Source organism: Callospermophilus lateralis, unplaced genomic scaffold (genome assembly GCF_048772815.1).
Source record: "Callospermophilus lateralis isolate mCalLat2 unplaced genomic scaffold, mCalLat2.hap1 Scaffold_79, whole genome shotgun sequence".
NCBI classification, from domain to species: Eukaryota; Metazoa; Chordata; class Mammalia; order Rodentia; family Sciuridae; genus Callospermophilus; species Callospermophilus lateralis.
The window spans coordinates 2765245-2909423 of NW_027515935.1; the positions used below are offsets into that span (position 1 = coordinate 2765245).

A 144179-nucleotide genomic window follows, 5' to 3' on the forward strand; every position below is an offset into this window, starting at 1 on the left:
TAAATATATTCAGGAGATGTACTGTACAACACAGTGACTGTAATTAATAACAATGTACAGGTGGATTTACATACAATGAAAACATTGTGATTTGAAAATAATTTAAGTATTGAATAATACACTCAACATACGAAAATCACAGTTGAGCCTAAACCTGCTTTCAACATGTTAAGAACCGTTATGTTAGGTTAGAGTTGGGTGAAATCAACATGAACTTATTTTATAAGAAAGTGCTGAATATTTTATTTAATTCGTTATACCTATCTCCAAAAAAGAGCATTGGTGGTTTACCCTCATGGTCAAACGGTTGACTGTGGGAGCTGTTGCCTTCTGTTGATGCTTCTGAGATTACTAAGGGGGTGTCCTATCTACTGTGTATCACTAGCTCAGGCAAAGAGCATATTTCACAATTTGAAGTATGGTTTTTACTGACTGTAAAATGAATGTATGCACAAATTTCATATTATTTTGAAACTAAAACAAAAAGTCTTAAGTTGAATTGTCACTAAGTCAGAAACTATCTGTATTATATACTTGAAAATCACTAATGAAATTAGTACAAATTTTAAGGTTTTTTTAACCCAAAGATTGATAAGTATGTCAAGTAATGCATATAAAAAGTAACTCAATTTAGCTACTCCATAGTGTATGCAAATATTTTAAACATCACGCTGTATACAATAAGGATATAGAATTTTATTTGTTAAAGAAATGAACTAGGGCTGGGACTGTGGCTCAGCAGTACAGCTCTCACCTAGCACAGGCGGGACCCGGGTTCCATTCTCAGCACCATGTAAAAATAAAAGCATTTTGTTGTGTCCGTCTACAAAAAAGATTCTCTCCCTCTCTCTCTCTCTCTCTCTCTCTCTCTCTCTCTCTCTCTCTCTCTCTCTCTCTCTTTTCTTAAAAAAAGAAATGAACTAGAAAAAAGTACAAAAATTTTACCTCATTTTATTCATTTGTCCATATAAATTATTTTTCTCAAATATTTTTTCCTGATCACTATAGAAAACATTCCTCAATTTTATTCTGAATTGTAATCCACCCCTAAATTTATATGTCCAATACCAAACTATTCATGTGTATTTCACGACACAGCATTTCAAGAGTTTTTAAGCATAAATGAAGTCATAAGGGTGGGGCCCTAAACTGATAGATCTGGTCACCTTATATGAAGATGAAGAGATGGCAGAGCTCTCCCAGTTCACATGAGCACAAAGGAAAGACCATGTGGACAGAGTGAGAAAGTGGCCATCTGGAAGGGAAGAAGAAAAGTCTTACCAGAAAAAAAAAATTCACAGTTTGGTCTTAGACTTCTTCCCTCCAGAAATTTGAGATCATTGCTTTCTGTTGTTTAAGCCAACCCAGCCTTTAGTATTTTGTTGCTGCTATTGTTTATCATAGTCTTACTAATACCACATCCAAATTGGATCTCAAATGAATTCTAAATATGATCATTTAGATGTTAGGGAACACTTACTTAGTTCAGTTTCTCTCAATTGGGTTCCCTGATGCATTTTCTTTCTTCATTATTGTATAATACAACTCCATGTTCAATTTTTCTGTTGCTCTTAGTTTTATATGTATATGTTAAGGTTGGCTTAACTATTACTAAAAATACACTATTAAATTTGTAATGATTAGGGCAGTGTAAAGTGAACTTGAAGTGATTTGGTACTCTGCCTCAAACATTTTGCACACTATCTGCAACCATTTATAAAGTAATGTTTTGTCTGTGAACTACATTCTCTCTGCACTGCAGTTAGAATGTTGTATTATTGTATTTGAATTTGAGGCATAGGAAATAAATTCCAGGCTGTTGTCAACATAGAAGACCCCTCCATTTTCAGTGCAAATCATTGATTAGTATATTATTTTCCTATTGCACACTAAATGCCTTCGCCTCAAATCCACAATCTTTTTCTACTTCCTGGGCATTTAGTAATTAATAATGTTAAGAACAACTGGTGTGCGAGTTTAGCACTGAAGAAGGTAGTCTTGCTTAGAAGCATAAATATTCCTTAAATTTAACTGAGAATTATTTTTTTAAATTTTTTATAGTTTTAGATTAACAGAATGCCTTTATTTTATTTTATTTTTTGTGGCTGATAATGATCGAACTCAGTGCCTCACACACTCTAGGCAAGCACTCTGCACTGAGCTACAGCCCCAGCCCTCTAACTGAGAATTCTTAACAACATGAAACATGTAACAACATGAAAGTTTTGTTTTTTGTGTTAGTATAGAGAAAAGCATGGGAAAGTTGACATAGCAAGCCAGGCCTCACCTATTCTTAAATTGAACAGACAGCTCTTTTTAATAATGTGCTTCAAGTAGAGAAACATGTATTCTTGCTATCATGTGACTAATAGAATTGAATGAAAAATCTCTGCTACTTATATGTATTAATGAAGTACTCTCACTCTTTTAAGTGACAAACTTTATAAATGATTTACACAAGATTTTAATATTAGATTTCAAGAAAAAATTTCTTCAACATGTTTATTGGAAGTTCATAATAACATTAAAAACAGACACGTAAAAAGGAAGACAAGATTATATTTGTATTCCTCTTTGATATTGCATGTGGTATAGGTTTGGCAAACTTTTATTAAATTTATTACTACATATGTCTATTTTGTTAAACATTTTTATTTGCTACTTATTAAAAAATGTTTTATGTTCAAATGTACCTATACAGTAGAACAATTCACACCTCTCAAACTGCAATTTCATATTTAGGATTGGGGTAATATTTAAAATTGATAGGCTTTTCTATAAAACACATGTATGGTAAAGAAATACAGGTAATGAATCTGAGGGTAAAGATCACTGTTGAGGAGAGGAAAATTTATTCTTGATAAAATGTTCATATCTACAACATTGAGCAAAGATCAGTTTTGATGACTCCTTACGACAGGAACATAGTGATTCACAGAAGCAAACACTAATCAATAATGAAATTTCTTGTGTGTGTGTGTGTGTGTGTGTGTGTGTGTGTGTGTGTGTATGTGTGTGATTATGGTTTCGTTATGATTAGTGGTATGATTAATGCAACTATTGATGGCATGGAAATGTTGGTGCTGGTGATGGAAAATACTACTCATCACTCTTATCTACTTAGCAATATATTCCTCCTTTCCTTCTAGAAGTTTCTTGCCCTGGGAAAGGCTGCTATAACATGTTTTTCATTTGTTGATAGAATATACCAAAGCATATTAAGCAAAAGCATTTGATATTGAATATCTACAAAAAGTTGTCATTTATTTCATAATTTTTATTTATTTGTTTATTATTGATTTATTGTTTTGTGGTACAATACCCTCAGCTCTTCTATTTTGTATTTTGAGACAAAGTCTTGCTAAGAGGCAGAGATTGGTTTTGAACTTGGAATCCACCTGCCTCAGGTTCTTACTGAGCTGGGATTTGAAGGACACTCCACTGTGCCCAGGGAAAGTTAGCACTCTAATCTCTAATACTTTACTTTTTTTAAAAAAGTAATGGTGAAGAGTGGATTCATTCCTTTAGACTTTATAAGACTTAGTTTATTCAAAGTTCAACTTGAGAGAAAAGGCTAAATAAATAACTGAATGGAAAGGGCCAACTGTGCTTTCCCCAAAAACAGTAACTACTCTGAATGCCTCCAAGGGATAGAGTGCACAGTAAAACTTAGGATGCACACATGCACACACACACACACACACAATATATATATATCCCTGCTCAGCATATACATATGTGTGTGTGTTTATGCTTAGCAGAGATTTCTAATTAAAAGCAAAATATAATTTTTTACAAGTTATGTATGATATCTTTGATTTATTTTACTCATTTAAGAATAACAATGTCGAAGAAGACATTGGGAAACTGTACTTAAAAGGTTCTTGAAGACTGATTTATGAACGTGCTTAAGTAGATAAGATAAAAATACAGAAAAATTCTCTCCAACTTCCCTTTAGTACTTAAATAATATTCTCAATTTCAAAAAAAGGAGTAAAGCTGCAGATAATTTGGACTGTCTTCAGTGTTTTTCAATGCCAATGAACCCTCAGTTTAATTTAGTCTTGAGACCAAGAGGTGTTTTGTAGCTATTTGACACTGCAATTAAATATGTTTTTTCACTTTTTTAAGTATTCTTTTCTAATTAAAGGCTTCCTAATGCGTGTATGCAGTTGCTGATTTGTAACCTGAAATTGCAAATCACTTAACCTCTAAAGTTCAGTAAGCCTCTAAACATTTTAGCTTAGCTATTGATATTCTAATCATGAAATTAAAGCATCCACAGTAAGCAGATGAGCTAATGTAAGTGGTGTCCATGTTTTCTTTAGTGTAGAAATCAATAATACTATCTTGACAACTTTCAGTTCAATGATCTATCTACTGGAAATGGACTTAACTTTTAAAATAGATGTCTAAAATATGTGCTATTTGAAGAACAGCTCTATGATTCCACATTTTTAAATTTATTTTAACTCATATGTGAAAATATAGCAATTATATATATTAATGATATGTTGTGTTATCCTTTGACACATGTAAAAATTGTGAAATGTTTAAATAAAATTAATGAATCTCCTCAAATATTCATTATTTATTTATGATGAAAACCTTAAAAATACTATTTTCTTGCTTTTAGATGATAAATTATTGTTATCTATAGTCCCCTAGATGCAGTACCACACCAGAGCATCTTGCTCTTCCTCTTGTTACTCAGAATATTCATCAACATTTCCCCTATTCTCCACAACTCTGACTTCCCCAGCCTTCGTGAACCACCATATCACTCTCCACCTTTATAATATCAGATGTTTAGATTCCATACAAAGGTGAGATCATGCAATACTTGTCTTTCTGTGCCTGGCTTATTTCATTTAACATAATGATCTATAGTTCCATCCATGCTGCCACAAGGGACAGGGTTTAATTTCTGGGGCAGATTATTATCCTCTTTGTAACTTTTTTTTTAATCTCCTCATCAGTTGAGCAACACTTTGGTTGTTTCCATTTCTTGGCTATTGTGAATAGTGCCACAATGAGCAGAGGAATGCAGATGGACTTACACATTCTGATTTCATTTTCTTTAGATATATTTCTCTTAGAACCACTGGTTCAAAAAGTTGTTTTGTTATAAGATTTTTGAGTATCTTCCACACTAATTTCCCAAATGGATGTACTAATGTGCATTCTATCAAGCATTGAGCAAGAGTTCTGTTATTTCCCTATCTTCACCAGCTCTTGTTAGCCTCTAAGTCTTTTTGATACTAACCATTTGTAATACGGTGATGTGATATCTCACTGTGGTTCTGATGTATTGTTATATGATGTTTTGATGGTAACAGTTAAATTTTCTTCATTGGCATAAAATCTCATGACATCCATGAGAAATGCCAAATTCCAAAGGAAAACAGAGTGCAGCAAATTATAGAAATGGCTTTCAACTCTGTACAGGAAGAAAGCTAGAATCACACTCTCTTATTTTCCAGGTGCATATGTGCTCCAGGTCAAGGCCACGGATGCAGATGACCCGACCTATGGAAACAGTGCCAGAGTTGTTTACAGCATTCTTCAGGGACAACCTTATTTCTCTATTGATCCCAAGACAGGTAATTTTTTATTAGAGAAAACCTAATCACCACTCCTTCAAATATTTAAACTTTAATTAATTCTTGGCATGTAAATCACCTATTCTAATACAGCAAAAAAGATTCTGTGAGCTTCATACTGAGTAAAGAAACTAGCATCTCACCTATCTGCTATAGATAGTGACATGTGTAAATCTAAACATTTTCACATATACTTGCAACTTCTCTGGTTGTCTTATTTTAAATTTTCAAAAGTCTACTTTTTTAATATCTGGCTAAATAACTTTTCATTCCAGGTTTCTTAACTGAATTAAATTACATTCCATTTTTAGGTTTATCAGTGCATGGAGAAATCCTAGATTATTTTTGCTGTCTGTATAAGTGTCATAAGTGGCTGGCTAAAGCCAAGAGACACGTTTGTAATAAAGCAAAGGAGAGCATGACAGACATGAAGACCATTGATTCTGTAGTCTGTGTCTTCAAAGCCATCACACTTCTAAAAAAAAAAAAAAACAACAACAACAACAACAAAAAAACAACAACAACAACCTAACCTAAATTGCAGATTTAAAAGTCAAATATAATATGGATGATGTAGAAAGGGCAGGAACATATGCACATGAAAGATCTTATATCCCTCCCACTTTTTTTGTGGTGCAGGGGATTAAACCCAAGATCTCATGCATGTTAAGAAAGTGATCTACCACTGAGGAAACCCTCACCCCTATTTTCCCTGATATATCACATGAGATCTCTGTTCTTCTAAGCAGTCTGTTTTTGAACACTAAATACATTGTTATGGAGAGTCATCCACTCTAACCAGTGAATGAAGAAGGTATTCCATGTCACATCAGAGTTAAAGCAGGAACTCCAGGTGATAGCCATTCTATCCCCTCTTATATAGTGCAATTAAATAAGTTGCAAAATAAATTGGGCACTATTATTTATGTTAGCTTAAGATAATGGGAATTGTCAACATATACTAAAATTAACTATCTTTAAAATTTGCAGATCAATTACTCTTGATGAAAAATATTAAATTTATAAATTTTAAGACACATTATATCTATATATATATATATATATATATATATATATATATATATATATATTTGTATACAATTTATTGATATAATCCAAATATATTTCCTAAAAGAGGTATGTGCTGAAATCTGGTATGCCAATGAGATATGTTATTAATAGTTAGCCATCTACTAATGTTGCCTAGAAACAAAGCATATTGTTTTTCTACTAAATTGGAAACAAATGCAGGGCATACAGAACTTACTGTCAATGCTCACTTCTTTCCCTTGTGATGAAGTCAATGGGGAAAACAGAAATTTTGAAGCTGAGAGTAAGATAGTGAATTTCTTCTTTGTCTAGACCCAAAAAAAGAGTTGAGAGTAAAGAGAACACATCTTTCCTTTAAGAATTCTGTTGAGAAATGTTATAGTTTGGATATGAGGTATTGCTACAAAACTCCTCTGTTAATGAAGCAATGTCCAGAGGTACAGTAATTGGATTGGGAGATCTGAAACCTAAAGTTCATCTTTGTTTGAAAGGACTAGATGGTAACTGTAAGCTGGTTGGGCATGGCTGGAGGAGACATATGACTGGGAATGTGCCCTGCAAGGGTACATCTTCCTTTCCCCACCTTCTGCCTCCTTAGTGCAAGAAGAGCAGGATTCTTTTACCATACCCTTCCCCCCATGATATGCTGCCTCACCTTGGGCCCAGAGCAAGGAATTGGCCATCAATGGACTGAGACCTCTGAAACTGTGAACCTCAAATAAATTTTCCTTTTTTAAGGTGTTCTTGTTGAGTATTTGTGGGACAGAGATAAAAGGCTAACTAAAACAAGAAGCAATTATAAGGGGAAGAGAATCCAGAAGGTGAAAATTTCCTCTGGTTTAGACAGAGTATTGTAGATTAAAACTCAGACCATGAAATGCTACCAGTGAGTGTGTAATGGGGAAGTAACCTTTAGAAGGTATTTTACAGTAAATATGGCAGTGAATGTAGGAAGACATATGTCAATAACATTATTAAACAAGATTTTTGATTATTGTTAACTATGGGAAAATTATTTATTTTAGAAGAACTGGGGAAATTGAAGAAGAAAAAAGTTGAGGATGTTGTTCAATGAAGTTTATGTTGACACAAAGTTTCCAAGAAATTACAGAGTTTTGGAAAATGGGCAGAATATATAAAGGATTAATGAAGGGACATCATCTAAAATGTAACCTTTCATTAGATTGGGTCATTAGTTTTTCTTCATATATAAATATAAATGTGATTTTCTTAGTTGTAGGTGGAAAAAATACCTATATTTAATTATTTTTTTAATGTGGTGATAAGGCTCAAATCCAGTGCCTCATATGTACTATGTGAGTACTCTACCACTGAGCTACAAACCCAGCCCCTGGGCTATTTTTTTCTTAAAGAGTTTTAAATCATATCCAAATTTACTTTTATTGAAAATCTGATAAGAAATGAAAATATGAATTACTTCAGTCTCTGAGGAGCACTCCTGAGAGAAAAAAGAAAGAAAAAAAAGTATATAGCAACTTGTGAAGAAAGAGGGTCAGTTTTAGAATACTTTCATGGGTTTGCAATTATGTACTCTATAGACTGCATGTGTTTATATCCTAAGCAGGGTGGCCAATGAAAGATGAATGACTTCATGCTGTTAAGAAAAACTTTAGGTGATGTGGATATAATTAAAACCTAACTGAAAATAAGAAAAAAATATACAGAGATAAACTAAATACTTGTGTTAAGAATATACTAGCTATAGTCAAATTAATGCCATACAGATATCAAGTATGTGAGTCAAGACAAATGCTCTCCTTTTGAGTCTACTTGGGCAGTGTTAACTTTAAATAAATTCTAATTCATTTCAAAAGTATTACACTACACCATAATATATGAATACACATTATGACTTCATAATTTCATGTTTATATTTTTGTATAATGCTTATTATATAGAACTAAATGTGAAACAATTCTGGCACAAAGTACATAATAGATTTTTGAAGCATTGATTTTCACTGGAGACAGAAGTCTTCATAGTAGCCATGCCTCAGACCACTAGACAGAAAAAGAGTGAATGGGACACCTCATTAAAAGAATGAAAACTAGTTCTTCATGCACAAAAACAATTAAGAAGACTTTTTGTCAAATTTATCACCTTGTGATAGATAAGAATAAATCAAAAATCAAGGATAATTGCAATTTCTCAGAAATACTTTCCATTTGTTCCAGCCATATATCTTCTTTTTATGATTCCTCTTTCTGTTATTAAATAAAATGCATGAAAAGCCAATATTATCTAAAATTTTCCACATTTGAGTGTAGAGAACAGTTTAAAACAATTCTTAAAGGAAGAGTCTCATCAAAACTTCTGGTGCATAAATACTTAGGAAGAGATAAATATTTCTATATTTTATTTACTAGACATGAGAAAATAAAATTGATGCTTGTACTGATATTTCACTTTGATAAGCCTTCCTAACATTTCTGAGTAGATATGGCAAGATTTTTTTTCTAAATATAAACACATGACCTTAGTATAAATTAATTTATTGAATGAAATAAATCAAGAAATGGTACTTTTTAAAATTTATTTATTAGATAATTTTTTGTCTTAACCAAGAAATACTTTGCTATAGCATGTTCATATATATGCCTTAAGTTATAAATCAATAATATTCTTAAAAATCCAAATGTAAGTGCATCTATAAAACATGCATTATTTTATTATATTTAATGTTTATAAGACATTGAATTATTTATTATATCATATAATGATATATTATTATATCATAAGCTTTTATCAGCTAATTATATAAATCATAATGCCTAATTACACTTAATGTTTAAAGAGCAATGAAAAGCCTTTATAAGTTATAAAATATTTTTTAAAACGCAAAATAATGTAGTATTTTATCTAATGCATGGCATCAGAATACTGCTGAACATAGTAACCTTAATAATAGAGATATTCAAGTTAGAACAAAAAATATTACTCTTAATAACTGAATCTAATGCATTAATTAATGTTTAACATTTTTTAATGCATTTAGTTTTTTTCCAAATGATTCCAAGTAACTAGTCTGCATTAATTAACTAGTGATTTCCACATTGTATATCTACATTGTGTATCATATGGTGATGATATTTTGTACTTTTCTAAAATATCTGAGCCCTACTTGAGGAAGCTTATTAATATCAATTTCAATATATTTGTTATTCCATAAACTTTAATTTTGTCTGTATACAAGATATAAAAAAATCAACATTTTAACTTTTTAAATGCAAAGTTTAGCAGTATTATGTATATTTACATTGTTATGCAACCAACAATGGACAGATATATTGTATAAATAACAAGGTATAGATATAAAACTAGTATTCTATATCCAGAAATTTTTGGCCAATTTATTTACATTAAATTTGAAACATGTGTCCTTTCTAAATTCTTTTAGAATTTGTGTATGTATACATCATTTATATAATTTATACCAAAACAGTTAAGGGAAAATGCAGTTGCATGAGCTACTTTGTTTTTTGTTTTTTTGTTGTTGTTGTTGTTGTTCTGATATTCCAGGCTGTGTGACCCTCCTTAGTTCAGTGACCTTACCAAGATTTTTGTTCTTGAGTCTATCATCGTTCATTCAGATATAATAATCTTCAAATCTATATTCTATGTGTTCTTATGTTTTGACTTTTTTTTTAGGTTTTAAAGTGTTTTGGTATTCTAAACTTCATACTAATATTGCAGCATGGACCATACCATATGTTTTGAACCAATACTTTATAAGACCATGCAAATGCCTGTGATATCTTGTGTCTTGAAAATTATTTTCATATTAATTCATAATATAATTTTGTCAAACTTAAATTTCTAATATCTCCATCCTTCAAGGATAAGAGTGCTCACACAAAGTAGCCATTCTTTCAATATGTGTTAGCCAGAGTGAATGAATTGCCAGGAAACATTAAAACAAGGACTCGTTATGGACACACCAAGGGCAAGAAAATCAATAGATGCAGTGCATATTAAGAAGAAAAATGTGTCAAGGAAACACACCATTATTAAGATAAAAAAGCACACATGTTTAGCTATTCTGCAATGTTTTGCATATGTGTAGCAATATTAGCTGGCCATGAATTCATCATAGAAAAAGATCCCCTTGTATTGGGCATTGTCCCTCTTTAAGAGAAGTGTAATTGAGTTCCACTAGCCTTGATTTAGAATAAGCAGAAAGATATAAGAATGTTTGACCTTGAAAAGACAATACTTCAGAGGGATGTAAAATATGCCGGTAGGAATTAGTTTCATTCTGTGTTGCTTTCGAGGAGAAGCTCTCTCAATGGCTCTCTAATCTAAATACACTGTTTGTGTGTAAAAAGGGGATGTGTCATAATCTTATGAGCTTGACATCACTGGATTTGGTATCATAGATCAATACCATAATCGGTAATGTGTTTAATTAATAATTTTTTTAATGTACATTTATTTATAACCTATGGTCTGGCAGGTTCTTGGCCACAGTGATACTGAGATGAATCAAGTAGATTCCCATCTACTGGGTGGAGCCCATCAAGTCCTCAGAAGGTTATATTTGAATTTTGTAATACACAATTTTCTATGATGAATAATGCTACTAATGGACACTACAGATATAGACTGATTAGAGGGGTGAAACTTCTTGAGGAACATCTCCTGGGGAAAATGACTCCTAAGTCCTATGGAACTGTTAAGGCCTATTATAGTGGGAGTTCCCTGTTAAAAATAACTTGTTAATTCTTCTTATTATCTAAATACATTGTTGACAACATTTACATCTGCATCCATCACTGCATACATGAAGTTCATATAAACTTCATCTATGCAGTGATGGATGCAGAATTTTTACTAATATGTATAATGGCATGGGTATGAGGTGTTTTCTGAAAATTACTGTTTATGCAGTAATATTTAGAGGTAAACTTATTTGGCCATGAGACCTATAAACTTATCTGTCCATCTTATTTTAAATCACTGGGTAGTAACTACAGGCAGGTGGGATGTGGCTGGAGGAGATAGATCACTAAAGGATGTGGCCTGAAAGTGTATCTTCCCTGTGGCCCTTCCTCACCACATCCTTTCTCTTTCTCTACTTCCTCACCCAGCCACAGGGGAGAAGCTTTCCTTCACCGAACATGTTCCCCCATAATGTGTTGCATCATCTTAAGCCCAGGGCAATGGAGTCAGTCTGCGATGGACTAGACCTCTGAAATTGTGAACCGCTAATAAACAGTTCTTCTTCTTATTTGTTCTTGTTGATAATTTCTGTCAGAGAGATAAAATCAAAACAATATGGTTTCAAAATGCATCATTTTTGGCCAATTAAGTCTAAAAGGAAATGAAACTCAGTAACTTTTCAAATCAACTGATAACAAAAAACAGATCTCTTATATAGTGTTTTTAATTACTTAGCTGTGAAATTGAAAATGGAAATATATATTATGCTGCTAAAGTTCTTAGTTCTTACACTATTATTATTGTTCCTATCCTGCCATCTATCTTTAACAGGCTTATATATAAAATATATTTTATACTGCTTTCTCCACATTATTACTTGTGTAAAGGTTGATTATTACTTGGTCAATCCTGGAGCCTATGATTTACTTAAAGAGATCACTCTCTGGTCAAAAATAATGCTTATTCAAGATGTTTCTCATGATAGAGCAATTATAATACATCTAAGTCCAAACTAAATCCTTCATCCCATTCAAAATTATATCAGAAATTCTTTTCTGCAAATAGTGACCAGAATTTTTAAAAACACATTAAATAATAATCTCTCTTGAAAAAAAAATGTATGTATGCTTTTTTTCCATATGGTAAATTAACTGTTACTTTATTAAAATCTACTTTTTAAAATATTATTTATTAAGTGGCTACTGTATCCTTGAAATTATTCTAAGTAAGTATTCTCCAAAAATACAGAGAAAAAAGCTTGCTTTCAGCAACTGATATTTTGTTGGCGACCACAAACCAAAGAGAATAATTAAGAAAAATAAACAGGGTTTTGAATAGCAATAAGAACTAAAGAGAAAATGACAAAGGTCATGAAATGCTGAGGAGTAGTATCTCTCATAGAATAATGACCCAACCCGAGTATTAAAAGTTGTTAATTGCTTGAACTTGCAGATGTGTTATATTATATGCAAAGAAGAGCTAAGTAGCAGGTATAATTTATCCATCAGATAATCTGCTATGGAGATGGGGATCATCCTGTTTCCTTTCAGTGGACCCAAGTAATCCCAAGGGTCTTTCTTAATGAATCAGAGGAGTCAAAAAAGAATTAAAGAAGCTGCTTCTGTTGCTGCCTCAGAAGATGGTGAATAGTGATGAGGATACAGGCAGTTAGGCATCCTCCAGAAGATGAAAATGTTTAGAAAGGAACACAGCACTGCTGACAGCTGGACTTGAGGCTAACAAGACCCTCTAGAGTTGATATGGTATCAAGCTATTATATTTATGGTAATTGGTGACAGAAGCAATAGGAAACAAATTTAGCATGAGAGTTTGGATCAAATGACCAAGAATGTTTTAAAAGATAACTTTGAGGAAAAAAAAATCTGAAGGAAGTTGAGAAAATTTTCATGAACCTACGATGGGATAACATTTGCAGGAGGCAAGAAGAGAAGGTAGATTCCTCCAGTGAGTCAGGAAGGGTGTTAAGGGGAGAAAATCAGAGAGCTCAGTGGGAAGGTGGGGATTTTGTGAAAACTTTGAGAGTCCTGCAGTTTCTGAAGACTTCAGAGAGAAGATCATTGGAAACTCACCATTATAGCTGCTCTAATGAGAACACATTGGTGGCCTTTGGGACTTCTTGGGGCTAGATTACTCAGTGAATGGAGAATGATGGGATTCATTTGTTGTTCATCTCCCAAACCCAAACTATAATGCTATTCTAAATCTCTAGGACTTGGAGGGAAGAAAATAACCTGATTCCCTTCTGTCTTTGAAAATATTTTCTTCTTACATGACACAATAAAGATTGATTAAAATATAGCATAGACATTTCTGTCTCAGAATTAAGCTTTAAAGTGACATGAAGATGAATTGGGAAGAATGTAAAAGGCTTTTGCAATGAACCTTATTCTATGTATTTATTTGATATTTATTGCAAAATAAATAGATACACAGGGAAAAGACCATAGTGAATTGCTAAATCAGGGCATTGATATGGGGGATATTGTGTATCTTCCCTGAATAAAAGGAAAGAAAAAAACATGCTTGTATTTTCTGATTTGCAGGCAACAAAACATAAAGAAAAGTGGTTTCAAAATAATGAGTATCAAGTACACTAAAAGTATTGCATATTATTTTACCTCTATTATGTGAAGGTAAATAATTTTACCTTTATTACATATAGGAAAAATATAGAGAGTTGTATTAATAAAGGTGAAACAGGAAAATAGATATACATTCATAAAAATTATTAAGAATTTTTTCAGTCTTCTTGCAGCCTTCTGTCTACTGAGGGAAGATAAGAAAAAAAGAGCAAGTGTGTACCATGAATAACGGGCATCTGAGCCTGAATCCTGTTGGATATAGTCACATATGAGTCAGAGATGGAGCTGGTCATTGAGGCAGAAATGACTTCTTAGGAAAAACACACTAACATAGGAACGAGAAAGATGAGCAGCCTGCCATCTGTGGAACAGAGACAATAAGAGTGAGATGTCTGGAAAAGTACAGGGGCACAGGTAGCCTGGCAAGGCTGGGATAGCAGAGGTAGAGTGCTCCAAGGTGTGAACCTCAAATGCCACCCTCTCGGAATCTATGACTGGTGGTGGTGTGTGACTGCAGTGAAGCCATTTCTCCTGAGAGTTTCTCTATCCCAACTATGTTTATAGGGAATATAACAATTCTGGAATTTGCATTGCTCAAATGAATCCCAACCACCTTGTCCTTTCGTTAAATCACCATCATTTTGAATATATGTCTAATATCATGATTGGTCCAAGACTAAAAGTTAGGTTATCAATGCTACTAATCCATGGTCACCCACAAATTAGAAATGTCAGTCTCCCGCTGATTGACACAGTCACTACACTGCTGAAAAAGAAAGACAGCAGGATGAATCTGTCAATCTGCCTCAGATAATAATAATAACAACTGTAATGATAACAACAACAACAATAATAATAAATCTATATTAAATCCAGTAGGATCTGTAATAACTTGGGGATTGTGCATAATAGTCCCCCAAATTGTGTTTTTATTCTGGACTGTCACCAAGTAGATGTCAGAAGACTTTTTGTGAAACTGAAAAGTGATCACATAATTTTCAAGATGCTTTCTCAAAAGGCTTATTTGTCTTTGAATAACACACTTGTCTGCCTGTTTTGCCCCTCTGGAGTCTTGTTTCATGTCATGTTCTCTCATCTGCTGGGCCTGAGGGCTCTTCCAGTGGGCTTTGAAGTAGGGACGCTCTGCTGTCTCCTCTCCTTAGAATGCCCCACCCTGTTTTTTTCCAGATCTGCCTCCTCTTCTCTGAGATTTCATCTCCACAGTCTTTCCTCAGAGGAGATTATTCTGACACCCCCACGTCCAAGGCACTTGCTCTTATAGTCTTCACAACACTCATCACCATATGAAATTGCCTAAATCACTGTGTACTTCCTTATGATCTGCTTTTTACTCCCACAAACACAAAACCATTAAATATAAATTTTGAAAGGAACTGTACAGAGAGTGTATGAATTATCATCCCATATGTCTCATATGCCACTATGGGACAGTTTGAGATTAGTTTAATTAAACTACAATTGGCTAAAGCACATGCACACTTTAGAGAATCACTAAGGCATACATAGTACCTGGAGAAGGAATAACAAGAGGGTGCTGTTAGCTTACTAAGACTGAAGGAGAGAGAGGGTCTAGGGACACAGGCATTATCTAGTGAGGGCCCCTGGGATAGAAGAAATGGGATGTGGGCTACTATGGGAATAAAAGCCCAGGCCAATTTCTGTTTTACTTGACAATACACTGCCAATAGACCTAAGGCTTCCTGGAGCCAAGGAGCAAAGTCTAGAAAAGTATTAAAGTAGATCTGTGGGGCGGGGGGGGGGGGGAAGGAGAGGGGAGGCAGCAATTGATTGTGTCTATTATATCCTCAATTCTTTTTTTAATTATTTTTATTTTTTTATTAGTTACACATGACAGTAAAATGATCTTGACAATTCATACATTTGAATCAAATGGGGTGTAATTTCTCATTTTTCTGATTGTACAGGTTGCAGAATCATATTGGTCATACAGTCACGTATATACATATAGCAATAATAATGTAATAATAACAATATAATGTCTATTTTATTCTGCTGCCCTTCCTACCTCCCTTCCTCTCCCCACTCCCCTCCCATCACATCTCTCTACCCAATCTAATGTGACACACTTCTTCTTTTTTTTCTCCTCACAACATTATATGTGTATTCTGTATAATGATGAGGGTCTCCTTTCATCTTCCATGCAATTCCCCTTCTCCCTCTTTTTCCCACCCATCTCTCTTCCCTATTTAAAGACCTAAAAAGAGCATAGTACAGGTGCACAGTCACATCAATGTTTATAGCAGCACAACTCACAATAGCTACACTGTGGAACCAACCTAGATGCCCTTCAATAGATGAATTGTTAAAAAAAAATGTGGCATTTATACACAATGGAGTATTACTCAGCACTAAAAAATAACAAGATCATGGCATTTGCAGGGAAATGGATGGCATTAGAGCAGATTATGCTAAGTGAAGTTAGCCAATCCCTAAAAAACAAATGCCAAATGTCTTCTCTGATATAAGGGGGGTGACTCAAAATGGGATAGGGAGGAAGAGCAGGAGAAGAAGATTATATCCTCAATTCTAATAACAAAAGGTGAATGAAATATTTACTTTAGTACAAGGCTTGCCTGATCTGTGGTCCCATGTCTTAGTACTGAACTTTACCTCTTCATTCAAAAATTAGCTTTTGTAAAATTATATACTAGATGATCACAGATGCTGTTTATGATATTTTTCCTATATAATATTGTATTATTTTTCATCTCAAAATGGCATTCTTGGAACATTTACTGTATTTTATAAAATAATCAGACATTCATCAAGATTGAGGGACTATTGCCAAAGAAAATAAACTCTCTGAAGACTATTTTTCTTTGTTATATTATTTTAAATGTGTAAAACTATCTCAATCATATATGTCCATTTATATTGGCAGAAACTATGTAACAATATTCTTCCCATTCTAGTTGTCTTGATTAATACATTAGAAATATCCTCAGTTAGAAGACATTAAAATAATCCCAGGATTAATTATCTCTGTCTCCTTTTATCCAACAAAAATGATTTATTTTAGAATTCTATGGGATGAATTAAAGTAAGTGGCATCATTTTTGTGAAATATTTATACTGTTCTATAAAATTCATTGGTTTGTTTTCAACTGCTCTCCTATAAGTCAGCCACTGTATCTATATACAAATACCAAAAGGAAGGTAGATAGGATGGACACTAATACTAACATGAAAACTTAGTTGGCTTGAAGCATTTTCTTCTGCTTCCTGCTGTCTGGTATGGAAGTACTGCAGCTCAGTTCTTTGCAAAGTCCTCCTACATCAAAACCATGTAATCTATTCTTGCTTGTTTGATTGGTTTTTATATTTTAATTGATTGATACACAAGTGGCCATAAGAGGAATAATTTCCTGAAAGAGAAATTTTCAGCATTTTAAAAAGTGATGTAATGAAAAATTCTCTTTTCATGTTCAATATTATAGTCTTCCCGATTCCCCAGATTTGTACAAGTTACAAAAATGTGCAAATGTTGCATTTTATTTTTGTGGAACCGTGGTTTCTTGAATGTAAGTGATGGCGGAAAGAGCATCATTCTCATCATCACATATATTCTTGCTCTTCCGAAATTTTAATGTACTACCTTATAGTTAGTTAGGCAGCATGGTACCAAAAGAGGGCAAAGAACAGAAGGCAGGTCACCTATCATACCCAGGGCAGATGAAGAGGGCAGGGTGGCAGATGCCATGGGGACAACTTGACAAAATTAAAAATCACAGGGGGAAAAAAGATCACAGGAAAAAACAGATATTCTGAAAGTGAGTTATATGTATCTACCCCCTTTGCAATTCTATCTTAATGTTTTGATCTAACTTCATTTCAGTACATAGCTTTTTTTATACACTTCACTAAGCAGAAAGAAACAAGTCCAAAATTCTCTCTCCTTTTCTCTCTTTCCTGCCTTCTCTCTCTTTTCTTTCTCTCTAATTTGATATTGAGGATTTTCAAACACAAACGAATTAAACAAATAAAAATATTTTATATATATTTGTAATTATTATATTTAAAATAAATTGTGCAAAGCTAGGCCTTAGTGAATAGAAGAACAAGTCAGTAAGCATATGAATATATGAATCAAACTCAGGGATTTATCTAAAATTTGCAGAAAGCATAACTCAGAAAGAAGTCACACAGATTAAGGTAGGCAGGACAGAGACATTAAAAACTAGAGATGAAAAATCTTAGTTGTAAGATTTAGTTGGAAATAAGGCATCAGGAGCTTAAGGTGGAGACAAACAGATTGAATCAAAATGGTGTCAGTACCAATTCTTGAATAAAACATCATTAGCAAAATGAAGGCTGTCATTTTATAATTATTTCTTCCAAGTGTCAAAAAAAATTTCAGATTGCAGTTAAATCTGAATTGGCTTCAAAATGGCATTTGGTAGTTGGATAGTAAGTAGAAAGTAAAGATAAAATGAGGATGTATATTTGGTTTGTGATTTCAATGCTATGTGCTCCTGTTGACACTCTTTGTCATACATACTTGTTCCATTACGAAACACCACTATTAGTGCCACACAGGTTGAAGGCAAAGGCTGTCCCATCTTACCCTAAAACCATTGACTGAAAATAGGAATTAGGTTAATGCATTCAGTTTTTTTTTTTTTTTTAAAGAATGCTGGAAGCTTTTACTTACTTCCTTTTGAATAAGTGTAAATATAAATTAGTTCTAAATTTGGACACAAAAGTAGAAACTGAACATCATGTATAAATATGCATATGAACCATTAAATTTATGACTAAAAATGTAATTATGGATAAATTCACTCGAACAATCATTTATTTGGTCAACCAGCTGTTGAGTTCCTTCCAAATATCAGGCACTGTCCTAGGTGCTGGAGGACCTGGTGACAAAGGAGACAGAAGTCCCAGCAATTATAAAGCTTAATGATACCTAAGTGAAAAATCTATTGCTAAAGTAACTGAGGGAGATGGTGAAAGACAAAATATAATGTGCAAAGGAGATTATTCACGAATTATAAAAAACTAAGTGGCATATTTATCCTAGAAAATGAAAGTGAAGAAGAAAATGGTAATCATTAGAAAGTGAACACTCAACACAAATTGACCACGTACATTTTTTCACATGATTATGTTTACCAATTTTTTAAAAAATTGTTATTTGAAATAGACACATTTGTATAAATAAAATTTAACCTAATGTTCTTAGTTACATTTTAGAACTAATATGGTAGTTTTTAATAATTCCTCACTGCTGCTCTATATCTCATTGTAGGGTTGTTTCCGAAATTAAATTATATCTTAAGTATTGAGCATTTAAGGTGTTTTTAAATAACACATGATTTCTCACCGGCATAACTTTGCTAGTGAATCTACATAGAATCATTTTATTGTGGTTGCAATCTATTTTATTATGGAAAGTACAGGATTTGTGATGTTTGTCTTCTGTTACTATTTCCCCCTCAAGGTATTATTAGAACAGCTTTGGCAAACATGGATAGAGAAGTCAAAGAACAATACCAAGTTCTCATTCAAGCCAAAGATATGGGAGGACAACTAGGAGGACTGGCTGGAACAACAGTAGTCAACATCACCCTCAGTGACGTCAACGACAATCCAATTGGCTTCCCCAAAAGTATGTAATTTACCCTAACTCAAAATTTGCAGAGCCATATGAAATTATTAAATTACAATGTTATATAATGCATTAGCAATTAAAATCATTTCCCAGACATTTTTTTTGGTTTCAGGGAACATAAGTCAACAGATAAAAATTGCATGACTTCAGAATTTATAATTTCAATGTATTTCACATCCCATATTATTTTAATAGAAAATAGAGTTAATAATTGAACAATCAGACTTATTAAATCAATGTTAACTAAAACAAAATATTTATAGTTATTTGGGTGGGATCTTACCGTGATACATTATTAACTTAAGACGTAACACAAATATACATAATCTGATATAAGGCATCCTATTTATAACACATGTACCATCATATTTTTTATTATATATTTAAGATAATAATTCTGTGACTCCATTTTTGTAAATATACACATGGAACTATTTTCATATACTTTTGTGAATAGGATGATATTGATGATATTTTATTATTTTAGTTCTGACTAGTTATTTCATTTTAGTTTTGCAATAGGTGAAAATTGCTACAGTTTCTTTTGATAATAGAATGGTTCACACCTGTATCCTCTCTATAACTCTGTGTTTCCCTTTGAAAATGAGTATTTCTCACTTGTATTTCATCTAGTTTTCTGTTACAGTAGTATTACATTTAACACCAATCAGTACCTATTCACTTCCCAGTGCATTTTGGGGAATTATTTCTCTGTTCCTCAGAGTTAGAATATTGATGCTGAATGGTTTTAGTCATAGTTTTATAAGAAATTTGATTAAGTCATCAGGTAGTTTTTTTGTCTAGAGAGTTTAAAAACCAAAATGATTTTTCTTTTTCCACTTCAGAAGGACAATTAGGGAGTTCATCTACTAAAATCTGTAGCACTAAGAATATTTAAATAATTGTATGTTTTATTGCTTTGGCTACATGTTTTCATATTTGAATGCTTTGTCACTTTTTTCTTTATAGTTTCAACCTATATTTTCTTCATTGGTATATATTTTTATTTAGTAATCAGAAAGTCTAATTGCCAAATGTTTGGAAAGGCATTTAGAAATCATTATACTTTAATGCATATGTTGATTAGTCAATTGAACCATTCTACCAGGACACATATTAAAAAATGCCATGTGATTCATGCTAAACATACATAGTTTCTGTCAATTTAAAAAAAATGTATGAATTTGTTTCAAAGATAACACCAAACTTTAGAACATGGAAAGTATATAACAAAGTTTACTAGATAACGTTATGAGCAATAACACAAAATTCCTTAAAGCAATATTTTTTCTTACTTTTTTATTGAGGGAAACAGAAAAAACATTAAAAGGAGAAACAAATAATTACTTTGATTACCTATTATATGATCTCATTAAAGAATATGGTTCAAATTCTAAAAGCTATCCATGTTTTTTCTTTTCTTTTTTCCTGTAGTTCTTTCTTATTCCTTTCTTTCTGTTTTATTTTTTATTTATTTTTTAATGTCTGCTTTAAATTCGGCAAGCTGTGATAGATTATTGAGCAGTATGGATTGAGAGATTTTTCTGTTTGCATGTAAAATGTGCAATATTAAACATGGGTTCAGATTCAGGTTTTGTGTATATAAAGCCTGTGGAATCTATAGTGTAGCAAATACGTTCTGGGAAATGTGATATTCTTATTTATATGGGTGATAGTGGTGTTTCCAGGTCAGAAATTCAAAACCACTACCAGTGGAAAGATGTCCTATTAGTGGGTATGTGTCAGGGTTTTAGCCCCTGGTTTCCTCCTGACCTGCGGGAGACATGGGGAAAGCATGCCCTGACCAGGATGAGCCAAGAAAGGCAAAGGTTGATTGGCCTTCGCCACCCAGGCACCCACACCCTGCCCTCCCTCGCCGAAAGACAATCAGACACGCTAGGGAGACCTTCAAAGCAGGATCTTGTTTATTGAGGAAGTACACACAGCTAATATAATGCTCAGGAGCCAATCAGGATAAAGGTCAGAGGGGTGGGGTGAGTTCACTTATACACCCTTCCCATGTTCTGTAAGGGAAGGCATAAGCTATCCACGAGGGTGGAAGAGTACTGGACCTATCCTGGAGGTGGTCTGTTTTTTCTGTCACCACCACACTACCTACTGGCTGATTGCCAGGCGCCATCCCAGCCACATGTGCGGCCCCAAGACTGGGAAGCAGGCAGCAAGTCATGTCCTACAGGTATGGGTGAAGAGTATTTTGTAGAAGTTTGGGCAGGGATAATAGACCTGGAAAATACACAGTGAAAGTCTTGATTCAAGAGAAGCTACATATAGTTAGGAGACACAAATTCCTGCTTAGATCCCACTGAAACAGAAAGATAACTTTAGATCGTATGTAGGGCGTAAAAGAATATGGATAAGTCCATAGGCTTGTTGGGTATTTATTCAAGTTTCAATTTGTGTTTTTAAGGGTGATTAAACAAGAAAGTATGTGAAAGAACAGAGCATTGAAACTGTTAGAGCATTTATAAGCTATTCCATGAACTTTATGATTACTGTCTTATCTTCTTTTTTACAATAACATTATTAGATTAATATTTATCACTTTGCCTATAAAGAAGATGGACCCTTAGAGAGATAAATACTCAGTTATCAACAATGAATTGAAGTTACAAGTTTTTTAACTCTGAAGTTCACAATTCTTCTAATTTAACATGATATTAAAAATAAAAACTATGGTTTTCTTTATATGCCACTCTAAAACAATATTATTTTAAATGCACTTCTAAAACAATCATAACATATATTAAACTGCCTATACTCATAAAGAGAAAAATAAGAGGGCAATAGAAAATTACCTAGCAGATCACTGTGATCAAATTATTTTATGATTGTATTACATGCACATTTGAACCACTGTCTAGCATTATAATAAGTGGGAGATATTGTTGAATTATTTGAAGGAAGAATGTTTTCATGTTTTGCATGAATAAAAAATTAGTCCAACTGCCTGAAGTTTTACATGTCTTTGTGTCAAAACCTTTTTAGTGTAACATCATTTTGAATTACATTCGTCAGAGAAAAAGACAGAATACATTTATACACAGTAAAACCATTTCTTTTGAGGCCAGTGCTCATCTAGCAGAAACATTTCTCATATGGAGCAATTAAACAGCAAATGTGACATAAAATTATGAACTGAAATGATATCTATTTGAATGTTAATGTCAAGGAAACATGTATTTCCTACATAAATAACTTAAAGGAGAATTCCCCAGACTAGCTATATTTGCTCATGACTCTTAAGCAGTTATGATAAAAAATCTTGCTTCAGATGAATTTGACATACTTTTTCCATTGCTTAAACATGCACAACATAATTTCTTAGAATTTACTTATCACAGTGCATTATGGCAATGTGTATTCATATGCATGTATGACTTATTAAGCCCCCATTTGCATCCATTTTCTTCTATAAAAGAAGATGGGAAACCATAAATGGCAAATGTATTTGTATAAAACTTATGAAAATAGTTTGTCATTTTACTGTTGATTTAAAATTGATTGCCCCATGATTTTATAACTTTTCTCAGTCTGATAATGATGATGATGACTATGGTATTGACTAATAAATTACTATGTTTCACACAACATAGAAATTGTTGTGTGACAATGATTTGGATGTTCCTTCTCACTTAATTCTTATAATGACTCAGTTTCAGAAATAAAATTGCAATGCTATATTGTTTAAAAAGTAAAAGAGATTCATCCAGGAACTTCATTTTTAAATTAACTCTCTCTCTAGAGTGGAAATTTATTTTTGATGCCTATGTTTACCCAAAAAGTTCCTCCAAGTAACCCAGAAAAGTGTCCACAAATGAAACCAACAATACTGGATCAGAAGTGGAAATAACCTGATACCTACAAAAAGAACTCTATCTGAAATCATATGAAGAGAAAGCATTTTCTTTTAAAAATGTTTTGCATGAGAGTTATATGGCTCCTATCTATTACAATCAGGGATATCTCTAGAGGATCTTTATTTGTAAGTAAGCTACAAAAATATTAATGATTTCTATTACATAAATTTTAAGTGGCTAAACCATCTAACAAGCTGATCTAAAGTATATATTATGAAATCAAATTACTTAAGTAATGGGGTCAATTCAAGAGTATAAACATATACGCACATAGATATTTATGTGGTTATATATACATAAGCATACACACAGTCTCAGAATATGTGTTATATGTGTTAAAATAGAATATCTCCTGGCCTTTGAGTTCAGAGAAGGCCTTATACTACTCATCTGGATATGGTGAGGATCACTCAGTTCCTTTCACAAGCTTCCTTGTTACTCTCAAGTGCATTTTTTACACCTCACTTCCTATCTTGCCTGGAAATTCTGGCTAAGGGCAGGCGACCTGTTTATTCTCCAAACACAAAAAAATAAACAAACAAAACCTAATAACACTCCCATAATATGGCTAATCAAAGCCTTTGAGCCTGGAGTAAGTTGAATACAAATGTTACAAAGTTGTAATATGTATACACTATGTATTTATGTTACATTATTGCAGAAGGGCAATAATGTAACATAAATTACATTAAGGGCAATAATGTAACATAAAACAAAATGCAATGTATTGCTTTTTAGATAAAATAGCTTTTATATGTGATAAGGACTGAAGTATACAGTAGTGTAGAGAAAGCCCACAGAAACAGTAAGTGAAGCAGAGCCTGGAGATATCTCAATAACAGAGTGGAAAGGACACGGGGATCTTCTGGACTCAAAAAGGAAGTTAAGTAAGAGGAAGACCAATGAAGAAATGACTTCAGCAAGAAGATGGCTTTTGTGTTAATATGATGAGCTTGATGGAGGGGAGAAAGCAAAAGGCCATTGAAAAAGGCTTTAAAATTCTTAAAAAGTGTTTTCAAAATCAAAGCCACAAAGAAATATTTCTAAGATATATAAGCAAAGAAGTGATACATGAACTCTCACACAAAGATAAAAATTAACTGAATTAAAGAAATCATGCTCTGTTTATCATTAGAGTATGAAAAATCTTGAAAAGAAAATGAAGTTATGAGAAGATGAAAAAAAGCAGATCAAGTCTTTATTACTTAAATTTCTGACATTAGTGACAGTCTTTAACCATAGTTGTGAAAGAATCCTAAAGCTACCTTTAACTCCATATGGTTCACATTTCTCTACTTCATTTTTGCTTTATTATTGGTCTTAGGAGCTATATAGACAAAGAAACTGGATTTTGAAACTGTTTTGTTAATAAGAGCAACACAGAACCAAGTTTAATAGTAAAAACCTTGGAAACAAAATTCTGATATGTAAGAAATATATCTTATTAACAAATATTAGATGTAATAAAATATATCATTCAATAGAAAAATAATTAAAACTGCAGTTTTATTGAAGTAATGAATTGAAGTAATTGAATAATGTAAAAATAATATAATTTTTTATTTGAACCTGCATAAAGAGAATAAATTTTTAAATTTCTTCCCTCAAGCACCAAGTATAGATTTTTTAAGTAACTGACAATCACACAACTTGGAATAAAAACAGTGATAAACTTATGAACACAATATATATATATGTACTGGATGGGAATCCATATCATTACAGAACAATGGAAATGTTGGAAGAAGTGATATCGACATTGATTCCTGAAATAATATTATTATAATAGTGTTAGTGGGAAACCAAAGCTATACTGAAATACTTACAGCACTGCAAAACATGACATCCTATTTAAAGGTTTGTATATATAGAACTATAAAAAATTAGAAGTGAAAAGACAGAAAGGGAAGGAAGGAAAGAAGGAAGAAGAAAGAGAAGGGGGAGAGAGAAAAAAAATCAAAGAGTGCATTGAAACCATTCCTGAAAAAATAAATGATAGTCAGATATTTATACATGAAGAGATTTGTAGTGATAGCTAGTGAAACATTAAGGCACGGGCAACTAAACAGGGAAAGTCCAACAGTCAAATACAGGCAATAGAAAAAAAGAAAAGCCAGTGCATTTGCACATGATTCATGATGGTATGATGGCCATTAAGAAATCAAATTAAGAGACAGCTAGTTGGACTGTCAGTTAACGAATTGGTTTTGGCTAAAAGAAACTAAACTCTGCCATGAGAGAGAATATTACAAAACTTCATCTCTTCCAGATTATCTTATTAAAGTCTCAAAAGGAAATTCATGAGTAACCAATCCTTTGAATAAATAGATGAGGTCAGCTGAATTTGAAAGTCTAAATATTTATTTGTTTTAAGTATTTCTATATCTATCTATATCTATATTGATCTTTATTTTTATTTGTTTTTATGTGGTGCTGAGGATCAAACCCAGTGCCTCACAGGTTCAAGGCAAGTGCTCTACTACTGAGCCACAATCCCAGTCTTGAAAGTCTAAATATTTATTAAAATTTTGTTAGTTTACTTATTTTTGGTACCAGGAATTGAACCCAATGGCAAATAACCACTGAGCTACGTCCTTGGCCATTTTTATTTATTTATTTTTATATTGAGACAGAGTCTTGCTAAATTTCTTAGGGCCTCCTAAATTTCCTGAGCGTGACTTTGAACTTGTGATGCTCCTACCTCAGCTTCCTCAACTGCTGGGATTACAGGCATCTGCCACCATGCCCAGATAGGATCTTAGTTTAAAGGTGCTCAATTTTTTTTCTAAATCATAAGAAAATTTGTATTATTTTTGTGGAATATTTTGATAAGGTTATTTGACAATATATGTTAGAATTCTTAATGTGCTATATCTTATTTGATTAATCAGAAATTATAGGGATAAAGTCAACTGAAAGAACTATTTACATATTTAAAGGAGGATTTAAGGGAATATTAAATGCACTCTGTTAAGATGAATAAACAATGGAAAGTTATTGATGCACCTGAAAGGATGTGAACTCTTGCCAAGATCCACATCATGTTTATTACCATGTAACAGGAATAGTGAGTATATAATTAATATGTATTGAATATTAGATGTAATAAAATATATTACAATATATTCTATAATATATATATTATAGAATGTGAAAGAGATTTTTATTCTGATAATAATTAAGTAATATAAATGGGCTGTTGAAATTCCAATGCAAATTTTTGAAAAAAATATAAAGGACAATTAGATTTGTAGGGAAATATAGATATGTTTATTGAAACTGTAGTTACTATAACTGCAGTATTAGATGTAAAACTTATACTTGCATAGAGGTACTTTGTAAAAAGGAAAGGAGAATCAGAAGTCCAGAAAAAAATGTAGTCAGTTTTCCTTCTTTTTTTGCACTACTGGCATAGAAAGAGTGTAGAAATAAATAAATTTTATCTTTAAAGCCCCATCCCCTTTTGAATATTTTTAAATCTCCTGATGATCTTTTTCTCCGTATTTTCACTGACTGTGCTCTTTAAACTTTGAAAATAGAAACCCTCCTGTTTATGCCTAACCCACTAAGTCACACATTATTGAAATGTACATGCTTCAATATGGCTGAAAGTATTAATTTTGAGTTATTTGTATTTTAAAAGCTTGCTTACTAACAAAAAATTGCCTCAGTTTAATTGATTTCAGGTAGTAAAATGAGACCAAGTGGACAAACCAAATAAAGTAATCATTCTGTGGGTCAGAGATGCCACTTGACTTGTCCTTCTCATAACCTAGAACACCTGAAAGAGGTGTTGAACAGATTATCTGAGCTTATAGGGCACATCTCCCAGGACTGTGTTCAATGATGACACATAGTTGACTTGAAATTATCTGTGGTGGGAGTTCTTATGCCATAGAAGTTGACAAACACTAAAACTCAGGGCTTATACCTGCATTCCCTCCCTACTCAATATGTATGTTCATAGTCATACCCTACCAGGGTATGAATGGGAATTATGATAACAGTATAGACATCATAGTTCTAATGTGATGATAAAAATATTTATTGATGGGAAAGATTTTAGATACATGCTACAAAATGTAAAGAAGTTTAGAAATGATTCCTAAAAATATTTATTCTTCTTAAAGGGTAATATGTATTTTAAAATGTCTTTCTTTCCTTCATATTTATGTCCATTGACTTTCTAAAAGCTTTATACATTTATTCCATGTTATTTCTGTGTCAGAAAATAATGTACTCACTCCCTGTGAGTGATAGACATGACCCTGTCTCTTCTTGCAGAAGAGCATGAGGAAGACATTGCAGGTACCTCAGAGAGAAGTACTACGGGAGACTCAGTTAGCACACAATAACAGTAATACAGAGAAGAAATATGTGTGAGATCTCTGTTAGCAAAGACTATGATAGTTGTGAAAATGATATTATGTGTATGGATTTGAACAATTTTATTGGATAAAAAATGGTAGTATTTATTTTCTATCAATGGAGGATTTTAATTTATGGAACAGGAGAAATACTACTTGCTGAGACATTGCATATTAGATATCTTTTGGGGGACATGGCAATCCTATAAGCTCTATGTGGAATGCAACAAGATCGATGCCTTGAAGTTTTGGAACATCATAATGTTTTGCCAAGTATGAAACTCAGAAGGTGTATAGAGAGAAATTTAAAATATAAAAAAAAAATTAGTGTGAATAGAGTAAATGAAGTCAAGAGGATAGATGAAATTAACTAGAAGAGAAAAATCAAAGGGGCGGCTGGAGACAATGGCTCTTGACCATGATTATCAATAGAACCAGAAGGAATGTAAAAAATCCTGTTATTCAGGTCTAAACACAGAACCACTAAAGTAACTCCTCTTTGGGTTATTCTTGGGCTGCAGCATTGTATCCAAATCTTTCCATATGATGCTAACATGCAGCAGAAATTTTATCTGATCTTGAGGACATAACAAAGGGCATTGGGGAGGGGACAGCTGTGAAGTGGAAGAAACCAGAACTCTATATAGAGAATGTAAGAGATGTTAGAAGTGTGCTTCAAAAAAGAGGGAATGATGAAGAGGGTTGAATGATGCCCAAAAATTGTTAAGAATTTAATGACAAAGAAATAAAACTGGCAATATCAGAGGAAATCTTTAACAGAATAGTGGCTTCAAAAACCAGCCTAAGTCTACATGTGGCTTGCTTGTTAGGTAGAAATAGGTCACAGTGACAATAAAGGAGAAATTATGTTAAAAAGGGGACAATAATTAAAAGGGTGCCTGGAGTCAGTTTGGAGCAAAAGAAAACCTTTGTGAAATAATCAAATATGAACACTGTCTATTCTTGGGAATATCTCAGTTAAGAAGAATATTGATTGTGAAAACAGACTGTGTGATAAATTGTACCAGTATTTGCATATTGCTGGAGTTCAATAGTAAGAAGGGAAGATGAAGGATATCTCAATTGAAATTGGCTAAATAGCGGGAGGGGGATGCTTACAGATGTGATAAAAGTTTATTATTTAAATTTTTACCATGATGCTAAAATGCAGTGAATATCATCTAGCCAAGTATTGTCCAAAGTCAAATGTAGAATTTAAAATGAAAATGTCAGAATGCATTTAAGGCTGTTGAGTCATTAGTCAGAACAAGATATTTTTGTGTGTGTGTGTGTTTTTTTTTAAACACTTTTTATAGAGTATGGGAAATAATAGAAAAAGTTTATGCTGAGGTATTCTTTGAGAGAGTGATGAAGAGTTCCCATATAATCAAAGTAAGTAGTGTGGTTGCTCTTTTCCTAGCCTCAGGTATGTAGAGAAGAGCCTCCTCAACAACCAGGGCAGATCACAATGGCTGCTGTTATTTTCCCAGACAGGGAGCAAATCCTTGGGATAGTGTTTTCCATATGTTTAAGAATGTTGAAGTACCCAAGGAAAGCTGTTTGTAAAAATAATTACATGATAACAAAAGGAAGGGTAAAGATGTCGCTGCAGAAGGGAAAAATACCCAAGAGTCATTTTAAGTCCTACAAAGGAGATTTTCCTCATATTGAGAATCTGTGCGTGGAGTGCATCACTGAGGGATCTGGAGGGTGAGGCAGTGTTCTATCAAAGTAGAGGCAATTCCTTGCTCTTGGGGGTTGCAGGATGAGATGCTTCCAAGAGTTCTTCACTCACTGCCACTCAGATAAATCAGACCTGGAGAAGCAAAACTATACCTTAAAACAAGGACACACCAAACCCCTAGCTTTGCTGTATCCTACAGTTGGGGAGTAATATCTTGGAGAATTAATAGGGAACAAAAAACTGACCACTATATTGTAGTTACTGCTGCAGGTGATGTTCTGGCTCAACATTGTTTTCATCCAAGGAAAGACATTCACTGAGGAAATGGAGAGGGGAAGAAGGAGAAAAATGAACATGCTGTACCTATTCCAATAACAGGAATATTAATGAGGGATTGTTTGCAGGTTTGGGAAAGTGAAAAATCTACATAACACCATTCTAATTTCATTCTGTGAAATACAGTTCACAGTCGTTATCTGGGAAAAGAATTAGTGAAGTTAGTAAAGCTGAGTTTGTGGAGAGTGGATTGGTTTAAAATAGAAATGAAAAGAGAATGGTAGTTACTTTAGCATCTGCATACTTTGCAAGCAATGAGGAAGGTGAATTCTAGGTTAATGATCATAATTTAAACCAATATCTAGCTGTCTTTCTTGTTTTTTCTTAGTCATACATCTCTCCTCTTTAGAAGATTAATTATGACTATTAAGGGTTGTCTTTTGTCAGATATAGTAATAAAAGAATGTCAGAAACCAGGCATGGTGGCTTATCCTGTAATGCCAGCAGCTTGGGAAGCTGAGGCAGGGGAATCACAAGTTCAAATCCAGCTTCAGCAATTTAGCAAGACCCTGAGCAACTCAGCAAGACCCTGTCTCTAAATGAAATATTAAAAAGGGCTGGGGATGTGGCTTAATGTTTAAGCATCCCTGAATTCAATCCCTTGTACAAAAAAGGTGGGGGGCATTGGGAATATATATAGGCCACACATTAGTATTTTATTGAAATGATAAATCAAACTTTTCAAGTGGATATGGAAAGGACAGGAACAAGATGAGAATTTATACAGATTAATATACCAGTGGTCCTTCTGATATTGGAGTTGATAGATCACAGTGGGAGTAGCTGAACAAAGAAAATTATAAGTCAGGAAATTCTTAGCCTATTAGCTTTTTCATGTGGTTGTTTCTGTGGTTTGATTCTATGGATTGATGGTTCTGTGGATTGTTTCCTATTAGATGACCTCACAGACCCAATATCAAGTTGGATCAGTTCACACTCTCAGTCTAAATATCATACATGGAATAGAATTATAAACATTGCTTCAGACCTTCGAAGTTGCCATGCTAGATTAATATTTCTGATTTTTCAATTAAATTCTTCAATGACATTAAATTGTTAACACTCCTAGATATGTTTAAACTCATTTGAACATTACACAATATATACATATTTTTAAAAGATGGGGAACCTCATAAATATGTATAAATTTATGCTCTTATGTAATCATTCAAAAGAAAATTATTGAATTCTGAGAAAGACAAAACTATAAAAAATCTGTTTATCCATTTTTATATTGTCTTCAACATCCTGTGGACAAAGCTACTAGAAGCTGCAGTTGGACTTAATCTTTTACCTGAATTACAGGCATGCTAAGTAATTAACTTACTATATAAATATGATTTACATCTGGCCCTATATTTTTGCATTGTCTTATTTGCATAGAACCAGAAGTATTAGATGGATGAGTTCTTATCACTCTTAGAAAAGATTTATTGCTATCATTACATAGAATTTATAAAACTTAATCCATTAATTTTAGATATATACTTAACAATTCATGTACATGCTTGTACAATTTAGAAGGGACATTTATAACCTTTGTAAACTTTCTTTTCTCTTTTAGTTGTTGAGAACTGAGATTGTATTAGATATAAACATTTCTGAATTGCACTAGATTTTACAAACATTTTGTTTTCCTTTCCTCTTCTGAGTTCTTTGAATTTTCTTTTTTTTCTACTATTGTATTTAAAAAGGGAAATAATTTAACTAAAATAGTAAAGTTATTGGTGCCCAATCCTTGACATTTTAAAACGTGTTCAACCTGCACTTTTACTAAGTCAATCATTGCTAGAAAATGCTTCTCTTTTAATTGATACAAGTTTTTCAATGGCTTTAGGTAATGATAAGTTTGTGAACAATTTAAGATGAAAAATTTCAAAACTTTTTTAGAAAACTTATATCAGTAGAGTAGAATGAACACTAGTTCTCTTCAAATTTATTGTCACTGATCTCATAGCCATTCTGAGACTGAGTAGGGATAGATTTGTCATTCCTGAGGTTCTATTTACAGATGTTTAATGTGTTTGGTTTAAGCCCAGATTGAACTCAATTTTGTCATCAGAAAGGTTTTTTCTTGCGGACTTTTTTTTTTTTTTAATTAAAAAAGTGCTTTAGGATTTTGAAGACAGAGGACCTAAAATATTACTAAACTATCAAAATATTTTGTTATTCCTGAATTCTAAAATTTTCAGAACAAGAAAATAAATATTTTAGTAAAATATAAAATAATTTTTCAGCATTCTCTTTTTTTCATTCTCACACATTTGTATGCAGCTTTCTCTTTCTTACTGTTATTCATATAGAAAAAAATATTATAATGCATATTCATGGGGACATTATCAATAAAAATATTATTTAAAATTTAATTAGTAGTAATGGATAATACAAAGTATGTTATTATATATATATATATATATATATATATATATATATATATATATATATATATATATATATAAAATACTAAATTTTATTTACTATTGTACCAGTGAATTTTTGAAAATAAATCTACAAGATGAATCAAAATTATTATTACACCAATCTTACAAATAAAAGAATCACTAAATATTTTGCCCAAGGTCACAGAGATATAGGTAAAGTTTCTATAAAGTTATTATTATTTTTTTAATTTACAACAATGTTGGTTGCTTTCTCTTGGTATGTTCTTGACATACTACATTATTTGTCTATTATTACATTTGCTTAAGAAATCAAATCAAATGCAATTAGGTGCAATTAGATGGCATTTCAAGGAAAAAACATACAGGATCAGTATTTAAACAATTCTATGTCTAAATCTAATTATGTAATCTACAGTTAGGTGATTGTGTATGTATATGCATATACACATTCTGAATATTAAATGTAAACTTTTTTAAAAAATAGTATAATTATTTAGGTGGGCTCAAGGATACAATTTTGAGTTCTTAAAATGTTTAATAATTCATATCAATTTATTCTTAAACATTTCATATTTCTAGCATTCTAGTGCCGCAGTCCGGCTGCACCAAACTAATGGGGGGGGGGGGTGACGAGCAACTTGTGTACATTGATACAGCAGGAGTGGGAGCCGTTTATTGTAAGACAGGAGGGGTATATATACATTCCACACAGCTTATCTTAATTAACGTAAACTAGATACAAGAGTCAACCAATAAGGAATCTCCACACTTAATGGCTCTCTGGCATTACTTCACAAACCACTCCCTCTGGCAAAATGCCAGGCGCCAACTTGACTTGTTTACAGACCCTAACATTCTAGTATTTAAATTTTTTAATTTGTTCTTTCTAGGTATACATGACAGTAAAATATATTTTGACATATTATACATACATGGAGTATAACTTCCCATTTTTTTGGTTTACAATGTGGAGTTATAGTGGTTGTATATTCATATAAGAACATAGGAAAATTATGTCCAAATTATTCTGTGGTCTTTCCTATTCCCATCTCTCCCTTCCCTTCATTCTCATTTATCTAATCCAACGAAGTTCTAGTATTTTTAAGCTCCAATTATTACCTGTCATATACAAATGATCTTTATAAATAGTTGAATGTTGAGCTCTTACACAATTTTTTTTGTTATCTGAAGACTTATTGCTTTAAATATAAAATGTATTTTAAAAGTAAATTTGTAAAAATTTATTTCATCTTCTTAAAAAAATTTTCACATTGCTGAAAGTTTTTATGATATTTATAAATTGTTCATTCATTTAATATATTTGGTTATATCATATTTTCTCAGTAAATTAAAACATTATTTATATTTTTTTAAGTACATGCACTAAAACCTCGATGCACAGAAGAAATGTAAGTGATAAATAATTTCTTTATTATGTCTTAATTTTAAGGGATACAGATTAGTCAAATGCTGTTACATCAACCATATATGGACAATGCCACTCTGAATTTACCACAAGTTTTCCAAAGCCATTAAATATTAATGAAATTTGTGAGAATGCTCTGAGATGACAATTCTCAAAAAGAACTGCTTAGATAACTTATAACTTATATTGACAGAGTACTACAAAGTATAGCTATCTTCACATTTATTGTTAATGGCCTCATAAAGTGTTCTTTTTTAAAGCATAAAATTCACATCTCAGCATAGTGTCTTCAAGGGGGGTTATTTCATCTCTAGTCTGCATTATTTGGTACCCTTCAAAGTTTAAAGTGCTTTTTCTCACAATAGAGGGTCTCAGTTCTGGCTAGACTTTCCATATTTACTAACCATTATCCAGTGGACATGACTCTAGTCTTTATTATTTCTCAATATACAATTTATTTATTTTTGCTTCTATACTTTTCAAATGAAAAGCTACCTTATAAAATTTAATACGCAACTTGAAGCTGCTCTCACTGAATATATTGGAAAGTGTCTGCAGAAATACCCTATGCTCTTTATATCCTCCTATTTCCCTAAAGATATCATCCAACACCTGCCCTGCACTCCTCAGGGAGGTATCCTCACCAACCCAACAGAAATCCCCTGTATAGAGCATCATGCTATTGCTCTCAAATCAATTTTTATTGTAATGTTTAACAATAAATTTCCTAACTAAATATCCTATTAGAGGGAGATTTATAGTACTCATTCAACTTAAACCTCCATTTCTCTATTTTTTCAGCAAAAAATTTAAGACTCTAACACTGATGGACCATGAGATTGAACTGTGACTAATCATACTATCAATTTAAGGGTTTTATTGTTTCTACTGATTTTTATCCCAATCACACAGTGAGAATCAAATGTTGTAGACTCACTTCCTAATAAATCATATTTACATTTAATTGACATTAAAAATTTTAAAAGGGGGATTCCACTTCTTGGGTCCCCTTCTTCCTCCGGGAGAAGTCTTTTGTGCTGTCCCTTAATAAACTTCTAATTTCTACTCTGAAAAAAAATTCAAAAGGAATTGAAAAATATCTCATATATTCTGTGCTCTGTTCCTTTTCTCTGAATTTTCTCTTTGAGATGTTGAGTAAAACTTGAGTGACTATGCCCCATGCCTTACTGCCACACTAAAAATAAATTCAAGCATCTTAATGCTTGCTCAAAACTCAGGAGTCCCTCAAATCTGTACTTATTGAGAAATATTTGTGATCTGAAGAATGTAGGTGACAATGGTTACATTAATTTCTACTAGGTACTTGTCACTTTTTGATAAAAGACAGATTGCCCTTGAATGTCCCACTTCCCACTTTATCCTTCTTGGAGACAATTGGGCAACATTTAATCCTTTCATTTTTGATTTTTCTAGTTGATCTGGTGGCCTAGGTTTCAAACCCTGCTTAGAATTTAGTGAACATTGAACATCTGGCAGCAACTGTGTTGTTTGGCAAATAAAACCTAATGAAAATAATACTAGTTTATGAGAAATGGCTACTTTGATCAATTACTATGACTTTCATTAAATATGATTCCTTAATAAAGTCTATATTAATGCTCCAACATTGTCATTAGAAAGTTTTATTATCATTTGTTTGTATTGTATATTTACTTATTTAAACTGTATATGGTGTATTCTTTTAGAAAGTCATCTTACATGTATAATACTAAACAATTAATTACTTACTCACAATTATTTTAGGTCAGTATAAACTATACCTTCTAGTGGGACACAGTGGCTCATGCCTGTAATCCCAGCAGCTCAGGTGACTGAGACAGGATCATTGCAAATTCAAAGTCAGCCTCAGCAAAAGCAAGGCGCTGATCAACTTGGTGAGACCTTGTCTCTAAATAAAATACAAAATAGGGCTGAGGATGTGGCTAAGTGGTTGAGTGCCCCTGAATTCAATATCTGGTACCAACCCCAAATATATATATACCTTCTTTCTTGTGCATCAAATAAACAAGATATAGGTGGATATTTAGCCCTCTTAAGACAGAATGTGTGTTCTATTGAGGTGATGTTCTTTCGATGTCAGTTAAAATAAGGCAGATTTCAAAATAATTTACAAGAAAAAATGGGAAATATTTGGGAGGTAGAGGGTAGCTGGCAAAATTTAACTGTTACCAGGGCTGATGAGATTACCAAGTTTTGCCAACTGATTGTGAAATAACTATATATTCTATAAAAATAATTGGTAATGAAAAATGAAATGACTTAATTTAATAATTTTTCATGCCATCTTGAAGCAAATAATTATAAGTTTAAAAAGTAATTTGTTAAGTGAACTTCACCATGCAAGAAAAGTCTTGAGTGCCGTCATAACTCAATATTCACATATGTACTAGAATTCTAAAAGAACTTAATCACTGCACTTTGTTTGTCCATGGGAAAGTGACATTCAAAATTTATTTATAGAATTTGAAACTGGAATTCCAGTATCAAAATTAAACATTAAACTTCTTCATTCATTTTAGCATCTGCTAAAATTTTTAACTTTGATTTGAATATTATTGTTTACCCCATTAATATTCACTTTGATGAGATGTTCAAAAAATAGTATGTCTTATTTATTTTCTTTATCTTAAACCTTAAATTTTTGACAAAGGTTTTAAATTATGTCTACTATTTTCATAGTTCTGGAATATTTTCCACAGATAAGTATTCTTTTTTTTACATTTTTTTCTGATCCAGTACATATTTCATGTAATGTAAGTATTCTATTTGGTGGTAAAAATGATCATTTTAATTTTTTCTCCTTTAATGAGAAAAAGAAAAAATTGGGGAGTTCAAACTTTATGTACTCAGTTTAAATATTAGAAAGTATGCCAAGTTAATATGTATTAAAAATGAGCTGACGCCTGGCATGCGCGCAGCTCTGGGTTTGATGCACCTCATACAAATAAAGATGTTGTGTCTGCCAAAAACTAAAAAATAAATATTAAAAAATATCTCTCTCTCTCTCTCTCTCTCTCTCTCTCTCTCTCTCTCTCTCTCTCTCTCCCTATTAAAAAAATGAGCTGAATCTTTGTCTCCAATATGCCTTATTTAAATTCATCGAGGTAGAATTTTGTATTAGTGTACAGCTTATCATTTCAGTTCATTGTAAGATGAATTCATAGTCATTGTAATGGTTACTTTCTGGATACATAACCTTCAAATTCATAAATAACTATCCATCTATCTATTATCTATTTATTATCAATTTATTAATTATATATATATATATCTATATATATCTATCTATCTATCTATATATATATATATATATATATATATCTTTTTATTGTGTTTTAGATTCTATTTTATTGGTATTGATTACTTTGGTGACAATTATGAAGACTTTTACCCTCACATAGAAGGTATAATTTGATATCCATCATATTAAAATATTTCCACACAGTAATTTTAATATAGCACACTCTATTATTTATAATACCCATTTAAAAATCAAAAGCAGGTCTACTGAAGTGAAAATGAAGTTATTACATATAATCATAATCCTTGACAGCAAATTGCCTTTGCATTTTGCTCTATAATGTTCCAAATTTGATTTACTTTGTGCAGTCTACATTTTTCAAACCTGATAATCTTCCTTTACTAGTTCACTGTCAATGCAAATTACATATATTTTATCAGGCATCTTCCATCTGAAAGTTCCTGAATCTTCTCCTGTTGGCTCAGCTATTGGAAAAATAAGAGCTCTGGATCCTGATTTTGGACAAAATGCAGAAATTGAGTACACTATTGTTCCCGGAGATGGAGGGAATTTGTTTGACATCGTCACAGATGAGGATACACAAGAAGGAGTTATCAAACTAAAAAAGGTACATAAACAAAGGTTTTGACAGTTTACTATCTAAAAATAATTAAAGAAAATGAAAGAGTATAAGCAATTTTAATTTTACTTTAATTAGTAATATTTTAAATAAAAAAGTAATTATTATGAAATATTCACTCCCACAGATAGTGTTATTCTATGATTTAACAAATATGGATTTATATTGAAAATTGAAGCATAATAATTTGATTCTGTACTTTTTTAACACTCTTATCAGAGTTTAATTTCTAATTAATTTTATAGCAATATATGTACAAAAATGATCAATTTAAAAATAAAAAAAACAATCAATAACTTTTATCTTACCAAATTTGATCTTGACATTTCATGACTTTTTGGAGAACACAGAGTATAAATATCTAAGTTAGCACATTATTGGTGAGAGTTGATATCACAGTGGAGAAACACTATTGGGTAAGTTTTATTCAGTGCAGAAGTGGAAGAAATAAGAAAGGATAATAATGGACTTGAGAATTCTGTAAGAAAAAAGCCTACAGAGACTTTTACTTTTATCAGTTAGGAAGTAAGACTAGAAATATCCCAAGTGAAGAGATCATTGAAATAATACAAGAAAGAGATTTAGATGCTAATAGTAGTGAAGATTGAGAGAATTGTGATTCTGGCCAAACTTTAGAGCAAGAGAAAGAAAGGGAGAGTGGAAAGAGCAGTGGAGGAGGACAGCAAAGTTGTTCAGACCCTTGAAAGAAATCGTTACTTGCCCAATATGTAGTTTTGTCTTTTATTGGGTAGTGGCACATGAAGGAGTGTGTAAATGTGAGAAAGAAACCTGATTCCATTGGAGGCATGTAGATTGCTTCCATTATAATGAAGAAAACAATGAATTTTGAGTAGTGAAGTATAGCAAAAAAGTGAATCTTATTAAATTTAGGTCTTCTTTCCCCCTCTCCTTGTACAATGTATACTCTCTTAACCCCAAACTGCAGTACATGTCATTTCTGTTACTATTTATGAACATTTCAACCCAGAAGAAATATTTTTGAAATCAGTGCTATTAATCAGTCTTTTCTTCTCATATTTGTTAGGAGCTCTGAATTTTAATAAGAAACACTATGAATTATAATGAAAATCATCATAAAAGAAAATGTAAGCTTCATATAGATAGTCATTTTGTTTTTATTCCCACAAATGTACATAAATTGTACTTAGTCCAGAAGTTAGTTAACACACATGATACCATCTAAAATTATGCATTAATGCTGAATTTGAGAATTACACAAAGAAAAAAGGTGTATGATTCTTGTGTATTTCTCTATTGTTATTTAGTATTTCTCTTTTCTACTCAGTAACATATCAGTGAATATTCTTATTAATTTTATGTAAAAGTATAATATTTAAATATTTTTCAAAATCAATCCAAATGAAACAACTGTAACAAATATTAATAAGCTAATAATACTAAAAATGGTAGAAAATATTTTACTATTTATGATAATAAATAGTATCTTAAAATTTAAAATTTAACCATTAAATTAATTAGATTTACAAAGTTAATCTGAGTGACAGAATTAATACTAAATTATGCATATCTACATTTAAATATTCTTTCATCTTGCTATTATAAAAGTATTTTATATTCATCAATGTAGTTTTATATATTTTATATTTACTTTTATAGACACCTATTTTTCATCCATGCCTGTAAGTAACTGATGATTATATGTCAATCAGAAAAATCTTTATTTTTAAATATATTTGGAAAGAAATAGTGTTATATTTCTTTATTATTTTATGAAGTCAAAAATATAATGTTTAAAGGAAGTGTTGCAGTTATAAATTATAAAAAACTTAACTATTATTAATCAGTAAAAATGCATTTTCAGTCCAAGGAAAGATTAATAGTGAGTAGGTGCTACATCATTTTTTGTTTGAATTTTTGAGAATTTTAAAAAAAATTATTGGATTGACTTTGAGATTTATAAAACTATGGAAATGCCTTATTAAAGTTGAATTACATAATGCAGATAATCAATCTGAAAAATGTATCTCTAAAAAAGACAAAACAGTGTTTCCTCCTGAGGTAAATTAATCATTCATCTTACTGGCATAAAACTCCTTGTCCAAATAAATCTGTGATTATACCTTTCCCTTCATCATTCAAGGGATATTTATGGTGTAGCCACCATGTCCCAGATCCATTTTGGACTCAAAGATAGACATTCCCTGTTCTCCAGCTCCATCCATTCAATTGGGAAAATCGGAAAATTGACACATGAAATATCTCTATCAGCAATGATAGATTCAAGCTGATAGACATAAATCAAGGTAAAGAGATTACAGGAATGTGAAAGGCAGTCTTATAGTAAAGGTCAAGAAGACTTTGGGGCTATGGTGAAATATAAGCATATTTCTGAAGAAAGACAGATGAACAACAACTGTGTACATTACATGTGTTCAGAAAAACTGAGCAACAATTGCAAAATCTCTCTCTGAGGAGGGACTGATGGGCAAAGAGACTGGAAAGGTCAGTGAATAAAAGGAATGTTGATTGGAGAAAAGGTATTCAATGTCCCATGATGGAGGTCTTGTAGGTCAGGTCAAGGACTCTGAGCTTGGTAATAATGAGGGGAGTTATATGTAAATCACCTCTGTTCTAATAGAGTCAGTTTACTCTGTATGCTTTGAGGAAAATCAGACTTAAGCAAGTAAGACTTACTTAAGTAAGGCTGAGAAAAGCCCAGTGAAAAGATCACTGAAATTAATCCAAGAAACAGATTGAGATGCTCATAGAAGTAAAGACTGCGAGAATTGGTGATTCTGGCTAAATTTAAAGAAACAGTCAAAACATATTGTTATAACTATTTTTATCATGTAGAAAATTACACCAAACAATTCAGTACTTACAAAGCCTGACAGAATACTTGGAGTCACTTTCAATGTTTTAACTTGCTGTGATCTCTAAATAAGGATCCACCAGGGGCAATCTCTACCTAGTAACCTATTCTGTTGAAAAAAATGCAATCTATAGACTACATCTATTAAATCTAAGAAGTAAGTTTTGCAACACAATTTTTGAAATATCTAACATCTATCTACGTGTTGGATTGCATGAAATGTGCTTATGTACATACACACACACACACACACAAACACACACACACACACACACACACACACACACACATATATATATATATATATATATATATATATATATATATATATATATATATATATATATCTCAAACATGGTGGTATGATTTTATGAAAAAGGAATAATGGAAAAATATTCAGCTGAATAAAGTGCATGGAAAACTCAAAATAAATTAAAATGGCAGCTGTATTTAAAATACAGAATCCTTTTGGTTAAAGCTCATGTAATAAGACTATTCAAGCATTACATGCAGTAGGTTCTCAGAAAACTTTATCTTGCACTTATTATTGGTCTTTGAAGAATGAAATGAGCAAAAATAAATATGAATGTAAACATCAACAGTAGTATTTTAATTTTCCATATGATCTTAAAATTATTTTTTGACAGTTCCTACATAAATCATATTTTTAAGTATACTAAATACTTTTAGGAAATCCATAAATATATATCCTACATATGAATACATAGCTGTATTTTAAAGATGAGTTATTTTAAATTTTTGGCTGACAAACTTTTAAGCAGCAGTAGAGGAATGAAATAATATATTCTTCAATTTAACAGAGCTTCTCTTTTTTTACCCCACTTAAAATACATTCAAATGCTCAATGTTCTGAAGCACATATTTTCAATGTTGTTTTATCTTCAAAATCTTTTATTTAGTTTTATTTTACTGTATACTTCTCTCCTTTTCCTCTGTAGGGTGAGGATATATAAAAATGAAACTCAGGTTTATATAAGCTGAGGAGAATGAAGAAAGGTGTCATTTCACTGTATTACGTTGAATTCAGAGTAAAATTAGGAAAATTTGTAAATCTCTCCAAAGCACACAATACTGGTAAAAACCCAAACCAACTCTTACTCTACTCTTGCATGTTACACTGAACAAAGTATACACAAATTAAAATTCTCTTATGTGTTTTTGAATAATATAGCAATACCAACACTAGAAAAACTAGAATAATGCTACTGAAAGTTTCAATCACATCTTAAAATCTAGGAGCTGGGATATATTTGCAATTAGAAAATCAGCTGTTTTAAATTCAAAAAAATTCTTATATTTAAAAGACAAATAAACTATATCTTAGTAATTACTCCCTATGAGAAAAATAAAAATAAAATATATACTTATTGAATATAAAAATGAAGAGGAATTTACATTAGTTAAAAAACTCTAAATGGATAAATATATTGAGAAACACTTTGGTTTGCTTGTTGCTGAATGAAAACTTAGGTAATTAAAACAGTAGAGTGAATACTTCAGTTATACAAAGAACAGTTTAATATCCTGCAGAATTTCAGAAAGAGTCCTGTACCATCTCTATAAAAATGTCTGTTAAGAACTACAAAGTAGTGGTGGCATCTGTTTAAAATGAAGAATGATGAAGTAGTGGCCTATTTACTATAAAATAAGTAAAACATTTTTTGAAATTAAAAAGTTTAACCAGTTTGATGTTATCTTAGCATATTTTTATTTTGAATTTACATAACTAAAGATCACATTAAATGTAAAGTAGAAGGATTTTTAAATAGGAGATGAAATATTTGACTTTTCAACAGAACGCTTTTATAAATAGGCTGTGGCCTCAATTGGTTCCATTGGGCATCTATATTTTATATTTACTCATGAATCAGTAAAACTCATTAATTTTATCATTTTATATGACTGAGAATTATTTCCACACTATATGACTTGGTAACAGCACCATCATGTGGTAAATTTTAGAATATCTCTTAGGAATAAAATGAAAATAAATTGTAGACTAATTTATATGCTCAAAAAAATTAATAAAATTTAAAAATTCTATTTTTAGTAACTCTGACATTCCTAATTTCAGAGAAAGGGGTACTCCTTATGTTGTTTCTACAAATATTATGTTCCTGTTTTTTTTCCAAATATTTGTCTTTCTCTTGTTTTTTTTTTTTAATTTCTAAACCTTGTTTATATTCTTTAAATACCTTGCCCAACTTTTCTTAATAGATTCAACTCTAAATTAACCCCGAATTAACAAAACCAAGGTCAATTTTTCTACTGCTTTGCAGATTTTTCTATTTGAATATTTCTTAATGCTTTTTTCAACCTCAAAATGTATAAAGCCATATTCCTTCTTTTTCTCCAATAAACATGTGACCTGTCTTATTTTTGTCCTTTCTAGTTTTTTTTAACAAAAAGTCCAGAATGCTTCTTAGGTTTCTACCATTCCCTTAGACCTTTGTTTTCCAAAAACAGGGCAAGAGCTTAGCCAGTGATTTCTTCTGAGCAGAAATTAATGTTGTGGCTTATATCCTTCTTTAATACTCCCATCCAACACTGCTAAGTATTTGCCAGCTTCACCCCTTATCTTCCTTCAGGAACTCTTTCATCCTGTGAATGAAGGGTGGGAACTACATCTGATTATCTTACTTAGACTTTTATCTGGTCCCCATTGCTGGAAAGGTCAAAAGCAGGCTGCATATTTTCTTTTACCAGCCTCTGTACACACTGTCACACACATGTACAAGCTCCTTTTCACCCACACCAAATTCACTGCAGGTGTCTACCTGAGTTGTTGAGCTGTTCCACATTCTCATGGAAGTCTCTTGCTCACAGGAATTTCAATACTTTCCTGTTACTTAGTATTATCTCCCTTGCTTATCATCAACGGTTTTTTTGAGCCCTCCTTCCCAAACTGGTTGTCTCTTACTTTATTTTACAAAATTTCAGCATTTCTGCAACAGCACTTGTTGTACTTATGACACTCATTTATGACATATCTGATTTTTCTTATTTGAAGTCCTTTATCGTGTTTATGTTTTGTCCTGTTTGTTAAAGAAAATCTCTAAAATATATAGGGTATTAATGTTTTGTTGGATAAGACAAAAAACATTTCATGTTCACTTACGTACTATATAAAGTTCAAAATATTTTGCAAAGTATATAAGAAAAGCAGTGTTTTATTGATTTCATTAATGGGAAATTTGAAGTGCATGGAAGAAGGATACATTTTTCAAAATCACATGGCTTATTTTCAACTATGGTGTATTTTGAAAAGCATATACTTTCATTGCAATGAATAATGATATGTGACAAAAAAATAACTGGCCTCTCCAGATAGGAATGATTTATACTGTACATGTATGTGACTCATATATTTCACTTAAGCATTTATAATACTTGATGAAACCTTTTGTCATTTTATGAAAATTATTATTGACAATGTGTAGCAAGAAGCCCTGACATTATTGCCTTTGTTTTGATTTATTTTGTCTTTGTTACTAGATTTGTTCCAGAAATTATTGTCACTAAAAAACAGACATTGAACTAATGTCCATGGTCTTTCAGGTACTTGCTAAATGACCGTCAAAATATTTTCAGTATTACAAAAGACTGGAATGCAATAACTTTGCAAAGAAAAACTAAATCCATTTTAAATAAGTAGTTCTGTTGTAATATTTTTAGAGATAAGTTGGATGTAGTGTTTATTTTATTCTTTAAATAAAATGGCAATTTTTTATTTATAGTTATATAATTTTTAACTGTATAAGAAATACTGTGAACACTGTCAAAAGTAAAGCCTATATTTAAAATATCCACATTTTATTTTGTTGCATGCTTCTTCACTATAGGGACTTTCTCATGTGGTACAAGAACATCAATTATTCATCAAATCTTTGATTATTTTTAGTGAAATATTGAATTTAATTCCTTCTTCAATGGAGATTATATATATATAAGCTTTCCCATCTCTTCTCTCAGAGAGGAATTGACTTTATTGATCATAAAATTAACTCATGGAAAACTTGACTTTCTTTCAAAATAATATGTGTTCTGAACATCTTATCTTTATTGTTCAGCTGGTATATAAACTTGCTTTGGAAGAGTGTTTTTCTAATGTATTTTCATCATGGTTCAGTCTGATTTAAATCTGTTTTCTAACTCCTTATCTTGAAAGGGACTAGTACATTTTGTAAAACATTACACTCCTCGCTCATTTGTGTCCCTTCACAGTTTTCTATTCTCTTGACTGTGAAGACCTACAAAGTGATTGAGTACAGCCTTAATGCCAAGGATACATTGTTTTTTGTTCATTTTTGGAGTGTTCCCTTCACTTTGTTGGTAAAACTGATAGATGCTCATCATGAAAACTGCTGCAATAACATTATAGATGGGAAGACGGCTAAGCCAAATCCCTGGTCCTTCACTGTAGGCTTTTCAGGCTGAATTGAAGGTGTGGGTTGAGGTTGAAATCTGATACAAGGTTGGAACTCTTTACCAAGCTAACTGGTTGCCTGCAGAATTAACTTTGCTGAGGTTTTATGATTGTTTTGTTAATTCCTGGCTGAGATCAAGTCTCAATCCTCATAGGTATCCTTTAGGCACTTGCCACACTGGCTCCTGTGCTCACATGTTCACTTGCTCAAGACCAGCCAGAGCTGCTGGGGATATAGCTCAGTTGGTAGAGTGCTTGCCTTGCATGTACATGGCCGTGGGTTCAATCCCCAGCACCACCGAGAAAAAAAAAAAGTCCAGCCAGAATCATTTGCACCATTTGCTAGGTCAGACATCACCAGAATGTGTCTTCAGTCAATGTCAAATGATTAAGGGCCTTAGTTCTATATTCATATTATTTTTTCCACAGAACTGAACAAGTTGACAAGAGTAATATGCCATTTAATTCACAAGTCCCTCACACTAAGGAGCAGAATTATTACATAAAATGGTTGGGGGCAATGGGGACAAAAATAGGGAGCATCTCAGAATTCTGTCTGCCACAGCTGTTTTTTTCCAGTTCTCATGTATCTGTAATTATAGGTACCTGTTTCCACTCAACATTATCTGGAAACAACAGGAGGCCTAAAAGAGCCCAGGGGGTTATTCTGATATTTAATATTAAAAATAGCTTATCCTCCTTTTAAGTGAAACAAAAATTATTTGTCACTGAACATTTTATGTATATTTAATTATCTGGACTTCAGCAAAGAGTAAATAAAGCAATGTAACAAAAAGAAGTAAAAGGTGAAAATTTGACCCTTCTCTCACTTTGTATTCCAGAGAGAAACTAAATATGCCATTCTCCAATTCACCATAGTCACGGTCTTATGTAGCACAATTTCCTATATTGTGAATTGTTTTCCAAAAGTTCTGATCTTACTAATCTTTTGTTACAGAAAAATCCAAAGAAGTTGCTCAGTTAAACTCTCTTTAGTCAGTCTTTTTCTTATTCTTCTAGAAAGGCTCACTGAATTAAATATGCCCAGAGCAATGTCATAAAATTCTCAAAGTACTGTGTAAAAAAGAAATATTTCAAATTTATTTAATCCCATCAAAAATAGAACCAATTTTCTAGCAATTACCAAAAAAAAATCTTTTCTGTTCTATAATTATATCAAATGTTAGAATTTTTGTCGATTACAAAATCTCCCTCCAAATATGGCTTTGGTCTGTCAGATGGGTGAGTACAGGCAAGTAGAGATGATTGGTGATTCTTTGCTCTTTCAGAGTTACACCATTTTGTGAATTTGCCTAAGGGTCAGAGTCGTGAAGAAGTCCACATAGAATATAATTGTGGCATTTCTCTTACAATTTTCTCCTGTTCTTCGATCTTCGTAGGAAATAACGTTTTGGTTGCAAAAAAAAAAAATCTAAATGTACAAAAAGCTTCTTTCATCTCACTCTCTATTTCCCTCACTGCCAAATTCTTACCTGTTGTGATAGGCCAGGACTTCTTTAAAAACATACATCATGTCTTATCTCCTAAAAATAAAAGTAAAATTAAAAAAGCGAAAAATGTTTCAGAAGTCTCTTTCTGTCTCTGGCTTGAAATCGGTTTACCAGTAAAGAGTCAAGTTCATCCAGACAGATGTAATGTATTATTAAGAGGGAAAATAAAACCATATATACAATATATAAGCTATATATACAAATATACACATTAGTACAGATAGTCAGAGGCATTTCAACATCTAGAGGAAAATTAGAGATGGGAAACAGTTGGTAAGAATGCCTACATTTTAGGATAGCCATGGATTTGGTGCCCAAAAGAGAATAAGTCTGAGCTGGGGCAACTCAGTTTGCTTTGAAATCAAGGACTCCAAAGTTGTTAAAATTAGATTGCTCTAAGATAGATGTTAGGGTTCACTGTCAGGAAAATACATTGTTTAACATTTATGGAGCACTTATTTTTTTACATGCAAGAAGAACTTTGTATTTTCTTTAATTTGAATTAGCCAGTGAACTCTTTCAATTTACTTTTTTTTCTCTTTTTTTCAGACAACTACTATGGTGTTTTAAATGAAATTTATTGCTTCTTCAAACTTCTCCATTAGACAACATGCCTTTATTCTATAATTTATTGAATGCTGAGAGAAAAAAAAAATCTTATTTACCTTTGTACCTTTCTGTTTTTCCAAGGGGATACCTCTTGCCTTGCCAGAACCTTTTATATTTTAACTAATTCAGTGGTGAAAGTTTTAATTTGTTATTTGTTTCTTCCTTTTTCCAAACGAAAGTTATTGTTGTAAAGAATTTAAATTATTACTAATTCACTACTCAGAAACTTACATAATAATCCTAACTTATATTCACCATTATAGTCCTTAATATTTAAAATATGTGTCCTGTCTTGTTTTGGTCTTATTTATTCGAAACTGTTCATTCTCACTATTTGTACTGATTTCTTCTTTTTGTTTTAAATAACATTTTGACATATTTTTCTGGAAATTAGCTGTATTTTCTTGAGTCTGATTCCTTTCTCAAAGCATGAGAGTCAAGCTTGAGATGGGTCAAAATATCATCATGGAATTATCCTCTATCTATGCTTTCTTAGATATTTCATTTCTAATCATGGGACCAGTGGCCATATTATCAATTTTATTTCTATTTGTTTTAAGAGAAATAAACATTTCTAACAGGAAAGTAATAAAAACTGAAAGAAATCAATGTTATATGTTAACAGGTATGACTAAATTATCAGAAAGTCAAATCAATTATTTGCATAGAACAAAGATAAAAATAGGAATAAGAATATAATGAACTTGATAAAATGAAGGGAATAATTAAAGGGGAATAAATGTATGGTCTCATGCATTAAAAATATTGTGTGGAGGCTTACTTGATGCATATACAAGACTTATAACTGATTTTACCATAGCAGATTTCATTGAATTGTGAGAGTTTTTAAATACATAAGTGATTTTTTTCTCTTTTTCTCAGAAGAAATACATAAAATAATACTCATGTCTTTAAAAGTGAAAATAAACCTCCTTTAGTTTCCTCTGGTGTGCTAGATAAAGGAACAGATGCTGACAAGGCAATTAGCAAATCATTGTGGTCACACTATAGGGAACTGCTTTAGCAAACAGAAACTTAAGGGTCCCCGTATTCACTGTTAATGTTAAATTTGTGTTGTCTTAGTTTTTCCTTGGAGATTAGAAGTCTGAGTCATTACACTTAAGCTTATCACTTAACAAAGCAACATAGTAGCACCATATTTCTGGAATATAGCATTTTCAGTTACTTTCATAATAAAACTAACATTTACAGTGAGGGTGAATGTAAATAGTAGCAAGTTAAAATTGAGCATTACTGAAAATCTGGAAAATGACTTGTATGTTTGTTCCAATGCCTTCTTTAATTTGTTCATATATGTTGGAAGCCTGAATTCTTGGTGATACTTACTGACAATGCATGGGAGAACCAGTATTTATATGGAGTTCTGAGAACACAAAAGACCAACACTCTTCATAATTACCATTGTGTGTGATTTTGAATCTTGATACAAATGTTTTCTAATAAAACGACTTATTAATTCATAATTATTTAAAAGAAAATGATACTAATGTCACAATAGGAAAAATGAACTTAAAAATGTGCTGTTATGCCAAATTTACAAATGGAATCTAGAAATTTTCAATTATACAATTCCATTTTTGTTCCATTTCTTTATCACTGCTTGCTTCCACTAGATGTCAGTATTGGATAAGATGTGAGAAGTGCTTTCCTTAAACTATTAACTGATTTCAAACTGCTTTTATAAAATGTGTAACCCCTATCTAGTATGTATGCTCATAAGTACATTATGTAAATTTAATATGTGCAAAAGATTATGTTTATGAGTTACCCAGAAAGTTTGACCTTGTGCTTTACTTACACACTAATTATAAAAGTGAGACATTTCAAAACCAGTATAATTAATACCAACTTGCATTGCTCTGAAATGATGCTCATGGTTTATGCCACATTCTATAAAAAATGTAACACTTCAATTTGGATTTGTCCTCACTACAGCCTTTATATTTTGAAACGAAGAAGGCATATACTTTTAAAGTAGAGGCCTCCAACCTTCACTTTGACCACCGGTTTCACTCTGCTGGCCCTTTCAAAGACACTGCTACAGTGAAGATCAGTGTTCTGGATGTAGATGAGCCTCCTGTATTTAGCAAGCCACTTTACACCATGGAAGTTTATGAAGACACCCCTGTCAGGACCATAATTGGCGCTGTAACTGCACAAGACCTGGATGTGGGCAGTAGTGCTGTTAGGTAAGAATAAGAAATATTTTCTTTTTATGTGTCTTGAAAACAAAACAAAAACTAACAAATAACAATTTTCTGACCAAAAGTGCATCATGATTCACATATAGAATACGATGCTATAAATTATATATAAGAATAGAGGAAGTGCTGTAGGATTTGGACAAAACATCTGTATCAGTCCTCCTTGCAACATTTACCACAGATAAGCTATTGGATATGTCACACAAACTAACAAATCTCAATTTTTAATCTATGAAAGATTTAATAAATGAAGTTCAAAGAATGATTTTCCAAATTAGTTAATTTAAGACACTTTCACAGTGCCTAGATTGTAGCAGCCATGTTATAATTATTTTAAAATTTCTGTCCCCAAAGTTAGTGTTTAAAAATGGATGGTTTTGTCATTTGCTATTTGAAAGCAATTTTTTTTCTTATTGTAATGACTTTTCATTCTGAATGTGAGATTGAGACAATGAAAACACATTTAGTCAGTCCAAGAGTAAGATGAATTAAGGAATTGCCCAGAACTCAGACTTTGCATGGAGCTCTTTTCTATGGATACCTCCTCACTAATCTCTCTCTCCCTCTCCCTCCCTTCCTCTTTCCCTCCCTCCCATAAAGCTATAACTTGCAATAGCACTGTGGAGGGATAATAAAATCCCCTTTTCCTTACATTGATCCTGCAATAGGATTGAGACTTCCTTCCATATTCTGTTGTTTGCTAACTGACCCGAACCCAGACTTTGCACAGAGCTCTTTCCTATCAATACCTCCTCACTAATCAATCAATCTCTCTCTCTCTCTCTCTCTCTCTCTCTCTCTCTCTCTCTCTCTCTCTCCTTCTCTTCCTCTCTTCCTCTTTCCCTCCCTCCCATAAAGCTATAACTTACAATAGCACTGTGGATGGATGATAAAATTTCCTTTCCTTACATTGATCCTGCAATAGGATTGAGACTTTCTCCCATATTCTGTTGTTTGCTAACTGACCTTACACATCTTCAACTCTTGAGAACCAATAAAGAACAGCAATAAAAACTATTCTGGACCAAATTAAGAAAACATTATGTAGTCTTTTAAAACAAAAATACTCTATTGATATAGAGAGGAATAAAAATATCTCTTAAGATTTTATGACATGTGGTAAGTAAATACCAAAAAATTGTGTCATGTATTCAGTGGTAGAAAGCACATCACTGTAGATAGCACAATCTGAAGAAGTGGTTTGAAAGCATGTATTTTTTTTTATTGTATTCATCTGAATCTATCCCATGGGGTGCTCAGTCAGTCTAGGCTGTAGTCTTAGATTACCACAGACTGGGTGAATTAAACAATAAACATTTATTTCCCAGATTTCTGGAGGCCGTAACTTTCAAAATCCAGGTGCCAGCAAGTCTGGTATCTGGTGAATATTTAGAAGATGGTGGTCATCTTCTTCAGTGGTCATGAGGCAGAAAGAGACAGAAAGTTCTCTGTGGTCCACTGTTTAGGAGCATGTGGGCCCCACTCACACAGCTTAATCAGCACCATCTCTTAATACCATCATATTGGAGATTCAGATTTTGTATCATGACTTAAGGGGGTGAGATGTTCACAAGCACTATGTCCTTAACATTCCATTCTGACCTATCAAGATTCTTGTCCTCACCTTCAAAATGTGTTCATTCCTTCCCCAGAGCTCCCAAAGTCTCAAATTATTCCAACATAATCATTTGAGTCTAAAGTACAAAGTCTAGCTAAATAATATCTAAACCAAATATGGTTGAGATTCAAGGTAAGATTCATGCTGAGGCAAAAATTCTCTCCAGCTATGAACCAATGAAACCAAACAAGTTATGTATTCCCAAAATACAATTCTGTGACCTAGGTCAGACATCACCATTCAAAAAGGGAAAAGCAGGCAATGCAAAAGTGATGACAAGTCCTATGTGAATGTGTACTGCAGCAGGCCAGACTCCCTTCAGCCCTAAGATTTAAGAATAAACCTTCTCTCGGTCAGTTCTCTGCCCTCCTGGACCACTGGGGCAGAGCTCCAGGCTTTTGCACTCATCAGGGTGCTAACATCACCCCTACTTCTGAGCAGGACTCTACACATGCTGTTGCTCTCTATGTTGGCCCTACCCATGTAGGAAGGTGGCCTCCCAGCCCTCTATTTGGCATCCTCACCCTTTGGCACTACAGGCATTGATCTTGCACTGTGAAATCACTGGGAAGGCAGCCATGACCCTAGCCCTAGGGAGGTTAGATCATGTTGGAATCCTTCTTTTGAACTAAGGAAAGCACATGTTCTCAGTTGAAGGTACTGTAGGGCTTTGGAAGTCTGCGAGCCTTCTTTTGTTTTTCTCACTGGTTTCTTCAGTTCTTTTTGGCAGAGCTGCTGCTGCTGTGATGACATCTTTACTCCTGGCTTTTGTTGTTATGGTGGTTAGAGTCTGTTGCTCACACCCACAGGAATCCCTTTATCAAATTAGTAGTCTGCCAACCCCTACTGTGCTCTTCTAAACACACTTTCTCATGTTTTACAGTATGGATGAGCTATTTCCACATTTTAAGATTATGATTTCCACTGGCTTAACCATTCCATCTTTAGTTAATCTCCCTCCACGTTTTGCTGTAAGTAATTAGAATGAACCAAGTTTCTTCTCCAACATTTTGTGTAGAAAACTCAGCTAAATAGTAAGTTTCACACCTTGAAAGTTCTATGTTCCACAAAATGCTAGACTGTGAACACACTTCCCCAAGTTCTTTGATCTTTGATAATAAATATTGCCTTTCCTCCAGTTCCTAGTAGGTTCTTTATTTCTCTCTGAACTTCAACAGAATGGTTTTACCATCTACCTTCTGTCTCTAAGTAGACAGAAACTTTCTTTATACTTCTTTTCTTCTTTCTGTGCCTTATGCAGGATGACTCTGAATGCCCATAATTTATAGAAATGCAAAGGTCCCTAATACCATCCATAAGGGTTTCACCTCTGAACCTAAATACTCCACAAAATGCTGACCTGTAATACCATTACATTGCAGGTTACAACATCAATATATATACAAGGGGAGCATGGCCACTCAGATCACAACAGATTCTTTATTTTCTATAGCACATCTGTGATAAGGACAGAACTCTAAAAGAAGCACATCTGTCTCACAAAAAGGGAGAAAAATTATAGTAATGAGCATACCTTACTTTTCAGGTCAAGTACTGGCCAGTTTACTCATGGGGCTCAGGCTATTTTTCTGCATGTCAACATTGCAACATGTTTCAGTTCCAGTTAATCTAAAGAGAATGAGTAGAAAATGCCTTGCAAACAAAATTATAGTTTTTTTAATAAATGTGTAAAGCTATTAAAGAAATACTGAAGATTGTAACAAAAAATAATGAAAACATTGAAAAAAAACACTGATTAAAACTCTATACAGTTTAATAAAAGAGAATTGTGGTAACAGTCCAATTGCATATGTCGAAATCACATTCAATTTTTTAATTGTTGAATTACATGATGATACAAAAAACATTAACAAAAGTTGTCCTTCTAATGCAGCACTTCAAAACCCTTTCACGCAGAAAAATTTAAAGATTACATAAGTAGAACACATCCTTAGGTAAAGGGACAGTTTCAAACCCAGGAAAATTGTCAAATTAATGATCCTGGTATGAGAAGGAAAAGAAAGATACATTTCAGAGAAATTATCCTGCACAAGTGGGCTTTCAAGTTTCATTGTTTATGTCATAGGAGTCAGGGCAATGCCACTTTATTTTAAAGTCACACCCTAGTCTTTCTTCTAATGAGTAGTGCCTGCTTCCAAGATGAAGATGGATCTAATTGATTCTGTGAGAGTTGTCAAAAGACAGAATTGTTTTGAAAACATGAAACTGGTCCATGTTCATGGAGTAAACAACAAACTTGAATCATGCCAGTTGTGGAAATATCCTGTTGAGTCATCTTCGTTTGGTGTAAAAACATGTTTGCTCACTTAACAATGATAGTGAAAATATGTTCTGAAAACTAAATATCAAATATATAATTATTTGACACATTAGGGTACAATCTATTTGTTTTTTTTCTTTGTTTAATATCTTTTAACAGTGTTACTATGCAAGGTAAAATTTAGTAGTGTTAATCTTTTATTCTGGATATTTTATTACTGCTATTATTCTTATCATTACACTGAGCACAGTAAAGCCAGAAGTAATATCATCACCAAGAACTAAACCAGCTTCAAAGAAAGATTGGCTTTGATTTTCTGCCTGGCAAACTTACCACACAGTTCCCTAGTAGTCTTAGTTTAATTTGTAAATATTTTCCCCTTTGTTCTTCCAGCCTTTGCCTTTTAATGCTCTCTTCTTCTGCCCCTAGTATTGTCTACCCTTTGTGGTAGAACATGTTACAATAAAGGTCATAAAAATGATTTCTAGTGAGGCAAGTCTGACTGCAACATGTGTACCTATTACTAGCTACTTTTTCAATACACCAGAAATTTAATCAGATGGGCAAAAATACACATTTATCCACAAAGCACATGTGGGAAGAGACACAAAAGTGAAGCCAAGCTTCCCATATGGCATGCTAAGGCAACAGATAAAATTTATTTTAATTATTGATAAAATTGGATGGGGAGATACTACATGTTCAAAAAATGTCCATTCTATTTTTTTATCTTCCTTAGCAGGAATTTTGTGATGATTAAAATAAGTGGTGGTATAAAATATTTCTAGATTAATCTGCCACATTCTATGAGCTGCATATGTGATTTGTTACTTTTCCTTCAGCATATAAAGTTCAGAAGGCCAGATACTGCTCTTCACTGGATTTTTATCTATCTATCTATCTATCTATCTATCTATCTATCTATCTATTTATTTATATTTGGAGTCAGGATTCTACTATGTTGCCCAAGCTTGACCTAAATTCACAATTCTTCTGTATCAGTCTTAATAGTAGCTGAGATATGATCACAATCCACCAATCCCCTCTCTTCTGCATTGGTCTTGATGAATCCCACATACCTCAAACATTAATGTTATAATTTGTTCTAGAAACTTCACTCCATGAAGCAGTGGTTCAGAGGTAGGGATTTTTGACAGTGATTAGGGCTAGAAGATAATTGGTGGATTAATATATTTAATGGAATAATAACTTGAGTGGATTATTGGGTGGTAACTGTAGGCAGATGGGGCATAGCTAAAGGAAGTCTGGTTTCTGTATTGTATTATATATAATATGATACATATATTATATTATATATGTAATTATAATATATATATTTATTTAAAGAATATGTGCACTATAAGAATTTGTTTTATATAAAGATATATGGTCATGATCCATAAAAAATTGTATTGTATTATATTATATATATTGTATTGTATATAATATTATATACAATACAATACAGAATGCCACTGGAAGCCTGGTTCTTGAATTGTATTATATTATATATCACATCATATTACATATATATAATTATAATAATATATTTGTCTCTATGCTCTTCCTCCCTCCCTTTCTCTTCCTGCCCCTCATTTCTGACTGCCATAGGTTTTGTGACTTTCTTCTGCTACATCATAAGTTTAGAGCAATGGAGTTGGCCAACTATAAACTGAAGTTTTGAAACTGTGATCCCAAAATAATTTTTTCTACTCTAAATTATTCTTGAGAGTTATTTTGCTCAAAGCAATACACAGCTGACTAATACAATTACCTAGAACATAGGGGTAGATAAATAAATATTGGTTAAATTAATGACTTGATTTCTATATTATAAACTACAACCAAATAGCAAACTATTCATTTATAAATATTTTCTGTATGATGCAAAAATCAAAATGATTAAATATTTTGTTTACAAATATAGAACAATACATGGGAAACTCAGTAATTAATTAATAGGACTTGCTTCTAAGAAACACTGCATATATATTTTTTATGGATCATGACCATATATCATTATATATAACAAATTCTTGTAGTGCATACACTCTTTAAATGATTCTAAGAATATATATATATATATATATATATATATATATATATATATATATAATTAAAATTCACATTGCAAATACAAAGTAAAGAGATAAGGCTGCAGTTCTAAAAAGTATTAAATATTTTATCTTAATAAATATTTTATAAAGTTTTATAGGTACTACTTTTCCTTAAGATCACAGTATCTGAATACTGTGATCTGAATCACAGTATTTTAAAATAAAAAGTGGTCATGAAAACAGAAATAATTCTCTTCTACTAACTGATAAAATATAATACAGGAAAAACTTACTAGAGTCATAAAACCAACTGGACTCTAGAAAAGGAAGTATGTTTCAAGTTTACAATAAGAAACAAATAGTGTGTTGGTTTCTATGCCATAAACTATTCTTCGTGGATTATTTTATTAAGTTAGGAAGAGCTAACTATTTACAATAGTTGAAACTAATTTCCAGTAAAAGGTATATTATGAATTCTTACATCACTTGAAAACCTGCAGAATCAAATGAGAAGAAACAACTCCAAAAATGTTAAATGAAAAACATAAAGATATTGTGTATAAATATTGGTGGACCAAAGAGAAAAAGCAGACAGGACTTGATTTGAAATACTTCAAAGAAACTCAAGGCAAACATGCATTAAAGGGGACACTAATTTAGAAACTGCAGTAACAGCTGAATGTGTTAATCTCTGGGGAGTTTGCCTTATTTGAATTTGTCACAACTATGCTATCCTTAAGATTTAGGACCCTCAAGAGAATTATTTTTCTGAAATTGGTTTTTGTATAAAGTCTACTTGCAAATATGCTGATGGCATATAGCTTTCATTAACTGCATTTATAGAAGCTAAGAACAGATAATCATTTTACACAAAGGGAAAAAAAGAGTGGGGGAGGAAATTAATTTTTCTGAGAAGAGATTGATCAAACTTCCTTTTGCTATGACATTAGAGCATAAGTTCTATAAATATAATATCAAAATCCTCATGTATGTAAGCCCTTAAGAAAGAAAGGCCAACACACACACACACACACACACACACACACACACACACACCTCTGCTTAGGATAGATTTGGAAAAATGCCCTTTCATATATTCATAAGCATATGCATACTACATTTTATTAATAACATTGCATTGCATATTAGGATACATGTTTTACTTCAAAAATATTAACTTTGTATATTGCATTTAGAGCTTGTTCAATAAAAGTATTGAATCAAGTAGGTTTTCACTTGCACATTTTGGGGGTTATTGTTAAATAGTACCATGTTAGTCAGCTCTTCATCAAAGTCACAGAATACATGAGAAAAATAAACTTAAATGAAAGATGACTTATTTGGGCTTACGATTTCAGTTCACAGATTCTTGGCCAAGATGCTTTTGACTTGTGGCATCTCAGTATCTTATGCAGTGGAAAATTGGGGCATAGAATGTCTGTCCACCTCGGGGTGACCAGAAAACCAAAGAAAAAAAGTCCTGCTCTCACTATCCCTGTCATAGCCTTGCTCCCAATGATGGAGGTAACTTCCTTCCACTACGCTATGTCTCTTAAATGTTCTTTCAGTAATTTGGAATTGGCAATGAAGTATGCATATTCTTTTGGTACCTGTGAAAGCAGAAGTCTAGGATGAAGGAAAAGAAGTGGAGTATAAGAAATTATTTTAGTGATAGGGAATGTGATTCTTTGAACAATAAAAAAGTGGTGCTAAATCATGTCTTCATAATTGTTCAAATGCATTTTAAAACTTATCAGTGATTTGATTTTCATAACTGTGATCTCACCTAATCACCTTGGGTAACCATTGCTTGTAAACTCAGCAGGAACCCGCCCCTGGGAGACAATAAGGTATACTTGTTGTAGATATGCTCTTATCATGTTATTGGTCCTTCTGAATCTTGCTCATATACCATATTTCTAGTTGACAATACAAAATGACAACAACACTCTTACAAGCATGCATTGCTTATTTTGTTTTCACTAGGAAAAAAAAATTCTGTTCCCTCAAACCTTATATCCAAATAAGGATTTATTTATATTGGTAGCAAGCGACTATCAACATATAATGATATCATCATATTTAATTTGTACTAGTTCTGGAATGTGCACATGTCTCACATCACACACAATAGAATAGCTCATATTATTTTACAGAGAGAGAAATCAAGATACCAGAAGATCAAATCATGTCTTCAGAAAGGATGGCAAAATATTTGAAGAAATACAGCTAGATCCCCAAGTTCTCATTATTATAAGCCTTGGAACAAATAGCCAAAAAATTAGCTTTAATTTACAAAGAAATTTTATATTAGTTTAGTAATACATTCAATTACGCAGTGTCACTGTAATGGAAAGGATGGTGATTTATTTCAGAGGCCAACCTGTTTTGCCTTAGGTAACTCCTCAGGAGTTCTGACCACCCAGGTGAACATGGGATGTATCATGGACCTGAATTGCTATGATTTCCTTTTGTAGTAGTTCAGGTTACTTGCTTTATCTCCAAGTGCTGAGGGAGCAAACATTTAAAAAACCCTTTCCATTCTCTTTCTTTTCTTTTCTACCGTGTGTGTGTGTGTGTGTGTGTGTGTGTGTGTTTGTGTGTGTGTGTGTGCAGGGTGATGGTAACAGGGATTGAACTCAGAGGTACTCAACCACTGAGACACATCCCCTGCCCTATTTTGTATTTTATTAAGAGACAGGAGTTGCTTAGTGCCTCACCTTTGCTAAGACTGGCTTTAACGTTTTGCTCCTCTTGCCTCAGCCTCCTGAGCTGCTGGGACTATGGGCGTGTACCACAACACTTGGCTCCATTCATTCTCTCTATAATTTCTTCAGTTGCTTTTGGAGAATAATTATTTTGTCACACTAATTTGAAATTGTGTATGTATTTGTTTGACCTATAATAATTAGTTATTTTAAATGCATAGTAAATAATCATCATATATTTTCCTGAAAAAATACGGTAAAAGTCAATAATCATTAGAAAATTAAAGAAATTAGTCCATGAAATAATCTGTCATAAACCATTCAATGAATTATTAGAATGTGAATAATTTTAGTGTAAATTAACTAAAGAGTACACATGTCTAGTTTTGTAGGAAATCAAGCTTACTTAGAAGAAATAAAAGAAATAAAAAATTCTTTAAAACATAATATAAGCTTTTAAGACACAAATGGTAAATTGCTTTAGATAAAATAGCAAACAGATCCAGACCATTTTGCTGTGGCTCCTAGAGACAGTAAATAAAATTAATGATGACATGAACAAACATACTACTTCAAGGCACTAATATGAAGTAGTTATGATGAAGCTATCTGGAAAGTACTTCAGGATAAGTATGTTTAACACTCATTGATATAAATTAAGAAATTCCATGTCTACCCTCTAGCCTGGATATTGTTAATAAGAGCAGTCAGATGTTCTTATAAAATAATACAGTGCACCCATGTAAGTACAAGGCCCTATGACTGAACAGGGAACTCACTGATAAACTCTAATGAAAGGAACTTCTTATGTACTCAACAAAACAAAATACAAAACTCTTGTTTTGCTATTTTCATTTTTGAGAAACCAACATTAACATCAATTTAAACATGTAGGTTAGACAAAAGAAATAACACAGGAGGATTTTGTAGGAAAGAAGTGATGGATGTCACTCATAAGGACTTGAGGCCCCTTCATAGGAACACCACGAGCAAAGGCAAAACATGCATTTAGTGCTGCAGGGAATTCAGAAAATAGCTGGATTGAATTGAGAACCATGGCCCAATGAAGGACGCATAAGATCCAGAGTCAGAAATATTTCTAGGGATGAAATGCCTACATTTATTAAGCACATTCTTTATTTGTATTATCAAACCCTGCTATCTGTATGTTTCAATACATAACAAAGCTGAGAACCTGTGTTTTATATTCAAGACATCAAGTTCAGAACCCAAGCTTAGTATTGGTGTAAACCACATTTTCCACCATTACAGCAAGCTGCTTCAAGGTCTCAACAAATTGAACAAATGGTCACATATAATGCTCTGGGAACAGATGATGTTTTTTTAAAGAAAAAAAAATCTTTTTCTGAGAGTATCTAAAGACAAAATACATGGTCCACATAGAACAAGAGAATGGCAGAGTACAGGGGAGTCTGAACACTGACATGCACATGTATCAAAAGATTCATAGTTAGAATACAATGTGTGACTGTTTAAGAAAAAAAAAACAAACAACAAACAACCACAACAACAACAACAAAAACAGGCCTGTCACTTTGGTGCACAACTGTAATCCCAGGTACTCAGGAGGCAGAGGCAGAAGGGTGGCAATTTTAAAGCTATTCTGGACAACTTAGTGAGACTCTGTCTTAACTTAAAAGGAACGAAAATATAGTTCATATAGTTCAATGGTAAAGCATCTCTGGGTTCAATCCTCAATACCAAACAAAAAAAAAAAAGGAAAGTATGAGAAAATTAAAGGAAAATGAATACATAACAAATATAATTTTAGGGGCTGGGGATGTGGCTCAAGTGGTTGCGTGCTCGCCTGGCATGTGTGCCGCCCGGGTTCGATCCTCAGCACCACATACAAAGATATTGTGTCCACCGAAAACTAAAAAATAAATATTAAAATTTTCTCTCTCTCTCATATATATATATATATATATATATATATATATATATATATATATAATTTTATTAATACATTTTATATTTATACCTCTTTAGACACCTATTCTAAGCATATTACTTATATCCAAATGAGATATTTAAACAAAGAAGTGAAACATTTCTGTGTGTGTGTGTGTGTGTGTGTGTGTGTGTGTTACTCTCTAATACTCTCTTGAACCCAGGGTGTTTTTGCAACTAAGCTATGTCCCTAGTTCTTTTTATTTTATTTTGATACAAGGTTTCAATGAACTTCCTGGGCTGGCCTGAAACTTACAATCCTTCTTCCTTAGCCTCCCCTTTCACTGTGTCCCATGTCCCAGCAAGAGTGCCAACTATTTAACCATTCTAACTTTATAATGTGTTTAGTTTGTCATTAAACATCTAAAACAAACAATCAACTATCCAAACTGAGATACAACTTTGAATTTATTAAGAAAAATTTAAAAATAAGGAGAAATATAAGATAAAGAAATAAATAAATGAAAGAAATAAAGATCTCAGTGTTTATACGAACCTTTTTAAACTTATATTTGCCTAAAAAGGTTCATATAAACACTGAGATCTCTAAGAAAAAAGTTTAAAGCTTAATTGTTATTGTTAAGGAAGCAATTACACTCTGAGTGTTGATGTATATGGCTGAAGTTTTCATTAAAATGTTTCTGCAAATAGATTCAATTGACTTTCATTTCATTAGCTGTCCAAACACAAAAGCAACAACAACAACAACAACAACAACAAAATATTAGCAACTTAGAGATAAGAATGAAGAGATTTTGATATATAATAATTACCTAAACAAAAGACTGTTTTCTACATTGACCTGAATTATTATTTTTACATTTTATTACCTAAGTATAAGATGTAATAGTTTTAGTATAGTTCAATACCATCAAGTACTTTTTACAAAATGTTTTGAGAATTAGGACAGGGTCAAAGTTAGCATTTCCATTAACTCAGAGGAAGTTATTTAGGTAAATTAAAAGAAAGAATTTTAAGGGGAATGCTTACCTAATGAAGAGAATAAAAGTTTTTGAGGCATTTCTAAAAACTCATTTACAAAGAAGTAATAAAAACTGTACTCTATCAGGTAGCCTTCACAGGTCAGGTTACTGTTTTTTTTTTTTAATTTATTTCTATTCAATTGTTAAACCAGTTTTCTTTGCAATAGTCATTGAAAAATTGTATGAATTGTTTTATATATCATAAGTATTTAGTTTTTCATTTAAATCTCAACTATTACTGAGTAAGTAGAAGATGGTACAAACATACTTTATTGTTATGTCTCTTGTTTATTGAAAAGGGTACTACTGGGATTAGTTGCAAGTAAATATCAATCTATCCTTAGATTTTAATGAAGACTCTTGGAAACTCAAAGTGTGTGATTGTTGTCTCTAGGAACGTGTATCTCCTGAAAAGCCCTTCTATATTTAGAAACTATGCCGTGTCTTCTTGAAATGTTCAAAAATTATAGTTGTGGTTTCATTGTCAGTTAGATCATGGCAATTTTTTTTTCTGCTACTGGTCTCCCAATTGTTATATTGGGTAAAATATCACAATAAAAAAAATGATAGCTCTTGTTCAACATTTACTCTTTCATTGGGCACTGGATTCAGTCAGTCATGTGAAGGCAGGACATCAGAAAAATACTAGTCTGTATAAGTTTCAGCCATATTCCAGAAGTCAGGGGGCTTCCTCATAGGAGAACATCCAGAGAAAAGGGTACCAAATCTCACCAGGGGACAATCTAAAAACTGGGTGACATAAAATGGTGAATGAGAGCCAAACACAGAAACCATTTATAATACAGAGCCTGAGAATCTGTGCTCATGGTTTGTGTTTGAGAGATTTGTGCGGAGCTTCGTAGTTCAGGTATTTTAAAGTTGATGATAATGTATAGCATAACTTGATGCTAGAACTAAGCATAAGTTTGTGGGTATGGAAGTATATTTTATCTGGAAATTAAATGAAATAATGTTGACAGACAGAGAAAGGGAAAACACACACACAAAAACACACAGTGCAAGTTGACACGTGTGATTCTGGGTCTAAGCAACACATTTTATCTTTTTAACAAGACAGTTACACAGTCGGGTACATATTATTTTCCAAATTTTGTAGAAATGAAGAATAGTGTGCATTAGAAAGAAAGATTTCACACCTAACTGTAAAAAGAATGAGTGATATTTTACATCACTCACTCTGTCCAGAAAACAAGTGTTCTTCAAACTATTTCATTGCATTTCAGTAATAGTCAATTTATGCAGTGCACTTATATGTCAGTGTCAGACTGAGCAAAGTAAATGAAATTTGCTTACTATGGTAACAAAATACAGGATGCTGTAGACACATTATTATTTATTTAGAGGTTTTATTTGTTTTGTAGACTGAATTTAAGGCCTTGTGCATTCTAGGGAAGTACTATATTACTGAATTAAGTCCTCAGCCTGACATATTATTTTATGCATACATTATGCAAATCATTGAATATTTAATATGTTGTCAAAAAACTTAAAATGTATGTAATTAACTACACAAAGTTGTATTTCTGTTTGAATCAAATTTGTAAATTATGACATGTCTCCAAGTATTAAGTATAAGTAAAATGGTAAATTTTTATTTTGTCTGGGAATGTGAAGTTTTTTCTGGGATTTAGGAATTTGAGTATTAAAGCTAATAAATTCTTCTGCAAATCAGAAAAATAAATTGGTTTTCCTGAATAAAACATGTTAAAATTTCTTATTGCCTTCTAGTGGAAATATTTGGCTGTCATATAAACTGGAATAATTGTTTCTGTGCATCAAATTAAGTGCAAAATGTAAGTTGCAAGTTGTCTGTGGAGATTACTATCCCAGGCAGTTGGTAACAGAAAGATGAACAAAACTAGTCTCTACTTTTAAATAATTTAAAAGGCAGTGGGAAAGAAAAGAGATTGAATCACCTACAGGAAATATATACAAGCTATGTTATCTTATTTGGAATCTACCGTATTAATTGAATATTATTGCCGGGGTTCGGCTGCAGCAAAATAACCTGAGGGTGACAAGGAACTTGTGTAGACTGATACAGCAAGAGTGGGAGCCATTGTTTATTGTAGGATAGGAGCGGTATATGCACATTCCCCACAGCTTATCTTAATTAACATAAATTAGATACAGCAGTCAACCAATAAGGAACTCCACACTTAATGGCTCGCTGGAGTTACTTCACAAACCACTCCCTCTGGCAAAATGCCAGGCACCATCTTGACTTGTTTACAGACCCTAACATTTCCCCCTTTTGTTTAATTTAAATAACAACCATAGTGATTTTTACACAAACACCATAAATAATCTGCTACAAGCAGAAGGGGAGGATACAAAATGCCACAATTCCAAGCCAATTGATGGCTCCATGCAAGGAGCCCTTGGAAAAATAATACCAGCAATGACACTGTTAGCAAAGATATCGAGTTACAATTTGTTGTAGATTACAGTTTGTTGTCTCAGTCCAGGTAAAGCAGTGTCTCAATAGATTAACTCACAGTTCAGGTAAATCACAGTCTAGGTTAGTTGTGCAGGCAGCTAGCTTAAATCACAGTCCAGGTAAGTTCTGCAGGCAGCTAGCTTGATCCGAAGTCTTGTTTGGTTCTCAGCAACACTGGAAATTCTTCCACCCTCGTCCTCACCGGCACTGGGACAAAGGCAGGAACTCCAGCAATGATGCTAAAGAAAATCCTGTAGTATTCCAGCAGGTGCTAAGAAAACAACCTTCTGAACAATTTAGTACATTATCTCAAGGTTTTTTTTAACATTTGAAATAAGCCTTAATATTGCTCATTACTCATTAGCTTCCAGGTGTGGGGGAACCATTGTAGTTACCGGCCTTGGAAATGATCAAACTTCAGGGATGCGGGCCATCTTTCGCCTGCAGCATCCCGGGCAGCCCCAGATGGACCCAGGGAGAGTCCGGGGAGTGTTCCGGACTCAAACTGCCACTGGGCACAGGGAGCAAGAGCCTGTGAGACTGTGCCTCTGGGTCAGGTTTGGATTTGGGCTCTCTCGCAGTGGTGTCCTGCTCCCCGGGCGGGGGGGGGCGGGGAAGAGCCTGCTGCCACCGGTTGGAAAGTCCTTGCTGTGCCATGACTGGCTCACGCACATGGCAGCCGCCGTGCCACGCCAATTCATGCACCCTCCAGTAACGAAAAGATTCAGTAATAGCCTTTTGCTGCAACATTTTTCCTGATAATCCTTGCTCCTCTGAACTTTCTTCTTTCTGACTAGAGTTCCTGGACTTCCATCAACACATGCCCTTACTCCTCTTGGTTCCACTGGGGTGCCTTCTTCTCTTAGTAATTTACTTCTCACCCCTTCCATATTTTCGTCACAAAGACAATACAACATTTCAAGACAAAACAAGACACAAACATACTGTATCAATCTTCTCCATTTTCTCGAAATGGCCATTTGTCCTCTCGCCCTATCTGTCTAGGGACGAGCAGATTTGCTCCCTTCCTATCTATGGACGGGCAGCTTTTTTTTTTTCGTCACTTACCCCCGAGTGTCCTGGGGCTCCCCATATGGGCCACCATCTGCTGGGGTCCGGCTGCAGCAAAATAACCGGGGGGTGACAAGGGGCTTGTGTAGATTGATACAGCAGGAGTGGGAGACGTTTATTGTAGAATAGGAGGGGTATATATACATTCCACACAGCGTATCTTAATTAACATAAACTAGATACAGCAGTCAACCAATAAGGAATCTCCACACTTAATGGCTCTCTGGCGTTACTTCACAAACCAATCCCTCTGGCAAAATGCCAGGCGCCATCTTGACTTGTTTACAGACCCTAACATATTACATTGCATGGAAGAAAGATGTTCACATTTCCAAGATGGGTAGAGTCTCAAATAATGAAATATTTTAAAAATAAAATGCAGGTTAAGTGCAATATAAAGGAAGAAAAGAATTGTAAAAATTGATGAAGATTCCACTTAATGAATGGCCAATGTGGAACTCTGCAGAGGCCTTCCTTGGTAAAACAAATAAACAAATAAAAATTTAAAAAAAAATGATCAAACTAAAAAACAATTATTTACTGTCTCTCAAAACTTTTCTAAAGGCTAACAGCACAAGAAGAACTATTTACTCAAGTAAGTAAACAAAAATTTGTGAAAAGCAACAGACTTTGGCAGTGGACCCAAAGCCACTACCTCCCTCCTTATTATGTCCCAGCTACCTTGGTAGAAATGCCTGCCCTGGGTATTTGTGGTTAAAGAGACATGTCTTCCCTCTCTTCAGTAGCCAATCAAGAGATAATGGTTTGCTAGGAGGGTCAGGCTGTCAATATTTCTCATCCCCTCCACCTCCAGGTTTCAGAAGCTAAATTTCTAGTGAGTGTGACTAAGGGACCAGTAGCATCTCTCCTCCAGTCAGTATCACACACAGCTGGAGGTTCTATCCCAGTGAGACTAATAATGTGGGGCCCAAACACCCTGAACAATGAGAGGCAGAACAGGAAGTCCACAGGCTGCTGTCTACACCCAATGCCTAGAGCACTGGCTCAGAGAATTTGCCCAGGCTGAAACAGAGTCCTTGAGAACCCAGAGATCTGAAGCTCTTCTCCAATTACTTGCTTTTATTAAGCCTTAATAGACATATTTCATAATTATTACCATGTTTTATTAGACTTGTGACATAGATACATAAAGGTTGGTGTAAATATGTTTATACCATATTTAATAAAAGCACATAGATATATAGGAGCAATATTTCTAGATAGTACTGGAATTCAGTTAGGGAATTTGAATCTGATAAGGTGTATATGGTCAAACCTCAGAATAGGTATAAGAAAAAATAAATCAATGAAAAAAAGTATAAGGATTTATATTACAATGCAAAATATTCACTTAATGAAAAAGGAAACAGTAGAGAAGGAATAGAGGAAAAAAGAAACAAAACTTATGGAAAAAAAACTGGCAAATGCAGATTCAATATTAATTCAAAGACCTTATATGTAAAAGGAATAAACAATCTAATCAAAAGGCAGAAAATATAAAACTACATAAAATCTGATGAAACATGATTTGTATGATTATAAATTTCTGGTAGCAAAGTTATCCAATTTGAGTCCTTGGTTCTGTGCAAATGGCCACGCATTTTTTTTCAACATTTTGTAGCAAGTAACTACACTAGGCAACCTTACTTCTTTGGGCCTCACAAATGTCTCAACCCTTTTTTGTATAGGTAACACACTTATATCATTTTGCAGTATATCCCATCTTTCCCTCAGTGAATCTGATACTGTGGGACTTCAAAGATCATAGATAGGGGAAGGGCTCAGGGATATTGATCTTGGAGAGCTGAGAAAGTTTCTGCCTATCAGACTGGGCCTGCCACAGAGTGTGGGGCAATATGAACGTGGGTGAAGTGAAGTCAGTCTGTAAACACAGATTAATTGGCCCTGAGAAAACATTTAGTCAGTGACCTTTCTTGGTAAGAGGGTCTCCTTCTGCCGCTTAGCATAGGATTTCAATAAAGGTTAGCTTTTTCATTTCTGTGACTTAAATATCTGATAAAAAACAATTTTATTGGAGGAAAAGATTATTTGAGTACTCACAGTTGCAGGGGTCCTGTTCATAGACAGCCTGTTCTATTCCTTAGGCCTCGAGGTCAGGTAGAACATTATATGAAAGAGTGTGACAGTGGGAAGCAGCTCACATGATGATGAAAAAGAAAAGAGAGAGACTCCATTTACCAAATACAAAATACATACCCCAAAGACATCCTGTGTCCTCTGTACACACCCTACCTGCCTTTAGTTACCACTTAGCCAATTCCACCAGGGGACTAACTCACTGATTAGGTTCAGACTCTCATAACCTCATCATTTCTTCTCTAAACCTTCTTGCATTGCTTCACACATAATATTTTGGGCGATACCTAATATCGAAACCATAAAAACGTTAAAGCCACTAATTTTGACTTGTAGTTTCCCATAGGCTGGGCATCAGAATTGCCTGAAATTACAGGGAACTCACCTCTGTTTATTTTTACTTTATTCTGAGATTAAGTGTATGAGTAAGTATTTATTTCTGCACTAACCAAATTGTTAACATTAACCCTCAACAATATTGGGACAAATTAGTTGTCTTTGATTTTGGAGAAACATGTTAATATTTAGGATCCAGGGGATATAAAACCTCTAAGGTACTCTCAAATATGTCTGTTAAAACATTAATACATGTGTGTAAATGAAGTTAAAAATGAATGTGGAAAGTACTATCAAGTAATATATTGGAGAGGTATTCTAAAATGTTCTTAGAAATGTATGATGAATTTAAATTTAAAAATAACATAAAGTAGCAGTTCTTGTCTGTCACGTTGGAGAGTACCTAATATAAATCATGCACCAAGGTCTACCTACACAAGAACAAATGACTTTTAAACAGGAGGCAAGAGAATGTCTTTTATCATTAAAAACTCCTCAGGGACAGAATTATTTTATTCCTTGACCCCATCACAATTTTTATCCATAAAAATAAAATTTCCAGAAAATTAAACACATAACAATATATACATATAGAGTTAATAAATTTAAAATATTTTCTAAAAACTACCACATTCTTGCACAACATTCATGATACCTAAAATGAATGAATTTTACGGATGAAGTGGGTGAATTTTTTAGCATATAAATTATATCTCAATAAAGTTTATGGAAGTTGAAGTACATTTTAGCAAAGTGGGAACTTACTGGAGCAGTTCCAAAATCGTCCACAGTGTGTACTATTTCCTGAGGAAACCCCTTATAAATGTTTACAGTTCTAATATAAACATATTTGCTTTAAGTATCTGAAATCTGTGTTTATATATGTTCTCTTCTTCAGTCCTACCTATTCCCTCAAAACATAACAAGTAATTCTGTCACCCCTGCACTTGTCCATTTCTACCAATTTAAAGTCAGCTAATGTATCTTGTGTCTTCTTTGGGCTGCAAGTGTCCCTAGTTTTCCTCATCACTCCTCAAAGCCTGTTGAATCAAGTCTCTTTACAACCCTGCTTACTCTCCGTCTTTTGTCAAGATTTTGAAGATCCAGAAATGCTCACAGTCTCATCCTCTTCAAATACATCCAACAAGTTACTTTTCTAGGGGTTAAATGTAAGCCCCTGTGACCCTGCTCAGCAGTGTTGATCTCCCTTAGCATGTGGTCTACCTACTTAATAGTATGTCTAAGGTCTTCTTTGACCTAAATCACTCATCTTCTCATTATTGTTCCTCTCAAGTATTTTCTATAGCAATTACTAACAATGTATAATTCTCTATACTACTTTCACAGGTCTGATAGTGTGGTTGCATTGCTCTCTAAAATACCATCTTTTCCCTTTCACTTTGGGTTTTTTAGTCTCTTTTTCAAGATCATTTCTCCATATCCTTCTAGTGCCACCAAACATCAGGCACAGGATGTCTTGCCTGAACCATTTGATTTTACACTTGATGCCTTTTCTTGGCTCTCCTATGGTCTTCCCTATCCCTCTATCAGTCATTAAGATCATGTGTTGATATGTGTAACCCCAATTCTTGTTTATTTTACTTAATTTTCATGTTTCAGCTCTAGCAAGGTGTCTACTGCATGATGTACACCCAGCAAATATAATGAGTTGCATGATTGAACATAGTATGCATTGAAAATTCTTTTTAAAATGCTAGCTGATAAACACATTCAGTAGCAATTTTCTTCTTCAATTAGGCATATATTTAGTTGAATAGAAGTGCTTAAAAGGACTATTGTGAGACAATTCTTTCTTGTTCAAAAAAGAACATGCTACAGAGAGAATTAGACTTATTATATCCTCATGCTTCCTGACTTTTAAATGTAACTTAACTTCATTTATATTTTTGAGAGCATTCCTAAAAGATAAGCTATTATATTGAAATCACATGGCTTCAATGCATTCTCACACCTCAAATCAACAGCCATGATATAAAAAGATTAATTGCACGGTTTATACCCTGTTCCATTACATTCAGTAACTTCAGGTGGGAAAATCAATTACTAACAAATATTGACAAGTTTAGTTCATAAATCTCATTTGTACAGGCAAACAAGTTTTGATCTCTGACTGCAGTGACATGAGAACTACAAACTTATCAGAATAATAACAAGCTTGCCAGAATAATAACCTGCTCTTTGGAGATACACTTCCCTTAACTGAATTTTCATGATGAACACAGAATCACTTTTTGTGGCATGGGTATTTCAATGGGCCAGCTGCAATAATGTCACCTGCTCTCAGCCACTGTTATGAACCTATCTTTTGTTCCCCTGCCAGAAACATAATGTTTGTAAATGTTCTGTGCATCACACCATATGATTAGCAGAGCTCTTCCTTATAATATCCCTTGTCAATTTGGTAATAATACAGAGTGATGATCATATGGGGATCATTACTGACTTGTTCAAATATCAGCATAAAACATTGAATCTATGGAAACTTGGACAAATTCTTTCTTGTTTCTATGGTTTCATTTCTATAATTTCATAAGTAAAGTGGGGAGATTGATAATATATTTTTAGAGCTAGTGTATGAATTAATGATAATATTTATCAACATCGAGAGAAATATGGCAAGCTTTAAAAATGCTAACTCTTGTTATTATAATTGATAACATACCAGTTCATGTGTTCACCATTTCCTAACGACTTAAGTGAATGAAATTTCTGTTTTGTTATTCATTTTCTTGGATGTTCTACTCCTATTGCTTCACATAAGTCAGCAACATTTATTACCAAATATGTCAGACAATAAAAACGATAAAAAAGACATCATTAGCAAAGGTCACCACTTCTTTTTGAAAGTTGTCCTGACATATAGTATAATAAAACAGCAATGGCTCTTTTATGTTTGTATAAAGACAAATATTTTTGTACAATCACCAAATTGTCAAAGTTTTTCCTTCATTTTCCATAATGTGATTTTTTCCCCTGTCTGTGTTAAAATCAAGATTCTACCTCAGTTCTGGCATAGATTTTTGTTATTGTTTGCAGAAGTCTCCCTCATCCAAAGCCCTTTCACAGCCACTGTTAAGGATTTTTTTTTTACTGCTCAAAAAAGTTTAGTATTCAGCAGGTTAAGGAAACCCATGGTCAGCTTTAGAATTTCAGTCTCTGCTGAGCTTTCAAGGTGTCAAGACCCTAAAATAATATGAACAGCAGGAGTACTAAATCTTTCATTATTTCCAGTTTCCCCTTGAGCATACTGACTTTGCAATAAAGAAGCTGTCATTTACACTCTTCTTTATTGCAAGGTGGGTAATAGCTACAGGGAGAAAAATAAGGAACTGTGTCAAGTTAGCCTAACTGCCATTATGATTAATGTGTAACCATTGCACATTTGCATTTACTCTTTTCACATGCAGGTACTTCATAAATTGGAAGAGTGATGGGGACAGCTACTTTACAATAGATGGAACAGAAGGAACCATCGCCACTAATGAATTACTAGACAGAGTATAATTTCTCCATAATTGTGAGTAAAGTTAGTAAGTATGGCATGGACAGAATCAATGTTATACCACAGTTCTTTGGATTTAACACTTTTAAATGAGTCCCTGGTAAGATGTTTTTTATTTTTGCAATAACAGCTGAGTGGTCTCCCGGGGAAACTCAGAAACCTGTTCCTTTTCCTCCTAGCATAAGTCCAGAGATATTGTGACAGCTGCCAATGAGCCCTGTTTGCAGTATCGCATGAATACCTAGAAAAGCATTTCATTGTGAGGTCTCATCGTTTTCACTCTGTACTCTCAAAAAGTCACCAGAGTGACAGCTTTTCTGCCATGCATGATCCTAAGAGTTTCATAGGCTGGTCAAGAAGAAATAATAATCAAATAAAATTACTCACTCTAAAATATTTTTTGAAATCAAGAAGAGCATTTAAAAAATCTTCTCCCTGTCTCTTTCCTGTAACTAGAATATATTTTTAATAAATGTAACTGTGGAATACACTTTTAAGTGCGATTCTGCAAAGAGCTGCAGAGAATCCCTAGAATTGTTTTTAATTGTTCCTTGTGTTCATTTCTGCTTGGTCCAAAATAGAATCCTGTCAACTGAGCTTAATTGTAGTTCTTATGGTTTAACAGTATAATAGAGAATGTGATAAAAATTTCTTTAAGTAATCAATTAGAGTGGAAATGTGACATTTGACTCTTTTTACTTGGTTGTTTTCAACAGAAATGCATTCCCCTAGTTCTTCTGCTTATGATTTCCTAAAAGTTTTGGAAAATCCCTAAGTATCTTTCATTTCGTTTTCTCATTTGTTTTGTGCATCTGGTGCAAATTTATAACACTTTTGCTGCTAATTTCACCTTTCAGATCAGAGAGAAGCTATGAATAGTTCTGTGGAAGGGTTTTGATCAGTCTCAACTCGGTGGGGGCATAAATGTGGAACAATTTTTTTATCTGTAACAACTGCGGCTCAACATGAACAGTCAGATACCTTACCCCCATGCTTTTAGAATATTGTTAGCCAATTTTACGACTTTCAGGTAACTCTTGATTGCTAAATAACTACTGCATTGTTTGTTTCAATACTTAACTCTTAAAATTTTAACCTGTCATGTGGAAAGTCTAGCTATTCTGAGGCTGCCATAAAAGAGAGATCGCCTGTTGATGCTCAGATTACAACTGGGGCTCAGTTCAGCCTTCCAACACTACATGTCAGTTGATGGTTATGTCAGTCTTGAAACCCCTCATCCAATCTACTTTCTAGATGAATTCCACTTGCTAGATGAATACCACAGTGTACTCCCCATTGCCTTATGAAACTAATATTAACTCATGGAATTGTGAGAAACATGAAAATGTTATTTTTTACTTTCCATGTCAAGGTTGTTTTTTGGTAAAATGGAAATAAATCACTGAAGATTCCAAAGAAACCATAATTTGTATATTTGAGAATGTGGGGATAAGGATATAGACATTCAGGTCTCTTGGGTTGGGAGTGAAGGAAATAAAAATGCATGAATTCCTCTTATCTGTCCCACCACTTTTAGCGTTGAGTTGCACTGATAGTAAAGGTAAATGTTTGAAGGCCAATTATTTTCTTGTGTGATTTGATCCTTTAATGTTGGGGGCTTTTGGAGACATTTGCATAGGAATCAGATACCACCACACAATGGTAAACCTTAAACATTCTTAACTTCCTCTTGATTGTCAAGCAGCCTTCTTGATAACAGTATAATTCTTGATAACAGTATAATTTCTCCATGCCAGTTCCTATCTGCTATGTCCACTGTACCCTACGAAAACTCAAAAACTCTTGCCAAGGTAAATTACAGGCTGTGCTACCACAATGTCTTTTTCTTGTCATTTTTGTTCAGATTGGACCTTCTTGCTCAGCTAGACTCAGACACAGAGTATGAAGTGAACTACTTGAGCGAATGTGCTATTGTAGAGTTGAATACCAGTCAGCTAGTCTTGGTGGACCCTCCACCTGCATTCTCTGTACACTGTTTGCTGTAGTCTCACTTGTGGTGAACATCTTTCTTCCTTTCTGTTCTGTATCTGCTGTACTTGCATAGGTTAATTCTTCCCTCTTGATAACTTTCAATGATTAATTTCTATAGAATTTTGAGGACAATTAATTTATGAAAATTATTTTCCTAAACTATTTAATACAAAACCATTGTGAGTAATGCTAAAATCACTTTGAAGTAGGAGTAATAGACCCCTGCCTTACTTCAAGCTAAATGTTTGTGGATAATCCATTGGTAATCTTTACCATACTATAAAAGTTTTCTTTCTCCCAGTAGCTACAAAACCATGGTAATGGTGTGAGAATAGACATAAAAATAATGTCCAGGGCCTCCTTTTAGAGCCTTTAGCTTCAACTGCTTGAAGCAGGGAAGAAAGTATAAACCCTTGTGTGAAAATAAAAGTCTTCAGTCACTGAAAATTTAGATTTCCTAAATTTATAGAACCATATTTGGTTACTTATCTCTATAATTAGTGCAATGCTCTCCCAAATTGTAAGCTGTAGATTTTAGCAAAATGCGAGTAAGGAAATCCTAGTTTATGGATAACAAGTAGTTTCTTAGCCCTAATAGTCAGCACTGGAACTTAGGTATATAAGATACATCTGTACATATGTATCTCATGTGTCTAAGAAATCAATTTCCTCAATAAACTTGCAAGGTATTACTATCTACAGTATAGGAGTAAAGGAATTCAAATTGTTTATAGCACTGTGTCACACAGCTAATGATGACAAACCTAAGATTAGAGCCCTGGACTCTTTACCAAAGTAGATTTTGTGGATTGGGTACCAACAGTTGTATAGCCATGCTTATTCATGAGAGTTACGTGGGTTATATATACTTCTCTCTCTCTCTCTCTCTCTCTCTCTCTCTCTCTCTCTCTCTCTCTCAAACATACACACACACACACACACACACACACACACACACACACACACACAATATGAGAGTGATGCCAAATTAATATTCCTCAAACAGACTGACCATCAATTCCATTTTGAGGAATTCAGTATCTGTTCAAAGACGATTGAATGTATATTAGACCCATCAAAGAAGTCTTCTAGGACAAAATAAAGATGCCAAAATATCATCACATGATAATTAGAGATTCCATAATAAAAGCTAATTTTGAGTCTTTATTTTTTGCAAATGAACTTTTAAAGTAAACATGATTCATATTCCAATTCCTTAAGCTGACTTCGTTGATCAAGCTATCCCACTGATCAGATATTATTATCATAGTGAATGGATGAGAAATAAATACCCAATACTTGCTCTTGCATGAAGAATGAAATTTTTTAAGTAGACCAAACTGCAGGTTGAACTAGTATATGTTTTGACCTGACTCTTCTATTAAAATCTCTCAGGTTAAGTAAAATGGTACAATGACAGAACAACTTTAAATTAATTAAAAATCAATCATTTATCAGTGTTGCTATAGTCAGAGGTCCAAATAATTCTCAAGAATTTTAAAAGAGAGGGAAGCTTCAAAATTTCACCTCATTCAAATTATCAGAAAATTTCAAAAGGCCAATGTATCTAAATATTTTGGTGTTAATGTAACAAATGCCCTTAGTTAAAGAGGGTAAGTGACCATGACACTGAAGTCCTATAATTTATTTCATATTTATAATATATACAAATTACATAAGAGACAATTTTCTTCTTATTGATATTCAAATAATAACATGGATTGGTTTTATTTATTATGAAATAAGTAAAAAAAAATCAATGAACTGTTTTCCTAAATGCTATTTTTGTGAAATTTCATATATTTGTGTAAGTTCATGAGTTGAAATTTAATTGTTTGGTAATCAATTTTTAAGGTGTCTGCATGAAGATAGTTTTATGTTAGAACTTATTTTACTTAATATAGAACATGTGATATGATTTTCATATGTACAGAAAAATCAAGTTATAAGATTTTTTACTATAATTCAAGCTCAACATGAATTATGCATTTATTTTATTTACTATATTAAGAACCATTTGTGCAAACATCATTTGTTGTAGGTTATGAGAAAACTATAAATAATGTCAATTCTTAAGGACATTGCAGTGAAAGTATAGATAGAAATTAACCAAATTAATGAATTAAAATAAGTTATAATTGTTAAAATTGTGTTTAATTCCATAAAATTCATATTTAAGTAAACACTAGAAAGAAGTTGCAAAGGGTTGACTGACCACTATGTGGTTTTAAAGTGATGAAAGATTTAAGTAAAAATAAATGACCTTTAGACAGAATATTCTTTTTTAAAACATTTTTTAGATGTAGATGGACACAATACCTTTATTTTATTTATTTATTTTTATGTGGTGCTGAAGATTGAACCCAGTGCCTCATATGTCCTCTACCATTGAGCCCCAGCCCCTGGCAGAATATTCTGAAATGATTCTCTGTATGCCAAAAAACTAGCTATGAAATTATATTCTCAGACAAGGTGAAGTAATAATAAAATAGTTAAACTATTCTAATACTTGTGTACCCATTAACTCATATGGTCCCCTTTGATAATACTTCAAGGTTAGTATTACTATCCATGGTGTAGGAGTGAAGAAATCAATGCTTTGAGACATTTCTTCATAGCCCAGCACCACACAGCTAAAGAGAACAAACCTGGGTTTGGACCCTTTGACTCTCCAAAATACATTTTGGGATGCGTATCCACTAACTTCTGCTTCCTTCCTTTATTTTAAATGAGTAATAACAATAGTCATGGTAATTTTCAAATGCATTTTGAATAAAAAATATGGTACAGATGTTCTGTAAATGGGCTGGCTATGCTACAAAAACAAACCAGTAACACTTTTTCCAAAAATAGATGGACATGAGACTGGGAATTATATTTACACATTAAGAGAGGAAGATTTGAAATGTGTTCTCAAGCACATCACTGCTGTTTGTCAGCAGGTTCTCAGTCTTTGCAGAGGAAGCCTATGAGAAAGTAGAAAAAAGACCTCTCCTTAAAGGTGTGGTGTTATTTAACTTTGGGATATTAGATAATTATGCTATGTTACGAATTGCATCAGAATTCGGTCACATAGAACACCAACATTTATTATCTCATTTATTCATTCATGGGTGAAATGAGTCCTCTAAATGTTCTCTCATTAGACCTTAATTAAGTTCACTCCATAGGTGATATTAAGATTCAGTTTCTTGTAGGATGATGGACTTGAGACTTAGAATTTCAGAGGCTGTTGTTCCCAGGATGTTCTCAGTTTCCTGTAAATGAGAGCTTCTAGGGCAGTTTACAACTCTCAGTCAGTGCGATCAAAATAAACACAGGAGACAGAGAATGTGTGAAAGATCAAAATTAATCCTTTTTGTAATTTTTTTTAGACATTGATGGGCCTTTATTTTGTTTTTTATTTATATGCGGTGCTGAGAATCGAACTCAGTGCCTCACATATACTGGGTAAGCGCTCTACCACTGAGCCTCAACCTGAACTCCATGAAATTGAACTTTCTGTAACCTACTCTGAGAAATTGCATCACATCGCTTTTGCCACATTTTGGTTCAGTAGAGGCAAACTACTAAATCTAAACAACATGTAAAAACAGAGAGTAAAGCAAGTGTGTAAAAAGAAGGCAGTGATAATTATAGACCATTTTAAAAAGGTTGACTATTTTATGTGACTCTTGGCAACTAAATAAGTTATTTTAAAAAGAAGAAAATTTAGGAACCATATTATCTGGCCTCTAAGTCCTGAAAATTTTGTGAGAGAAGCAAATATCTGGTGAAATGATTTAAATGCCAATTCAAAATAAAAAGTGTTCTCACTATATCCCATATAACTTTTAATTTAAACTGAGTGTTTAAAACATTAAAACACACACACATACATTGTGTGCATGTAAGAACAAGGAACAATAAGTCCTACCACCACATAAAACTTTAAAGCTTAAAGAAACATACGGAAAAATGTACCTTGTCATAGGGAGAAGAGGGGATTACAGGTGGGGAAACTGCTTAAGCAAAGTCGTAGAGGTATCAAAGTTCATGTTGAGATCAGATCCTGCAAGCTTTGTGGGACAGTTGGATGTACAGAGGGAATAGAGGGGAAAGATTGTCTGTAGTCTCATTCAGCCAGCTAAAGCTTCACTGAGAATTTAGTTTTTCCAATATGTTTGAGTCTACCCTCATTTTGTTGTTTCTACCTGTATGTCCTTTGCTTAACACCTTTCTAAAAGGCATGTATTTCTCCAACTTTTTTTGTTGGTGGATTTGGAATGCATTTCTTTAGTCCAGCACTGACTGCCTCACAGTGTATTATCTGGTTCACTGTGATTGACCAGGGAGCTGGTGACAAGGGTGAGTTGGAATTCTTTGTGGTGTCTGACCAGCAGTACTCTCCTACTCTCCTTCCCCCGTTGATTGGATCACTTTTCAAAATAGTTATAATATTTCTATGCATGCTGTTGAAAACTAATATCCTTGGGTTGCCTTTTTTTTCCTACTATTGTTCCTCTACTCCCCAACTATGATCACAAGTATCACAGTCATCTGGGATAATTTTTTTTTTATAAGACAGATGTTTGGGTACATTCAAGTCACATTGGATCAGAATTTCTGGGATTATTGTCAAGAAACCTGTACTGGAAACAAGCACCCTATGTCATTAAACAAACATCAGGTGGGGAAACTGCTTAAGCAAAGTCATAGAGGCATCAAAGTTCATGTTGAGATCAGATACTGCAACCATTGTGGGACAGTTGGATGTACAGAGGGAATGTTGCCAAACTCTCCAGTGTCCTAAAGATGAGCACAAATTGAGGGAAATAAAAATGTGAAACCTGTCACTACTCAGCGTAGATGAGGTTTGATGATGGCATGGAGCAATTGCTTATGATTCTAAGCCCATGTCATTTTTTCTTCCTTCAGTTGCCCAGATAATTAACCTTCTCTTACTTTTCATAGAAGCCTTTTCATAGATTCCTGGTAGAATCTAGGTAGTTTGTCTACCATTTTATAATTTTCTTTTTTTCTTCCCCCAAGTAACTATTTGAAACTAATTTGTATTCTCAAATGAAAATAAATTTTATTTATACTAGAATTGGCAACATTTCAATAGTAGTTCTAAGAGTGATACTGTGAAGAATGAATCACTTGTAAAGTTTTCAAACTATTTCATAAAGCTCTGCAGTGTATCATATAACATGGAAAAATAATCATTAATGTTATCTCGATCATCAACTTAATTTAGAAATGTTTCCATTTTGCTCACTATTATATGCTATGCAAATATAATGAAATCCAAATTTATGTTGTGAGAGCTTATATTTTATTTTAAACCTTCAACTGCTTATGATTATACTAACATAATCAAACTGCTTAAGAGTACTTTAAATCAATATAATTGCTTCAACAAAATCACATGTACAACATTAATGTCAGCCTTATTTTTTACTTAATTAGTATCAGTTTTCTCAAGAAGTAAAAACTACATGATGAACTTTTCACCTAATTGCTGAAATCCATATACAAATATATATTTATACAAATATGATAAAGTTCCATTAACACAGAAATATTCCTTTAACCTGACAGAGTTCAAGAATAGAAAAAAAAATATCAAAACTATTACATTGACATGATATATCATATCTAATATATTTGTACAGTGATATTATCAATTTAGCATGAACTTTTAGAAGAAATTTCTTTATCTTATACATCTTTGATTCCAAGGTATATTACTCATTATGAACTACATGGATATGTTTGTAATTAATATATTGTGTATGTTCAACCTTTCTTGAAATATATTACATATTAACAATTTAAGTCACCAACACTACATTATACCTTCTATTCATTAGAATCTCAAAACTATTCATCATGAGTATAAATAAGACAGCAATATTTTAATATTTTTTCATTTATTTATTCCTTTGTGTATCTTAACATGCCATTTTTAATGTTTATAAAACAAAAAAAAACTTCATTAGATGGGCTTATGGAATAATGACCATAAAGCACAGTATACTGTAAAAAAAATAGCATGTAAAAATGTCAATCAAAAGAAAGCAAAGAAGGAGGGTGCTGTGGGAGCAGAGAGAAAGGTATCAGGGAGTACCTCCACAATACTGCTGCATGTTAACTATAATGTCAGGGAAAAGATATTAAAATTTTAGTATATTGGATACTAGAAATATCATCTATTTCATTCTTGATTGTAAAAAGCACTGATACTAAGAATAAAGTAATTGAATATAAAAGAAATAAGTATATGGAAAATATTTAGGGTGAGTAAAAGGTGACACTCTTTTGTATTTGTCTTTGTCTCTTTCCCTATACTTTTCTCATCCCTATAATAAAGATAATCAAGGTGAGAAAAAATTAAGGTTTGTGTTCTGTTCCAGCCTATGTGATATTTCAATATTATTATGAAGAGGTAAAAGCTGAAAAAAATGAAATAGAAGTATGAATTGTATTTTTGAAAATGTATGCTGATTGAAGAATAATTAAAAGGATTTAAGAAAAGCAGGTTTGGAGAACAGTAGAAAAAGCTAATAAATAATTTTGTTATAATTTAAGACAAAAACTTGAGTGTTCTATGAAGCGTTGACAGTGGATGAAAATGGAAAGATTAAAATGATGAAAATTGAAACTCATTTAATGTTAAAATACAGGGTGGGGAGTGAGACATCAGTATTAGGGGTCAGGTTTCAGGTAGGGGATAAGAGTAAGGGGTGCAGTAAACTGATGTAGAACAGAGAAACAGAAATAACGGTGTTTTGCAAACTCTGAGCTTAGTTTTGAACATAAAGGGTAGAATATGCTTGCTCCTCATACAAATCATTGCCATCATTTGTGTATACTTGTCATAATTCAGTAACAATTTAGCTTTGAAAAATATATTTGGTGGGGCTGGGGTTGAGGCTCAGTGGTGAACCCTCACCTAGCATGTATGAGGGGCTGTGTTCGATTTCAGTAGATATATGTGTTTATCAGCAAAATAGATTATAAGTGAGTATGAAAAAGAAAAGTTAAGTAAACTGAAAATGTGCCCATAGAAGAAAAAAATGATGAGGATGTAGAAAGACAAACAAGACATGAATGCCTAGAAATGAACAAATATTTTTAGGAGCTATAAACCACATTTTGAATAATCAAGAAATTATAGAAGAGGCTTAAACACAACTGATTATTTTGTGCATTATATTCTTATTGCTTTTGCATCTTAGTTGATTATAATGAAAGAAAATTACATAGAAATATAAACTATTAATGATTTATTAAATCTCTGTAACTGGGTGTTTCAGAAATTTAATTACTTACCAAAGGACATTTGTTCATTAATTTTGATATAAAATCATCTTTATTATAAAATTAATATTAGTGAATTCTATGTGTTTTCAAAATTCAAATATTTCAAATTATTTATTGTTCATTTATTAACAGAATTAAATCCATAAACCCATTACTCATTTTCAGCAATATGAACATGCTGTTTTTATTGTTTTTCCTCTATCCTTGATTGAACATTTATTTTATGGCTTTTGCAATGCTGGCTTCTGACATTTAATTTCAGGAAATCTAGGTGTCCTGCAGTGCACAGAATTGTTTCACACAACAAAGATTTGTCTTAGTTAAAACGCTTAAAGCATCCCCTGGAGAAACACTATTAATAATAAGTTATTACAGTATTGATTTTTTTTTGTGAAAATTTACTCATAGAAAACATCAACTAAAATGACATTTTAGGGCAATAATTCAATAATTCAAAGAATACCCAGAATTTTTGATGAATGAATGTAGGCCTGAATTCATTTTGATAATCTTTTTACATATTATAAAAGTAGATTGTTAAGATAAATACAATTGAGGGATAAGACTTGTCTCCTCTTGAAGAAATTCCCTCTCATTCTAACCTAATGAAATAAAACTCCTACCCTAGAAAAAAGTGGAAAAGAAATTCTCCTCTTCATGTGGGCTCTGGACTTGAACCCACTTTACCATGTAAAATAGGAAGTAGACTGTTTCCCATTGTCCAGATGTTGAACAGGTTGTCATTCTTCTTAACAGCAAAATCTAAGACATAATATAAATTATTTATCTATTTTAAGTGGCTGTATAATTATCAGTGTGCTTTTTAAAAATAATAATAAATAATAGAATTGAGAAGCACTAAGGAGCCAGAACATCTGATTCCAAGTCAGCATTTTTACCTTCAATTGTGGTTTTTGGAAAAGTCACAACTCGCCATTTTTTTTAAGAGTTCCATATGCATAATAGGGTTGATGATAGTGTCTATATAATAGTTACCATGAACCATAAATGAATTAATCTGTATAATGTGTTTTAGAATGTTGTTGATTCATTGTTTACTTTTTAAAGTATTAAGCATTTGTTTTATTTTTATTGTTGATATACAGTTTTTTTTAGAAATTTAAACCAAGTTTAGCAAATTTACTGACTTTTATCCCTATTCTGCACTACATAAATGTAAGTACTAATAAAATAACTGTCTCTAGCTAATCTCCACAGAATATAACTGGTCATAAGAATAATAAGAATTTCACCAAAACATTGAAAGTTATGTAAAACATCATCTTATTTAATACAACAAATCTATGAGGTAGGACTTATTGATATCCTGTGTTTTATATGGGGAAACTCAGTGAAATAACTGAATAAGAAAGGTTCAATAACTTTTGAAAACTAAGCCAAAGTTTTTCTTATCAAATAATTTAGTATGCTTTCACCAATATCAATGTCTACATCATATGTATTTTCACAATCATTCTTCAAGATTAACAACATAGTTTTCATAATTACACCAAGTATCCTCATTTCATATATTCTCTGTCCATACTGGTATACATGAGTAGATTTCACAGTGACATATGGCAACGTGTAGATATTTTTTGTGTTAACGTTCAACATTTTAAAATTTCTTTCTACTGAATTTTATAGACTTATGACAATCAGTCATTCAAAATATTTGTGTACTCATTTCTTTAAAGCTTTTCAGATAGAGGTGTATAAGAATATTTTGAATTTTCAATAACACTATAGAAGAATTTAACTTCTTCTACAGAAGAATCAAGACAGAATGTATGGTAGAATATATACGTCTTTCAATTTTCATACTCCTGGACTTACATTTTTAACTCCCCATTCTTCTAGCTGTGTGATCTGGGTAGGCCTTTAAAAATTTGAGACAACTGATTCATCTGTAAAATCTTAAAGGTAAATTTTGTATGTTGTAAGCTAAAACTTACAAAATATTAAAGTATTATGTTATAATTTATTAAACTAATTATTTAAAACATAATACTTTTATGTTTTGTAAGTAATACTTTTATGTTTTGTAAGAAATTATTTAGAGCATACTTCAGCAAATGACAGGTAGCAAAGGGTAAGTTATTAGGTTGATCCCAAACCCTGTGATGGGATTTTAACTGATACCTTTTCAGTTGAGATTTATTTTGATACTGTAGAAAGAACCTATTCTCTAACAAAAGTTTGCTTATTCTTTTCTTTCATATAATCAACAAGTAATTTCAGGATATCCTAGCTTTCTATGATATTCCTTGATTTTACTCCCTTAAAGCTATTTTTTCTAATTATAACTTATGTTAATCAATTTCTCTTTCTTCTTCATACTCATCATTCTTTTATTCAGGAAGAAACTTCTGAGATGATTAATTTCAAAAGGGTAATTTAAGATGTAAAACATGGCAGAGAGTAAAATTTTTACTACATTTGTAAAACTTAGAAAACTATATTTTTTTAATCTAATAAAAAATATTGCTAATGGCAAAGATTAGTCTTGTGAACTAATCCTGGTAAGATAGGTAAGTCATTTCACCAGAAATGCCCTGAACTTATAAAATGCCAGCTAAGTGGTTGGTCTTACCTAATGGTGAGTTTCAGGGATGAACCCTGGTAATATGCCTTGTTTGTGTTCTGACACCTAAGCATCAGTGTTGCACTGATGTTCTTTATTGAATAAAGAATAACTAAAACAATTTTAATCATAATTTATGTTTTTATGTTTCAACAGGTAATCCATTATTTACCAGCAAAGTCAACATACTAATTAATGTCTTAGATGTCAATGAATTTCCTCCAGAAATATCTGTGCCATAGGAGACAGCCATCTGTGAAAATGCAAAACCAGGACAGGTATCTTACAAATAGTGTGAATCGAGAGTATCTTACAAATAGTGTGAATCGAGAGTACACCAATTACACTTGTAATTTCATTGACTTGTGAGGCTGAGAAATGAAGATAACAAGTTTGAGGTCAGCCTCAGAAATTTAGTGAAACCCTATTTCAAAAAGAGAAAAGTGAAATGTAACTCATTGGTAAAGAAACCCCGGGTTCAATCCCAGAACCCACTGCCCCATGCCAAAAAAAATGTTTAAAGACACATCATATGTGTATATTTTCAACTCTAAGTCCAGACATATATACATGTGCATATGCTCATATTTCAGAACAAGTCCTCATAAAATACATCATAAGAGATATTAAACTTGAGTGGATTATGGTGAATATGGATGTGAAAATAATCCCATGGGAAATAAAGTTTTGATTTCCTAGCAAGTTCTTTGGATTATGCATTCTGCCATTTTTGTACTCTCTTACTGTGGCTTTTCTAAAGAACTTAACTGTGAGCAAACACTCTATGCTGATATATTGATGTGAACTTCAATCACTTTTAAATAACATAACCACTTACTTAGGTAAATTGAATGAGTTTTAATTCTTGAAATAAATTTTACATTTGAAACAATATTTTTAAAGGGCACGCTTTAAAATTTACTGTCTTTCAATTTGTGCATGTAATACTACTTAGTAGATTATTTGTCCAAAAGCTGTGCACCAGTGATATGTACTATCAATATAACTATTATATGAAGTTTAAATAAAATTTAGAGCCCATGTTCACTCTAGTAACATTTCAAGTGCTCAGTAATTGTATGTGTCAAGTAGACACCATTTTCTTGAGTAAAGTTACATTTTCATAAGCATGGAGACTTCTAGATTGACTGTGTTGTCCCAATCATTCATAGATGATGTGAGGAAATCACTAAATGAATTACATTACTACATATTTTCATCATGTTACCTCAAATAAGAAATCTGCATCATTAATTTATAATAGTCACAGAATGGATTAAACCTTATCACCTTGAAAGCATCCACAATATGGATGTCTGTTTCGCTTGTTCTGCTCCAATGTTTTTAATAGTAGATGCTACATAAGTATTTGAGCATAAATTAATTTTTTTGATAATTGGAAAATTAAAAGAAGTTTACAAAACTTCTACAAATTAACTATTTTTTCACTTTTGAGGAGCTCCACTGTGCCAAAGTATATAAAAAAGCCATTTTTTGTCTTCTGGATACTTAGGAATATCAATAATATCAGACTAATCAAAATCTTATAATGCTCCAAATGAAATTAGCCTCTGGGAACAGAGCTCTATTTAGCTCTATTTGTCTAATAAAGTAAAAGATTTGAAATACTGATACAAGTCCATGTTACTAGAGATCAACCAGATTTTCTTATTTGTGGACAAAGTAGTGAAAAATCTGTTGTGTTCTTGCGAACTCTATATCAAAAAATATCTTTTGGGTTTTTGTGTCCTACTCCTCAATACTTATGTTCAAAGCACAGTGCTGAAATGTCCCTTGAGTTTGCAGGGTGTGTGATATATTGCCATTTTCTGCTTTGGGTACCCGACTATAGTGCCCCTGGCCTACAAACCATGCATAACAAATAGCTCTCTCTTCTGGATTATTCTTGAATATATATAAAATACATATATGGGTATATATATATATATATATATATATATATATATATATATATATATGTGTGTGTGTGTGTGTGTGTGTGTGTACTTTTCTAAAAAGGAGAGAAATAGTAGGGAATAAGTTGGTCTTATGTAAGCCTGTGAAAATTTATGTGAGAGTTATTTTCTTCAGGGCAGTACTATCCAAATAACGTTTCCAGATAAATGAATGTCTTTAATAGTTTCTATATGCTGTCCTAAGATGATTTTCTTTCTTCAAAAATATGTTCTTGATATTTTGTTGTTAAATATTTTTTAATTTAATAGTGGCACTAGCTAACAACATTAAGAAAACAAAATAAAAATTGACAATCAAATATTGGTCCCTAAGTAATGTACAGAACTTTTAGGGGTGAAATTCTATGATTGGAGTACATTGGTCTGAGTCAAAAAAGTTAATTTTTCAGGATATGTATCAAGATTCTTTCTAAATTATCATATTCCATTGTCTAATGATGAATTATAAAAGTCTCATTTATGACAATTATACAAGGAAAATAAATTCTGTGCAAAGAGTTTGCACTATGGTAAGAAATTAAAATTTCAAATCCAGAATCCAAAATCCCTAATTTTGTTACTAATGCTGCACTGATACATAAATGCCAATAACAACTGTGATTCATCTATCCATTATTTAGGTATCTCTCTGTGTGCCCAAATATATGGGAAGGTAAATTGTAGTCCGGAGACTGGATTTAACCAGGAATAAAAACCAGAAATAAAACAAAAATCAAAAGCATCAGTTTAATAGCATCAGCCATATGATTAATATTTTTCACAATTATGGCAGGTTACCATAATTGAATATAACGTCTTCCTCTGCCAGATTAAAATTTAGTTCAAAAGCATGATCCTCTGATCAGCACACATCCTTTGTCTTTTCCCACACATGCTTCCTGAAATTAGTCTTTCTGGCACACAGCTAATGGATATGTTGATTCAAAAGTGCCTGGAAGCCATTCTGATTTTGTTTTGTTTTGTTTTTGGTGGAAAGGAATCCATATTCTTGTGCATGCTAAGTAAGCACTCTACCACTGAGCTGACTGTCTAATCACTTAAAGCCATTGTAACTTGCTTATCTATGTAGTGAATTATGAATGTAATAGTTTGGCTCTGAGAAATTACTTTTTGATTATTTTCAAATTTAAGAGCTTCTTACTGAAATATCAGGAATTTAACTAGACTATGTGCTACTTTTGGTGACAGTGAAGAACATTTTTTGAAATAGGGATTGTAATGCTTATTATGGAAATCTATAAAAACATATTTTTGTTCCTAACCAATGAAGGATAATTAACATAACAACAGAAACAATATACACATTCTTTCTTTGTTTCCCATTGTTTTATACATGAAAATAAAACTCATTCTAACAAACAACAGTTCTAAAATTTTGCTATTTCTATCACTTTTAGATAATCAAATATTTGTTTCCAGTAAGCAGCTTCATGTTTAGGCTGGAAAGAATTTAATTCATCTAATTTAAAATGCAAACAAGTACATTTTAATTTCATTTTGCTTATTAGTGAGAATTTTCAATGCTGTTAAGCTTTTCAGTTTGACATATATTGATTTAGAATTAACCTGTGTCCTATAATTGAGCCTGCTATTAAAACCTGTAAACATTTAGAAAATTGTTTAAAAAAATTATGTGTGAGTAATTGGCCTGTTAAAATGAATTCAAAAAGTATAATTTCTGTAGCATACTTTATTAAATGGATTTATAAACCTGTTATGTAAAGTTCCTTTCAAAACTGATTGACTTCAAGTTTAATCTTAACTTTGTTTCAGATAATTCAGATAGTCAGTGCTGCAGATCGACATCTTTCACCTGCTGGGCAGCAGTTCTCCTTTAGATTATCCCCTGAGGCTGCCATCAAACCAAATTTTACAGTCCGTGACTTCAGAAGTAAGTATAAACACTTAAAGATTTACCTTTTTCAAGTAGCTTTTTCAAAGGGCACACATAGATGAATCAATACTTTTCCTAAAAGCATTCAATTTTGTAAAATAAAGAAATCCACATATGAGAAATCCAACATTGCCTAAATAGTAATAAGTTAAATATTTAATCTATATGGATCTATCTAGAAGGCCAATGTATTTCCACCATACAAAGGAATGTCTCTTAATGAGCCATGCATGTAAAAAGCTACCAGACAAATTGAAAGTTGTCCCTATCAAATATATCCTTTGGCTCCCATGCATATTTCTTGTACATACAAATAGGTAACTCTATAGTATCTGTTTTATTTTAATAACACTCAGTATAGCACTGGTTACTAATGTAGATATTGTAATCAGAATGATTCCCAGGCCATACCAAAATGGTTGACGCTCAGAAAATTGTACTAAACAATGAGAACTTCACCCTACTTGTATTAAATTCATGTATACAAAGTATAAAACATAATGGTTATAATATATTACTGCCACTATAATTTTAGTTATCCCCTCATATACCATGTTTACACTTACTTTCTACTACTATTCTCGCCAACATTGCTACTACTTCTGCTACTACTATTGCATGTGACACTATTATATCCACTACAAAAAACATTAAGAATACTGGATTTCAGATGCTTCTCAATGTATGATAGGATTATGTCTCCATAAACTCATCGTAAAGTTGAAAATATACTAAATTGAAATTGCATATCATATACATACCCTACTAAACATCAGGGATTAGCATATCCTATCTTAAATGTGTTTAGAACAGTTTGTTAATCTGCAGTTGGTCAAAATCATCTAACAGATTGTCTATATTAGAATAAAGTTTGGAATATATCATGCAATTTTTAAATATCATACTAAAAATGAAAAGGGTAACAATTTCATACTATGGGTATGCTTTCATACAACATATGGACTAAAAATATTTAACCATGAAGTTGGGAACTGTCTATATTAAGGTTTATGTGTTCTCTATTAAGTAATTGCAAATTATAGTTTTGCTTTTTGCCTTTTTGTTTGTTTTTGTTTTTTGCTTTGACATTTTTATCTCTTAATTTTTTTTTTGATTTTATAAATAAAGTGACCACTGGAGTTTAAACTTAAGGGGCACTCGACCACTAAGCCACATCCCCAACCTTATTTTATATTTTATTTAGATACAGGTTCTTAATGTGTTGTTTTGAGCCTTGCCTTTGCTGCGGCTGGCTTTGAACTTGTTATTCCCCTGTCTCAGCCTCCTGAGCCGCTGGGATTACAGGCATGTGCCACACTGCTCCTGGCTTCAAAATTTCTATATGCTAAAAAATAAGAATTAAAATGCCAATTTTTATAATATTGGGTAGTGAGAAGCTAAAGTTTTAATAAATTCTGTTTCTAGAACTAAGTACTTAAATTATAATGGGATGATAATGATGGTGATTATTGGTAGACGCCCAAGGATGTTTTGAGAAAACTGGGTTTGCTTTAAATAATTACAGAAAGAAATTGGAGTACCCATGTATTGTCACCAAAGAAAGTTGAGTGAGAATGACTGAAGAACAGCTGTACATGAAACAGCACCCCAAAGTTGAAGGATTTTATGAATAAAACAACCACATGTTTTATCATGAAAATGGTAACACTTCTGAGAACAGAAGTAGACAATATTTATAGTTTTCAGTTAGAGCAACTCATCTAAAATAGAGCTGTCCAAAACAAATCAGGTCATTATGTTCACACTACTTATAAATAAGCTAAAGGTATAGTAATTCAAATAGATTAATTTTATAAGTCATTGAAAAGTTTATGCAACAGTATAACATGTTCAGATATTCATTTTGGGAAGATCAGTCTTATGTAATATGGAAAAGACATGAGAGGGAGAAAAGATTAGTCCTGGCACCTTTGCATTATCGTGTGAGACTGGCTGTGAAGATGAAGACAAGAGGATGGAGAAAGAATTCATAGAGCCCAATGCAAGATGCCCTTGGTTTAATTCATGAATATAATGCAGACAAATCAGATTTCCAGATCATAAGATTGACGCTCATATCACTTACTCACTCTGAGTATCTGCTATGCCCCCCTAATTCATCTTTGTTGGAAGACCAAGATAATCATGATAATATGGACCAGACCCTCTGGTCTCAGGAGCAGTGTTTGCTTATAGACTGCACATATACCTGCTACAGAATTTAATGTCAATTATTGCTCTTCTTTACTGCAAGCTATATTTGTACACTTTTTAGGGTACAGAAAATGTTTTAAGTGGGGAAATGAGGTTTACTGTATCTTTTTTTTTTCTCACTATTGACAATGTACAATTTTCATGCAATCTATTTTCAAAAAATAATAAACTGAAAATAAATATTTTAAATATCCCAAAAGATTCTAGACACTGTGGTGCATTTCTGTAATTCCAATAGTTCAAGAGTATGAGACAGAAAGATCACAAGTTTGAGGTTCTGCAAACTAGCGAGACCCGTGTCAAAATAAAAACATAAAAGGCTGGGGAAGTAGCTGGGAGGTAGAACATTCCTTTGTTCAATCCTCAGTACTGCTACACAAATAAACCTATTAATTATTTTCACTCAGGTTACAACACTTAATCTTTGTTCCTTTTCCTCAGATTCATGTAGAAAAACATCAAGTGCTGAAGATTTTAGCATTGCTTCGACTAGTCTCCACTTTTCTATCCTTATTGTCCCCACAATCATTTGACACGTAAATTTAATTGGGAGTATCCTAGTAGACACCTGGCATTTTAAAGTTTTGTTTCTTAATTTTAAAGTGTTATGTCTGTAATAATAACAAAGTAATCTTACCAAAACAAACCCTGATCTTATCACATGTATACTTTGTTCATCAAGGTACTCCATTTTTCAGTAACTTCTGTTGGCTCCATTGAGTATCAACAAACAGTACAATGTAACATAATGGAAATGATAACATTTTTAACAGACTTATATTTTATTGAGTAATATATTTTTCTAATTTTTTAAATCTATTTTCAAGTGGGAATTATGAATGTTAATATATTGATAAATAATAAACTACATGTCAATTTATTTGTAAAAATAAAACATTTGGGGGGAGTTTATTGGAAATAATAATGAAGAGTTTTCAAATAAACTAAAATTTATGCTTTCATGAATAGAAACATATAAGAAAAGAGCAAATGAATGCAAAATAATATTTTCAATTGAAACATTAATTAAATTTATATGAAATGGAATTTTGGTGTCTTTTATTTCTACAAATATCACTACTATTAATTTTATTCAAGTTAAAATGATTTTCCTTTTTAATTACATTAAAGTGGTAATAGTTCATGATTTTCACAAATTGTTATGTATTTTTACATTTATAATTGGAATGTATTTTTCCATCTCTCTTTTTTTCTCTGATGTGCAAGAGTGAAAGCATTTAAATACCTACACATGCATACACACACACACACACACACACACACACACACACACACACTCATACCTGCAGTTGTCTGTTGGTATGTTAAGGATTAATTCCAGGACCCTAACACCCATAGAGTCCAAAGTTTTCAGAAATACAAATTTCTTATAAAGAATTTCATAATATTTACACATAATCTGTGCACAGCCTTCTGAAAAATTCAAATCATTTCTATGTTACTTATCATACCTAACACAATGTAAATGATACAAAAATAAACAGTCAATTTTACTCTTTATGTATAGCAATGGAAATTTTTTTCCATTGCTTGTTTTCTCAAATTTTCAATCCATGGCTATGGAATGTGTGAATATGGGGGGTCCGTATATAAACATGTTTATTTGTTTATGTATAAATGATCCATGTAAAACACAGGAAAAATCACAAGTTTAATCTGAAAGAGTCAATAGATTTTTTAAAAAATATTCTTTTTAGCTGCAGATGGACACAATACCTTTAATTAATTAATTAATTTTGTTTATGTGGTTCTGAAATAGAACCCAATGCCTCACATGCTAGGCAAGCAAGAACTCCACCACTGAGCTACAACCATAGCCTCCGTCAATAGATTTTTAATGAATTTTAAAGAATAGATTCTTATATAAGATATTCAACAGATTAATGCTTTAATTTTTTTGTTATGCTAATATGTGTGGAAATATTCTTTTCCTCAATGACATTTTCATATAAGAAAAGAAAAAAGAGTAACCCAACGACTTCTTTTCTCATAAAACCTTCTGTATTTTTTTCCAAATACGAAAGGTAATTCTTGTAGCAGACAAGATTAGTGTTTCCTCCTTCTTTAAGGATTATTTTTCTGGCAGCTTTCATGATGATATATGACATAACTAATATAAGGTTGCATTTTACCAATTCAAGAAGGTCTTCTTATACTTAGTGGATACCAACTTAAAGAATTGAAGTGAAACTCACAGTAACCATGTTATCTGAATGTCCTGTTTTGTAGACAACACAGCTGGAATTGAAACCAGAAGAAATGGATACAGCCGCAGACAATAAGAGTTGTATTTTCTCCCTGTTGTAATAGAAGACAGCAGCTACCCTGTCCAGAGCAGTACAAACACAATGACTATTCATGTTTGTAGGTGTGACTCTGACGGTACCATCCTGTCTTGTAATGTGGAAGCAATTTTTCTGCCTGTTGGATTGAGCACTGGCACTTTAATTGCAATCCTACTATGTATCGTTATACTTTTAGGTTAGTTTCAACATTGATCAAGTTCTCTCTCACACACTCCTATGTCTCTATCTCTGTCTGTCTCTCTCTCTTGAGCGGGCATGCTCTCCCTCTCAGTTTACCATGTAAATAGATTTTTGTTCAGTGAGCTGTCACTTCTTGTTATAATTTATCTATATTACAATATTTTATGAGATATATTTTTTATTTAATCCCTCATAAGTCACATAATTTAAAATATAAAACTGGATTTTCAAGTTTGTGGCCTTTGCAAAATGAGATTCTCTCTAAATATATCTATTTTTTTGGCAACAATTTCTCAATTCATTTTATATTCTAGTAATTACTAAAATTGAATAAAAGATCCTATAGTCTTCTAAGAAATGTACTAGGTGAACAAAAGGTCTCAAATTCTGAAAAGAGAAGAAAGAAAAGGGCAGTAAAGAAATAGAATATACAGGAATCCCCAAATTTTATTTTCTTCAGTTAAAACTGCCTTTCAGAAGCAATTCTTCTTCCAATTTTCCCACATCCCCTCACATCAAAATTTTAGCTATTCCTACTCTGAAGAAAACTGACTAAAATATCTAGGCACACAACAAAGGAAAAGGACTGAAGTAAAATGTGTTCACCATCTCTGTGATGGTGACTGTCAACCAATTTCAGGGCTTTGCCTCTCCCATCAACTGTTCAGCTTTTCTATTTCACTTTCTAATTTATTGCCATATTCACACTAGTACAGAGAGATTTAAATTTTAAAATCAAATTACAACAGATGCACTGCTGGGCACTGTGGGATAAGTTTGTATATGCATATTTTCCATTCAGGAAAAAATATTCTGAAAAAGATGAACACTTTCTAGTAACTATAGGATAGAAAGCAAAACTGTTAAACCACTTGTAGGAGGTAGAACATGGAGTAAGAAATTCGATGATACCTTGTGGGAACATGCCTTGAGTCAAATGTTCATGCTGTGTTGAATGATAAAGTTGTAGTCCAATTTACATGTGTATTATTAATTACATCTAAATAACTTTCATAAGCATAATGAAATATTATGTCCTTATAATTTATAATAAATAATTATTAGTATCTATTTGTGCTGTTGATATAAAACTTAAAAGAGCACATTCAAAAAAATTCTAACATCTGGAATTGAACATAATCAATTAGGTTTAAGTTCAAATCAAGTGTTCCTTTCTCATTCTGCTCATTTGTCTTGTGACTACTGGAATGCCAGAGTAATTCCATAGCAATTTAGCAGCTCTGCACTTTCCCTATGACTTAGGGAATCCCAAAACCTAGGAGACTTGTTTGATTGCCTAGGGAGAAATAACCGAGTTTCATCATGATGAAAGAACTCTATAGTTCTATGACAAGAGTCTTCCAAACTCTTCCAATAGAAGTAAAAAGGATTTTGCTCCCCTAATTATTTTTAATTGATTAAAATGAGAAGGCACATTGGGAGTGTATTGGTCTATTTGTATTGTTACCTTGAAACAGGGTAGCAAGTAACATGTCTGCTCATCATTACAAAGCCCTGAAATCTACCATGCACTCCTTCATTCTATGCTTCCTAATGCCTGCAAAATACCTGTGCTATTTTAGAGGCTGTGAATTCACTCGAACAGAGTAGTGAATATTGGCACTCTTCATCTTTCCATGGTGTCTGCTTAAATATCCACTATTCTTTGACTTCTGTAACCAATCACAGACTTCACTAGGTCTGCCATTTTCATTTCCTTTGTGAGTTGATGGGAAGCCCAAGAATTCAGTGTTACTTGATTTTCTTTTAGGTGGACTTCAGGGAAGTCTATAATAGTCTGCTTTACTGCCATGATGACTCCTAAACCAGTTTGCATTCAGGAATTCTCTATGAGGCTTTCAGTCTCTCACATACTCCCCAGGCAATCAAACAACAGTCTCTTAGGTTTGGGGATTCTCTAAGTCATAGGGAAAGTGCAGAGCTGCTAAACTTCTCTCAAAGTCTCAGTGTACAGAAGTCCTCCCTAGGTTCCATCCCTTCTTCCAATGCCCTGACTCTAATTTTGGAGAAAGTGAAATAATGTACTTTCATCATGATGTATTCTTCTCTTCTCTCTAGTTTTATGACAAGAGTCTTCCAGACTCTTCCATTGTAAATCAAAATGATTTTGCTCCCCTAATTATTTTTAATTGATTACCTCAAAAAATTATTTATTTCATTAAAAACACAAATTTCCAATTTCCAAATGAGAATACTACAATTTGGAGGAAATTAACCATGATAATTACATCTTGCAGATGATGATGATATTTAAGTTTTTTGTTTTTTTTTTTGGTATCAATTCTTACAACTCTGTATGGTTAGAACATCCCCACCCCCACCCACCCCGGCATTTTTGTCAAACTGAAATCTAAAATATGGAAATATAAGGACAAAAATGATATTTTGAATAACTGTTCTGTGGTTTCTTGTTATCATTTCCAAATAAAGTTGTTGACTTCAGACAATGAGAAAAACATAAACACATACGTGCTCCTATTGATTGTAGTGTTTTTAATCTAAGATTGGAAACAGCATGCCTTGATCAATTTTAACTTTCTTGGAATGATAAATGACTCATCTGCCTTCTTTTCCCCAATTGCAATTTGTCTCCTCTCAGCCATAGTTGTGCTGTACATCGCATTGCGCAGGCAGAGGAAGAAGGATACCTTGATGACCTCCAAAGAAGACATAAGAGACAACGTTATTCACTATGACGACGAAGGAGGTGGAGAGGAGGACACGCAGGCCTTCGTCATGGGGCGCTGAGAAACCCGACAGCAGTCGAAGAAAACAAAACCCGCAGGGATATCAAGCCAGACTCACTTTGCCTGCCCCGCCAGAGGCCCCCGGTGGAAGACAGCACGGACATCAGGGACTTCATCCATCAGAGGCTGCAGGAGCACGACCTGGACCCTGCTGCCCCGCCCTATGACTCGCTGGCCACCTTCGCCTAAGAGGGCGCAGGGTCGCTAGCCAGGTCGCTCAGCTCCATTGACTCGCTCGCCACTGATGCTGACCAGGACTACGACTACCCGGCGGACTGGGGAGCGGGCTTCAAGGTCCTTGCTGACATGTTCCGTGAAGAAGAGAGCTACAACCCCGACAAAGTCACTTAGGGAGAGGCGGAGGCTAGGTGCAGAGGAGGAGAGATTTTTTAACAGGAGCAACACAAGTAGACATCAACGCACGCGCACACACACAGGCTTTATAATGCAGGATTCTTTTGACGATCTGGTTTCTAGCAAGTGGCTGTATTTATCACACTGTAAGTTTTGGTTTATTCTGTTGTCACAAGATAAATCCTATAATACGTACTTGCTTTGTTTTGTTTTGTTATTTCAGAAACACGCTGAGACAAGCTCAGGCCTATTAAATACGATTTACTGACATGACAACCTACAACGAAGATAGCTATGTGGCATCACGGTGGAAGAGTGTTAGATTTTTCTTAATTCCACTAAAGTGCCTATTGAAACTCTTATCATTTAAAGTGGTGTACCCTACACTCTGCTGTGATGTGGTTGCAGGATTCAGTGATAAAGAGGAATAAACAAAGTCATCTTCAAGGAGCAACAGCACCCTGCTGACTCTTCTCATTCCTTTTGAGACAAAAAGGAAACTCTGATCTCCATCTTCTTATAATTCAAAGGTGTTTCTTTTTAAAACTGTATGCCAAGACATATTTGCTTTTCCTACCCTTTCAGAAAATTGAAATAAATATAATAATATCAAATTAAATATGTAACCCATGAATTTGAAAAGCAATGTTTGATCGTAACATTAGTTCATATTAAAGAATGTTAATTAATATATTAGTTTTTTTCCAAAAAAATAAAATTTTAAAAAAGAAATGGAAAAAAATCCTTCTTTATAAAGGGAGGCCTCAGGGCTAAAATTCCACATTAAAATAAATATTGGTTTTGTTTTATACTGTAGTGGTGTGTGGAAATTGGTTTTAAAAAGTCACCAAATCATTTAAACTCTCAGTTGTAGATAAAATACCAGCTTCTATTTCTATGAATATTTTCAAAGGGAACAACAACTATTAATTTAAATAGAGAAAGAGCAATTCATTACAGTTTCTTAGATTTTTATTACATTCTAGTGATTCTTTCTTGGCCAATGAAAAAAATACATATCAAATAACATAGGCTAGATGTACAATACATCTCTAAATATTTTTTATGTAATTGAACAAATAAGTCAGGGACTTCAGAATGTTGAATCCAATGACTAAATCTTAAAAGGGACACAAATGCAAAATCAGTCAGCTGATGCACTTACTAACATGTACTTTGTGAATGCTCTTCTATACTACAGCTCAGAGTTAACTCTTTGCTATCTCACAAACAACAATCCTCAGATTCATCATCCCTTACAACTTCCCTGTAAATAGATTTTTAATTTGATACAAGTTCCTAAGAAATATTGAATTTAATGAGCATATTAGTAAACTTCACTCATGTTAATTTCAACTGGATTGTATACTATTTAGAAATACACATAACAGATATTAACTAATTAAAGTTGTATATTTCTCAATATTAAACCTATAAATGTGTCTTCTGAAAGATAAACACTATGTATAATTAGAAAATTAAAGTTGTTGTAGTTCCATCTGAAATCTAAGATCAATATCTAACTATAGTTTTAAAATATCTATGAATATATTTAACATTTACAAGATCATAAAACCAAGAATTCACATATAGGAAAATCACCTGGAAATATGAATAACTGGTAAATTATACTCAGCCATATGCACACACAAATGCTTACTTTAAAATTATCTATTATTGATGCTATGGCAATGGGATCCTTCAAATCTGCATTTCCCATCTTTTTCCTCTTTCTACCAGTTGCATAGTTTCCTTTTCTCCTTCTGAGGAATGACTGACGAACTTGCTTTCCTCTACTGATCACCCAGTTTTTACTTCAGTCTCATTCCTGAGAACTACAATATTCATGTAGTATAATACTTTCTAATATAGTACACTTTGGGAAATATTTACATACTTTTTTAGGAAGCTTATAATATCATCATCTTTCCCAAGAGAAAAATTAAGATAATTTCTAGATTTGCCCACACAACATGATTCACTATGTAATGAAGAAAAACCTCCTGAAGAAGGTTAATGTGCAATATCATTCCCTTTTGAAATGATTATTATTGGCAGAAATTATTGCATTTGACATTTTGTAAAGGAATATCATTGGATCTACATTCAACAGAAGCCATGTGACGTGAAGAAAATTAGGAGGGGCAGATTATGTGAAACCATGTGACTAAAATACTAAGCAAAAGTATGAAACCTGTGGATCTTATTTTAATCATATTAATAAATTTTATTTTTAGGACATCTATCTCTTTTACATTTTCAACACTATTTGTGTGGTAGGGCTACTTTAACAAAATATCAAAGATTGAAATGCTTAACAAGAGGTGCTTTTCCTTACAGTTCTGGAGGGTTGGTTTCTTCTGAGGCATTTCTCTTTGCTTTAGGATAAATTCTTTGTTCTGTGTTTTTACATTGTCTTCACTCTGTGTTTATGTTTTTATTTACTTTTTTAAAAGAACCTGCTGAATATTAGATTTGGTCTTAGTCATGTAACCTTTTTGTTACCTTACTTATCTCTTCTAGGTCCCTAGCATTGAATGCAGTCGCAAAGACAAATTAGGAGATAGATTTCAGCATAGGGATTTGGCATATAACAATAATACAGATAATCACAGCAAACTTTTTTTCAACCAAAAAAGCATTTGATTTCTAATAGCCAACCACCCAATTATGTCAAAAGAAAGTGATGGAAATAATCTTCATTACAATGGGAAACTAGAAAAATCGATATGGGGAAAGAGATCTGTTAGTATTAACTAATTAGAAGCGTTACAGAATACTTTTTATGGTATGACAAAAAATAGATTTAATATATCAATATTTTTATTTTTAAATATTTTTTAGTTGTAGATGGACACAATACCTTTATTTTTAAATTATTTTTATGTGCTGCTGAATATAGAACTCAGTACCTCAATGTAGCAGGCAAGCACTCTCTCACTGAACCAGATACCCAGTCAATTTTTTTAAAAAATTTATATTAACAATCACAAAACTTCATTCAACTTTTAAGCAATATAAAACTATTAATAATTTATATTTATATGGGTAAATATTGACTATTAACTATAATTAAACTATAATTTTATTGTCTTGCATATGTATCTTTATAGAAATATATATGTACATATTATATATAAGTAAGTATGTTACTTATAAATTTTTAAATATACTACCTTTGATTTTATTCAAAGAATATTTATCAACATCCAGCAGTGAAACTTTGTGATTGATACACTAGAAATAATATAAAATTGCTTTTGTACCAAATTCTGTCTCTGGCTAGTAATGTCCAAGGAGGCAAGTTCCTTCTTCATCTCTCAATGTTCTAGTGGTCACTGTGGTAAACTTAATTTGTTGCACCCTAATGTTTTGTAAGCTTCCTCTGAAATTTATTGGCTATTAAATTCTAGCTATAATCACAAGTCCATTAAATCATTTGTGGATTACAAAATAATCTTGAAACTCATAGAGATCTTTAAGTCATAAATCACAGAAATCTTTGAAGTATGTTGTTGATTGATCATACATTAAAATTTTCCACTTCTATCACAGAAAGGAGTCATTTTTAAAATACAGATGCAGAAGTTCTTTAGGTGTGCATAGGAAGAGAGAGAAAATAGTATGAAAATAGCTACAGCCCAGATCTTGAGGCAAAGAGGAAAAATAAATCATCAAAAGCAAAGATTAAAAGATATTCACTATTCCCTATAGAAATCTTTGCAAAATTTTCAATAGCTATTGTATAAAACTGAGAATTACTAATAACAGGTGTAACTGCGTATGTATTATATGTGAGGTGGTCAAACTGTGACTAGAAATAAAAACGAGGTGATAAAAAAAATCAGTAAACAGTCTCAGTATCCTTCCAAAGAGTATGCCTGTACAATGGATCATTGTATAAATCACCCCCTGCGTGAAAATATCTATTTTTGCCTCCTCAACTACAGCAGCTTGTCCGGATATTCAGTTCTTGTTGTAATCGTTCCTTCCTCATTATTTTAAGTATGCTATCATATTTTGGCATACAACTCAGCTGAAGAGACAAATATGATTGCACTACTCTTTCATGTGTATGTGAAATGGTTTGTGTTGGATGATATTAAAATTTTTTTTCTTACCCTCGGATTTACAAAATTTCATACTAATGAGCCAAGGATGAGAATTTCCTAATTCTTAGGACTAGACATTTGAGGGCTTCTGTAAATATGCAGCCTCAGAACCTTCACTTCTGGCAGATTTTCTAGTATTCATTATTTTGTTGCTGTTTTGTTAGTTTGTTTGTTTGGTGGTCTGGATGTAATGGCTCATTGTCTTATACTTAATTTTGTATCTTTTAATATTTTATCCTATTTTTGTGATAATAATTTTCTTGGTAGTTCTCTTTTTTTCCTGCTTGCTCTGCTCTTATATTTAGATGAGTCATATTTAAATGAGTCTTCATTTTCTGTGATGATGTTAATTGTAGTTTCTTTTTAAAAACAGTTACACTTTTTTATTCTTTCATACATTATGAGCTTCAAATGAGTACAGGAAAAAGAACTATAGATTTAATTGTAATGTATTCCATTTCAAATTCAGATCTCATTTCAGTTTTCTGCCAAACATGATATGAACAAATTCTGAAACTTTTAAGTTTTCTGTTGAGAAGATAGAATCTCAAACAGCAGCAATATGAGTTCTGGAGTTTATAATTTCACACCAAACTTCCAGTCATTTACCCAAAACTCTTGACTGCTATTAGACAATATGCCACATTCTTTATTGTGTAAAAATACAAATACACTTATGTGCATATATGAATAATATAAAAATAGCATATCTAGATGATTCATAAATATTTGTTTCCTTAACATTATGTTATTTATCTTCATCACTCTGTCTAATTATGGCAGAGACATATAAACAGTCACAATTATTTAAAGACTTGGAAAACCTTAATAATTTGTCTCTGACATTTGTTATAAAACAGTGAGACTAAATCCTCATGGTTGGTTAATATATGTTACACTATATAAATAATACACTTATATATTAGCCATTGCATGTTAATAAGTCTAAATTTTATTATGAACCACCACGTTGTTCAAGTTTCTTGAAATTCTTAGTGCACATATTTTTATAACAGTCAGTCTGAATCTCTATTTTTTCCAAAGTTCTTAAATTCCTTAGGTATTTATGTTTAATCACAGTTTTTATTCTCTCACTTTAAAATTAATGTTATGGGATGTACTGATACCCAAACAACTTGTGCAAAGTTGAGAAATAAAAAATGAATAGGAAGTAAAGTTCTTTATTCATGGAGAGTTAAATAAATCTAATGTTAACTTCCATTCTTGGTATTTTCTCACTGGTTTTCCAACCACAACACTGTTATTTACTACTCTACAATGAAAAATAAAAACAACAGGAACTTCTTGGAATTATGGTTCATAATACAACATATTATTATACTTAATCAAGAAAATAACATCATTATTTCTGATATCCAATATCTTACCCAAGAGTCAAGACTGAATGACACAATATTTTTCCCCAGTACAAATAGAACTCTATTACAAAATTGAAGATATCCATGTGTGTATTACCAGTAATCCAAATATATGAAACCACCTTGCATTATACCTTTTACTGCATTCACATAAGTCATCTAAATACAACCTTGGCCTTTATTTTTCAATGCAGTTATGTTCAACGTCATTTCTTTTTAGCTGCCTTGAGTGCACTTCTACCTTAACCTTTAGCAACACTAAAGATACAAATTCCAAAAGTAATTTACTTACCTTATATTTCTCCCAATACATCATTCACTGAATATGATGCTTGACCTGATTGAAAATTACTATATATATATGGTCACTGAATGATTTAAGATGGTCAGTAACAATTATCAAATTTTTCTTTCCAAATTTCTGCTCTGTAACCATTTTTAAAGAATGCAACAACTAAAATAGAGTTTCTACTGAGCACACACTATGCTAACAATTATACTATAAACATTTAATTCTTAGAATACATTTATGAGACACTAATTATCATTATTATTTTGTAAATTAGTATATCAGGTTTAAAAATGTAACGAAAGGCCTCTATTTAGACAAAAGCAAGTGGCAGAGCCAGGACCCTAACAGAATTCTGAAATGCACACTTCAGTCAGTAATGAGGTACAGTGTACTGTACTCTCCTACCTCACTCACTCATGACTAACAGCCTGAAGTCTGTCTCTTTTGAAGCTCACTAGTAACTTCAAAATTGAAACCCTCCAACGACCTTTCCTTTCATCTTCCTGTGATTTCCATGGTTGTAAGCACATTGTCATCTCTCATCTTCAAATTCTGCTTCTACCCCTCGGTTCATTCTTTTTTTTAAGTATTTTATACCCTCGCATGTTCTACAGAGGTAATTCCACTGAGTGCTCACTCTGTTTTCATTTCTTTCTTTGTTTTGGTATCATCAACATTTGGAGTTCTTTCATGAAGCAATTTTTATCTCTATAGAAAATAGCATTCAAAGAATTCTTAAATTTATGTGTGTATATCTATATACACAATATACATACATATAATTCCTATAGCATATATGTATATATATATATATATATATATATATATATATATATATATATATATATATATATATATAAAACATATTCATAAGTAAGTAGTATTTGCTACTTTCTAAATATATACTCCTGGCAATTCACTGGCTTTGAATTCATTAGATCCAAATCTATGTATTCCACTTTCTGAATGTAATATTTCTGTTATTAAATGAACTCTAATGTACTCTAAACTCTTTGTCCCCCCCCTCTCTCTCTTTCTCTCTCTCTCTCTCTCTTTCACACACACACACACACACACACACACACATACACACACACACACACACAAAACCTTCCTATCACTTGCCCTATTATGTCAATATACTTCCACCGAGATATGAATAATCTTTATTTCCAATACTATTGCCACTCTCTCATTGTATTGCTGTTATAGTAATAAAACAACTGTTAAAAATAAACTTTTAAAATTACTAAGTGCAGAAAACTTATATATGTATAAATATGAACATATATGTATATATACATATAAATACCCTATATTTAGTTTCCCCTACTCTTACATAATTTTTTGTTAGGGTACCAGAGATTGAACTCAGGGGCACTCGACCACTGAGCCACTTCTACAGCCCTATTTTGTATTTTATTTAGAGACAGGGTCTCATTGAGTTGCTTAAGTCCTCACTATGTTGAGGCTGCATTTGAACTCAAAATCCTCCTGTCTCAGCTCCCTGGGCTGCTGGGATTACAGACATGAACCAGTACTGATAATTTTCAGTCAATTAAAATCTGTATTTTTCCTTATTTTTACCTAATGTGCTTTCACCATTCAGGATCCCATGCAGGGTTGTCATTTCATATGGTCACTCTAAGATTCTCATGGCTGTGACAGTTTCTCAGATTTCTACTTCACAGGTTCTTGGAAGTCTGAAGGATTACTGATCAGTTGCTTTGTGGACTGTCCCTCACTGGGTATTGGTCAGATATTTTCACTTCATGATTTGACTGAGGATGTGTTCTGGGGAAGAACAGAGAGATAAAGTGCCACTCTCTTCACATAGATCAGAATGATATGCTATTCAAATGACATCACTGCTGATATTAACTTTTACCCTCTGGCTGAGTTAGTTTTTCAGGTTTTCTTATTGTACATTGCTAATTTTCCCCAAATCCTTATGCAGTTCTTGCAAGAGAGTTAATTCATGTTGCCCACATGTAAGAGGCATGGAGCTATGTTCTGTGACTTAAGAGCAGAGTTTCATCATAAAACGTTTTAATTTTGCATGAGATATGTGTCTATTCTCAATTTAAATATTTAGTCATCTATTTATATGACAATGGACTCATAGATATTTGATATTTTGGCCTATAATTCAATGTTACTTTATTCATAAACCTATTTCCATTCATTCATATAGCCCTTTGCATGTCCTCAATAGTTTTTTTTTTTTTGTGTGTGTGTGTGTGTGTTTGGTTGTTAGTATATTCTGAACACTATCTTACAGTCTGCCACTGCAATCTCCAGTCTTGTCTTATAAACTATTTTGACAGAGTTCTGGAATTAGCCATTTCTTCAAAAAGGCTTATTTCTTTTTGTTGGAAATTATCTTACAAATTTGTGGGAAGGTAAAAGTGCTTCTCATTACCAGGTGTGTGTTTCAGGTCTTCAGATAATAGAACAAGAAAATACATGTGTGAGGATCAGAATCTGTCTGTAAGTGTTGCAGTGTGTAACCATCTGTGGTGGCTTCTTTAGGCTCAGAATGAGTCAGGGTAACATCACATCTATAATTCTTTACCACCTACATCATTGTTTGTAGTCTTTCTTGTTTATGAAAAACGTTCACTCCATTACTGAGAAAACTACTTCTTAGCATCGGTCCTCCATTTAGGAATTCTTCAATCCCAGTATAGTGTTTAAGAACTATTAAGCCATAAGACGACTTTATCAGAATTCTTTAGCCTTCAGTCTTAGATTTTTCAATGTCACTCATCATAACTTTACCAGTGATGCAGTTTTGACCATTTGTCAAACAGTGAGATTATTTTGTCACATTCTCTTTCAATTTTTAGATCATTTTATCTCCTAAATAAAAATTCTAGTTTGCATATTAAAAGTTACTGTTTGTAATATAATGGTCTATAGATTTTGACACATTTATAGTGTTGTTGGTTTACCATTTTAGTCTCAACAAAATAGTTTTACTGCTTTAAAAAAGAAAATCTGCTGCACTTCTCGTAATCTCCAGAGACTTCTCTAGACTATTGTGAAACATAAATTATGAACTATCTTTGTGTTTTTGACTTCCATGCTGTTATATAAATAGAATAATACATTGTGTAGCCCTTGTACACTGGATGTTTTTCTTGGCAATATGAATTTAAGAGTCATCTTTGACTTTGTGTGATGTGATAATGCATTTGTTTTTATGGAATTCATTCCACTGTTTGGATGTACCAGTTTATCAATTTGGCTACTGAAGGACACCTTGGTTGCTTCTAGCTTTCAGAGATGGTAAATAAAGATTTATACAGATTCACATACAGGTCTTTGTGTAAACACACATTTTCAAATTACTTGGGAAAATATTTAGAAGTCCAGTGGCTTTTAGGAGTATATTTCTGGACTTTCTGTTCAGTGCTATTGATCTTTGTGTCTACTCCTTCACAAAACCACAGTCTTTTGATCACCATCACTTTCTTTAAGTCTTGAGATAGAGAATGTGAGTACTCCTGTTTTTCTTTTCAATGTTGTGTTGGTCATTGAAGGTTTTTGCTTTTTAATACTCATTTTGAACAAATTTGTTGATAGTCAGGAGGTAATTTTCTTAGAATTTCATTGTAATGACTCAAATCTTTAAATTGATTTGGAAGGGATTCACTTCTCAACAAAAATGAATATCCTAATCCTTAAACATTGACTACTTCTCAATTTATTTATATGTCTCTTACTTTATTTAATAGTTTTTGTAGTCTGTGTAAAGACCTTGTATATAATTTATTAGATTTATACACAAATGGTTCTTTTTTGGTGTGTATTGTAAATGGCATATAAAACTTTTAAAATTTTAATTGTTCACTGGTATATAGGAAAGCAATTGACTCATTCTAAATAAACTTGCATCCTGTAATATTGCTATATTTGCTAATCATCTGAGATTTTTGTACATTGCAAATTTTATACATAGACATTTATGTCATACTCAAATAAACAAATATTTATTTCTTCCTTTAAAATCAATATATCCTTTTATTTATTTCATTATTCTAGGTAAGAATTTCACTGCAATGTTGAAGAAATAGTTATGGCAGATATTCTTGTCATGTTCCTGTATTGTGATTGATGTTAGATAATTTTTTTTAGGTAAAATCAAGTTAGGAATATTCCTTTCTATTCTTAATTTATTGAGACTTTTTAAAATATAGAGAATGATTGTTGGACTTTGTCAATATTTTTTCTATTCATTGTATGATTATAATGATTTTTCTTGGTAAATCAATTGGCATTGTAGATAACATTTACAAATATTGAATATCGAAGCAGACTTGAAATGAATCACCTGTGTTTGTTATATACATATAACCTGGATTTCCTTTCTTTGAATATCACTTGTAGTTTTGATATTAGGGTAATGTTAGCTTCATAAAATACATTAGCTAGTATTATATATTCTTGCATATTTTGGAAACATATTATTTAGAATTGGTATTATTCTTACTTGAAGTTTGTAAGAAATCCCAAGTGATATAATCAGGACCTGTTACATTTTTAGTATAAACTTATTGTGTGTTTAATTGATTTAATAGGTTCATGGATATATATTTCTCCTTGTGTGAGGTGGGGTTTTGTTTGTTTTTGTTTTTAGTTTGTGTCTTACAATAGGACTCTGGTATCAGGGATATAAAATTTGTGACCCTAGGCTTGGTCACAGTATTCACTAGTTATAATTTCTATGCCTCTCAAATTCACAACAATGGTGATCAATTTTAACTTGTTTCTGGTGTTGCTAATCTTTGTCTTATTACTTTTATTCATGGTTAGTTTGATTGCTAAATAAAAATAAATTGGTCATTTATATTTTTAAATGAAACAGATTTTTTATTATACTGTTTCCTATTTTCATTTATTTCTGCTCTATTTTATTTTATTTTATTTATAGTTGTTGTTTTTGTTTTGCAGGGCTGGGAATGACTTCAGCAGCACTTTATCACTGAGATATCCCTGGGCACCTTTTTTCAAACTTTTAAGACAGGGTCTCACTGTGTTGCCCAGGCTGACTTTGAATTCCTGCACCTCCTGCCTCATCATGCCTAGTAGCTACATTACAGTTTTGAGCAACCACTCCCACCTTCTGTTCTAATTGTTACTATTTCTTTTACCTTATGTGGTTTATATTAATCTTTTTTCTATGATGTTTTAGGTAGAACATCAGTTTAACTAGTTTTTAAACATATGCATTTTTGAGGTGGGGTTTTTATATGTTTTCCAGGATTTTCTTGCATTCCTGATGCTCCTTCTCTGTTTATGTGGAGATGGGATTGCAGGTACACTCCACAGTGGTCCAACTTCATACATGCTTTTCTCTGAAGAGAGAATTTACACAGTGTCCCTGAAATTTTAACAGGATACATTTTAATTTCTATTGGGTCCTACATATTTTTAACTTCTCTGAAAACTTCCTTAGTTTATGTATTATTTAGAGAGGAATCTTTAATGTAGAAACAGTTAAGTTTTTTTCCAAGTTTCTGTTATTGATTTATACTTTTATTTATTTTTATTTTTATTAATTTTTATTGTTGGTTGTTCAAAACATTACATCGTTCTTGATATATCATATTTCACACTTTGATTCAAGTGATTTATACTTTTAATTCCACTGAAAATCTAGAAAATATTTTGTTTGACTTCTGCATTTTATTTTGTATTATTTTTAATTTTATAAGTTTGCTCGGGCAAGATTTTAGCCAAGAATATGGTTTATTTTGGTTAATGTTCCATACCTGTTTGAAAAGAATGTGCATGGTACTGTCTTTGGATGGAATATTCAATGTCAATTACATAAAATGGACAGGTAGGTACATCTCATTCATATCTTCACTGACTTTTTTACCAATTTGATTTGTAAATATCTATCCAACAAATAGATGTGGAAGTTCCTATTAAAATTTTGGATTTTTCTATCTCTCCCATGTCTGTTTCTTTTGCCTCATTCACTTATCTATAATTGTGGTTCTTCTTGGAGAGTTGATACCTTCCTAACACCTGATAAATGTCCTTCTTTATGCCTGAAAATTTGTGTTTTGAAATTAGCTTTTTCTAAATTTTGTATAGCTAATACAGCTTTCTTTTGATTAATGCTAGCATTGCATACATTTACCTCTTTATTTTTACCTCTTAATAATTTTAAACCTATTTTCAAGTGCAGGCTATCTGAAAAGCCAAATTCAATATGCTTCAAAATCTAAAATCTTATGATTACCATCATGACACCACAAGTTGAAATGTCATAATAGGCTTCATGGAAGAAGTCACAGTCAAAATATATGCACTCTAAAAATATGGTACAAAAATACCAAGAGATTATGAATATAAATTGCAAATGAATCATTTTATGATTAGGTTTGGGTTCTATCCCCAAGATATCTCATTATGCACATGCAAATATTCAAATATACAAAAAATAAACCAAAATCTGAAACACATCTTGTTGCATCCATTTCTTATTTTTGTATACTCAGTATTTATATAGAAAAATCAGTACTTCTTTTTTCTTTACTCTGATCATCTATGACTTTTAATTGGCATATATGAAATATTATACTACAGTTCATTTGCATTTGGGGAGTGTGAGGGACTAGGAGATTTCTCTACTCTTCTGATTAAATATCAATGTTTCACTAAAAATATATCTCAAGTCTATGACTTTTCAAAGTACTTTTCTGTGACAAAGAATTTTATTTTATTATCTGGTGTTTACTCTCTTTAGTGTTTCCAAACTATTTTTTTTTCTATTTGTAGTTCAGAAATGTTTTTTTCATTCATTGTCAACATATACTCTTATAAGTTGTTGCTTCAATTTTCTCTATACAAAAATGCAAAGTTAAAATAAAAAGTGAAAATTAGACCTGCCTAAATATATACTAGAATAAAAGTGAGTTGCTGATGATACATGAGAAAAAAACAAGTAAAATTTGCTGAACATTCAATTATAATAGCCTGTTCAGATGATTTTTGAAATATCATTGTTTATGTGTGTGTGTATACATATACACATTCCTCTAAATATTAAACACGTTGGATGTACTGTTCTTTAACCCCGCAACATTATGAAATGGAAGTAGGGTTTGGTATATTATGGCTGGCTATTTTATACACACTTGTTCAATTATGGCAATATCACATACCAAGTTGTTATTTAGGAATAAAACATGGAAGATGCCATTTCTCAACAAATTATTAAACTATGGACACAAAAAATGAGCAGAGAAAAACCTTAGGCTTTGCTCATTAGTGGTTAATAATGAGCATTTATTATAAACTCCTTTAAATTCTTGAAAAATGAAAAGGTCATATGCAAACTAAAATGATAAAAATACATCATGCACACAGCATATGAATGTTCCAGCTGTAGATAGAAAATGAGGAAAATCTGAAATTATTACCCTTAAAAATCCAGCCTCATTATGGCATCTCTGAATGGCTAAAAAAGATTAAGTCAAATTCACAAAGCAAATTAGACATATGCTTAAAGCTTTGTTCTCATAAGTATGCTGTATTTTGTTTCAGAGAATTTATCTCTCAAGGAATGCTACCTTGTAGATATTCAAATAATATGATTAATTTATAGAGTTCTAAGAAAACTTCATAAAGAAACAATAGCACAATTCATAATTTAAAAATATTTAAGACTTAGTGAAATGCATTTTAAAATATAGACATGTAATTTTCTACTGGAATAATTATTTGAATGAATATTAAGCAATAACATTCATGTTTCAGTTACTGCCATCTTTTCATTTAATCTACACAAAAACCTTATGGAAATTATCAGCTTGAGTTTAAAATGCACCTACAGTTACATAACTCTTACGTGACAAGTTTTCTGAGGAGAAAAGTATTTCCAATAAAAATGATAACAGTGGGCTGGGGATGTGGCTTAAGTGGTAGTGTGCTCACCTGGCATGCGTGCGGGTGCGACCCAGGTTCAATCCTCAGCACCACATACAAACAAAATGTTGTGTCCGCCAAAAAACTAAAAAAAAATATTAAAAAATTCTCTCTCTCTCTCTCTCTCTCTCTCTCTCTCTCTCTCTCTCTCTTAAAAAAGGTAAAATAAAAATAGTAACAGTAAAAACAAAGGTCAGAAAAAAAGCCCAGTTTTACAAAAACAGGAATGATAAAAATGAGATCAGAAAAAAAAATGCTCAGTTTTAAACTCCACAAAGAATTGTTTCTGCATAAAGATGTAGAAGTTCATCTGCTCTGATGTCTGTTCTTTTCCTTCTCAGGCACTTCACTTCTGAAGTGGACCCTTCTATCAAAAGAAGCCACTCTCATTGACAATCAGTACAATTAGACAGGCAAACCTCTTCCCTAACAAAAGTCTTGTTTTAAGATTCAGTTTTCACTCTGAAGGAAAAGCAAAATATGCTGTTTTGTCAATTTGTTTGTGGTCAGATTTGAACGTCTAATTTTTTTTTTCAGGTGTGAAAACTGAGACACTGGAAGTTATACAATTTTCCACGGCCTCAAAGTTAATAATTTTGAAAACTCTAATAGGAGCTTTTGTTGAATTTCCTTCAGGAGTTAAGCTCTTCCAATTTCATTTCTCTGTCTCTTCTTGACATACCTAAGCTTGATAATCACTTACTTAGCCCTGGCCGGTTTCTCTTGTCATTTGTTATAGAAGTTGTTTAAAAATTATCTGGTGGTTTCATTTACGTTCACTGGCACACACCCACCTCTGCAGAAAATCATACTTGCAGCTTTATAGAGTAACTAGTAATTCTCTTTGTTCCACAGTTTCCCACTTCATCCTTCTTCCGTTGTCTCTTATAGATAGCATTTGCACAATTTTCAGTAGTGTCAATTTGATAGTATCTGAGCCAAAGCATACTACACTGCTTGTACTCTTGAAAATTATTTTAACGGATAAAGCTCCAAGGAAGATATTTTTCAAGTCACTATACATTTTTTTTATCTTTTTTCTTCTAAGAATTTATCTATCTTTTATTTTGCTGATTATCAAGTTGTCAGGGTTTTCAGATCAACTATCAGAATTATGTTAATATTCTCTTGAGTGCTGTCATTGTCATTTATAAATTCTTTCAAGAAATACCATTCCTTGTGTATCTATTTTGTGCCAGTCAGAAAAGAAGCTACATTGGAAAAATAAAAACGATGGCATTTTTATATGTCTTTACATGAATTAGGCCAGATAAACAATAAATAATTTGGACACAAAACTGTTCATTTCTTAATACATCCATATAACATAAGTAACAAATATTCAATTGTTTTTTCTTTAGATAACACACACACAAAAATAAATGGTATAAAGCTTCTTTAATAGAGCCATCTCTTTTTGCAAGTTTTCAGGCTCAGGTTACTAAGATTATCACTGAAAGTTACTGAAGTATTTAAGAATGATTTTTTTCTTGGGCTTATATGAAATGTTTTGCTTCAGATAAACAAATAACTTTTTTCATAGTAGCTGTACCAAAACTCATTTATCCAATCAGATAACAGGTTCATTTTAAAAATAGCCTACAACAATATAAAACTTTTTCAAGTCATTATTTTTAAAAATTTTAGCATTTTATTAAATAGGCAGGTAGCTTTATATTCAATAATTCAACATTTTGTTTATTTTTGCAACAAATATTTATTGATAATTTAGTAGGCTGAGATGTTATATTACACAAGGAAATGTAAAAATTATGAAGTCATTTTTCTTCCTTTTTTTTTTTTTGATACTGATGATTGAACTCAGGACCACTCTACCACTTAACCACATCTCCAGTCCTATTTTACATTTTATTTAGAGACAAGTTTTCACTGAGTTACTTAGTACCTCACATTCTTGCTGGCTGGCTTTGAACTCAGGATCCTCCTGTCTCAGCCTTCCAAGCCACTGGCATTCCAGCCACCGCATGTGGCTCATTCTTATTTTTTTCATTCTATTAAAATAAAAGAATTCCATCAGATTGTATGTATATATACTAGATATCTGAAGGAAATTGTGTTTATATTGTGGATTAATCAATTGCACATTTTCCCAGTGCTTAGTGTACCTTCTTGAAATCCATGCAAAGTAGTCAATAAATGTCATGAAACATAATTATTATTCATGAATTTTATCTTTGCAAAATTAATGAGGTGACACTTTCACTTTATTATGTATCCTAATTCTCTTTAACTAATCACATGTGGATTTGTTTTACTTTTCTGTTCAGAGTATGGCATGTATAGACTTATCTTAGTATTCTGTCCATAAAGCAGGAAACAAATTCTTACAAGAATAAATGAAGTAATAAACTATTCAATTGTTTTCTTTATGCTTAACACAAAATTTAGCATGTTAGAAAATAATGAACAGGTAGTTAATTTTAACAAGAACATTCAGATATGAGAGAAATTTGAGGAGGATTTAATAAGAAACTATTTGGTTAGATATTATGAAAGTACATTATTTGAAAGCATCTCATTCTACAGTCTCATCCAAGTATGTTTTCTATCCACATTTTCTGGTTTCTTTTGGCTTACATGTCTAAGAAACTTAGCAACTCTTGTACAGTGGTAATATCATTGTTCCAAAATATTTTGTTCAGTGATATATTGAATTTCCAAAGGGTAAACAGAAGACCCTTTTTAATTTAAAACAATGTAATAATATTTCATGTATGAAGCTGTAGACACTAATAAATTGAGCATTTTCAAGGGCATAAAATCTTTCCTGTAAATAATTAAAGATTCCCTTAGGTCCCGGGTATGGAATAATCAAGCATTTTTAATGACACTGCATAAATTGCTTAAAAAAACAAGAAATGTGGGAGAATATTATAACACCAATAATCAATGATACATGCTTCTTTATATCCATGCTCTGAACATTGCCTGAGGACCTCATCATGTGACATGATTTGGGTAAATAGGGAGCCAAAACTGCACCTGGGGCATGCTCTGTTCCATTTTTGCTTTGGATTTATTCACCTTATGAGAATGCCTATGTTGATTTTACGGAAACACATGGCCAGAAGAAAAATCATGAGTATCCTGAACGTGGCCCTCATGATCATACAGCTCAAGCCAAGTTTATTGATCACAGCCTTTTGAGTAATCATAGAAGACCAGCAAACAACCACAAAAGTTGGCCCAAGGCACACTGTTGACTGACAGAAGAAATGCTTTTTTAAACCCCTACATTTTAGAGAATTTTCTTCTATAACAGCATGATACAAAGATATATGTTGAGATTGTTCTAGCTATAGGGACTATGTGATTAGTGTGGGGTTTATTAAATAATATATAATATCTGCATAGCAATTTAGAGGCAATATGCCTTCACAGTTACTCTTTTGCTTGTTCCTACAGACTTCTAAGTTTTTATGGCTTTAAAATTTCTTTCTTATTGTTTTTATTCATTTGTTTTCTGCTATACCACATACCTATGGAACTAAGGGTAGCATATGGCAAAGGTCCAGAAAGTGTTTAATGAGCAGTGGACCATCAGCAGAATCAAAGACAAAAGATAATCTTGAAAAAAAAAAACAAATATTACAATTATATGCAATTAAATTATATATTTTATTTCATATAGTTGATCAAGCAATTATATATTCAAATAACTCAAAATTATAGTGCTTGAGTGTATTTAGTGGAAAAAAGAAAATCTGAATGTTTAAATCTACAGACAATAATAGTATATTTACAAAGGTTTACATTCAGATCTTTGATAAATCAGATTTTATTGTGCTATGCTAAAAAATGTCTCCCTGCAAAATGATGTGATAAGGAAAAGAACTTTGAGAGAAATTATCTCAGCTTGTGCTTGGTTTCTAAATACAATTACATGTGACCTTATGAAAGAGGGAAAAAGGGTGTCTAATAAACAGAGGAGAGAAGGTGATGTCAATACAAAGTAAGGTAAAATCTGAAGATGTTCTCCTTGAACGCTGCACAGAGCCAACAGACCAAAACCGTTGCCAATCATCAGAAGGCAAACAGGAATGGAGCAACTTTTCCTCTGGGGGGCATGTGGCCCTGCCAATATTTCAGTTTTGATCTACTGGAACTAATATCAAACTTCTTCCTCCAGACCTGTGCAAACATAAATTACTGTTGTTCAAATCCAACAAATGTAATTTTTCATAGCATGTATGGAAAATTATTAAAACAACATTTTGCCAAGAAATAAAATTTAAAATATCTTTTAAATTAACATTTTAAATGACCTCCAAAATAAAGAAAAATCTAAGTCACCATGAGAAGCAGCAGCAGGTAGGGACATATTTACAGTGGTAAGCCCACCACCCACTGATAACAGCTGTAGCATGACTATAGACTTTCAATGACATTTTGAACATGCTTGAAGGTGAAAAGAAGATGATGAATTTTCATTGGAGGACTGACATATTTTACTTGTATTTGGATTTAAATTATTCAGAAACTTAAATAATTCACTGATTTTTATTTATTCAGTTTCCATTTCCCTATCAAATTATTCAAATATGCAATTCATAAGATATTTTCAATATAGAAGGGTTTATCACCCAGTCAGCATTCATTCTTCCCAAGAAATTGTGAATTACATACAGTTCACATTGTTGGCCCTTTGATTCTGATGTCACCGAACACACCCACTAGACCAGTGACAACCTTGTTTTCTTTGTTTGGTGAGTCAGATCCCCACAGAGAGCACTTAAAATATGAAAACAAGACTAAATACATGAAAAAAAAAACTGAGATTCTTGGTAGATGAAAAAAAAATCCCTTTACTTTGATGAACTTGGAAGCAACAAATAGCTACTTGATCACAATAGAGTCTAAGAATTTATTCACAGAACTAAGGGAGAGGAAAGTCAGAAGTAAAACGGGCAAAGCTAAATCTCAGTGCCATGCTTTTGAATTTTTTAATTTGTTAAAGTCTAATCCCTTATTTTCTTAAAAAAGTTGAAATTGAGTTTTTAGGAATTTACAGTGGTTGAAAAATATTTATTTGTTCTTCTGAGTTATACATGACAGTAGAATGTTATTTTGACATCTCATACATACATGGAGTATAACTTCCCATTCTTGTGGTTGCACATGATGTGGAGTTACAATGGTGGTATATACATATAAGAACATAGAAAAGTTATGTATGATTTATTCTATTGTTTTTCCTATTCCTATCCATCTTCCATTCCTCCTATCCCCCCTCCCCCATGTAATCTGATGAACTTCACTCCTCTCTCCCTGCCCACCCCCAAATCTATTGTAAGTCAGTATCCACCTACCAGAGAGAACACTCATTTGTTTTCCAGGGATTGGCTTATTTCACTTTGCATGATAGTCTCCAGTTCCATCCATTTACTGACATATGTCATAATTTCATTTGTCTTTCTGGGTGAGTAATATTAAATTATATATATGTACCACATTATCCATTTATCTGTTGAATGGCACCTCGGTTGGTTCCATAGCATAACTATTATGAATTGAGCTGCTATGAACATTGATGTGGCTGAGTCACTATAGTATGCTGATTTTAATTCCTTTGGGTATATGCTGAGGAGTGGGATAACTGAGTCAAATGTGGTTTCATTCCAAGTTTTCTAAAGAATCTCCATACTGCTTTCTAGAGTGTTTTCACAAATTTGTAGTCCCACTATAATGTATGCATGTATCTTTTTTTCCCACATCCTTGCCAACATTTATTGTTACTTATATTCTTGATAATTGCCTTTCTGACTGGATTATGATAAAAATCTCAGTGTAGTTTTTTTTTTGTTGTTGTTTGTTTTTTAATACTTTTAGTTGTAGATGGATATAATACATTTTATTATCTTATTTATTTTATGAATGATGCTGAGGATCAAACCAGTGCCTCATACTTGCAAGGCAAGCATTCCATTGCGAAGCTACAATACCAGTCCTCAATGTAGTTTAAATTTGCATTTCAATAAGAAATTAATTCGATTAACCACATTAAATTATTTGTGCTTTAACAGTGAAGGATAGAGATTTTAGTCAAATTTTCTGTTTCTCTTTAGGTCTTTCTAAGTTCATAATTATAAATATCAATGTTAGTTGCATGAATATATAAATGTATTATATATGAATGGTGAAAGGAATTCTATCAATTTTGTTACAAATACTGATTTGATTAAAAGATGTTTATAAAATTTATTATTGCTTTATTTTGTCTTACTCTTTTCCTAAAATATTGATTCATTTAAAAATTTATGTGACTTAAAATGAAATAAAATAAACTGTTTTAATACTTTAATTTTATTTATTTATTTGTATGTGCTTCTGAGGATCAAACCCAGTGCCTTGCATGTGTAGGTCCACGCAAGCAAACACTCTACCACAGAGCCACAACCCCAGACTCAATTTTTAATGCATTACATTCACCCATTTTCATTAAAACAAAGAAAGTTTTTCATTGTTTTAATTCGTTCACATTTTAATGAAATCAGAGAGAGAGTTAGAGAGAAAGAAAGAGAGAGACATGTCCCTTGCTGGTGTGCATAATTTGATATACTCTTTTGACTTAAAGGCAAATAACCTACAAGATTAGATCCATACTATATGTAAAATAAGAGAAAGTCACAAGGTTACTTCTAATATTATTTAAAGTTTTTTTTTAATTTTGTTATTTAAAATATATTTTTTAAATTTTTCTATTTTATTTTATTTTTTTTTATTTTTTATTGGTTGTTCAAAACATTACAAAACTCTTGACATATCATATTTCATACATTAAATTCAAGTGGGTTATGAACTCCCATTTTTACCCCAAATACAGATTTCAGAATCACATCGGTTACACATTCACGTTTTTACATATTGCCATTCTAGTGACTGTGGTATTCTGCTACCTTTCCTATCCTCTACTATCTTCCCTCCTCTCCCCTCCCATCTTCTCTCTCTACCCCATCTACTGTAATTCATTTCTCTCCTTGTTTTTTTCCCATTCCCCTCACAACCTCTTATATGTAATTTTGTATAACACTGAGGGTCTCCTTCCATTTCCATGCAATTTCCCTTTATGCATGGCAGTAGAATGTATTTTGACACATTATACATACATGGAGTATAAAATTAGGATCCCATTCTTATGGTTGTACATGATGTGGAGTTTCACTGGTGTGTATTCATATATGAACATAGGAAAGTTATGTCTGATTCATTTATTGTCTTTCCTATTCCCATCCCTCTTCTCTTCCCTTTATCCTTCTTTATATAATCCAATGAGTTTCCATTCATCTCACCACACCTTGCCTTATTGTGGGTTAGCATTCATGTATCAGAGAGAACATTTGTCCTATGAATTTTTTAAGAGTGGCTTATTCACTTAGCATTATAGTATCTGTTTCCATCCATTTATTGGGAGATGCTATAATTTCACTCTTCTTTATGACAGAGTAATATTCCATTATATATATTCATTCCACATTTCTTAACCATTCATCTGTTGAAGGGCACCTAGTTTGGCTCCATAATTTAGCTATTGTGAATTGAGCTGTTCTAAACATCCATGTGGCTGCATCACTGTAGTATGCTGATTTTAAGTTATTTGGCTATATACTAAGGAGTGGGAGAACTGGGCCAGTGGTGGTTCCATTCCAAGTTTCTTGGGAAATATACATCCCACTTTCCATACTGGTTGTACCACCAGTGTTCAATTAAGGACATGTGTTGTATTAAATAAAAAACTATTATTCTACTTGAGAGCTCACAAGAGTAGTTATATAGTGTTTAGTCTTTTGTGAGAACTGTCAGTATTTTTGCTAACATTTAACTATTGGAGAAGTCAGAAAAGAATTTAAATTTTCTGACTCCTAAAAACACATAGAGATGAAAAAATTATGCTGCTGTAGGTTACCAGCACCATATGTGAAAAATTAACTAGAGCTAAATAGCATAAGTTCCTTTTCATTAGGGCTCACATTTTGAGTAACACCTCCAAGAAACTCATATTATTTTTAACATTATTAGTAAAGATAGCCTTTTTTCCCAGTCTTAACTACTATACTTCCCATCTGAGAATATTTGGAATTCTGACCCCTCAGATAGACATTGATAAATGAGGATAGTGTTTCTTTATCAGTGCAAGTCAGGCACTTAGTTCCAAAATTATATCCTGAGTCAAAGTACTGAAATTTGATCAACATCAGCCCTATGTGCTTTATAGTGCTGCTTCCCAGGCTAATTGTTGACAGCATGGATAACACTGATACAAAGCTGTTTACACTTTAGAAAATTAGATGTATTTGGTAATAAAATGCTCTCCGTGGGGATGAGTGTGGCTTTTTATTGATGTAAACGGCAGGAAAATACCAGAAACAAGAGTGACTTGATGCGGAATAGAAAATAGAGTATATAGATAAAGCAAATTTATGCATCCAATTTGATTACAAGCGTGATTAAAGTACTTCAGTGAGGATTAGAGAAACACACAAAGGTTGAAGTCTCTGTTTTATATAATCATGTCTTGTTTTTAAAATTGTTTTTAATATTTATGTTTCATTGTAATTGTCAATGCATTTCCAGAGAGAATATCTTATTAGTTGAAAATAGTTTATACATGTTCGTAATCTCTGAATTGGAGCAATGAGGAGAAACAGTGGGATTTACTGCAATGCATGAGAACCAGCGGCTGACTTTATTTGTATGTGTTCCAGTACAACCTGTGCTAAATAAACCATTTCTCAATGTGTTTTTGTTGCCTTTTAAAGCTCTGAATAAAGATCATTTGGTATTTAAGTAATAGCCCAGGGACAGAAGTTTATTTGAAAGAAAATTATTAATGAACTGTGCTATTTTGATAGTAAAAGTATTCTGCATTTGATTTCAGCAGTGGTAAATAGGTTTTCAGGTGATAGGATCTAAGAGTAACAGCACCTGGGCCTTTAAATTTCAGCAAAGCAATGAGAATATTAAGTCTAATTCCAGTTAGAACTTTTCTATTTATGGTTTATAACTGAACATTATGCTGAAAAATGGAGCTTTAGTAAGTTGTATTGCAAAACACATTCAGGAAATTATTCTTCAACACAATTTTAGTTCTGAAATTTAGAGAAAATAAGAAGTTTGCCAAGACATCCAAGATAATACACAGCCTTAGAAAATTTCAGCTTAAAAAAGTAATCAAATTAAAGATTCTCCAAAGAGACCATTTTTGACCTCCTTTTCCCTGGAGGTTCAACAAGAAGTTTAAATAAATACAAGTAAATAAATAAATTAAATAAAGAAAAAAGAAGAAAGAAAAAAGAAATAGTCTCAGTTCCCAGTATTTGTACCAGATACTATTTTGAGAACATAGACTAACTTCTGGAGTATGATGTATTTAACTCTTTGACATGTTCAGCCTGTTTATAAGTATCATGGTGCTAACTAGAAGTTCTGAGCCCACTTAATGCTCATGTGGATTCCAGCCAGAGTAGAAGTGAGGAGGAATGCCTCACGGGTGTTTTTGTCAGAAATAACAGTAAGAATCTTTCTACCAAAATAAGGATATCAAAGGGTACTTCATATTTAATATTCTAAAAATAAAATCATTTAAGATTGTGCAATTTTTGAAAAAAGCACCATAATTAAAAAAATAAATTCACATGTAAGAATATTGACTTCTTATTTCACTTGTGACAGCAATATCTGAGTTAATTTTTAGTATTTGGAATTTTGAAAATATATTTCAATAAATGTTTGTGTTAGAATCTGGATTCCATCAGAAAAAAATATATAAACTATTTTTTTTTAACTTTATGAAGTGTGTAATAAAATATATTGGGGAATTCTCTCATCATTGATTATCTTTAATTGTTTCAACGTCTGAACTTCCTTAGGCCTTATCACATAATTCAATCTCACTTTACAAAATATTATCAAATTATTTATTAAGCACCATTGAGGGACAAAGCATGGTTTTACCAATGGTACATATAGGAAAATAAATATTACAGATCTTTCCCCAATCAAATTAGCAAAACATTTAATAAACCATATTTTTGTAGGAAAAGAGACATATTGCAAAATTAATGTGATTTGTGAGAGAGAAAATTCTGGTTGTCCATGCCATTTCCCACCTGAGCTCTTTTTAGGTTTCAAAACTGAAACAATTTTACTTACCTAAGTTTTAGAGATTTTGCTTTTGTTATGATAGATATTTTAGCAAAGAGAGACTCAGATGTGCAAAAAAATTATTGATATTCCTAAAGTTTCTTACAACTTATATCTGGTTAAATGAAAACACAGATAGCACAATTTAGAACCTTTCATTGCCTATAACTTACACAATTATAAAACATTTTAAATGAATGTACTTAACTTGCAAAGACATCCAAGATACCACACAGCCTTAGAAAAGTTCAGTTTACTTAACATTAGGAGAAACAGAATCCTATAATAAAATATTTTCATAGAAAAGCCTTTGTAGTATCTTCATATTAAAGGAAAGAAAAGCAATATGACATATCACAGCACACGCCCACATTTTGCAGAAGTCTGATTATATGGTTAGCCATAATCTGTGTTTAGTTCAAATGTGTTTACATTGAGTTTTACCATCATGTAGGAGGAATTTACAAAATAAGACCACAGTAAACAAAATTTAAATAAGCATAGTATTGTTTTATCTTTTATTTCATATTAACATATACTATAATCTTTATATTGTAAGTCAATTAATGCATGAAAAATATTTTGTAATATACTAATGTTAATATCAATTAATACTAATAAAATAAGTCCTAATCAAGAGCTTTGCCTTAATCAGAGCTTCCTTCAAAGGGATATTTACACTTCTGATTTAAATGTTCCTTCTCAATGAGGAAATTTGTGTGTTTGATGCTAACTGACTCAGACTTTATAGGTGAAAAATGTAATACAACAGAGTGCAAGCAGCTGAACTGGAATCCAGTAATGTTTTCAGGGTAGATGCAGCACCATTTAGTCATTTGGAGAAAGACTGTGATGCCAAGGATTATTGCAAGAAGGAGGAATGGATGAGAATTATAAATATTACATGGACCTTTATCATGAGAAGAAATCAGTTTCCTTTTGGATTTAACACAAGGTCTACTATCAGTGTGTGATTTATTCAAACATATTTTTGTCTTTCTTATTCTCCAAGAAATAAAACTCAATTTTTTTAAAGTAATTTGTATTCTCAACACTTTTATATTGAGGTTAGTATATATTTAATGTTTTAAGAAATAAGTTATGTTGTATTTTTCTGAGGATACTGTTATTTGTTTTATTTGTTTAATCATGGATTTTTTAAATCAAATTTCTTAAAACTTTTTTTCAAAAATATTATCTACGAGTCAATATTTTAAAGAAAATAAATTCTATATTTTACTTAAAACTATGTTGTGGGAATTTGGCAAGTATTTTCTCAACTACAACAAATTTTAAAAGTATGTCCAAATATTTAAAATTGCTTTTGAAAATGTACTTATAAGATTATATGGGGAAAAAGTTAATATTTTTCAACTTTAAAGAGACAATGGCCTTGTTCTTAGAAATTTTAGCTGCAGTTGTTAAAGCATGAGATATTATCCTAACATTTCCTTAGGATAATTCACAGTGATGTTAAACATCACCATTACTAAACAAACTGTATTAGCATGACTGAATCTCACCTTTACCGTGTCTGAAAATGGTATTCAATCTTTGAATGTATTTAGTATAGAATTGAATTTCTGAAATGATCATAGTAAAAATTAATATATTGAATGAGTAGACAATTAAAAGAGCCAAAAAACTAACTATAATTTTTTAATATCAGGAACACAAAAATGATTTTTAAAAATACATTCATTTTTCACTACATAACAAAAATATAATAATACAGTAAAAACATAAAAATATCAAATACTTGGGAATTAGTTTACATTTTTTAATAAAAATATTCATATGATATTGAGAAGGTAGAAAAATGTTTTTATCACATGGTATTATATGTGTTGCTTTACTTTTTAAGCAAAATTATCCAGTTTGATGAGTTTACCTGCAAATGCCATCTTTTCATTCTTCTTTATGGTTAATTACAACTTCATTGTGTTTATATGCCACATTTTCTTAATTCATTTGCCTTTCATGGGCACATAGAGTGCTTTCATAAATTTGCAATTGTGTATTGTGCTGTTATGAATACTATATCACTATAATATGCTGATTTTAGATCTTTTGCATAAATATTTTACTATTTTTAAATTTTGTTATTTAAAATAAATTTATCTTGAACTGATACTTAAAAAAGACAAAAATACACAATTAATGTTTCAGCAAGTGATGTTTTGTAATAGGTACACATTGTAGAATCACATTAAACATATCTCTCCCTCTCCAATATTTATCACTTTTTCTTTGTAATGAATACTTAAGAAACCTCTTCTTCTACCATTTGAAATACACAATATGCTATTATTATATATAGTCACCCTACTGAGCAATCGCATACCTGAATTATTAATTCTGCTTTAATTCTGAACTTTAAAAATGCCACATAACTGTATTGTTATTTTTAAGCATTAGCATGCTATTAGCAGTTGTAAGCTTCCTTATAATATCTTAAATGTGATTGAAGCAGAATAGAAAGATATTCTTACCACATTTTTCATTATACTAATTATCAAAATATTAAGATGTTCTTCAAAATATTTTTATTTATTCGCTAAAAAGGATCTGGAAGTGTAGAAATTGTCTGAATAGGAGTGAGCTTTGAATTGAGCTTTCTATTCATGAGTATGTATTAGGTCTTCTAATTGCTACTCCAGGTCTACCCTGTAACTTCTCCTGCTCTATTCAACCATCCTGACAGAGCAATCTGTATAGTTTGGACGAATAGACCTGGGTCCTCTGGTTTCTGCTGGGGTTGGCCAATGAGGAGCCCTTGCAAGAAAGCAGAGAAATGAGAGGGAGAGTAACTTTTCCTTGGTTCTGCTTGTATGAGAAACTCAGAAAACTAGATTTCTTCAATAAAAGGTCTCTAGGGACACTGATAGCAATTTTGATCAGGTCCAGCTTTATGCACTATTATTTCTTGAGGTGCTTCTGCAGTTAACCACTTGGTAATATTATTCAAATTAGAATGTGTTGTGTGTTTCCTATTGGGACTCAGATACATTAGGATATCTGAATTTTTTCTCAACATTTAATTTAAAAATTGTTATTGTTTAACCTCATTTGCAAAACTAAGGAAATACAATTCCCAGCTTATGTGCTTGTTAAAAACTGTGCACTGATGAAAGTGTTGGATAACAAAACAATCAGAAGGTTGTGCATACAGGGTAGATTCTGAGGATAAAACTGGAAGAAAGCACTATATAAGACCTAGATTAAGTATGTTAATCTAGCAAAGAAAATATGTGCATAAGCTCTCTTGAGAGAACAGTGAAAATATGAAAAAAAGAAAATAAAAACACAAAACCCAATAATATAAAAAGTAGATAACAAATACATTAATTAGCAATCATAAGAAAAAGGAAAACTGACATCAGCTTAGAGGCAGTAGAAAAGTGGAAAACTACCACTGAGTTTTGAAATTTACTCTGTTTAATTTTTTATTGATTATGCATACATTTATTTATTCACTTACCCAACCAATCATTCATTAAATATTTATATTCATTGATGTTGTCAGGCAGTATATCAATATTTGAGTAGCAATGGTGATGAAAATATTGACATGGTTCACAAATGTATTAGTGAGGGGAAAAGGAAGGAATATCATGAATATGGAGAGATAGAAGTTAAAGTCTATTAATCCTGTTTCGAGTAAATAAGGAAGTTATTCCTAAAGCAAGGATTTATATGAGAGATGATTCCAGGAATTACTGGTAAGAAGAAAGAATGAATTCATTTAAGAAAAGGAAGAATACCAGGGAAAAAAGAATAAGGACTATTAATAAATAAATAATTGGAGTGAGCAACTGGATTCAATCCTATTGCAGATCCTCAGACCAGTAATAGCATTGTCCTCAGAATATCTCCACACCCACTGCAGTGTGAGAATGATAGTCTTTTCCTATCGATCCACTTGCTTCTTTCCTGAAGGCTATATTTCATGAAAATAAACTTCCCTACAGTTTTCCCTATTTGTGGGTGAGAGTATACAGAAAGTGCAGGAACAATATGAAAAATATTCAATGAGTGGACACTGATAACATGTGCCACAGGTTTCCAGATAAAGTGGTTGTCCAGAAGAATATCCATATCTATAACTGCAAGTTGTGCTGCCCATATGGGGGGCATTATTTGCATGGGCCTAATTGAATTAAAATGAATAAAATATAAAATTAAAAATTGGGTTTTGTCCATCATAGCAGTGATACATCTCTTTGCCAATAGCTATGCAGACCTAGGAGTATTAGAGAACAAAATTATTGAAAGACATTTTGTTCAACAATAGTGCCTTAAACATAACATATTACATTTGGAAAAATGGTTTAAATCTTATTGTGACATTGAATAAATATTTTCACTTGTCAACTTTACTCTTGAAAATGAAACATAGGGAATAGAACATGTGTAAGTATTTTTTTCTTTTTATTTATTTATTTCATACATGACAATAGTGGAATGTATTACATTCATAGTTATCCATTCACAGCACAGTTTCTCATAACTCTGTATATAAAGTATGTTCATGCCAAATTATGCCATTATACTGAGCTCTCTTATTTTTTTGCATTGCAATTTTTAATACACATTATACCATAATTTATCAGATCTCTGTTTGCATATAAGGTATGTTGACACCAAATTCACATGAAGATTATGCTAAATTATCCAATCTCAAAAAAAAACAAATGCTGAATGTTTTCTCTGATATAAGGGGGTATGATTCAAAGTGGGGTAGGGAGGGAGAGCATGGGAAGAAGATTATCTCTAGATAGGGAATAGGGGTGGGATGGAAAGGGAGATACAAGGGGAATAGCAAGGATGGTGGAAGAAGAGGGTCATCATTATACAAAAATATGTGTAAGTATTTCTAACTAATTTGAGAATTAAAACAATAGACTAAGACTATTGGTTTTGAATGTGTTCCAACTTTTATTTGAGATGCCTTGTATTTTTATAAAGAATATTATACTTCATTTACTAATGAACATAAATTACTTTTGTCCACAATAACCTGCAATTTCTTCCCTTGATTTTTAAGAGAAATATAAATATTTGTATCATTTTAGTAAAAGTAAATGATTCTTAGTTCATTTTATCAACTTTTTTTCAAAAGGACTTTCAGGGTCAGGAATTTCTCTTATATGCTCCTGCCATTTGGAAGAAGTGAGAAGGATGTTTTCTTTTAACTTCTATAAGAGTAGGGACAAAGAAACTGCATATGACCTCTCTGACTTATATATGACTTTGTATATATATATATATATATATATATATATATATATATATATATATATATATATTGTTTTTCTGAATTTTTTTCCTATTAACTTTATTGTCATAAATCTTATCTGTAAATATGGACTTAGGGTAAATCATTTGACTACTTTGATTAAATCTTGAAACTGGTAGATACTTTAAACATGTACATACATTTTTTACCTTAAATTAATGCAATGAATCCTAAACTTCTGTTGTCCCTTGCAGCCTCCTTATAAGTAATGAATCTACTTAATGTATCTTGCTACCTACAAGTGTATTCTGTCTCACTGGACTCAAACCAGAATACCATGCACCTGCTTCACAATGTATATCTTAAATCCTTAAACTTCATTTTGAAATTGCCATTTCTCTAAGTGAAATGATCAAAGTCTGCTCTTAACTCTGCCCAGTTATCATTCTCTAGTAGAATCATTTCCATTGAAGGAACAATATTATTCAACTTGTCCTATTTTATAAAAAAAATTTAACCTTACCATTGATTTTTCTTTGGCTTTTAAAACTCATAGTTCTGCATTCAACTCAATTTCACAATAACCAGGCACTAAACCAGAGAGTAAAATTACAAATCATTGTGGATCCAACTTGGGGCAAAAAGGATTTAGGATTCTCCTTAATTCTTTTTAATAAGAAGAGTATTGTACCACATTAAAAAATGCAGTAGAATGAGTCCAGTCTGCACTTCAAACAATAACAAGAAGATTTTACATCTTCAATTAAGGTATAATTCTCCTCTTTCATTAATAACTGTGTATGTCCAGACTTTCTTAAAAAGTTCAATGACACATAATGCAATATAGCATTGCCTTTAACTTATTGAATAGTGCATTTAAAACAAGGACAAAATTTATGGCATGTCAAATATATCCCACTAAAGTTGTGAAGATTGTGAATCACTAATTCACTTTAGAATAGTCTATACATTTACAATGGACAGAAAAAAAAAACTGTAATGCAAAAATTTCTCCCGACAATCTAATTATCAGTGTGGACTCATTACTTATGGTTTATGAACAATAATAAAAATTGAAAACTTGCTGAAGTGATTTGCAACTCTCTTCACTATGTACTCTAAATTCTAGTCTTCAATCATATAGGTCAAATAGTTTGCAATGGATTTGTTTATATAATCTTATCTTTAGGGATCTGATTCAATTAGACTTTTTCATATGTATCTTGTCACTAAATATGAAACAATATTACTGATAAAAACATTGCATGATCTGGAAATGTTGTTACTTCAGTTAGTGAGCTCACAAAAATAGAAGGAAGAGGAAGGAATTCAGAGAAAATGAGGAAGTTAGGGCATGGGGGAAATACTAGGGAACAAAATCCAAGAAATTATTCGATGTGCACATGCAAATATATCACAAGGAATACATATTTTGTATATAACACTAATGCACTAATTAAAATAATAATACTAAAAGTACTAAGGTTAACTAGAGAGAGTGAATTTGGAAGGGAGGAAAGAGGGGAGGAAAACTGAAGGTACAGGAGATAATTTGACCAAATTGTCACATGTATAAATGAATATGTCACAATGAATCCCACTATATTACATATAATTATAATGCAACTATAATAATGAAAAAGTTTACCACTTTTAAAGCATGATTGTTTCTGACACTTTCAGGATTAATACGAAGTATTGTAGGTTTTGCTAACTTGGCACTTTAAGATCTCTTGAACAAGATGGGGAGCTCTGATGGCCACTATCTTTATTACTCTGATCTGCATGGTCCAGCTTCTTCACAAATAATTATGTTCAGTTCAAAAATAATTATTTTTTTATCTCCCAATTTTACTATAATACCTATAATTAGACTTATACTTGTTTCCCTTCGCTACATTATCCTTCACTTTGGAATTTTCTAATGAATAACACAACTCTTCTCATATTATGGTTCTTTCCTAGATGGGTATTTGTACTCCTTTCAGTTTATACTTTATTAACTTTGAATTCTGAATACTACTCTATATCCCCAGAAGAATCTAGATGGTCTGACAGTGTTTATCTCAAGGTTCCTTTTAAATTTACTGGTTTTAGACTCTCTCTTGGATTATCGCAGGTGCCTGGGGGAGCCTAAGCAGAGCCAGAGATTGCTCTTCCAGGCACAATTCTGTGATAAATTTAGTGATCCAATATTGGACAATTGAGCTATGTTAACCAAGCTCCATGTGTTCCTTCCTACAATACTTAAGATAAAATTATACAGAAAAGCCCATCACCAAACTTTTAGATGGATTATCAGTTCCTATATCCTTATGCCTTCTTGTCTGTAGCACACTGATTGTAACCACCTCCAACTCACCCTCCATCTGAGAATAAGAATGTAAGCACCATTGAAACTTTGTTCCACTAAGAGTTTTTAGCACTGTCTTTTCTAGATTGCTCACTGGAGAAACCCCAAACCTGTAAGTTCAGTGCAGGTGGAAATAATGTCATGATTCAATATCCCCCTATATTATGGCACTTTTCCACAATTCCTTAATAATTTCATAATGTTTAAGAGAATATTTAGGTACTGTCACTATCAGAAATATTACTATTAGATAACATCAAATACAAGTTGATTCTATCAAATATAGATATCTAGATTTGTCCAATTACTTTAGGCTATGCAGAATTTACTTCAGAGAGCTCTCTGGCTGCTGCTCTCTTTGCTCTTTTTTGATTTCTTCTCCCATAACCCTCCCTCTAGGTTTCCCTTTGTGCTTTTCCTTCTAGTGACCTCACCTGTTCTGCCTCTCCTGGAACTGCCCTATGTCCTAGCTGTACTCTAAAAGAGTCAGAACTTCCTGCACTGTGAGTCCCTGAAGGCAGCTCTTATTTCCTCCATATTTTCCAGAGGAAAAATAATCTATGTGGAAAACAAAACTTCATCTAGTCTATGTTGGCATGTCTCAAGTATCATATAGTAAATACTCAATATTGTTTATGTTAGAGAAAGCAAACCATTGCAGGATAATATTTTTTCACATTTATTTTTTAATATATTTTCTAAAATTGAGGTTACATGGAAACCCTCGAGAAACATTTATTCTAACGAAGGTGTTTGTGACAAAAGAATCCATCCCATACCTGCAAATTATAGAAAGTAAGTGAAAATTAATGATTATTCATTAATTTAAAGGGGCACACAAAATATATTCAGACTAAAATCCATAAATAGCACTCCAGAGAGTGTCTTCCTAAAAATTCGCGTTTGTATGTGCTGTTTATTACTTTGCTTTTTGTCCAGTAATTATTTACCTATGACTTTTTATGTAGGGTATTCTTAGAAACAAATGCTAAATTTATTTCAAGCTAAAAAAATGAATTGAACTTGGGCAGGAGTTGTGACTAAGCAGTAAAGTGTTTGCCTAGAATGTGTGAGGCCCTGGATTGGATCCTCTGTACCACATAAAAATAAATAAAATAAAGGTATTGTATCCAGCTACAACTAAAAGATGATTATTTAATAAACAAATAAATTGAACTCATGCATTTTAAATTAAATATTTATATATTAACATACATTTTAATATCAAAATTCTTATGTACCATTTTAAATGTGTTTTATGTACCTTATGTTACATATATAGTATATTATATTTATTATTCTGCCTTTAGGAGATGAAAATAACTATTTAATAGAAAACCATTTTATTATAGTGAAACACTACACATGACTAGAAATTCTTCTAACAGATGCCCAGAAAATCTAGAGGGATACATTTTATTGTAATTATTTCACTCTATGACGTATCATGATAATTGTTTTCATTATATTAGAAATACAAGCTTTTTTCTGTCATCTCCCTTACAGGGCAATTGATTATTTTTCCTATACTTACAAAATAGTTGATTTCAGATTGAGTTGCAATTGTGTGATTTGTTGTTTCATAAAAATCTAATTTCCAGGAAGTTTAAATAGAAAGCCAGAGCCTGACCTTAGGCTGTAATTGCAAAAAGTACTTTGTTAGGTTCATGTAGAAAGACTGAACACAGACTCTATAAAATGCTGTGTATATAGCCACCCAAAAGAGAAAAGACTTTGAAGATGATTGCCTTAGAAGTTCTTGAGCACACAGGATAAAGGAATCATTTCAATTCAAAGAATGCAAACTTTCTTGATTTTTATGAAGATATCTTACTAGAACCAATGGGAAGTAACTACTGAATTCAAGGTATAATTGGCATTTTTAAACTATTTTACCTGACTGAGTAAGCAATGAAGATTAAAATGGAAATCAATTTACTCCCGTTGAAATTTTATTACCATATTCATGTTATATGTTAAAGTAAAAAAAAAAAAATATGAAGATGATGTCCTAAATCAAGAGCTGAATGATAAAATAAGTCAAAGATAAAAGTGAATGGTTGCTAAGAGCCACAGCCAAGTAATATGATGCATGGCATTTTTGGTTTAGGTGATGCCAGCAAGCCATTGAGATGATATCATTATGTTAAGATTTGCATTTATATGGATATTGGACTCCTGCTGTCCACCTTGGCCTGTTACAGGACTCCTGGAGAGTTCCCATTGGTTGGGGAAGTGCGGTAGGAGGGAATTCTGGAGGAGGACCTTCCTCTGGGGTTCCAGAAGAATGTGGCGTGGGTCCATTGGGAATCTTCCCAGACGCGTAGGGAGCATTGGCGGCAGTTTCAAAAAATAAAGTTTGTTCCTGCTTGAGTGGCTCGTGATTTTGTGCCCAGCCAGACTGCGGCAATTGGTGGCCTGTATGGGGACCGCCTGAAGCTTGGAGGTGAGTAAAATTGCTTGCCCCTGAGGAAACGCGACAGAATGGGTGACCATTTCAAAAAACAGTGTGTTCTTGTTTTGATTCATTTTATTTTTGTTTCAAGCTGCCTATCCCTAAAATTTTCTCAGGCAAACTGGGAAAAATGGTTGGCTCAAGGTATGAAGTTGTTCGGCACTGAGAAAGAGAAAATTGATACAACTACTCTTTGTTCTGTTTTTGTTTCATTGTGTTTCGGTTTTGTTTTATGGTATCTTATTGGGTTGCGTTACCTTTATAGTAGATTAGAAACTAGTAAAAAACAAACCAAAAGACTGTTAAGTAAATTGTTAGAGGTCCAGACTATGGTAGAAAACATGTTAGGTCAAGCAAAAGAGAAGGTCTCTTGAGCTAGTCAGACAGAGGAAAATTTGAAAAAAGAAAGCTTAGAGGAAAAACAACCATAAGGCGGGGAATTACAACAGGAGGCTGCTACTAACTCCGTTCTATCACCAGAGGGCATAATTCAACCAACAGCTCCATCTACAGCTGAGCGGTCCTCAAGTCCCGTAGTTGATGAATGGAATTCTGAGGCAGGACCCCAAAGATTAGCATGCCCTGTACTTGAACAGGCAGGAGGGCAACGAATTCACCATGCTTTAGATTTCAAAACAGTGAAGCAATTAAAGGAGGCTGTAACAACCTATGGGCCGCAAGCACCCTTCACCATAAGTATGGTTGAATCTATTACCAACCTGGACATGACACCAGCAGATTGGGCTAACATGTTTCGATCTGTGCTAAATGGAGGACAATATTTGTTATAGAAGGTTGCCAATGAAAAATTTTGCACAGAGACAGCTAGGCAAAATGCAGCAGCCGGTTACTCTCAAAAAAAAAATCTAAAAATGTTGTTAGGAAAGGGACCTTATGAGGGTCAACGACAACAAATTAAATATGATCCTGGTGTATACACACAAATTGCTGTAGATGTGGTTAGGGCTTGAAAAACTTTACAGGGGCATGGAGATTTACAAGGACAATTATCTAAGGTAATACAAGGAACTAATGAACCTTACGCTGAATTTGTAGATAGGCTTATTCAAACAGCTTCTAAAATACTTGGAGATACAGAACAGGCAATGCCATTTATAAAACAACTGGCTTATGACCAAGCAAATCGTTGCCACAAAGAGGTCATTAGACCATGGAGACATAAAGATTTAAACACATTTATTAAATTATGTAGAGACATTAATGAACAAGGACAAGTCTTAGCACCAGTACAACAGGCTTTAGATGCCAGGCCAAAAACATGCTATAATTGTGATCAAACAGGACATTTTAAAAGGAGTTGCCCCATAGGAGGAGGGTTTAACAAAGCTAGGTATCAAAGGAATAGAATACCAGGTATTTGCCCATGATGCCGTAGAGGGAGACATTGGGCTAATGAATGCCATTCTCAAACCACCAAAGAGGGTATTCCGTTATCAAAAAACGGACAAGGACCAAGTGTTTACCCATGATATCGTGGAAAAAGACATCAGGCTCCATTGCCAAAAAATGGATTGGAGGGCCCAATGCTTGGGGGCCCCAAACCACAAATATACCTGGCAATGGAGGAACCCAGCAGCACCATCAAGGTAGTGCCCAGGACACATTATCCATTAAATCCCTCATCAGACAAACTAGAGGGACCGCAGGGTTGGACATCTGTGCCTCTGTCAGAAAAGTACTAACTCCAGAGATGGGAGTTCAAATCATTCCCACAGGACCTCTTCCCCAAGGAGCAGTAGGCTTATTATTGTTACGCAGTTCTTCTACACTAAAAGGACTTATGATAAGTTCCACGGTAATTGATCCCGATTATAAAGGTGAAATAAAAATTATAGCTAGTTCTCCAATAGGTATATCAGTTATTTCACCAGGAGATAGAATAGCACAGTTATTAATATGCTGCAGTCTCTGGTCGGGCACAAATCACGAGCCACCACACAACTTGTAGATTCAAACAGCAATTCTTTATTCCCGATCTCACATCGGCAGTCTGCAAACACGTTCTGGGGAAATCCACGTTCTCTGCCCAAAATCACACTCTGCCCAAATCCACTACTCCTGGGCTTCTGTCTCCCAAAATATACTGTCTGACCCTAAGAACTCAAGGGGAACTCAGCAGCAGGATACGCCCTATTCTAAAGGGGGAACACCCTAATCTCCTATTATGCTAAACCGCCCTATTCTAAAGGGGGAACACCCTAATCTATTATGCTAAACTGTGGACACCTTAAACAAGGATCCACCCTGGTCCTTGAGCAAGGTCACCTTTCAAGAGTCCTTCCACTAGACAGCATGGGAGTAAGCTGGCAAGGAAATTGTAACACCTACTTGGCTGATGGCTCCCAGCATTAATAGTACCCAGCCTACCTGATAAATTTTCCAGTTGTGCTGTAGAAAGACGTACCAGGGGATTAGGCTCCACAGGTGTAGATTGGGCTATGCTGTCTTTAAATTTAGATTCTCGCCCCATGCTAAAACTAAATATTCAAGGGCATAAATTTAATGGGCTACTGGACACAGGTGCTGACCTTAGCATCATATCCTGTCATAAATGGCCAAAACATTGGCCATTACAACAAGCCGCTCAAACGCTTCGAGGCCTAGAAGTGGTGACTAATCCCCATAGAAGTGCAATGGTATTAGATTGGAAGGATCCTGAAGGATGTGAAGGAACTATACAGTCCTATGTATTGGATCATCTTCCTATAAATTTATGGGGATGAGATGTCCTAGATCAATTAGGTTTGACATTAACAAATAACATCAGTCCTAACGCGCCCACTACTCGGGCTAGACAAGGCTTTAGGAAAGAAAAAAGATTAAGAAAACAAGAACAAGGTATGACAGCACCAATTCAGATAAATCAAGAAATAAATAGACATGATTGGGTTTTCAAAAAGGGCCACTGAGACAATCAAAATTACTTGGAAATCAGAAAGACCAGTGTGGGTTCCTCATGGGCCCCTGAATAAAGAAAAGATACTAGTAGCCTGGGGGGATGAGATTGACCAAATTATGTTGTGTGCTTATATGAATAAGACATAACGATCCCTACTATGATGTATAATTATATGCACTAATAAAAAATTTTCAAATTAAAAAAAAAATGTTAGTAGATGTTCTGGGTTATTTTAAAATTATATTTATTATATAATGCCATTATATTCAAATATTCAAATTCAATGATGAAGTTTATTAATATTTATGTTAGGTAAAGCTTATAGTTTTACTTCTTGAAAATCATGACACTTCGGCTTTATTTCTACTCATTAAGAGACATGTAGAACCATCTATGCTCCTAATACATTACGATAAAAGTTGTATACAAATTTAACTATATTGTGTTTCTGGTAGCCAGAACCCTTTTTAGCTCTGGTAAAGTGGGTATTGTTTCTGTCAGTGACCTCTTAATTACCCTCGACTATATGATCTATATAGTTCCACTATGATTCCACCAATGCCAAGTTCAATGGCCCAGTCAATACAAGAGCAGGAATCTTGTCATCAATGAGAAACTCACTTTCACTTTCCAGGGGCAAGATCCTGCATACATCACATGTTATGGTACTTGTGCTGAAAAAATTGTGGAGTCCACTGGTATCTTCACTACCATGGAGAAGACTGCCATTCACTTCCAAGATGAAGACAAATCATCATCATCTCTGCATATTTTGCTGAGAACCACTTATTTGTGATGGGTGTGAATTCTAAGAAGTAAGGCAACTACTTCAAGAACATTAACAATGGTTACTGTACTATCAACTGCTTAAGCTCCATGGTAATAGTCACCCATGACAACTTCGGCACCACAGAGGGACTCATGACCATAGTTCCTCCCATTGCAGAGATGTATAAGACAGTGAATGGCCCCTCTGCGAAACTGTGGTGCAACACCCTGGGGCTACCAACAATACCAATTCTGAATCCATTGGTGCTGCGTAAGACCATAGACAATTCATCCTTGAGCCAAATGGAAAGCTCACTGGTGCTGCTTTCTTTGGACCCACCCCAATGTGTCATTTATGGGCATGATCAGTAATCTATATAAAGGTGCCAAATATGATGCAAATAAGAAGTCGATTAAGCACATCAGCAAGATCCCTAAAATTCATTCTAGGTTACACAAGGAACCAGGTTGTCTACCGCAACTTTGACAGTGACTCTTTGTTACACCTTCAATGCTGGGTCTCTCATTGCCCTCAATGACCACTCTATCAGCTTCATTTAATGATGTGACAATGAATTTTACAACAGCAATAGGGTGGTATACCCTACATTCCACATGGCTTCCAGGAAGTATGAACCCCAAGAATTATAGGCCTATCAAGAGCATTGAGAGGAAGAGAGAAGAGCTCAGCTGCCAGGTGTCCCTAACCTAAGTCAGCTCTCATGACACATAAACTCTTTCCCCCTCACAGTTTCTGTTTCAGATCCCCTAAAGAAGGGAATTACTTGGTCATGTTCCATCAATAAAGTCCTCTGAATCTAGCTTAAAAACAAAAAAAGAGCAACATATTTTAGGGTTTTTTAACTAAAAATCCACTTGTATTCTTATGAACATGAAATTTGTAAAAACACTTTTCATCATGAAATTTAATTTGATGCAAGAAAGTGACAGATTTACAGATTTGTCAATGTAATAGTTCTTGGACTCGTGTATTATAAAATTACAAATTGCATGTATGTTTTATTTATGTGTTTTTTTTTATCATGTTTCATTTATTTAAAAAAAAAGAAAATACAAAACAAAAGTACTCTAGTAAGTGCTGATAATTCAAAACCCTGCATTCTGTTATTAAACCTTTTAAAAATTATTGTTTGTACTTTTATCAATGTATTTCAATTGTTTATTTTCAATAATAATATTAATAAATTTTTTTTAAAATTTGAAATTCTATTTTCATGTATATTTACAATGGATATTTTTAATACAGGATACACTTTTTTTTCCATTTTCAATCCTGATACTAATTTGTATCAAACAGAAGAGAGGAAATACAACTACAGAGAAAAAGAGACAAAGAAAATCTAGTTGTTAGGTGAATTCCACAACTTAAATGTTGTTAAACAGAGATGGTAAATAAATTATTTGTATTTATGACTTACTTTTATTTGGTATGCTTTCATCTTGATGTAATAGCAACACAGAGTGAAACTTACTCTTGATTCTGTTTATTCGTCTGCATTTTAACTCATTTGCATGTGACTGATCAGAAATTCATTATAGCCAATATGCATCATTTATAACAAAACTGGCTACTTTAGACCATGTGAATTTGTAGAATTCTCACAAACATTAGCAGGCCACAAACATAGTTACAGTTATATATGTTGAAAAGTTGCTGAATTTTTTAACACCTTTGCTTTTTCTCCCAGGTGTTAGACTAGTATTCACAGTTTTAAAACATAAAATATGTGTTCCTTCCTACGTCTTCACCTTAGGGGGGGCTATTACTCTCCTGTGGATCAATGCCAGTGCCAGACCAAATAAATGATGTTGACTGTCTGATTCATTTCCCTGGATACTAGAACTACAATGCCATATTTGGGTTGGAAACTCATAAATCTTTGAGGTTGAGTGTAGTGAGATTCCTAAGTGCACACTGTTCTGATAGCATTAAAGATGAGATTTGAAGCTCTCCTGCTGCAACTCTGTACTTTATCTGTAGTTGATACTATTGTAAATGACAGGCTAGTGGTGATCTAATCAATAATTTAAGTTTTCTATCCTGGACCAAAATATCCACACAGGAAGAAATTTCTAAAGTAATACATTTGATGTCTGGATAGAACAGATTTGGCATTTCAGAGTTCTTGGTTCCCCTCAATTGAAGTGTTTTATTTGCAAACTATCCCACATTCATTCATTATTTAAAGATATCTACTGTCTTTCAGTACTGTTTTTTCATTATTTATTTTCACCAAGGAAGGGATAATTAATTTAGCCTTCTTTGTTCCAGGTTGTGATTGAATGAAAATATTTCATGGGATGTTACAATATATCATGGTTTTGGCATCCTAAAAATTTCTCACTTGACAATAGTGTTAAAATTGTGACTGCACAGTTAATCATTAACTATTTTGTCCAATATATTAGTATTTTATCAACTAACATTCATTCATTTATTATTTATGTTATCTATTTACAAACATACTTGACAGGTGAATTATTAACCCAGAATTACAAACTGTAAAGTCCCAAGTAAGAATAAATGAAATATTCAATAAAAGTACATGAATAAAATAGCAAAACATATCTCTGCCATAAAATAAAAGAAAAATATATATTTTTTAATTATTTTGGCTTATTTTTCTTAAAAAGGGAAAACTAAGTTTTGAATTAATAACAGGTCAACATTTAATATTATATTTTAATATTAAGAAGAGTGTCACAGTAGATTGGGTAGAGAGAGGTGATAGGACTGGAGCGGAGTGGAGGTGGGATAGGGAGGGCAGCAGAATACAGCAGACACTAGTACTGCTGTATGTATATACATGATTGTAAATCAATGTGAACCTGCAATCTGTACACGTGTAAAAATGAGAATTCATACACCATTTGAATCAAATGTATGATATGTCAAGATCATTGTATTGTCTTGAGAAACTAATAAAAAAAGAGTTTCTAAGATCATAGTTTTTCAACTAGAGCAAAAAAATGAATTGCTTAAGACTATCAGACATTTATTTGTATTTATGTTATTATTGTAATTTGTATTATGTATTTTTCAGTTTATGATAACTAATTTTTCCCCAAGACTAAAAGTTGCAATGTGGTATGTTAGCTAATGGAAAATTTATAAAGAAGCAAACACATTTGTAAAGTTGAAACATCATTTATTCAACTGTAACTTACATATGCAAAAATAACTTATTTACTGAGAAAAATAAAATTTAATTATATCTTAGACAAGTTGCAAATATATACTTAAAAACACATTAATATTTTGGAAAAACATAATCTTATTTTTTTAGAAAATATTTGTTGTTCTACCCAACGGATCAGGTTTTACTGATAGATACATAATTCTATTTGAAAATGAATTAGAAAAATGTCTTTTTAATAAAACAGGTTGCATATTCCTACTTTTAAAACTTTTTGGTTATACATAATATGTATGCAGGAAAGTATTAAAGAATTTTGTTCAATTAATTTTAGTGAATTTCACACACCTATATGATGGACATTCGGAGACAAAAATGTGCACGGCTAGTATATAAATATTTCCTTCCAATCACTCTAGACTACCATGAGTGATGCTCATCCTGACTAACCTGCAAGGGAAGTTGTGCTTGCCTTTGTGATTTGTGTCTCAACATGGAATTAAATAGATTCTGACTACTTTTGCTCAACATTAATGTTGTGAGGTTCCACCATGTTGAGGCATGCTAGGTACATCACTCATTTTCTCCTCTGATGATACAATATGATATGTATTTTTTAGTTTATGTTATAGCCATCTAACTGTTAAGCAAATTAATTTTTAACTATTGTCTCATTTCCTCTTATTTTCAGAAAGTCTTTTTTTTTCTGAAAAAGAATACAAAATATTTCCTTGTGGAATGGCTTTCTTAAAACCCACATTCAGTTTCTTCAGTAGATATTTTAATATTTATATCATTTATTTATTTGAGTTTTTAAAATTTTGTTTTGTATTTCATTTAATTATCAAATTTATTGTCATAAAGTTGTTTATCTCATTTCCTTACTGTCATTTTAATATAGGTATAATATTTAGTGATGAACTTCTCTTTTTCCTGCTATTTTGATAACTTCTGTCTTCTATTTCCCAAATTGATCTGCCTCAGGATTTATCTTCTTTTGCCTTCAACAGAGAAGCAGAGTATAATTTCTTTATTGCTTATTCTTTGTTCTATTTGTTTGATGCTTTCACCAATATTTATTATTTCCTCTATTCTCTGTACTATTTGTTTCATTTGCTCTTTTACTTATAGATTTGTTAGTGGAAGTTGGGAGATTTTCTTTTTTGTCACAAGAGTTCAGTAGTAAGAAAGTTACATCCAAGAAATTTTAATATGCTCATTTTCAGTTTAATTAAACTCAGAATACTTTCTAATTTATCTTTTATTTTCTTTTTTTCATGCATGGGTCATTTGAAATTGTAACATTTTCCCCCCGTCATTCATGGATTTTTCCAGACAATTTTGTGATATTGATTTCTAATAATATTATTTGGTGATCAGAAAAAATAATTATATGTTTTGAATTTTTTAACATCTATCAAGAATAGTGAGGTAACCCATAAAATGCTCTATTTTGATAAATATCATGCATATTTGAAAAAAATATTGATTTTTTGGAGTATTTATAAAACTTAATGAAGTAAAAGAGTGATGATAGTTTCCATTCATTTATATCCTTAATTTCTATTTTATAATTATATTATGTTTTGAGGTGGGTTGTTGAAATCTTATAGCATAATAGCTAATCTGTCTAGTTCTCTTAGAATTTTCACCATTGTAAAAAATATTTTGAAGGTTTAAAATGTGTGGGATTATGATTTCTATGTTTTTGTTGAATTGAGCACTTTATTATGACTAGTCCTCTTTATCCATGGTCATGTTCTATGTCTTGAAATCAATTGTTTCCTCATTTTCCTGTCCTCTTTTGACTCTTTTGAAGTATTGTATATCCTTTTACTTTACATCATATCATCATATCTATTGTTATATTTAATGTGAAATTCTTGTAGGAGAAAATAGTCAGGTCCTGATGCAATCTATTCAATTATCCTCTTGTCCTGAACTTGAAGTTAGAACTATACGACTTTTCTTCCTGTACTTTACACTACACATGTATATTAGAATAAAGGAGGAAAAAAATGGTGGATTATTAATTCCTAAATATCTCTTCAAGCAATACTACCTTTGCCTGTTATTTTCTATCAACAATCTAAAATTCTTATAGGCAGGATCCTTCAAATACCTTTCTTTCTCTGGTTATTTCATCAAGTGCGAGCACATGGTCCACTCACACATTAAGGCTAGAAATTATATTAGAGAACTTTATTATAGCTACCAAAAATATCAACATTTTTTTCAAATATACATGAGATTTACCGAAACAGAGCATTTTGTGGGTTACCTTACAAGACTCAATTGATGTTAAAAAATTCAATATACATGGGAAAGTATATTCCCCTGACTTTCTACATCTGTTATTCATCAGCTTGGTGGGGCATCTCTTTCATTACTCCATATGTCCTCATTTTCCTAATTGGAGTTAAGCAACTGATTTTTAGTTGATTATACCACATCTATATGATAATAAAATACTATATTGTTTAGTATTAACCAAGATATGGATAAGTAATAAATTCAATAGTTAATACAGTAGTTAGCTGGTTAATCTGAAGAATAATAGAAAATAAAATAAAATAATATAATTTTTAACAAAAGCAAAACATTTGACTAGTGAATGTGTAGATATAAATATAGACATTCCAGGTTTCAAAAAATATAGATATTCCAGTTTTCAACAAGAAAAGAAAAAACGGTAGGCCATGTCAGGAAACAAAAGAATGTATCTCAAACAAAAGATACAAGGAAAATAAAGAGAGAGAGAGAGGGGGGGAGGGGGGGGAGATTTCTTGTGCAGAAGCTCAAATATTAGACTTTGTAGTTAAACATTTCAATGTAACAACTATAAATATGTAATAGTAATGCATATACTAATATAAGTATATAAAATACTTGAATAATATCATCAGCATTCTTGATTAAATATATGTGCATTGAACTTTAGCATAAACAAAAAAACATTTGTTAAAAAGTATTCTTTGGATGGTAATAAATATTGAAAAAATTGTAGGCCACAAACTCGAAAAATCCACTATAGAATAATGTGTTGCAATTATTTGTTATGTCTCTTTTGTCTTATTCAATCTGAAAAAATTCCTAAGACTCTCTTTCACTTTCACAATTTGATGATTTTCAATATCCTAGCAAATTTTGGTTTATCTGATATTCATAATTGAACTTTGATCATGCATTTTTTTGTCAAGAATGTTACTTCATTTTTTCAAGTGATACACAGTTTTCATATTGTACATTAGTGGTGAGGTACTTTTGACCATGAGTGAAATCAGTAAAGTTTCTCCATTGTAAATTAACTTATAGGTTTTAAGTAAAGCATTATTTATGAGCAGTTATTTTGAGTGTACGAAGCATTTAATTTCCATGAGACTTTGATTCACAATTTATGTATTCATATTTTGTGCCACAATCACATTTCGGATAGTTGGTATATGGTGATTTTTTAGTTTTAATATTTACACTATACTTTTTTTTGCATTTATAGTATCGGATAGTCTTCTTTTTTTAACCAATTTGTAGTATATCCATTTGCATATTGTATAAATAAAAACATTGTTTAGCTATAATTCCAAGGAGCCCTGATTCCTTTTTCTGGAGAATGGAAAAAGTGTCTGTGATGTTGTTCTTATGTTCTCACCAGGGCAAAGAAGAGAACTGAGACACAGATACACAAACATGCACACACACAGGGCACACAATTACCTATACACACACACAGGGCACACAAATACCTATACACACCTTTACATTTATAGTTATTTATCTAACTCTTTGTCTGTGTAACCATGTAATTTGTCATGAACTGAAAACCATGAGTTTTCAATGATATTTTGACCTTGAGTTCCACCTCAAATCCAATAGCAGTGAATATAATCTAGCTGCTTCTGCTTCTTTCTTTTTCTTTCTTTCTTTTTTTTTTTTTTAGTGCCAGGAATTGAACCTGGGGATGATTACCTAGCTACATCCTCAGTCCAAAAAGAGTTACAGATGTAGCTGTAAATGCCTTCTGAGTTCAATTCTTAGTATTACAAAAATAAAATAAAACTTCATTTATTTCCCAAGTATGAGCTTTTCACATTTGATTAGTCAGCTAATTACCACTTGTTTGATTCAATTTTTTTTTGGTCATCCTTGAGATTGAACCCAGGTCTTTACACATGCTAGGCAAGTGTTCTACCACTGGTTACACCCTTATCCTTATTAACTAAGATCATTCAACTTAATATGCTTGCACAAACTTTCTCGTATGTTTTATGTTATAGTTTGAATCTGAAATAGTCTCCAAAAACTCAAATGTTAAAATTTTAGTTCCTGTGACAAGTATATAACTTTGTTGAAAAATTCAGCCTCTGGAAGATCATCAGATCACATGGACTCTAATCTCATCAATGAATTAATCTAATGGTGTCTTCATAATTTTATTAGCTATGAGCAGGTGCTGGGAACTAAGTGTGTCCTTGAAGGCTAGGTCATGTCTCTGGCCGTTCTTGATCTCTCTGGATCTTGGCCACCATGAAGTGAACAGTTTGTCTCTGCCATACCATTCTGCCATGATAATATGACTTACAAGAAGCTCAAAGTGAGAGGGTGAAATGACCATAGACTGAAACTTCTAAAACCATGAGCCCAAATAAATTCTTCCTCCAAGTCCCATCTATTTTCTCTTATATATGGAGGCTAGACACACAATAGGAAATAAAAAAGGGATCTCAAGTCAATAGAATAAACACAACAAGGATAAAGAGTTCAGTAGGGAAAAAAAAGTGGTGGCTAAAGGATGATACTGGAAAATAAAATCTATCAAATTATCTTATATGCATATATAAATATGTCACATTGAAACCCCCTATTTGATATAATCAATATGTACCAATAAAAATTTTCAAAAGCAGATTAAAACAAAATAAGTCCTTCATTTTTTAATTTGACTTTCATAGATTTTCTTTTTTGGTCACAGAAATGAAAAGCTGACTACCACACTTGGTTACTGAATTAGTAGCAACATATCATATTTGTTTTGAAAATTATTCTTTTAAAAAGACTTTGATCAAATATCCTAAACATTAATATAATTATTTGAAGCTCATTATTCTCTAAGAGCCTGATTTCTGTAAAAATTTTTAACTACATTGATAGAATAATGTCATATTGTGAATTATTATTTTAACTTCCCTGTTCTCACTGCATGACACCATCATATTTAGCTCTTTATAATGTGGTTCAATTTAGATCTGAGTTATAACTTCAAAGTTCTCAGCTGAAATGATAAAAGAAGGGGGTATAAGAGTTACTTTTTACCTAAATTAAAGATATAGAGTGCCAACTATTCAACAACCTTTAAGAATATACAAATCTTTATGTCTAATATATGTGTGAGATCTATAGTTGAATATGTAAATTCTGCCACAAATTAATAATGTGATGGAAAAGCAACAAACATCAAAGACATTTTTAAAAGTGTAAATAATAAGCAATATCATGACATTAAACACCAGCTCCTTATTCACTTTATCACTTCAAAAATAATACCCTTCTTTTTTAAGACTTTTGGAATATTTAGTACTACTCTCTTTGATCTTTTTCTCACAATATTTATTTTTTCAACCTTCCATAGAAGGAAGGTTTTTCCCAATACTAATTAAAATCTGACTAGTATTCAAGCGTGCTTAGAAAATGTATCTGAGGCAAATCATAAAGTAATACTCATGATTTTAAAATTGTAATTGATGTAAAATTTTGCTAATGTCCATGTGTATGGGCTTGAAATTTTCATGAATCAAGAATAAAGAAGATTTGGAGAACATGGGACAGAATTTATTAAGATAAAACTCAAAGTATGTGTGTGTTGGTCTTTTCTTCATGAGTATGTCATGGGCCAAAGTCTAACTTACATCTTCAGAAAGTTGATGTACTTCATCCTTCTTTATAAATTATACTCCTGTTACCTATATTCACAGGAACTTATATATGAAAAAACACAATTAAAATGATAAATACAACATTATAATTAGAGTACTTGACTTACTTAGTGATAAATATATTATAGGTAACAAATATATAGTGTCAATACTAGTGTATATGTTTATTTGCCTTCTTTCACTGAAGGCAGTGAAAATTGCTTAGAAAATTCAACTTGTTGATATGGTAGAGAGGTATAAAAAGGAAGCCAAATTATAGTCAAAATGTTATTTGGACAGAGTGAAATAAAAATAAAGCAAGTTACTTGGTATTTCAAAGTTAATTCATATTTCCATTAATCAGCTAGTATACTTAGTATCCTTCCCAGGATGGGATTCTCACGTGTCTGTCCAAGGGTTAGTGACATTCCCCTTAACTCAATGCCAGAACCAGAGCAGAGAGACAGCTGGGAACTCATTAGTGGGACACAGAGTTTGGCTGGCACCATGTGCGTTTGCTGGGTTTCATGGGGCTGTGCACTTGTGAAGACATATAGCCTGCATCTCAGTACCATGTTTCCATACACAGAAAGAGAATTTACCTATTGGTTCTAATTTTCTCTTGGCGAAAAGGTAACTCCCACACGTAATAAATCACTGGGATCCCTGTGTGGTGCATGGATCTGTCTATGTGTTAACCACTGTTCATTGGTTCTGCAAATAGAGACCCAATGTGGAGAAGGAAAAAGAAGCCTTCAGGGAAGACAGGAGGTGAGATATTTTTCACTATTGCTTGTGTCCCAGGTTTATTAAATCGACATAAAGTTGAAAAGATTCAGGTGAGTTTGAAAACATATGGTGTAGTATTATCTAAGCAAAATATGTTTAATAAATAGTCTTTTTTCCCTATATATCCATGATGATGGATTGTAAAGTAGATGCATAACTGATGATATTTTGAAATAATTGTTTTACAATCTGGCATTCCATTCTAAATTTATATTTAGAAGAGTTCTTCAATGTTGCCTTTGGAATTCATTAAGTAATCAAAGAGAATAGTGGTTTTCCAAAACAATCCATCCACATATATTAACACAGGATATTCAAAGATCAAATTTCTGATTTGTTTGAAAAAAATACAATTTTCACTTAAATTAATTTAAATTGTAATTTAAAGATATGTTTATTATGTTCATCAGGAGAAACATTATCATGTCTTTAGTGTTAAATAGTTCATCCTTGTGAGAAAAATGGTATTATTTTCCTTTATTGTAATACTTGTCATTCATTTTATCTTAATTTTACTAAATATACTAAAACCAAAATTTGGAGTACAGTGGAAATAGCTATTTATTGTGTTTCACATTTGAAAACATTCTACCATGTGACTGACATGACATAAACATTGGAGAAAAGAAGATAAGATACTCCTGCCAGCACATTGGTTGTGGCTCAGTGAGCCTTGGGTTGGGTTTGCAGAACTATAAAGTAATTAATTTATGCTTTTTTAAAGACACTCAAAAAAAATTTTTTTATTGTGAGCTGTTACAGCTACTAATGTAAACTGATTGCTACAAAGGGTAAATAATGATCACGGGTATAGATTATATTGTAAAGAAGTCCTAAGTAAAGGCAGATAGTGAGCTCTCTTTATAGTTCAACTTGCAAGGAGTTACAAGTTGAACTTCAAGAGCATTCATAACAGTAATACAGAAGGATAAAGAATGAAACAAAATAAGGTCTTATAAAATCTGTAAACATAAACTAATTTTATGTATTTATACATATTCTTCAAATTATTCTACAACATTTATCACTCTTCATTTGATGCTTTTCTTTCCTTTTTAAAAAAAATCTCATAATTATGCAGGTGACAGAGTGAAACAGGTGAGTTCAGTAAGGAACTTAAGTAACCTAATTTTTATGAACTATGATTATCTAGTGCATGCATTGGTAAAAATGCTACCTTTTCAAGGTATGATAACAAAAAAAAAACACTCCAAGTCAAAATTGTGACAAATGAGTGGCCACATAGCTATAACATGCTAATATCATAAATGCCAAACACTTACACTATATAATCCATTGTTTTAGTCAGCATTTGTGTTACTGTTACTTAAATGACTAGGAATAACTGAAAGGAAGAAAAGTTTATTTGGAACTTTCAGCATCAGAAGTGAGTAGTTCTGCTTTACTTTTGTGGTTTTCTCCTTCTTTTTAAAATTTAAGATAGAAATATTTTTAGAGTCTACAGATAAGTTTAAGTGAGAACAACAAAGTTGCCTTTGTTGTTTTTGCAGCTGTATCCACTGGATCAATCTTCTTAGTCCAGTCATGACCAGGAGTACAAAAGCAACCGCCACCTGCATGAAAAAAGTAAGGCAACAGCAGCACAAGAACAACAAAGCAGCCTTTGGAGTCATCTATAAAGTTTTCCTAAGTCTCTGCTTCACTGAATCCTGTTGTTCCCAATTGCATGTTCACCAAGCCTCCTGGTGAAAGTCTCACTGCCAATGTGAGAATTAACAGAGAACCCTGAAATTCTGGTGACAGAGTATGAACACTGAAAAGTTTAACATCTCAGGTTTCTGTCATAAGTATGATTCTGGGTAGAATGAGCATACAGGGCCTCTTGCTAATTTGTAAAATATACTTTTTTGGGGGGTATGGGATGGTACTGGGAATTGAACTCAGGGACACTGGACCATTGAGCCATACCAAGTCTATATTACAGTTTATTTAGAGGCATGGTTTGACTAAGTTGCTTAGCACCTGACTTTTGCTGAGGCTGGCTTTGAACTCCTGATCCTCCTGCCTCAGCCTCCAGAGCCACTGGGAGTACAGGAATGCACCACCTCGGCTGGCTGTATGATGTACTTTTAACCAGTGGTAACCAGCTCTGTTGAGGCTGTATCACCACTAAACCATAGTATGCATAAATATCAAGTTCAAGCCTACAAGTCACAGAGCCACTTATTGAAAACCCCTATATCTTTCTGAGGGCTTGTTTTGAGAATATTTACACTTGTTGAGGATGAGCACTGCCAACTCCAGATGAGCTATAAGAATAATGTCCCTGAGTCCTGTAGGAGTCATCAGCCAATGACAGATGAGGGTTAGTTTTTTTTTTTTTTTGCCCCCAACTTAGTCTGAGATATGGGCTACTTCTCCCTAAACCAATGACAATATCTGATTTGCTAATAAATTTTTAATTGGTTTTTTTCCTTTCCTGATTCATGTTTCCATTCTGTGCTATAGCTTCCTGGATTCCTCCAAAATAAATTACTTGAAATCCAATCATTGTCTCAGTTTCTATTTCTGGAGGAACCTACCTATCAGCACCATGAATCTTTGTTAAATTGTTCCACCAACATTTTACACTAATGCTATTTGTTATCCAATTGCCCAAAACCTGACCTGTAAGTTCTACATCAAGTGCTGTATTTAGATGTTCCTTTGTTCGTTAAGTCCAAAATTTGATTTTCTTCTTCCTCCAGCATTTAGAACAAACTGTTTAATTATTTTGTTGAACATGAGAAGAAGTAATTAACTT

General features: G+C 32.5%; 1 pseudogene; it reads left to right on the top strand.

Moving 5' to 3' along the window:
* The first annotated feature begins 19420 nt into the window (after positions 1–19420).
* Positions 19421–94004, top strand: LOC143386826 (cadherin-12-like; annotated as a pseudogene).
* The last annotated feature ends 50175 nt before the right edge of the window (positions 94005–144179 follow it).